The sequence below is a fragment of the Mugil cephalus genome, chromosome 12 (genome assembly GCF_022458985.1).
Source record: "Mugil cephalus isolate CIBA_MC_2020 chromosome 12, CIBA_Mcephalus_1.1, whole genome shotgun sequence".
NCBI lineage: Eukaryota > Metazoa > Chordata > Actinopteri > Mugiliformes > Mugilidae > Mugil > Mugil cephalus.
The window spans coordinates 27,380,355-27,519,741 of record NC_061781.1 but is presented as its reverse complement, the minus strand read 5'-3'; the positions used below and the strand labels follow the sequence as shown (position 1 = coordinate 27,519,741).

At 47.0% G+C, this 139,387-nt stretch overlaps 7 protein-coding genes across 9 annotated transcripts in view; 6 read left to right on the top strand and 1 right to left on the bottom strand.

Moving 5' to 3' along the window:
• The window catches only part of LOC125018033 (titin-like), a 157,118-nt gene extending 121,356 nt beyond the window's left edge, over positions 1–35,762 (top strand). The window contains exons 179-214 of the mRNA XM_047601648.1: positions 1–9,544; positions 9,637–9,933; positions 10,154–10,741; positions 10,827–11,129; positions 11,219–11,515; positions 11,595–11,882; positions 12,033–12,338; positions 12,430–12,732; positions 12,812–13,117; positions 13,209–14,972; positions 15,086–15,379; positions 15,704–15,988; positions 16,114–16,413; positions 16,504–18,570; positions 18,679–18,981; positions 19,070–19,375; positions 19,520–19,810; positions 19,895–20,194; positions 20,308–20,613; positions 20,702–21,004; positions 21,093–21,374; positions 21,487–22,080; positions 22,159–22,446; positions 22,579–22,878; positions 22,965–23,267; positions 23,357–23,659; positions 23,750–24,334; positions 24,419–24,721; positions 25,072–25,371; positions 25,461–26,036; positions 26,123–26,428; positions 26,537–27,142; positions 27,222–32,524; positions 32,610–32,763; positions 33,058–33,354; positions 34,464–35,762. The exon at positions 1–9,544 is cut by the window's left edge and continues 7,772 nt beyond it. Coding sequence (XP_047457604.1) covers positions 1–9,544; positions 9,637–9,933; positions 10,154–10,741; positions 10,827–11,129; positions 11,219–11,515; positions 11,595–11,882; positions 12,033–12,338; positions 12,430–12,732; positions 12,812–13,117; positions 13,209–14,972; positions 15,086–15,379; positions 15,704–15,988; positions 16,114–16,413; positions 16,504–18,570; positions 18,679–18,981; positions 19,070–19,375; positions 19,520–19,810; positions 19,895–20,194; positions 20,308–20,613; positions 20,702–21,004; positions 21,093–21,374; positions 21,487–22,080; positions 22,159–22,446; positions 22,579–22,878; positions 22,965–23,267; positions 23,357–23,659; positions 23,750–24,334; positions 24,419–24,721; positions 25,072–25,371; positions 25,461–26,036; positions 26,123–26,428; positions 26,537–27,142; positions 27,222–32,524; positions 32,610–32,763; positions 33,058–33,354; positions 34,464–34,756 — 29,544 coding nt within the window. The 3' untranslated portion in view covers positions 34,757–35,762. The remainder of the gene's footprint in view (positions 9,545–9,636; positions 9,934–10,153; positions 10,742–10,826; positions 11,130–11,218; positions 11,516–11,594; positions 11,883–12,032; positions 12,339–12,429; positions 12,733–12,811; positions 13,118–13,208; positions 14,973–15,085; positions 15,380–15,703; positions 15,989–16,113; positions 16,414–16,503; positions 18,571–18,678; positions 18,982–19,069; positions 19,376–19,519; positions 19,811–19,894; positions 20,195–20,307; positions 20,614–20,701; positions 21,005–21,092; positions 21,375–21,486; positions 22,081–22,158; positions 22,447–22,578; positions 22,879–22,964; positions 23,268–23,356; positions 23,660–23,749; positions 24,335–24,418; positions 24,722–25,071; positions 25,372–25,460; positions 26,037–26,122; positions 26,429–26,536; positions 27,143–27,221; positions 32,525–32,609; positions 32,764–33,057; positions 33,355–34,463) is intronic.
• Positions 35,763–36,613: 851 nt separating this feature from the next.
• LOC125018042 (bone morphogenetic protein receptor type-2-like) lies at positions 36,614–54,945 on the bottom strand. 2 transcript variants are annotated; one of them, XM_047601680.1, is made up of 19 exons: positions 54,517–54,945; positions 53,702–53,913; positions 50,447–50,638; positions 48,166–48,378; positions 47,986–48,090; positions 47,762–47,865; positions 47,374–47,607; positions 44,556–44,670; positions 44,306–44,466; positions 43,962–44,109; positions 43,749–43,885; positions 43,526–43,662; positions 43,255–43,441; positions 43,030–43,111; positions 42,814–42,893; positions 42,619–42,738; positions 42,335–42,541; positions 40,198–41,128; positions 36,614–39,436 (listed from the first exon to the last, which is right to left on the bottom strand). In XM_047601680.1, the coding sequence occupies exons 2-19, from the start codon at positions 53,757–53,759 to the stop codon at positions 39,129–39,131; spliced, it is 3,519 nt and encodes a 1,172-aa protein (XP_047457636.1). In that variant the 5' UTR covers positions 53,760–53,913; positions 54,517–54,945; the 3' UTR covers positions 36,614–39,128. The 2 variants fall into 2 exon arrangements, with proteins under 2 accessions (XP_047457636.1, XP_047457637.1); XM_047601681.1 differs by having other exon boundaries at positions 47,762–47,853.
• An 8,190-nt stretch (positions 54,946–63,135) lies between these two features.
• On the top strand, positions 63,136–83,302 carry mylkb (myosin light chain kinase b). The gene is made up of 19 exons (XM_047600141.1): positions 63,136–64,033; positions 69,168–69,181; positions 69,691–69,750; positions 74,328–74,375; positions 74,817–74,944; positions 75,191–75,347; positions 75,720–75,910; positions 75,981–76,092; positions 76,217–76,255; positions 76,462–76,552; positions 76,631–76,834; positions 76,939–77,156; positions 77,233–77,356; positions 77,551–77,703; positions 77,788–77,911; positions 79,201–79,291; positions 79,423–79,551; positions 82,661–82,773; positions 82,861–83,302. Exons 1-19 carry the CDS (start codon positions 63,543–63,545, stop codon positions 82,996–82,998), a joined length of 2,625 nt encoding a protein of 874 aa, XP_047456097.1. The 5' UTR covers positions 63,136–63,542; the 3' UTR covers positions 82,999–83,302.
• Positions 83,303–86,359: 3,057 nt separating this feature from the next.
• Positions 86,360–94,277, top strand: ube2g2 (ubiquitin-conjugating enzyme E2G 2 (UBC7 homolog, yeast)). Its single transcript, XM_047601739.1, has 6 exons — positions 86,360–86,527; positions 87,512–87,547; positions 87,621–87,666; positions 91,561–91,679; positions 92,450–92,590; positions 93,830–94,277. Exons 1-6 carry the CDS (start codon positions 86,485–86,487, stop codon positions 93,940–93,942), a joined length of 498 nt encoding a protein of 165 aa, XP_047457695.1. The 5' UTR covers positions 86,360–86,484; the 3' UTR covers positions 93,943–94,277.
• A 3,062-nt stretch (positions 94,278–97,339) lies between these two features.
• On the top strand, positions 97,340–110,752 carry LOC125018053 (thrombospondin-type laminin G domain and EAR repeat-containing protein-like). Its single transcript, XM_047601691.1, has 15 exons — positions 97,340–97,940; positions 100,737–100,807; positions 100,884–101,045; positions 101,306–101,538; positions 101,720–101,810; positions 101,890–102,043; positions 104,651–104,782; positions 105,272–105,389; positions 105,489–105,603; positions 105,978–106,158; positions 106,247–106,305; positions 106,380–106,556; positions 107,871–108,049; positions 108,379–108,480; positions 110,191–110,752. The coding sequence occupies exons 1-15, from the start codon at positions 97,817–97,819 to the stop codon at positions 110,342–110,344; spliced, it is 2,052 nt and encodes a 683-aa protein (XP_047457647.1). The 5' UTR covers positions 97,340–97,816; the 3' UTR covers positions 110,345–110,752.
• An 856-nt stretch (positions 110,753–111,608) lies between these two features.
• si:dkey-230p4.1 (trichohyalin) lies at positions 111,609–128,266 on the top strand. Its single transcript, XM_047600121.1, has 29 exons — positions 111,609–111,777; positions 113,885–114,048; positions 114,139–114,276; positions 114,349–114,417; positions 114,729–114,799; positions 115,271–115,403; positions 115,724–115,800; positions 115,877–116,128; positions 116,219–116,345; positions 116,550–116,896; positions 116,975–117,103; positions 117,191–117,269; positions 117,351–117,611; positions 117,686–117,774; positions 118,702–118,843; positions 119,446–119,630; positions 120,585–120,706; positions 121,552–121,573; positions 122,678–122,966; positions 123,017–124,138; positions 124,247–124,491; positions 124,526–124,628; positions 124,975–125,058; positions 125,267–125,689; positions 126,718–126,876; positions 127,073–127,216; positions 127,301–127,348; positions 127,639–127,758; positions 127,852–128,266. Exons 1-29 carry the CDS (start codon positions 111,708–111,710, stop codon positions 128,077–128,079), a joined length of 5,442 nt encoding a protein of 1,813 aa, XP_047456077.1. The 5' UTR covers positions 111,609–111,707; the 3' UTR covers positions 128,080–128,266.
• A 1,889-nt stretch (positions 128,267–130,155) lies between these two features.
• The window catches only part of LOC125018037 (golgin subfamily B member 1-like), a 22,125-nt gene continuing 12,893 nt past the window's right edge, over positions 130,156–139,387 (top strand). The window contains exons 1-14 of one of the 2 annotated variants that reach the window (XM_047601652.1): positions 130,157–130,955; positions 131,469–131,591; positions 131,716–131,952; positions 132,448–132,535; positions 133,273–133,412; positions 134,454–134,609; positions 134,758–135,864; positions 136,043–136,083; positions 136,154–136,262; positions 136,576–136,698; positions 137,055–137,231; positions 138,026–138,169; positions 138,374–138,520; positions 138,594–138,716. In XM_047601652.1, coding sequence (XP_047457608.1) covers positions 130,785–130,955; positions 131,469–131,591; positions 131,716–131,952; positions 132,448–132,535; positions 133,273–133,412; positions 134,454–134,609; positions 134,758–135,864; positions 136,043–136,083; positions 136,154–136,262; positions 136,576–136,698; positions 137,055–137,231; positions 138,026–138,169; positions 138,374–138,520; positions 138,594–138,716 — 2,886 coding nt within the window. In that variant the 5' untranslated portion in view covers positions 130,157–130,784. Of the gene's footprint in view, positions 130,956–131,468; positions 131,592–131,715; positions 131,953–132,447; positions 132,536–133,272; positions 133,413–134,453; positions 134,610–134,757; positions 135,865–136,042; positions 136,084–136,153; positions 136,263–136,575; positions 136,699–137,054; positions 137,232–138,025; positions 138,170–138,373; positions 138,521–138,593; positions 138,717–139,387 lie in introns of both variants that reach the window. The other variant, XM_047601653.1, reaches the window with a different exon arrangement.

The window sequence follows — 139,387 nt, the reverse complement described above, 5'->3', positions numbered from 1 at the left end:
TACAGTGTTCATGTGGGTAAAGACATGGACATTGTCATCCCCATCTTTGGACGTCCTAAACCAACAGTTGCATGGACTAAAGATGGAGCTCCTTTGAAGTTCACCACCAGAGTCAACACTGTCAGTACACCAACTCAAACAACACTGAGTATTAAGGAGGCAGCAGGTGATGATGGTGGCATGTATGGTATAAGTCTTTCTAACTCTGCTGGAAAGAAGGAGACAACAATTGAACTCATTGTACTTGACAAGCCTGGCCCTCCATCTGGCCCCGTGAGATTTGATGAAGTCACAACACAGAGCGTCACCATCTCATGGGACCCACCAAAACACAATGGTGGATGCCCCATTTCAAACTATATTGTGCAGAAAAGAGACACTACTTCAACCACATGGGAAAATGTCAGCATCAACTGTGCCAGAACCACAATAAAAGTCACAAGACTGAAGACTGGAGCTGAGTACCAGTTCAAGATTATTGCCCAGAACCGCTATGGCAAGAGTCACGGTTTGGATTCATCTGCTGTGGTTGCTCAATACCCCTACAGAGAGCCTGGCCCACCAGGTACTCCCTTCATAGCCTCCCTCTCCAGAGACCACCAGATAGTTGAGTGGCATGAGCCTGTCTCAGATGGAGGCAGCCCTGTCCTTGGTTACCATCTGGAAAGGAAAGAGAGGAATAGTATCCTCTGGGTCAAGATCAACAAGACACTCATCCATGAGACTAGTTTCAAAAGTCACCCATTGGAGGAGGGTGTTGAGTATGAATACAGAGTTTATGCTGAAAATATTGTAGGTATTGGCAGAAGCAGTAAGGTCTCAGAGGGTTGTGTTGCTCGTGACCCATGTGACCCGCCTGGAACACCAGAGGCCATCCATGTGACCAAAGATACAATTATCATCCAGTGGACTAAACCAGAGTATGATGGTGGCAGTAATATAACCGGCTATACTGTGGAGAAGCGTGATCTTCCAGACGGACGTTGGGTCAGGGCAAACTTCACTAACGTGATTGAGACTCAGTTTACAGTCACTGGTCTGACTGAAAATGCACAATATGACTTCAGAGTCATTGCTAAAAATGCTGTGGGCACCGTCAGCAAGCCATCGTACAACAGTGGACCAATCATTGCAAGTGATAAGGTGGAGGCACCCAAATTCTCCATTGACCCGGCATTCACCAAGACCATTATCATCAATGCCGGAGAGACATTTAAGTTGGATGCCGACGTTCGAGGCAAGCCACTGCCTACAATCCAGTGGTTCAAGGATGAGAAACAACTTGAGAATACTCTCAGGCTTGAGATCAGAAACACAGAAAACCATGCAATGATTGTCATTAAGGACTCCGTTAGAGTTGATGGTGGAGTTTACACACTCCAGCTGACAAATGAGGCTGGCAGCGAAACTGTTCCATTCAGGGTTGTGGTCCTGGATAGGCCCAGTCAATGTGAAGGACCCCTCCACATCACTGGAGTTGCTGAAGATAGATGCACACTGGTATGGCGTGCCCCTCTACATGATGGAGGTAATCCTATTAAACATTACGTCATTGAGAGGAGAGAGACTAGCCGTCTAGCTTGGACTGTTGTTTCTAGCTGTTGTGACACCACATGCTACAAAGTCACCAAACTACTGGAAGGCAACGAGTACATGTTCCGTGTCATGGCAGTGAACAGTTATGGAGTCAGTGAGCCACTTGAGTCTGCTGGAGTGATCATGAAGACTCCATTCGTACCTCCTGGTTCACCTCATATTGAGGAGGTAACCAACATTGCACACGATGGCATGACCGTCACCTGGTCTGCCCCCGAGGCGGATGGTGGCAGCGAGATTATCAATTACATCATCGAAAAGAAGGACAGAAGTGGCATCAAATGGACCAGATGCAACAGACAGAAGGTCACTGATCTCTCCTTTAGAGTTACAGGTCTTACCACAAACCATGAGTATGAGTTCAGAGTGGCTGCTGAGAACATTGTTGGAGTGGGAGAACCCAGCCTTCCAAGTTCATACTACAAGGCATGTGATCCCAAGTACAAACCTGGTGCCCCAGCATATGTGAATGTGATTGACTCCACAAAGAATTCTATCACAGTGTCATGGGGTAAGCCTTTATCTGACGGTGGTAGCACCATTCAGGGATACATTGTTGAGATCTGCAAGGCTGAAGAGGAGCAATGGACCATGGTTACACCTCCCACTGGCCTGCGTGTCAACAAATATGAAATTACCAAACTTAATGAGGGTCAGGAGTATAAGATCCAGGTTTGTGCTCTAAACAAACTGGGAGTTGGTGAGCCATCAGTTCTCTCTGGGACCGCCAAACCAGAGGAGAGGGTCGACCCACCACAGATCCATCTTGACTCTGAACTCAGGAAGGGCATTGTAGTGAAAGCAGGTGGGTCCGTTAGAATCCATATTCCATTCAAAGGTAGGCCAACCCCTGAAATTAAGTGGACTAAAGATGAAGGTGATCTGACTGAAAAGGCAGTGGTTGAGAAAGCTCTCCACTTCACGCAGTTGTCCATCGACTCATGCGATAGAAATGACTCTGGAAAATACACCCTGAGCCTGACCAACAGCAGTGGCACTGTGTCTGAGTTTGTTTCAGTTAAAGTCCTGGATACACCCGGGGCCCCACAGAAACTTGTGATCAAAGAAATTAAAAAGGACTCTGTGACTCTCGCATGGGATGCTCCACTGATTGATGGGGGGTCCAAGATCAAGAACTATGTCATTGACAAACGTGAATCCACCAGAAAGGCATATGCAAATGTGTCCACAAAATGCACCAAGACCACATTCAAAGTTGAAAATTTGATTGAAGGTGCGATGTACTATTTCAGAGTCATGGCTGAGAATGAATATGGAGTAGGACAGGGTATTGAAACAAAGACTGCTTCTAAGGCCTCTGAGGTACCACTACCTGTTGGAAAAGTCTTCCTCCTTGATGTCACCAAGGCCACAGCCACGCTGGCCTGGGAGAAACCTGAGCACGATGGAGGCAGTAGAATTGGTGGCTATCTTATTGAGATGCAGCCTAAAGGTACAGACAAGTGGGGAGTTGCAACAAATACAAAGACATGTGAGGGCACTGTCACAGGTCTCACAGCTGGAACAGAGTACTTATTCCGTATCATTGCTTACAACGAGAAGGGAAAGAGCGAACCAAAGGCACTTGCTGCACCTGTTGTTGCAAGTGACATGACCATGGAGCCAAGCATTAAGATGCAGTTCAACACTTACAGTGTATTGGCTGGAAAAGATCTGAAGCTTGAGTTCCCTGTGAATGGTAGGCCCAAACCCAGGGTCTCCTGGACCAAGGATGGTCAACCTTTGAAGGTGACATCCAGAGTCAATATAACAAACACTCTAGCAACAACAGGAATTACAATTACTGAGGCTTGCAAGGACGACTTTGGTAAATACTCTATCACTGCAACGAATACTGCTGGCACAGTCACGGAGGAAGTGGCTGTCATTATCCTTGACAAGCCTGGTCCACCAACAGGTCCAATCAAGGTGGTTGAAGTCAGCAACACCTTTGTCCACCTTTCCTGGGAGCCTCCAGTGTACACTGGTGGATGCCAAGTTAAGAACTATATCGTGGAGAAGAGAGACACAACCACCACGACATGGCAGTCAGTCACCACACAGCTAGCTAGAACAGCTTTTAAGATCACCAAGCTGAAGACTGGTGCAGAATACCAGTTCAGAATCATAGCTGAAAACAGATACGGAAAGGGTCAGTCTCTGGACTCTAAGGCCATTGTGGTGCAATATCCATACAAACCCCCAGGGCCTCCAGGAACCCCACATGTCAAATCTGCCACTAAAGAAATGATGATCATTGAATGGAATGAGCCAGTTAATGATGGTGGAAGTGCAGTTATTGGTTACCACCTGGAAAGCAAGGAGAGAAGCAGCATCCTGTGGAACAAACTGAACAAGACTCTTATCACTGATACTCAGTTTAAGATCTGCAACCTGGAGGAGGGTATTGGTTATGAGTTCAGAGTTTATGCTGAAAATATCGTTGGCATTGGTAGATGTAGTAAAGTATCTGAATCCTTTGTTGCACGTGACCCATGTGATCCTCCTGGTGCTCCTGAAGCTGTGTCTATTTCAAAGAACATGATCAAGATACAGTGGACCAAGCCTCAGTATGATGGTGGCAGCAAGGTTAATGGGTATATTGTGGAAAGGAAAGATCTTTCCTCCCCTGATGGGCGCTGGGTAAGAAGTAATTTCACCAATATCATTGAGACAGAGTATACCAACACTGGTCTGACTGAGAATGAGCAATATGAATTCAGAGTTATTGCAAGAAATGCAGCCGGAGTCTTCAGTGAGCCATCTGACAGCTCTGGACCTATCACAGCTACTGATGAAATTGAACCACCCAGGGCCTCAATGGATCCCAAATACAAAGACGTTATTGTTGTCAATGCTGGTGAACATTTGCTTCTTGATGCAGACATCCATGGAAAGCCAATCCCTGATGTTGTCTGGCTTAAACAGGGCAAGGAAATGAACAAAGCCTTGCGCATTGAAGTGAAAACTACACAGAAACGTGCAGCCATGACAATTAAGGATGTAACCAAACTTGACAGTGGCCACTATGACCTGGTCCTCAAAAATCTGGGGGGTACAAAAACCTTCCCTATCACTGTTAAAGTCCTTGATAAACCAGGTCCGCCCACTGGACCCATGAAGGTGACTGGAGTAATGTCTGACAGGTGCATCCTTGCATGGGCTGAGCCAACTCTGGATGGTGGTGCAAGTATCAGTCACTATGTTTTGGAGAAGAGAGAAACTAGCAGGTTGTCCTGGACAATGGTTTCATCAGATATCAAGGGACTGTTCTACAAACTGACAAATTTGCTCCCTGGAAATGAATACATTTTCAGAGTCAAGGCAGTCAACAAATATGGTGTTGGTGATTGTCTTGAGAGTGAACCCATCATTGCACGTAATCCTTACAAACCACCTAGTGCTCCTGGAACTCCAGAGGCAGGCCAAATCACAAAGGACTCTATTGTTCTGTCATGGACCGCCCCAGAACAGACTGGTGGAGCTGAGATTCAAAGCTACCACCTTGAAAAACGTGACAAAGACAGCGTAAGGTGGACAAAATGCAACAGGCAAAAGTTAACAGACACCCACTTCAAGGTGACCGGTCTACTGCTGGATCACTTCTATGAGTTCCGTGTTGCTGCTGAGAATGAGGCTGGAATGGGAGATCTCAGTGAACTGTCCATGTTCTACAGAGCATGTGATGCCACGACACCACCTGGACCTCCACACCACCCTAAAGTGATAGATTACACAAAATCCACTGTGTCTCTGTCCTGGGGCAAACCCGACTTTGATGGTGGAGCCTACATCAAGGGCTACATTGTTGAAATGAGGGAGTATACACCAGTGTCTGAGTCACCAGAGGAGGCAGAAGTAGCACCAACGGTAGAGCCTCCGGTTGAAAAGGAATGGACCATGTGTACTCCACCTGCCGGCATTCAAGCCACTAAACTCACTATCCCTGACCTGAAGGATGGTGGAGAATATCAGTTCCGTGTCTGTGCTATTAACTCAGAGGGCGTGGGTGAAGCTGCTAATGTCCATGGAACAGTAGTAACATGTGACAGGGTGGAAGCTCCAGAGATCGAACTTGACGCTGATCTCAGGAAGGTGGTTTCTGTCCGGGCTGGTGGAACACTGCGTCTGTTTGTTGCAATTAGAGGAAGACCACAACCGTCTGTGAAATGGGAGAAGGTCGAGGGTGTTCTCACAGAGCGTGCCGCAATCGACACAACCAGTTCATACACAATGCTTGTTATTGACAATGTTAACCGCTTTGACAGTGGCAAATATTCACTAACACTGGAGAATGGCAGTGGCGTAAAATCTGCTGTTGTTGCAGTGAGAATTTTGGATACACCAAGTGCACCACAAAACTTTGCTGTTAAGGAGCTCAAGAAGGATTCGGTTACTCTGGCGTGGGATACACCACTGACCGATGGTGGTTCGAAAATCACAAACTACATCATTGAGAAGAGAGAGTCGGTCAGGAAAGCCTATACAACTGTCACGAGTAACTGCACGGCCAATACATTCAAGATTGAAGACCTACCAGAGGGTGGAAACTTCTACTTCAGAGTCTGTGCTGTCAATGAATATGGCCAAGGACAGATGGTTGAAACCAAAGAAGTCAAAGTGTCTGAGGTACCTCTGCCTCCAAGCAAGGTTACTCTCATAGATGTGACCAAGACCAGCGTATCACTCGCCTGGGACAAACCTGCTCACGATGGTGGAAGCAAAGTCATGTGCTACAATGTGGAATTTAAACCCAAGAGTGGTGATAAATGGGGCACAGCGTGCACAGTCAAGGTGCCAGAAGCAACTATTCCTAACCTGACTCCCAACGAAGCTTTCTTGTTCAGGGTTGTCGCAATCAATGAAAAGGGAAAGAGTGAGCCAAAAGACTTCGGTTTGCCTGTGATTGCAAAGGATGTTGCTATTGAACCATCAACCAATTTACTGTTTACCACATACAGTGTGAAGGCTGGAGATGACCTCACACTTGAGGTTCCAGTAAGAGGCAGGCCAAAACCTGTTGTGTCATGGAAGAAGGATGGCCTTCCTTTGAAGCAAACATCATCAGTTACCATCTTAAACACTGCAACCTCCTCCAAAATTATCATCAAAGAGGCTCGCAGGGAACACGTTGGCAAGTATGAAATCACCTTGGCCAACACAGCAGGAACTGTCACAGCAGATATTGGAGTTGTTGTCCTTGATAAACCAGGCCCACCAAAAGGAATTAAGGTGGATGCCGTGACCTCAGACAGCATCACGCTGTCCTGGTCGCCACCAGAGTATGATGGTGGCTGCTCCATCAGTAACTACATTGTAGAGAAGAGAGACACAAACACACAGGAATGGCAAATGGCTGCAAGTAATGTTGCCAGAACCTCTTTTAAGGCTGGCCGCCTCACACATGCCGCTGAGTACCAGTTCCGTATCTATGCAGTTAACCGTTATGGGAAGAGTACCTACCTGGATTCACCTGGAATCACTGCTCAGTATAACTTCAAACAACCTGGACCTCCTTCCACACCTATTGTGAAATTGGCCACCAAGGCCTTCATGTTGGTGACCTGGAATGAACCAGTCATGGATGGTGGTAGTCCTGTTTTGGGTTATCACCTGGAGAGGAAGGAACGTACTAGCATTCTTTGGACAAAGATGAACAGAGGAATGATCAAAGACACAGAATACAAAGTCATTGGAATTGAAGAGGGCATGATGTATGAATACCGTGTCTATGCCGAAAATATTGCTGGTATTGGTAAATGTAGTAAAGCCTGTGAAGCTGTAGCAGCCAGAGATCCATGTGATCCTCCTGGCACACCTGTGGTCACTGCTGTTACCAGAACATCTGTGTCCTTATCTTGGGATAAACCAGAATATGATGGTGGAGCCAAGGTTTCTGGCTACATTATTGAACGCAGAGACCTTCCTGAAGGACGTTGGACAAGGTGCAACTTCACCAATGTGCCTGAGACCCACTATGATGTGACAGGCCTTACAGAGAACAGCCAGTATGATTTCCGTGTTATTGCAAAGAATGCAGCTGGACTGTTCAGTATACCATCAGACAACACTGGCCCCATCACCGTCAAGGATGACGTTGAGCCACCACGCATCATGATGGACGTCAAGTACAGAGAGACAGTGTTTGTCAAAGCAGGAGAAACTCTTAAGATTTATGCTGACCTCGCTGGACGTCCTGCACCAGTCAGTTCCTGGACCAAGGATGGCAAAGAGATTGAGCTGAGAGCCAGAATCCAAATACTTTCCACAGATACCAGCACAAGTGTCATTGTGAAGGACTGCATCAGAAGAGATTCTGGACAGTATGTCCTGACTCTACAAAACATAGGAGGGACAGTTACAATGCCAATAAACTGTGTGATAATTGATAAGCCAGGGCCCTCAGCAGGACCTCTGCAGATCACAGGTCTCACGGCTGAGTCATGCATTCTGTCATGGGGTCCTCCTCAGGAGACAGGTGGTGCTACCATCACACATTATGTTGTTGAGAAGCGTGAGACCAGTCGCTTGGCATGGACACTGGTGAAGGGAGAGGTCACAAAAACATACTACAAAGTCACAGGCCTGCTAAAGGGCAATGAATATATGTTCAGAGTTCTGGCTGTCAACAAGTATGGTCTTGGTGAACCTCTGGAGAGTGACACTGTAAAGGTTTCAGATCCATACACGATTCCCAGCACTCCAGCCAGCGTTGATGTAACTACCATAACTGGAGACTCGATGACCCTCACTTGGTGCAAGCCAGCCAGCGATGGAGGCAGCCCCATTACTGGATATGTGATTGAGCGTCGTGAGAAGACAGCTATGCGCTGGATCCGTATAAATAGAGATCCAGTTGTTGAATGTACCTCCGTGGCAACCAAACTGCGCAAGGGTTACGAGTATGACTTCAGAGTCTATGCTGAAAATGCTGCTGGTCTGAGCGCCCCAAGCGAACCATCTGCGACTTTCAGAGCCACTGATCCTCTGGTGGTTCCATCTCGCCCAACCAAGCCCAAATGTATCAGCTCAACCAAGGACACCGTGTCTATTGTCTGGAAACCACCGACAGATGATGGTGGTGCTCCCATACTTGGATACTGTGTAGAATACAGAGAACACATCCCCAAACCAGCGGCAGAGGTGGAGGAAGATGAAGAAGAATACGAGGAAGAAGAGGAGGAAGAGGAACCTGAATCTCCTGAAGAACTAGCAAGATGGGTTGAGGCCATTCCTCTTACCAAGAGTCTGGAATTCACAATCACTGGATTAAAGACAGATACAGAGTATGAATTCTGTGTCAAGGCACTAAACAAAGTTGGCAGCAGTACACGTAGCCAGTATTCAGATCCAGCCGCCGCAATAGACAGAACAGCAGAGCCCTCCTTTGACATCGACACTGAGATGCGTAAAGTACTTATCGTTAAGCACGGCACAGCATTTACTCTCAACGTGCCATTCAAGGGAAAACCTGTACCATCCGCAGAATGGGTGAAAGAGGGAATTGACCTGAAAGTCAGAGGGACCATAGAATCAACCGAATCCAGCACCTCACTTACTATCGAGAAGTCAACCAGAAATGACTCTGGTGAATACTCTGTCACAATTGAATCATCACTGGGAAGAGCAACATTGCCTATGGTTGTCAAGGTGCTCGACTCTCCTGGACCTCCAGTCAATGTTAAAGTTTCATCAGTGACCAGGGATTCTGCAACCCTGACTTGGGAGGCACCGGAGAATGATGGTGGTGATGCAGTGAAGGCTTATCATGTTGAGAAACGTGAGGCCAGTAAGAAGGCCTGGGTGTCTGTGACCAGCAACTGCCACAATTTGAGTTACAAGGTGGAAGACCTGCAGGAGGGAGCCATCTATTACTTCAGAGTTATTGGAGAAAATGAGTATGGACTTGGTGTCCCCCAGGAGGCCAAGGCAGGAACAAAGATTACAGGTAACACATGAACTGATTGCAGCTGTAAAGCCAAATATATGCAAGCTTAATTATTTCAACTGCTTAATGAAATGTCCTCCTGTCTGTTACAGAGGTGCCAAGTCCACCCATGAAGCTTGGAGTTGCAAACGTTACCAAGGATTGTGTTACAATTGCCTGGACAAGACCAGAATATGATGGTGGTAGCAGAGTCACTGGTTACCTTATTGATGCCCTGGAGAAGGGACAGAACAAGTGGGTGAAATGTGCCACAGTGAGAACCCTGACTCACACAATCAAGAGCCTGAGAGAAGGGGCTGAGTACTTTTTCAGAGTCCGGGCTGAAAACCACGCTGGACTCAGCGAACCCAAGGAGATGATTGTTCCTGTTATTGTCAAAGAAATACAAGGTACAATCCCCAACTTTAATACTATATTAATTCATATAATTTTTTATTCAGACATTAAAGCATAACCAATTACCAATATATACAAAGACCTAGATGACTGAGAACCTTCACATAGACATAAAATAATGATTAGAAATGCTGCATTTTGTAAAATAGAAGTGATTATCCTGGTTTTAAGTTGAAATTACTTATCACATTCCTGTTGTCTTCGTTTCAATAGAGGCTCCAGAGTTTGATCTGAAGAACTATCCCAAAAACACAGTTTACGTGAAGGCAGGATCCAACCTGACCTTCGAGATCCCTCTTACCGGCAGACCCATGCCGAAGGTGACAATGTCCAGGAACAATGTCGTCATCAAGGGGTCCAAGAGGTTACTGACAGAGGTGACTCCAGACAGCTTGGTCATCACTCTAAATGAAAGCATTTCAAGTGACGCTGGAAAATATGAAGTCACTGCCTCAAACGCAGGAGGAACTACCAAGATCTTCATCATCTTTGTTGTGCTGGACAAACCTGGACCTCCCATTGGTCCAGTTGAGGTCGGAGAGGTCGGAGAGACCACAGTATGTCTGAAATGGACTCCTCCCGAGTACGATGGTGGCAGCCCTGTTACCAATTACGTTGTTCTGAAACGTGAAACCAGCACTCCTACCTGGGCTGAGGTGTCAACCAGCATTGCCAGAAGCTCAATCAAGGTGACCAAGCTGACCAAGGGAGAGGAGTATCAGTTCAGAATCAAGGCTATGAATCGTTATGGCCTCAGCGACCACATTGACAGTAAACCAGTCATGATAAAACTTCCATACAGTAAGTGAATCCATTTGATTCAGAACTTTGCTTTATGACTGATGGTTCTTTCTGAATAAGCATTGACATGAATTCTGTATTACAGCCATCCCTGGACCTCCGTCCACCCCATGGATTGGATTTGTGTCCAGAGAGAGTCTGACAATCTGCTGGAATGAGCCTGTCAATGATGGTGGAAACCCTGTGATTGGGTATCATCTCCAGATGAAGGAGAGGAGCAGCATCCTCTGGCAGAAGGTCAATAAGACAGCAATCCCCGGTAACCAGTGGCGTGTCACAAACATCTGTGCCGGCCTCATCTATGAATTCAAAGTTGCAGCTGAAAATGCTGCTGGTATTGGAAAGATGAGCAAGACCTCTGAAGAGGTACTTGCTATTGATGCCTGTGGTAAGTTTCTCATTTTCTCTATTTTTTTTTAAGACAAGCCTTAAATAAACTCTTTCACATTGTTTGACTAAATGTTATCACCGCTTCAGAGCCCCCAGCAAATGTCCGCATCACAGAAGTTACCAAGAACTCAGTCAGCCTGGCCTGGCAAAGGCCTCCATATGATGGTGGTAGCAAGATCACTGGCTACAGTGTGGAAAGGAGGGAAGCTGCCAGTGGCAGATGGGTGAAGGCCAACTTCACAAACATCATTGAGATGGGCTTCACTGTATCTGGACTGAACCAGGACGAGTCTTATGAGTTCAGAGTGTTTGCCAAGAATGCTGTTGGTTCTGTCAGCAACCCATCTCTCATCGCCGGCCCAGTCACTTGTGTGGATGCTTGTGGTGAGCTTCTGGGTTCTTTACGCAGTTGTTTGCCATGTTTTATTTGTACATTGCTTATATTGATGTCTCATGTGCACAGGTACCCCAGCCATTGATCTTCCCCCTGAGTATCTGGATGTGGTTCAGTACAAGGCCGGAGCTTCAGTCAAGCTCAGAGTAGGAATCGCTGCCAAGCCTTTGCCGGCTATTGAGTGGCTGAAGAATGGCAAAGAGCTGGTAGCCAGCTCCACGGTGTCTGTTGAAAGCACAACAGACTCTACTGCTGTTCTGATCAAGGATGCCACTCGCTTTGACACAGGCTCATACGAGGTCAAGATAAAAAATGTTTTGGGATCAGCATCTGCAACCATCAGGATTGAGATCCTTGGTATTTATTACTTATTGCTTTATACTTCCATGTTTTGTTAATTTTCATCAGTTTGAATTGAGATAAATCTTCTACAATCCCATCCATCCATTATACTGTTTTTGTATTTGTTCTTCATTCATGTTGTTTTTTTCTTTTTCCTCCCCTCAGATAAACCTGGACCTCCACCTGGCCTCATTAACTTTAACTCCATCACAGCAGACAAGATCATTTTCAGCTGGCAACCAGTGCCTGAGTCTGACCAGGGAGGTTCCAAGGTGACCCACTACCTTGTTGAGAGGCGTGAAACCAGCCGAGTGGTCTGGTCAACAATTTCAGACAAGTACGAGCAGACACACATCACCGTGGGCAAGTTAGTGCGTGGAAATGAGTATGTGTTCCGTGTCATGGGTGTTAACAAGTATGGAGTTGGAGAGCCACTGGAGTCAGAGCCAGTCATCGCTAAGAATGCATTTGGTAAGTTATAGGCTGTAGACTCTGGTCCTTTTCATTGCAGTAATTTTCAGCAACTACCCTGTTTGTTTATATTTGCACTGTCCATTTACAGTGAACCCCGGCCAGCCTCGTACTCCTGAGGTGAATATCATCACCAAGACCACGATGGTGGTAGAATGGGACAAACCAGGTGTAGATGGAGGAAGCCCAGTTACTGGCTACTACCTGGAGAGGCGAGACAAGAAGAGCTTGCGCTGGATCAGAGTTTACAAAGATCCAGTCACTGACATCAAACAAACAGTCTATCACCTGACAGAAGGAAACGAGTACCAGTATCGTGTTTGTGCAATTAACAAGGCTGGAGAGGGGCCGTTCTCTGATGCATCAGACTACTACAAGGCCGCTGACCCAGTTGGTAAGTGCTCTAACCTGTAAAGATATGAAATACAAGACAGAAATGTACACCCCACCTAACGAACACATTATACTTGCAGATCCACCAGATGAGCCTTGCAAGCTAAAAGTGGTGGACTCCACCAAGACATCCATCACCTTGGGCTGGTCCAAGCCAGAATGGGATGGAGGCAGCGAGGTCATCAGCTACATGGTGGAGAAGCTTGTCGAGGGAGAGGAGCAATGGGCCATGGTTACTTCAAAGGGAGAAGTCAAGACAACAGAGTACACAGTTCACGACCTAAAACCAGATGTCAACTACTTCTTCAGAGTCTCTGCTGTCAATTGTGCTGGCCGTGGAGAGCCTCTTGAAATGACAGAACCTGTACAGGCCAAGGATATCCTGGGTAAATGAATCCCCTATATTCAGCATGTGGTGTTTTGTTGTCAAATTGCTGTCATGTGTATAACCTTGCGTGTTTTTTGTGATGTCCACAGAGGAGGCCCATATTGACTCAGATGTTGCTATGAGAACTCACTACATTGTGAAGGCTGGCAAGGATGTGGAACTTTCTGTTCCTCTGAAGGGAAGACCAGCTCCAACTGCTTCCTGGAGCAAAGGAGACGAATGCATTGATCGTAACCCTTCGTATGAGTTCCACCACTCAGACACAACCACAGTCCTTGTCATGCGTGAGGTGACAAGGCTTGACACTGGAAAGTATACAGTCAAGATAGAGAATGGCGTAGGACAGCCAAAGACGCTGACTCTGTCCGTGAAGGTCCAGGATACACCGGCGCAATGTAGGAACTTGGTCCTGAAGGAAGTGACCCGTGGAAAGGTCACTCTCTGCTGGGAACCTCCACTCCTTGACGGAGGTGCTGAGGTCACAAACTACATCATCGAGAAGAGAGACTCCTCAAAGAGATCTTTCTCCGCGGTCACAACCAAATGCACAGATACAACATATACCATTGAAGACCTTTCAGAGAAGACATCCTTCTTCTTCCGTGTCTTAGCAGAGAATGAGAATGGAATTGGTGATCCATGTGAAACACTAGAGCCCGTGAAAGCTACAGAGACTCCAGGGCCAGTCAAGGAAGTCTCTATGAAGGATTCATCCAAGTCCTCTGTCACCCTCCAGTGGCTGAAGCCTGATTATGACGGCGGCAGCATCATTTCTGACTACGTCATTGAGAAGAAGCTCAAGGACGAGGAATGGTCACTGGGTGGAACCAGCAGACAGTGTGAGTTTGAAGTAAAGAAACTCAAGGAGCACTCAGAAATGTTCTTCAGAGTTGCCGCCAGGAATGAGAAGGGACAGGGTGACTTTGTTGAGACAGGACCTATAAAGGTCATTGATTACATTATCACACCTGAGGCATGCCTTGCAGAGTACCCAGGTGGCAGCCTCAGTGTTCGCCTGGGTCATAATGTGCACATTGAGTTGCCATACAAAGGCAAACCCAGACCTGCTGTTCTGTGGCTGAAGGACAACCTGCCTCTGAAGGAAAGTGACCAAATACGTTTCAAGAAAACGGAAAACAAAGCTACCCTGATGATTAAGAATGTGAAGAAGGAGAATGAGGGTAAATACACCCTGACCCTTGACAATAAGGTCAACAGAAGATCATTCCACATCCATGTCATCACACTTGGACCACCATCAAAGCCTGTTGGACCCATCCGACTGGATGAAATAAGAGCTGAGAGCATCATGATCTCCTGGGATGAACCCAACGATGACGGTGGTGGAGACATTACCTGCTACAGTGTGGAGAAACGGGACACTTCCAAGTCTGACTGGAAGATGGCCTGCTCCAGTGTACAGGGTACTCAGTTCAAGGTTCCTAACCTGATCAAGGGTGTTCAATATCAGTTCAGAGTGTGTGCTGAGAACCGGTATGGCGTTAGCGAGGCTCTGGTCTCACAAATGGTTATTGCTAAGCACCAGTTCAGGCCTCCAGGTCCACCAGGCAAGCCTGTTGTGTACAACGTTACCAACGACGGCATGACCATCCAGTGGGAGAAGCCAATCTATGACGGTGGTACCCCCATCCAAGGCTTCCACGTGGAGAAGAGAGAAAAGAACAGCATCATGTGGCAGAAGGTCAACACAATCCTGATCAAAGAAACTGATTTCAGGATCTTAGAGCTCATTGAAGGCCTGGAGTACTCCTTCAGAGTCTATGCCCAAAACGATGCTGGCTTCAGTCGGATGAGTGATGAGAGTAAGCCAACCATGGCTGTTAGTCCTGTTGGTGAGTTCTGATCTTCAGATCATTATTTTACTTTATTCTCTTCTTACATAATAAATGATAAAGTGAAATTAGAATCAGCAGATGTTGGTTAAAGTCCATACCGTTTCTTTTAGATCCTCCAGGCCAGCCTGACTACACTGATGTGATGAGTGATTCAGTGACACTAAAATGGGATGCACCTAAACGTGATGGTGGAAGCAAGATCGCCGGCTACAACATTGAGAAACGCCAAGGACACGGCCGTTGGTTCAAGGCAAACTTGACTGACGTGCATGACTGTCAGTATACCGTCACCGGCCTGGCAATGAACGAGCGCTACGAGTTCAGAGTCATTGCCAGAAATGCCATTGGTGTCATCAGTCCTCCGTCAAACTCCTCTGGCTTGATTGTTGTCAGAAGTGAGAATGGTGAGTAAAGGCAGTAGGATCTGTAAGGGTTGTAATATTAAATGTTAGGAGTCATGGATTCATAGTGTCATTGGCTATTGATGTCAGCCTTTATTCCTTTTTGTGTCTATTTTATCAAAATAGCTCTCCGTATTTTTCATCATCATTATTTACCCTGATAATTTGCACTGTGGTACAACACTTCCTGTAACCTGATCCAGTCTTTATTTGAGACCGAGCTTTTACTTGACAGGTTTTGTTGCCCTTTATTAGCCTCTCATAATTTCTTCTTTGTAATCCAGTAAATCTGCACAGTCTCATCTAATACCCTTTATCCCAAAACAGCTGCTCCAAACATTGAGTTTGGCCCAGAGTATTTCGAGGGTTTGACCGTCAAAGCAGGAGACAACATCCGGCTAAAGGTGACCATCACTGGACGGCCAGTTCCCAAAGTTATCTGGTACAGAGATGGTGTAGAGGTTACCAAAAAGATGATGGATATCATCACTGTGGCTGGGTCCAGCACTGTGTTTGTCAGGGATGCTGACCGCTCACACCGTGGCCTCTACACCGTGGAGGCTACCAATGGATCTGGAAGTAGGAAGGAGAACATCCTTGTCCAAGTCCAAGGTACTTTATTCTGCAGTGTAATCATATATACATTTATCTTTATTTAGATATATAGATAGATATATCTGTCTTTGTTTTTCTGTTCGTATTTCAATCTTTCAATTTTTCAAACATTTGTGATGCAGATACACCTGGAGAGCCAGTCGGACCCATCACCTTCACCAACATTTCAGAAGGAAAATGCACTCTGTCTTGGAATCCACCAGAGAATGACGGTTGCTCTGAGATCTCTCATTACATTGTTGAGAAGCGTGAGACAGCCAAGATCTCTTGGGCCTTGGTGTCTGATGAGTGTAATGAGTGCACTTTCAATGCAACCAAGCTCATCAAGACTAACGAGTATCAGTTCAGGGTCTCTGCTGTGAACAAATTTGGAGTTGGTAGACCTTTGGAGTCCACCCCCATCATTGCACAAATGCAATATAGTAAGTGGAGGACTTTTAGTAGTAATTAACTAATTTGTACATTGTAAAATGCGATTATTTGCACTCATCTATCATCTTCGTGTCCTTCAGCTACTCCTGATGCTCCAGGTACTCCTGATGCCACTGAGGTGACAGGAGAGAGCATCACCCTATCTTGGACTCCTCCAACATCTGATGGAGGAAACCCCATCCAGTACTACATCCTGGAGAAACGAGAAAAGAAGACTCTCCGCTTCTACAAGGTCATTACCAAAAAGCCCATCATCGAATGTGCTCACAAGGTGCTTCACCTGACAGAGGACATGGAGTATGAGTTCCGTGTCATGGCCGTCAATGACGCTGGTGTTGGAGCTCCTAGCAACATCTCTATACCTATCAAAGCTGCCGAGCCAAAGGATATTCCTTGTGCTCCATCTGTGATATGTGTCTCAGACTCCACCAACACCTCCATCAGCTTGGAATGGACCAAACCTGGGGATGACGGTGGCATGGAGATCCTCGGCTACATTATTGAAATGGTGAAGGGAGAAGATGCTGAATGGAAGAGAGTGAACGAGGAGCTTGTGGCAGAAACTAACTATGTGGTGACGGGTCTTCAGACTGGAGCAGAGTACAAGTTCCGTGTTGCAGCTGTCAATCATGTGGGTAGAGGAGAGGACAAGGAGATTCTTGAGCCGGCTCAGGCTGTAGACAGGCTAACGGCACCACAGGTAGACATTGACGCCACATTCAAGCAGACACACATCATTAAGGCTGGAAGTTCAGTTTGCTTGGGCATCCACTTCAGAGGAAAGCCTGTTCCCACTGCCACCTGGGTGAAGGAGGAAGGGGAGCTGAGTGCCATGTCAGAAATTTCAAATACTGAAGGCTACAGCTCTCTCAGTATGGAAAACTGCTCCAGAAAGGACTCAGGAAAATACACCGTTAACCTGGAGAACTCTAGCGGTAGTAAGGCCATTTCATTTATCGTAAAGGTGATGGACACTCCTGGACCTCCACAGGCTGTTGCCTTCCAAGAGGTGTCCAGAGGCACAGTCACTCTTAGCTGGGAGCCTCCTCTTCATGACGGCGGGGCCCGAATCCATCACTATATTGTTGAGAGACGTGAGGCCAGCCGACGCACATGGCAGCAGTCTGGTAGCAAGTGCACTAAAAATATCCTGAAGATCCAGGATCTGCTGGAGGGAGTGCCATACTTCTTCAGGGTCTCTGCAGAGAACCAACACGGTGTGGGAGAGGCCTTTGAGATCACTGAACCTGTTATTGCCACTGCAGAACCAGCATCTCCAAAGAGACTGGACATCCTGGACACCACAGACAACTCTGTGTCACTAGGCTGGCTGAAACCAGAGCACGATGGCGGTAGTCGCATCCAGTGTTACGTCATTGAGGCCAGGCCTAAGGGTACAGACAAGTGGGTAGTCGTTGGCAACACCAAGAGTCTCACTTATGTTATTGAAAAGCTCAACAAGGGCGATGAATATGACCTCCGTGTAAAGGCCAAGAATGAAGCTGGCTACAGCAAGCCGAAGGAAACTCTGGCTCCTGTGCTGGTCAAAGAGCCTCACATTGAACCTGCAGCTGACCTCAGTGAGATTGCAAACCAGCTCATCACATGTAGATCTGGCAGCACTTTCACGATCGATGTTCCCATCAGTGGTAGACCTGCGCCTAAGGTCACCTGGAAGCTGGAGGAGATGAGGCTAAAGAGCTCCGACAGAGTTTCCATCAAAACAACCAAAGACAGAACCAGCATCTCAGTCAAGGACGCCATGAGAGGAGATGGTGGTAAATACTATCTGACTCTGGAGAATGTGGCAGGAACCAGAACCTTCGCTGTTGAAGTTAATGTCACAGGCAGACCCAGTCCTCCAAGTGGAACCATCGAAATTTCCTCCATTACCTCCGAGTCTTGCGTCGTTACTTGGGAGCCACCAGAGGATGATGGTGGTACAGACATCACCAACTACATTGTGGAGAAGCGTGAGTCTGGTTCCACGGCATGGCAGCTGATCAACTCCAGCGTGAAGAGAACGTCTCTCCATGTCAGTCACCTGACCAAATACATGCAGTACACTTTCAGGGTATCCGCTGAGAACAGGTTTGGAGTCAGCAAGCCCACTGAGTCTGAAACTATTGTCGCAGAGCATCCTTTCAGTAAGTAGTTTCTGTAAAATGTAAAAGTCATGGTGATAATGATAAATAAATGATTTTATGATGTCGGTAAAACATGTGTTAACAGCAAAATATAATTGTTAATTACAGCACCTCCTGGCCCACCCACGAAGCCTTCAGTCTTTAACGTCACTGCGAACACAATGACCCTGAAATGGGAAGAGCCTTACCATGACGGTGGAAGCAAAGTGACAGGCTACTGGATTGAGAAGAAAGAGAGGAATAACATCCTGTGGGTGAGAGAGAACAAGATCCCCTGCTTCGAATGCTACACCAAGGTGGAAGGTCTGGTCGAGGGCTTGGAATACCAGTTCAGGGTTTATGCTATGAACAGTGCTGGGCTGAGCAAAGCCAGTGAGGCCTCAAAGGGAGCAGTAGCTCAAAACCCAGTTGGTGAGTTCAAAAACACCCTTTTTAAAAAAAAAAAATAAATTAATTGAACAAACATCTCATATCTAAACATTTCTGATCTGGTATTTAGATCCACCTAGCAAGCCTGAAGTCACAAATGTCACAAGAACCACCGTCTCCCTCAAATGGTCAGCTCCACTGAACGATGGTGGAAGTCCCATCGTGGGCTACATCATTGAACGGAAGCCGTACACATTGACCGGTGAGGGTCGCTGGCTAAAGTGTAACTACACCAATGTGACAGACAATTTCTACACCGTGACCGCCCTGGGAGAAGGAGAACCCTACGAGTTCAGAGTCATTGCCAAGAATGCCAACCAGGTCTTCAGCACTCCGTCAGAGTCCACCGGGTCTGTCCAGTGCAAGACCGACTTTGGTAAGACTTATGATACTGTAGTACCAATAGAGCATGAGACTTGTCTGATGTTTTGGACCTGTACGATGAGCAGGACAAAGTATTGTAACCAGTTTGAGATAAATTAAAGGATTATCATATGTTATTTTTGTGTCCAATCAACAGAGCCACCAAAGGCCCAGCTGGACAGCAAACTCCTGTCTGAAACTGTCATGGTCAGAGCTGGTTCAGACTTGGTTCTGGATGCTGCAGTGGGAGGCAGACCTGACCCCAAGGCTTCCTGGTCCAAGGGAACTAAAGATCTGGAGTTGTGTGAAAAGTATCACCTGCAGTACACCCCCACCAGGGCCATGGCCATCATAAAATTCTGTGACAGAGATGACACTGGAAAATACATCCTCACCGTCAGGAATGTGAGTGGAACCAAGACCGCAGAGGTCAACGTCAAAGTTCTCGGTAAGTTTATTTTTATCTTTAACATATATTCTTGTATCTAATTTGTCAAAGCAACTTAACCTGAGAACCTCTTTTTGTTTCCAGACACACCTGGAGTTTGTCAAGGCAGCATCGAGATCAGCAAGATAACAGAGGAGTCATGTACCCTGAGCTGGAAGCCTCCACTAGAGGATGGTGGCGACGAGATCAGCCACTACGTTGTGGAGAGGCGTGACACCAACAGACTGAACTGGGTAGTTATGCAGGCGGAGTGCAAGGAGCTCACCTGCAACATCACTGGGCTGTTCAAGAACACAGAGTACCTGTTCAGAGTCCGGGGAGTAAACAAGTACGGAGCTGGAGTCCACCTCCAGTCAGACCCCATGGTCGCCAGAAACACCTTCAGTAAGTCCAACAGTGCCAAACTGTTCCTGCTCTGCAGTTTTCAAAAAATGATATAGATAAAATTAGACGAAACCAGGACTGAGATATTAAACACTGACCTTTTTTATTTCCAGCTGTGCCAACTCCTCCTGGTGCTCCAGAGATCCTGGTATCAGGAAAGGACTTTGCCACCATAGAGTGGATGAAGCCGGAGAGCGACGGTGGCAGCCCGTTGATTCATTATCTGGTGGAGAGACGTGAGAGAAAGAGCGCTCGCTGGGTGAAGGTGAACAGGGACGGCGCTCACCTGGACACCACACTTAAAGTGTCTGGTTTGACCGAAGGAAACATCTACCAGTTCAGAGTGACCGCCATCAACAAGGCTGGAGAGAGTGAGCCCAGCGAGGTTTCTCTGTATGTGGTCTGCAGAGTGCCCACATGTAAGTCCAGTTGGTCCAATACCTAAAAGTACCACACTAGTAAACATCTGATGGGTGATATTAAAATGAATTTGTGTCATCGTCTTAGGCACTCCCTCTCCTCCTTCTATCCCTCGTATCACGGACACTCACGCCGAGAGCATCAGCCTGGCCTGGTCTCGGCCCGTGGAGGATGGAGGAGCTGATGTGATCGGATACATTCTGGAGATGCAGGAAGCTGGAGCAGAGGAATGGAAGAAGGCCCATGAAAAGACTCTGCGTACTACAGAGTATGTCGTAACTGGGCTGTCTGCAGGAAAGAAGTACTGCTTCAGAGTGGCCGGCATCAACATCAACGGCACAGGAGACTTCAGTGAACCATGTGCCGAGACTGAGCCAGTCGAGAGAATTGGTGAGTTAACGCCCAGATTTCTACTTCTCCCAATTAAAATTCTTTTGAAGTCTCACCTGCAACCACCTCATCCTGTCCTTTCACACAGAAACCCCTGACTTTGAGCTCCATGACGATCTGAAGAAGACCATCTGCCTCCGTGCCGGTGGCTCCCTTCGACTCTTCGTCAACGTCACTGGCCGTCCTGCTCCTGCCATCACCTGGAGCAAGCCTGGTGTCGACCTCCACAACAGAGGCTTCATTGAGGTCACCAACAAGTCCACCACCCTCATCATTGACAAGGTCCACCGCTATGATGCTGGAAAGTACACAGTGGTGGCCGAGAACGCTGCCGGGAAACAAGAAGTCCACATTCTAGTCAAGGTCTACGGTAAGTTGAAGAAAATGCTTGAGCATTTCATTTCATTTCACTTTAGCTGCAATACATTAGCCTCTGTGCATTGGGTATTCTTACAATAAGTTTTTATTTTTTTTATTCTCAGATACTCCTGGACCAACTGGTCCAATCAAAATGAAGGAGCTGGCCAAAGACTCTGCCACCATCTCTTGGGAAGCCCCAACCGTGGACGGCGGTGCTCCAGTCAACAACTACATCATCGAGAGGCGTGAAGCCTCCATGAGAGCCTATAAGACCGTCACATCCAAGTGCAGCAAAACATCATACAAGATTGATGGCCTGATGGAGGGCATGCTGTATTACTTCCGGGTCCTTCCTGAGAACATCTATGGTGTCGGTGAACCCTGTGAGACTCCAGACGTCATCCTGGTTTGTGAGGTGCCTTTGCCACCACAGAAACTGGAGGTGATCGATGTGACCAAGAGCACCGTCACCTTGGGCTGGGAGAAGCCCGAGCACGATGGTGGCAGCAGACTGACGGGCTACGTCATCGAGGCCTGCAAGTTTGGCACCGACAAGTGGATGAAGGTGGCCACGCTGAAGCTCACAGATTTCGAGCACACCATTGAGAAGCTGAATGAGAAGGAGCAATATTTGTTCAGAATCAGAGCCATCAACAGCAGAGGAGCTAGCGAGCCCAAAGAGCTTGTTGCAGCCATCACTGTCCAGGAACAGAGAGGTAATGAATTCTTTTCTTTATGATTTTCGAGAAAACACTGCAGTTCAAACTGTGACGATTTCTCTTTATCTTCTCCAGTGATGCCTGTGGTGGACTTCTCCAGTATTCCTCAGAAGGTTGTCAACGTCCTGGCTGGAAAGACTCTGGAGCTGGACCTTCCTATCATTGGAAGGCCTCCTCCCGTCTGCTCTTGGTACTTTGGCAACAACAAGATGAAAGTCACAGACCGTGTGAAGATCAAGAGCACGGGCAAGTTCTCCAAACTAACTGTGTCTGAAACCACTATTGATGACACCGGTGACTACACCTTGGAGGTGAAGAACGCAGTTGGTGTCATCGCAGAAAACATCAAGGTCATCATACTCTGTAAGAGCCAATCCTTCATTTTCTATTTTCATAATTTTCCTCCATTTATTTTTGACAGAGACATCTATACCAGATCTCTTATTTTCTTTTAATAAGTTGACAGTAACTATTTGTTAATTTGCTTTTTTTCAGCTAAGCCTGATGAACCGAACGGACCCATCAGGTTTGATGAGATTGATGCCACCACTGTCACCTGTAGCTGGGATCCCCCGGTCAGAGATGGTGGAGCTCCTATCAGTGGCTACGTGGTGGAGCAGCGTGATGCTCACAGACCAGGCTGGGTACCGGTCAGCGACTCAGTCAGTCGACCGATGTTCAAATTTGAGAATCTAAATGAAGGAGATGAGTACGTCTTCCGTACAGCGGCCATCAATCGCTATGGCACCGGAGAGTTCCTGCAGTCTGAGATTGTAACGTGCAGGAGCTTGAACAGTAAGATTTCTGTTTGCGATGACAAACACTGTGACATAATCATATCAACGCCAGAACAGAATTTAATGATTTTGCCTCCTCCACAGATGTGCCTGGACCTCCTGGTCGTCCGACCATCTTCGATGTTTCTCGTGACGGCATGACCGTTGCCTGGAACCCACCAGATGAGGATGGTGGTCTTGAGGTTTCTGGATACATCATTGAGCGCAAGGAGGTCAGGTCTGACAGATGGGTACGTGCCAACAAGAACCCCATCACCATGACCAGATACAGGTCGACCGAGTTGATCGAGGGCCTGGAGTATGAACACAGAATCACTGCTATCAATGCCCGAGGTCTGAGCAAACCTAGTCTGCCATCCAAACCAGCAGTGGCGACAGATCCAATCGGTAAAAGCTTCATGGAAACTTTTGTTGCATTAGGAGTCAAACCAGTATCAGGATAGAAAATCACTGACATCTTTCTCTTCCACATTCAGATCCACCAGGATGTCCTCAGAACCCAAGAATCACAGACACTACCAAGTCCACCGTGTCGCTGGCTTGGAGTCCTCCTGATGATGAGGGAGATGCTCGTGTGGATGGTTACCTGATAGAGATGCAGAAGGTGGGCACCGCGGCCTGGATCAAGTGCAACACCACGCCATCTCTGATCTGTGAGTACACTCTGACCAACATGCCCCAAGGAGAGGAGTTCAAATTCCGTGTAATGGCCTGTAATGCCGGTGGCTCTGGAGAACCTGCTGAAGTCCCTGGAACTGTCACTGTGACTGAGATGCTTGGTAAGGGCACGTGAACGAAAATAATAAATAAATAAAAATAAATGTGTTGAAAAGCGTAAAACTGACATTTGTACCATTGCTGTTCTTCAGAATCTCCTGACTATGACCTGGAGCTAAAATACAAAGACAAGTATGTGGTCCGCCATGGAGGAGTGGTTAGACTCTCTCTGCCCATCAAGGGTAAACCTCACCCAACCTGCAAGTGGTCAAAGGATGGTGGTGAGGTCTCCACCAAGGCCATGATTGTCTCCACTGAAGACAAGACTGAGCTGGTAATCAAGGGAGCAGAGAGGAGTGACTCTGGTGTCTACAGCCTCCTGCTGGAGAATAAGGTAGGCAAGAAGAAAGCTCAAATCAAGGTGAAAGTAATCGGCCGCCCAAGCTCTCCAGAGGGACCATTGGTCTTTGAAGAGATCCAGGCCAACTCTGTCAAAGTGTCCTGGAAGGCACCATCTGATGATGGTGGTTCAGAGATTCTCGGTTACATTGTGGAAAGACGCGAAGCAGCTAGAAATGCCTGGTACACCGTGGACTCCAGAGTGACTGAAACTCAGCTCATCGTTAAAGGCCTGAAGGAGGGAACAGAGTACCACTTCAAGGTCACTGCTGAAAACTCCTTTGGTATCAGCACATCTCTGAAGTCTGAACAGCCACTGGTTCCCAAAACTCCACTCTGTAAGTGTCCATTTTTTAGTCTCAATCTTTAATATATATATATTTATATTGGGTCATTTAGTAATGATCTTTTTCTCTAAACAGGTCCTCCCGAGCCTTCAAGTACACCACCAGAGATCATGGACGTTACCAAGAGCTCAGTGGCTCTGGCCTGGTCCAGACCAAAGGACAACGGCGGTTCTGCAATCACTGGCTACTTCATCGAGTACAAGGAAGTGTCCGCTGAAACCTGGTCCCGCCATGAGACCAAGATCACCTCCACCATGTTCACGCTACCCGGACTCACCCCTGAAAAAGACTACCAGTTCCGCATTATTGCTGTCAACGACATCGGCCAAAGCGAGCCTGGACCTGTTTCTGACCCAGTCACATGCAAAGATCCATTCGGTTAGTCTCTTCTCTTATGAAAGTGTCATTTCTGCTCAGTAATTATTTCTTCTGATGGTATTTTTGTGCCAAATATGAGTAATACTTGTAGTGTTTCATTGCAATAAAAGCTGAATTAATCCATTTTTACAAATGAACTCATCTTAAATCATGGGCAGAAAAGTCATTGTCCCCACATGTGGGTTAGCCACTTCCATAAACGATCATCTTACTAGTGGGTCAGAGAGACCTTTTCCTGACCATAAGTTTCCTAATAGGCAACTTATTTTAAAGTATAACACATATAAGGCTACCATATATGCCACAAAGCAACAGTTAAATGAACTTGTCTTTTCTTTCTGTCCTTCCAGACAAGCCAAGCCAACCGGGCGAGATTGACACAGTGAATGTGACTAACAACTTAATTGCCATCCGCTGGCAAGCTCCAGAGTGTGACGGTGGAAAGGAGGTGCTGGGCTACTGGGTAGAGTACAGGAAATCCATCGAAAGCACCTGGAAGAAATGCAACAAACAGAGACTGAAGCAAATGGAGTTCACCATGCCGGGACTGGCTGAGGCCACGGAATATGAGTTCAGAGTGTTTGCTGAGAATGAGACAGGAATGAGCAGGCCTCGTAGGACTGCCATCTGCATCAAGACCAAACTGAGTGGTGAGTTCACTGAAACATCCTGGGGGAGATGTAAGTGGGGGGATGTGAGTGTGTTTTATAAATATATCATCTTGTTTTTGTACTTGCAGTTGAAACTAAGCCGAGCCTGAGGAAGGAAATGGATGAAGTAACTACCAAGCTTGGCCAGCCTGCCATCATGAAGTGCCAGATCATTGGCAGACCTGTTCCTGACATTAAGTGGTATCATGCAGGCAAAGAGGTCATCGAGTCTCGCAAGTACGAGATGAGCTCTGATGGCCGCAACCATTCGCTGTCTATCATGACAGACCAGCAGGAGGATGAGGGAGAATACACCTGCAAGGCCATCAATGATGCTGGAGACGTTGAGACCACAGGAGTCCTGGTGTTGGAGGCTGCTCCATCCTTCCACCCCGACTACCCAATAAAGGACACTTACTACGCTGGCTTAGGAACCACTCTGCGCATCCATGCCGTTTACATCGGCCGTCCTGAACCGAAGATCATGTGGCTGCAAGGAGCAAAGACACTGGAGAACACAGAGGACATTAGCATCGAGACCACCGAGCACTACACTCACCTGGTCATCAAGAATGTGAAGCGCAGAGTCCATGGAGGCAAATACAGGATCAGACTGCACAACCACTTCGGCAGAGCTGACACCGCCTTCACTGTAGAGATCTATGGTACGCTATGGAACAACCTGCAGTGCATTTTTAGTGGAGATATTATCAGATTTGTAAATCATATAATATTTTTCATGTGTTCCCAGACAAACCCGACATGCCTCAAGGTCCCATTGTTCTGGACGCCCTCCTGAAAAACTCTGTGATCATCAGCTGGAAGCCTCCCAAGGATGACGGAGGATGCATGATCACCAACTACATCGTGGAGAAGCGTGAGGACAAAGAGGGCACCGAATGGGAACTGGTGTCCTCCTCCATCAACGGAACATCTTGTCGTGTCCCTAACCTCGTCGACAGTGCTGGGTACTTCTTCCGTGTCTATGCCCAGAATCGCTATGGCAGCAGTGAACCCCTGGAGCTAACTTCCCCCATCCTCATCAAGAGCCAGCTGGGTACGTATTAGAATCGTTACTTTTTATGCAAATAGATACTCGAGTACACTGTGTACACTGAGTACACACTCAAGTACTGACAAAGGTTTTCTATATTTCCATCCACAGAGAAACCATCACCACCTCTGTCACCAGTTGTTTCTGGAATTACAAAGGACTCCTGTGTGGTTTCCTGGAAGCCTCCGCTCAGCGATGGTGGATCCAAGATCAAGAGCTATTGCCTTGAGCGGAAGAACAAGAAGGACAAAAAGGAATGGACCGAATGGACTTTGGTGACCACAGATGAGATCAAACAGACGGTGTTCTCCGTCAAGCGCTTGACCGAAGGCGTTGAGTACATCTTCCGTGTAAAGTGTGAGAACCTTGGAGGACAAAGTGACTACAGCGAGGAGACCGCTCCCATCATTACAGCCAATGCCATGGAGATCCGTGCTCCTGCCTTCAAGGAGGAGCTGAGGAATATGAGTGTCAAGTATAAGAGCAATGCCACCCTGGTCTGCAAGATCACAGGACAGCCCAAGCCTGTGATCAAATGGTTCAGACGAGGAAAGGAAATTCATTCTGATGGAAAGAAGATTAAGATTCAGGAGTTTAAGGGAGGTTACCACCAGCTGGTCATCACAGAGGCTGATGAGGAAGACTCCACCGTTTACCAGATCAGAGCCACCAACCAAGGAGGTTCCATCTGTGCCACAGTTTCTCTGGATGTGGAAAGTAAGCTGCCAAAAAACTAATATTTTCTGTTCACATAAAATATGACATCTTACTAAAGTTATTTTTTTCTTATTTCTAGTCCCTGCAAAGATCCACCTGCCAAAGAACCTTAAGGACAAAGAAGCCATCCCCGCCCTCCGTGGAGAGGTGGTCAATATCAAGATTCCTTTCGGAGGCAAACCAGACCCCGTCATCACGTGGCAGAAGGGACAAGATCTTATTGACAGCAATGGCCACTACCAGGTCATTGTCACCAGATCATTCACTTCATTGGTGTTCCCTAATGGAGTGGAGAAGAAGGACGCTGGTTTCTACATTGTTTGTGCCAAGAACAGATTTGGCATTGACCAACAAACGGTTGAACTGGACGTTGCGGACGTACCTGATCCTCCACGTGGCATCAAAGCCAGTGACGTTTCCAGAGACTCGGTCACACTGAACTGGGTGGCCCCAGCAAACGACGGCGGTAGCAAAGTCATCAGCTACATCATTGAGAAGTGCCCCACCACTGCCGAGAGGTGGGAGCGTGTTGCCCAGTCCCGGGACACCCGCTACACCGTCATCAACCTGTTTGGAGGAACGAGCTATCAGTTCAGAGTCATTGCTGAGAACAAGTTTGGACAGAGTGCCCCGTCCGAGACCAGTGGGCCTGTCATGACCAAAGAGGACAAATCTAGAGTCCTGCTTTATGACAGGGAGGTAGATGACACTGAGCGTGTCCCCAGGGGCAAGGCTCCTCACTCCGATGCCAAGAATCTGCACAACAAATACGCCATTGCAGAGGAACTGGGCAGAGGTCAGTTTGGCATTGTCCACCGCTGCGTTGACATCAGCTCTGAAAAAACCTACATGGCTAAATTCGTCAAAGTCAGAGGTGCTGATCAGACAATAGTCAAGAAGGAGATTGCTACCCTGAATCTGGCCAAACATGCCAACTACCTTCTCCTCCATGAGTCCTTCGACAGCCCCGAGGAGCTGGTGATGATCTATGACTTCCTCTCTGGTGCTGACATCTTTGAACGCCTCAGTACAGCTGAGTTTGAGCTTAATGAGCGTGAGATCGTTAACTACATCAGGCAAGTCTGCTCTGCTCTGGAGTTCCTGCATGCTGAGAGCTATGGACACTTTGACATCAGACCTGAGAACATCGTGTACACAACTAGAACCAGCTCTAATGTGAAGATCATTGAGATGGGACAGTCCAGACACCTGACTCCCGGAGACCAAATCAAGATTCAGTACACAACTGCAGAGTATGCAGCTCCAGAGATCCACCAGAGTGACATGGTCAGCACTGTCACTGACATGTGGTCCGTTGGTGTCCTCGCGTACGTGCTCATAAGTGGACTGAATCCTTTCACAGCTGAAACCAACCAACAGATGATCGACAACATCTCCACTGCTGCCTACAGTTATGATGACGAGTCCTTTAAGCAGGTCAGTGTCGAGGCTTTAGACTTCACAGACCGCCTAATGACAAAGGAACGCAAGCACCGCATGACGGCAGCCGAGGCCCTGGCACATCCTTGGCTCACCAAGCCGGTAGAGGAGATCAGTGCCAGAGCGATCCCCACTTCCAGGCATAAGAGATACTACCAGACAATGGTAAGGAAAGAGTGGAACACAGTTGTCTCTGCTGCTCGTGTTGCAAGCGGCGGCTCAATCCGGTCCCAACGCGGCGTCTTCGTCTCCAAAGTGAAGATCGCTCCATTTGAACATGGTCCTGTTGCTGGACAGATCAGCCACGCAGTGGTGAATGAAGGAGATATTGTGAAGTTTATCTGCAACATTGAGAACTATGACAGCACCACCGAAGTCACCTGGTACTGTGGTGTAAGGCAACTTGAAGCCGGTGACAAATATGAAATTGAATATGAAGACGGTCTGGCTGTGATCACCATCAACAAGGTGACGAGAGCAGATGACGGCACTTATAGATGTAAGGTTGTGAATGAGTACGGTGAGGACAGTGCCTATGCAGAGCTGTTCATCAGTAGCATTAGATCGTACCGCGACTTCTTCACCACCCGCGTGGTCAAGAAAACGAAGCGTAGGGTTGACACCGCCAGAATGCTCCAAAAGCCACCGGAGTTCACCCTTCCTCTGGTCAACAAAACCGCCTACATCGGTGAAGACGTGCGATTCGGTGTCACGATCACTGTCCATCCAGAGCCTCGTGTCATCTGGCACAAATCTGGACAGAAGCTCATCCCCGGACATGATGACAGGAAGTACACCTTCATCAGCGACAAGGGCCTTTACCAGCTGATCATCCACAACCTGGATAAAGAGGATGATGCCGAGTACAGCGTTGTGGCACGTAACAGGTATGGTGATGACAGCTGCAAGGCTCGTCTCACTGTTGTCCCTCGACCTAAACCAGCAGACCTCACGCTGAGGCCTATGTTTAAACGCCTGCTCGCAAATGTTGAGTGCAGAGAAGGCCAGAATGTGCGCTTTGAGATCAGAGTATCTGGACATCCCACATTGAAGTGGGAGAAGGATGGCACACCTCTAGCATTTGGACCATCCATCGAGGTTGTTCACGAGGGCCTGGATTACTTCATTCTTCATGTGAGAGACACTCTTCCTGAGGACTCTGGTGTGTACAGAGTTACTGCCACCAACTCTGCTGGATCCGCTAGCTGCCAAGCCACTCTCAAAGTTGAGCGCGTCACTCATGTCAAGAAGGAGTACGAGCCCACTGAAAAGGAGAAGAAGAAGCAAGCTGGAAAGGAGGAATTAGACAAAAAGGTCAGGCTGTCTCAGATCATGGCTGGTACTGTAGTCACACCTCTACCGCCTGCGGCAGTACAGGCTGTCAGGGAGGCAGCCACCATGTTCAAACCAGCCGTTACAACTAAGAAGGGTGAGAAGACTGAGGCAGAGATTCAGAAAGAAAAGGAAGAGAGGAAGAAGAGGGCAGATGAGAAGAGGCTGCGTATGCCATATGTTGTCCCCACACCTCGTGTTATTAACCCGGCTGTTCTGGAGGAGGATGTGGAGATAAAACACTTCCAGCCTCTTTCTGACATGAAATGGTACAAGAAGCTCCGGGATCAGTACGAGTTCCCTGAGCCAATGGATAAAATCAAGCAGAAGAGGATGAAGCGAATCCGCCTCTCTAGATGGGAGCAGTTTTATGAGGTGCCCATCAGGATCAAGGATCAGTACAAACCAAAGTGGCGCATCTCGTCCTTGACCCAGGATGACTTGGAGACAGTGAGGCCTGCAAGGCATCGCACTCCTTCCCCTGAAATGGACGCCTACCACCGCATTCGGAGGAGGTCTCTGGGTGACCTGTCAGACGAGGAGCTGCTCCTGCCGGTTAATGAGTACCTGTCCATGAAGAGGATCGAAGAGGAGAGGCTCCGTCTGGAGGAGGAGCTGGAGCTTGGCTACTCTGCCTCTCCTCCCAGCCTCAGCCCAGTTCGCTTTGAGCTGTCGGCCCTGCGTCCTTCGTCTCCTCGAAGAGCTTACAGCGATGATGAAGAAGGAGAAGAAATCCACAGATATGACTCGTACCGCATTCCATCCAAGTACGAGGCTGGCCCGAGTTTCGTTGACCTGCGCCAGCGTCATGACAAAGCCACTTACAAACCTCCAAGACAAAAGCAGAGGGTGCACGAGGAGAGAGAAGATCTGGAGCTGCTGCGTCCCCACACAACGGCTCAGAGAATCTCTTCTTACAAGAGCGAACTCAGACGCATCGATTTCGAGGAGAAGACACGAACCTCTAAAAAGGAAGCGACTGTTTCAGTATCAACCATCTCTGAGGCCACTGAATCTGAGCACCTGACTACTTTTGCCTCTGAATATATTCCTAAACCAATCAAGAAGCACCCAATGCCTGAGCCTGAGAGGAGGAGATCCCCTACCCCAGGAAAGGCTGCAAAGACAGATGTGAGCCTACCTAAAGTTGACTTCCTTTCCAGGTATGAGGAGAGAAAGCAGGCTCTGAGATCAGAGAGGAGGTCTGTGGAGAGTAGGGTGGAGGTGGTGACTCAGGCTCCTTTCAGCCTCGACCATGCCCCTCGCATCACCATCAGGATGCGATCTCATCGTGTCCCCTACGGCTCCAACACCAGGTTCACTCTGAATATCCAGGCCAAACCTGAGCCAGATGTCAAGTGGTTCCACAATGGACAAGAGATCCGTCAGAGTAGCAAATACCACATGACCAACATCAGTGGAGTTCTGACTCTCCAGATCATCAACTGTGTGACTGAAGATTCAGGAACTTACCGTGTGGTCTGCAAGAACTCCAAAGGAGAGACTTCTGACTATGCCACACTGGATGTAGCAGGAGAAGAGTACGCTGCTTTCTCTTCACTCCGCAAAGATGAGGAGCCCCCATCCGCCCATCTTCCTGAAATGACCAGAACTGAGGTGTATCACGTGTCGTCCTCTAAAACAGTGACAGAATCCGTTACTGAGAGTGTGAAGGAGACGACCACCGTTGTTGAGAAGACGAGGGAGAAGCCCAGTGTTCCTGCCAAGATCCTGACCAAACCGCAGTCCTTGACTGTAGAGGAAGGAGACAGCGCTCGGTTCGACTGTGATGTGGACGGAGAACCAGCGCCTTCTATCACCTGGATGCACGAAGGAGTGGTGGTCGGCCCCTCGGCCCGCCATCACATTGTCTCCACTCAGTACAACTCCTCCTTCGAGATCTCTGCCGTTGAGGCGTCAGATGAAGGCAGCTACACTCTGCTGGTGGAAAATGCTGGAGGAAAACAGGAAGCCTACTTCACTCTGAACATCCACAAGTCTGAGTCCAAGGACAAAGTCGTGGCTCCTCCAAGAATCACGTCTCCAGAGGCTAAATCCCCTCTGGCCAAGTCCCCTGAACCAGTCAAATCTCCCCAAAGAGTCAAGTCCCCTGAACCAGTCAAGTCACCCCAAAGAGTTAAGTCTCCAGTTTCACCAAAGTCTCCAACACCAAAGTCCCCCACCCCCAAATCCCCAACTCCATCCGAGAAGGAACGAGTGAAAGAAGTCAAGATGTCCGCTACAGAGGGCGAGTGTCTGACTCTGAGGGCCAACCTACCCGGGGCCACCGACATTAGATGGATCCTGAACGGAGTTGAGCTGGCCAACTCAGAGCAGTACAGATATGGTGCATCTGGCCACGACCAGATCCTGACCATCAGGTCGGTCAGCCGGGAGGAGCAGGGCTTCATCACCTGTCAGGCTCAGACGCTGCAAGGCCTGGTCCGTTGTCAGTTCAACACCATGGTCACAGCAAAGAGCTCAGAAGCCCCTCATTTCCTGGTTCAGCCCAGGTCCCAGAATGTGAACGAGGGACAAAATGTTATGTTCACATGTGAAGTTTCAGGAGAGCCATCCCCCGAAGTGGAGTGGCTGAAAGATAACATGACAGTGAGTAGTTTCCTCCAGATCAGATCAGCTGCAGAGTTCAAGCTCATTTCAGATGAGTTAATCAAAACCTCTTCTCCCTCTGCAGATTTCTGTCACAGCAAATGTCCGACTGAGCCGCACAAACAACGTTTACAGTCTGGAGATATGTGACGCCACAGTTTCAGACAGTGGCAAATACACAGTAAAAGCCAAGAATCAGTTTGGCCAGTGCTCTGCAACCTCATCCCTCAACGTACTCAGTAAGTTACCCAACGATTTATCTTCTCTCTGTTTGTGAGCAGGATTGTTTGTTTGTTTGATTATTTGTTCTGTTTAAATCCGTTGTATCCTCCACACAGTAACTGTAAAGGCTTCAATTAAACACACCATCACCGTGTGTTTAATTGGTTTTAAAAAGTCCTGAGTGGAAGTGAGACTTGGATTCATCACTCAGACCTTTAAATCCTGATCTCGCCTCCAACCTGCTCTCAGGCTTTACAGACAGTAGTTGTGCATTGTGTAACGAGTCTTGCTTTTCACTTGCATCTTCACAGCTCTTGTTGAAGAACCAACAAAAATGATAATTGTGGAACAAAGGGCTTCGGCCTCGAGCATGCAGGAATGTTTCTCAGCCTCGTCAGTTCACGCGGAGGCTGGCGGTTTTAGCAGCAGCTCCCGCTCTGCCACTACCGCTGAGTGTTCGTTTGAGAGCATGTCTGCGACAAGCATGTCGGCCATGATGTCTGAGGCCGTGGTTTCCATGAGCTCCAGCCAGACGATGCATATGTCTGCTCACTCGCATGTCGAGGCCTCGTCCTCACGGATGGCCCTCACCACAGGGGCTAAAAGAGGTGAGACGATGCTCTTAATCATACCAGTAACAAACCGAGTGTTTGTTAGAAGACATTCGGTTCGTTCTTCTCTGTGTACTCACCGGACACTATGTTCAAAACAAGAATTAACTGGTTCAAAATGAGCAATATATTATTTACAATAATCTGATGACCAAGAAGTAAATCCGTGGATCCTACACTATAGTTTCAGACTAGAACGAAGTAGATTTCTATGAATTACATAGAAGTACGATTTGCATGATTACAAACTTCTACCTCATACAGAAAAACTTTTTGCTGATACTTTGTTTACTTTAGTGTTTGGATAAGTCTGTCTTTATATGTTGTTTGACTTTGAACAGTTGAGTCGGTGTCAATAGTTCAGTGTTTCCAGTCGTGCTGATATTGATCTGGGCTCAATGACAATGAAACAATCAAGAATCCTTTATAATCATTATGTGAGAAGAGAGAGAAATTTTGGGCAGTAGCTCCTGGCTGTTTTACTTTTATGAAATGTTTCAACCATTTTTTAATGTTCCTGAATTAAATCCAGATGAATGAATGTCTCATATGTGGTTCCTGGTCTCATATCTGGTTCCCGGTCTTATATCTGGTTCTGGTCTCATATCTGGTTCCTGGTCTCATATCTGGTTCCTGGTCTCATATCTGGTCTCATATCTGGTTCCTGGTCCTTAAAGTAATGTAAACATGTATTTGTCACATTAGAACATCAGAGCTGATTCAGACACTTGTCAACATCATCACATTAGAAACATTAGGACACTTGTTCTTCTTCATGGTTCCTAATAAACCAGTTCAGAGGGGGACCTTGTAGACCACATTAGACCCTGATTAGACCTGACAATGTTTCTTTGATCTTCTCTGATTGGCTCAATGAAAACCACATGACATAAACCTCACTGAGAGGAACCAGGAACCAAGTCGCCACATATGGTTCCTGGTTCATGGAGGGTTAATGTTGGTGTCGTCAGAGAGTTATTAGAAAAAAAAAAAAAAAAAAAAAAAACAATAATTATTTAGATTATAACTTTAAAGACAAACTGGTTTTGTCTCGTCGTCTCTGACCTCATCCTCGACCTCATCCTCATCCTCATCCCTGTCAACAGGCGTCCCACCAAAGATCGAAGCTCTTCCTCAGGATGTCAGCGCTGAGCCGGGGAAGGCCCTGACTGTGGCAGGGCTGTTCTCTGGAGACCCCATCCCCTCCGTCCAGTGGGTGCGCTCAGGTCGGATCCTCCCCAACGGGGATGAACGGATCCAGGTGGAGAGCAGCGATGACCTCTCGACCCTGGTGATCTCGGCGGTGAAGGAGGCCGATGCCGGAGCGTACACGCTGCGACTGTCCAATGAGCTCGGCTCCGACTTTGCAACCGTCAACGTTCACATTCGGTCTATGTAAAAAAAGAAAGAGTTAATTTAAGCCCTGCCTCCCTCTGACCCTTTTTATTTAGAATCATTTACCTGGTGAAGATCTGAATTTCTGTTCTTGTAAATATGAACTATTTTTGTACCAAACTTGACATTAATTTATGCCAAACTAGACTAAAGTCTAAAGTTGTTATAAAATGTGCCATATTGGACAATTATGACTTAGGATTTGTGAACCTCTTTTCTGTGACATGTACATAATGTATATAGCCGAATTGAACGGTTATGGGAAATGTATGCATTGTTATTTATGACAAGAATATGAAACTGAAACTAAAGAACAGATGCTATAACAGGAGAAAGTTTCACATGGGACGAATACCCTGTTAAACTGAGAAACTAAACTCTGTGCCTCAACAACAAGTTGAAGTCTAAGATTGCCTCAACAGGTAGAGAGGCTCCCTGTTGATGTCCTGTACCAGAAACACAAAGACAAAGTTCTTGTTTAGTGGAATCACAGTTTTCCTGTGAGTTGTGAGCGTAAGACCCTGAGTGCTGTTTGCATTACCCTCATGTAAGCAGCATGACGCGGCCTTGTTGCTCAGACTGACTGAGTCGTACCACCATGATTTGATGTCCTGCAGAGAGGGCGAGCGGCCTGCACTCTCTGCTTTTAGATCCTTTTTATTATTATTTTATTCAGAGCGCTATTTCTGAGGCGGCACGGCCTGAACCGGCTGCTCTGAGAAACATCTCCTGGCCAAGAATCGAGTGGTCGGCGGTGGCTCTGCCGTCCAGAAACAGCGCCACCTCTTGGAGGATAGTAACCTGTTGACATGTTGGTGTGTTTGAGTGTTTGTAGCTTTTAGTGGTTTCAGCTGATCAGCAGTCGAGGTCTCTGGCACAGAGATGCCATCTCCTGTGAGGAGCCGTGTTTAAACCCTCAACTGGATTCATTGATCTGTTGATGTAGAACTGTATTTCATCCTCCTCGAGTTTTTGCATTACTGATTTAATAAAGCATGATTTCAGCACTACCACCTGCCTGCTCTGTGTCGTTACTGCTGATGGGTTCCTAAGGAAACACTTCATCCTGGCGGTCTGCCCCCTGGTGGATGCATCCAGGCTCTGCAGTCACTAGCTTTTGGCAGCCAAATGCCAAATGTTTGACAAGCTCCAAATACAATGAATTTATTGTTTGTCTAAAATAAAATAATTTGGTCGGTAAATTATTATTATTATTGCCCAGTCTGAGCTGACTATGTTCTATGTTCTGCCTCTGGGTGGCGCTGCTGGCTCATAGTTCTGCTTTAATATTCACATCTATGAGATATGAGACCAGCAGCTCTGAGCTAAACAAGTGATTCAAGGTTTTCTGTTTAAATTCAACAGGAAGTCAGGTCTGAACAAGATCAAGTAACTCATAACATTTAATGATTCAAATATGAAATATGATATTAGAAATCTATTGAATCTACACTGTTAAACGTTTTAAAAACCTACAGTACAATTCTCTAGTTTGGTTGTCCTCACCGATTAGTGGTTTTCTGTCCAGTCCCAGTCCTTTGAGTTCCCTTCACATTGTCCATGGTGTGAAATGCTCTTCCTTCCAGTTCTTAAGCCAGTTTTAGTAGTTTCTAGATGTTTCCTCTGCTTGATGCAGCCAATGATTTGACCCTTCTCCACCAGACTAACATCTCCTCCACCAGACTAACATCTTCTCCACCACCACGGGATGTGTCTTTTGTATTTTTGGTTTGGATCCTCTTTAAAATGTCAAACTAATAGTCATGACCATGGGTTGTTGTGTCATTTATATTAACAATTATTATAGTATTATAACTTTCTATTATTAATATATTTAACACACAAAGACAGAAACAACAGATACTCATCTGAACTTTATTTAACAATGAACTCGATGGACATGTTGGATGAAGGTTGCTCTGCATGCTCTGACTTCATGTACTTACACTCATACATGAATATGAACACATGAAGGTTTAGACTCCTTCACACTGGAAAACACACGGAACATGAAGCTTCAGGCAGGAGTTTAGTTTTATGACGCTCCATCTTTAAAGGGGAACGTTAGCCATTAGCTCGCTAACCTGTCTTCCTTTAAATGAGATAGTAGTTGGATAACTGTTGTTTTACAGTATAAAATAATCACACAAACATTATTAGATGTCTCTCAAACATTTGTCTGATTCAAAGATGGCGGCCGAGTCCTTCTCCGTGTTTCTTCTCAAGTCTTAAAAGCAGCACTTCCTGGAGAAGGGTGCTACTGAGCGTGCTCAGTGGCCAGCCTACACGGAAGCATGAGGGGTGTGTTTTGATGACTTGGCCGCCATCTTTAAACACAGTCGACTAAACTAGAGCGACCTGGTTCCTGTCACAGAATTAAAACACTCTGTCTGTTCTAGAGTTCTGGTTCTGGACGGGTCCTCACACACAAACACTGAAGACCCCTCCATGGTTTGTGAACAATGTGATGTTTTTTGAGGGGTGGGGCTTAACTGGATGCAACGCATCTCAAGCGGTATAGCTTGTGAGCGGCGGTTAGCATATTTCAGTGGACTATTCTGGGAGAGAACAGACGAGGAAAACACATATTTTAGAGAATATACTAACACACTCACTCCCCTCTGAGGAGTTCAGTGGGTTCCAGCATGGTACTGTGATAGGATGTTAGTTCTGATGTTTTTTTGGACCCCTTCCTGTTCCAACCTGACTGAGGACCAGAGCACAAAGCCAGGTCCATAAAGACCTGGATGAGGAAGAACTGGACTGGCCTCAGAGTCCTGACCCCCATAGAACCCCTCTGGGATGAACTAGATGTGGACTGTGAGCCAGAACTTCTCCTCCAACATCATTGATGAGCTTCTGAAACCACCTCATCATGAACCTGTGGAAAATCTTCCCAGAAGAGTTGGAGCTGTTAGAGCTGCAGAGGCTGGAGACGTCAAATTAAACCCTGGAGACTAAGAACAGACGTGACTGGAGGTCATGTAAAGGCAGGTGAGAGGATACTGTTGGAGATATAGTGTATTAATGTATAGATACATGTGTGTGTGTATAAATATGTGTCAGCATCAAAAAACTGTACAAACTGTAGAAAACCACCAGAACAGAACGTCTCCACAGACAGAAGCAGTATTCACTTAAATATTGTTAACAGAGAACATACCTGTTATTAATGGGCTGATAAACATTTATAAAACCACACATTCAGAGAAATGAGAAATGGAACCAAGGCCTCATCTTATATAAAACATCTAGAGAAATGGTTTCTAGCTCCAGTCCCCGTTGAGCTCAGCTTTAAATAAAGTTGATTATGTTTAAACTAGAAGTACAGAGTTGATCCGAGGCTGATGTCATCATCTGGAACAGATCTGTTCATTCCTTCTTCATCTTTATCTCATCCTCTAAAAATCATTCTTCTTACAGACAGGATAAACATCTCAAATGTTTTATGTTTGGTTGACTGGATCTATAAGAAGCCCAGTTCTTTCCAGTTACTGTGGATTCATACACGCCTGGGTTGCTTCTTTTTATGTATATATTATTATTACTTTAAATCTGTTTGTTAATAGATTATCTCTTTATGACAGTGCTTATTTTATTTATTGGTTGTATCTAGAGTTGTTCTCTGTGTCTGTCTAGTTTGATTTGGATTCTTTTGTTGTCGCTGTACATGAACGAGGGATGGGGGGTGCTCTCCTTTCGTCTCCGTCCTTTCTGGACATTCTTTCTTTATCTCAATGACTTCCTCTCTCTGTCTTTTCTGGACATTCTTTGTTTATCTCGATGACTTCCTCTCTCCATCCGGTCCCAACCCGGCGCCGCTCAGACCTCAGACAGGAAAGAGCAAATTAAAAGGATAAAGATCGTCAGTTAATGTGGAGTCGATGTAGCTGGATTCACTGCCTCAACTTGCACCTCTACACCCAGGACCCAGAACCAGAACCAGACCCAGACTCGGGACCTGGGACCAGACCCCTGACAAAGATAGAGAACATCAGGTCATACTTGGACTGCACCAGGCATCAAAAATAACTGAAGCTACATGGCTAGTGACCCAGACCCAATCCCACACCCAGTCCCAGGACCAAGACTACATGGCTAGCGATCAGATCCTCTCTGGACTCTCTCACAGGTCCAGAGCCACCAGAAAGAACTCATTTAAAACCTTCAAAAATGTTTCCTCCTGTATATAAAACAAGGTGGAGCTTAGGTCCATTGGGATTAACACACTGAGAACCAGAAACAGGACCCAGGTTCTGTCAAAATACTTGAGTCAGATTTGGGTTTGGTTGCCGGGCTTGTGCTGGGGAGGTTTGTTTCCACAACAAAACAGAAGGAAGACGGAAAAATGAAGCAGCTCTGGAAACAGAAGGAGTTTAGAAGCTGGTCATCCCATCAGGCTCCGAGGTCGTGGTTTCAGTGGCTCCGCCTTCCACCAGAAACACTGCCATGCTGGATTTAGACTGGTTGATTCTGGGGACGCCGGTACTTCCTGCTCGACGAGGATCAGAAGAAAAGCTGCTGCTTGTGGTGTTGAATTCAAAGTCCAGATCAAGAGCTGCATCTGAGGAAATAACCCACGACGCTGGACGCCATTTTTTAAGAGTGTATGGGGTCTTGACTCGACGTTTTATTTTCTCCCCTGAAGCACTCAGACTACCGTTATCTGCCAGGGAGAAATCACCTGAGGAGAAGAACACATTGACACAACATTACAGAGTCTGAGATGAATCTAGTGAAACAAACATGAGTCCTGACAGATTCATTCGTGTTTAATCTCTATTGATACGTTTCATTGTTGATGATCAAACAGACTCCAGGAAGAAGACGTGTTGATTCAACACAACTCAACAACTTGGTGTCTTTTTTTGTCCACCATGTGTCCACTGATGTGTCCCTGTTGCTACGGAGACAAACCAACTTGTTGACATTGTCCAACCAGAGGAGAGCTGACGCGTCTTATTGAGAACAGTCTCTCCCAGTGAACAGTGGCTGCAGGAGTGGACACATATTAGCAGCAGCATTGGCAGCTTGTCTTTGTCTTGGTTTGTCTTGGTTTGTCTCCAGCTGGGTGACAAGCAAATGATTGGTCCTCTTGGTATCAGTGTGTTTCCGGCTGCTTCTCCACAGTTCTGGATCAATAAAGACTGGGTCAGGTTAACTGAGGAGGTTTGGAGACACAGACATTGGGATGACTCATGTTCAGTCTCCATTGTTGAAAGTGAAGCAGGAAGTAGAAACTAAAATGAACCGAACTGGTAAAAAGTTTTGGGTGGAGTTGTTAGAGAGTGAACCAGACTGATGAGGTACAGGTAGGAATGACTCGGACCAGCGGAGGATCCAGACCTAGTCATTCTGCTGCAGATAGTTCATTGCATTAAAATCAGATTAATCAAGAAATAAATAAACAAAGATTAGTAGAGATTTGGATGAAGTCTGACTCACCTGAAGAGATGCAGGATGAGGACAGGTCCAGGGAACAGGGACGTTCAGGCCTCCTGGCTTTGGACGGTCTCACATTGGACTGCAACAGACCAGTTTGTGGTTCTGAGACTGGTTCGCATGTAGCTTCAGGATCCGAGGCGGTGACTGCTGGTGGTGGAGGTTTCTGAGCGTGGGCTGTAGAAGGTAAAGTCAGGCCATCGTCTTGCGGTTGTTGTTCCTGGGTCCCTGGTTCTTCTGTAAATACTGGTTCTGGAGTAGTTTTTGTTGAGCCAGATGGTGGAGCTGTGGTGTCAGGGACCTCAGTGGTGCCGGCAGAAGGGACCAGCTGGTCTTTTGGATCTTTTGGATTTTGAGTATATCCAGGGGCTTCAGCCTGATACAGACCTGAATCTGAGTCTTGACTTGTACCGCTGACGGTGTGAGGGACCTGTGGATGGGGGGTGTGGCCAGAGAGCAGATCTTTATCTTCTAGATCTGAAACCAGAGCAGCGCTAGTGAATCCACCTCTCGGTTGACTTCCTGGTGGTGGCTCCAGCTCGAGGTCTGAACCCAACACCAGCCGGTTGTTGTTGTTGTTGGAGTTGGAGCCTCGTCTCGTCAACATGTGATGATGATGATGGAGCAGAGGAGGAGGTGGTTGACTCTCGGCTGGAAGCTGTTCGCTCCTCAGCAGAGGTTCATGTTCATCAGGACTGAAATTGAGGAGGTTCTGGCGGCTCCTCCCTCCATCTATTTTCTCGTCCTCCTCCTGGGGCCCTGCAGGATTGGTCCGACCTCCACCTATCATAGCATTCTTCACCAGGGTGGGGGCTCCAGCGTGGACTTGAATTCCAGTACCAGTGCTGTTTCTCATGGTAATTGTGGTGAGCAGGTGAGGTTCTGAAGCTGTGACGGCAGTTACTGTGTTCATCTTAGCCACACCTGTTTCCACCTGAAAAGTTAACACACATTCAATGAGACGACTTTAAAAAACTAAACCTGACCAACTCAGCCTTTGTGTGAAAGGAGCCCATGGAGCCAACCTCAGTCACAGCCCTGGGTTTTGTATACACATTTTAACTCTCTGGAGTCACATGACCACTTTAAGACGACGTAGCATCAAGACGCTTCTCACTGAGTCTCTGTTTCTACTTTAGTAGAAACTTCAGCCTATAGATCAGTTTTTAACTAGTGTTTCTAGACCAAGTAAATATATGAATATTGTCGTCATGTTTGGTTCATGGAGGAGAGAGCTAGCCAGAGGAGAGAGCTAGCAAGAGAAGAGAGCTAGCCAGAGGAGAGAGCTAGCAAGAGGAGAGGGCTAGCAGGAGGAGAGAGCTAGCAAGAGGAGAGAGCTAGCAGGAGGAGAGAGCTAGCAGGAGGAGAGAGCTAGCCAGAGGAGAGAGCTAGCAGGAGGAGAGAGCTAGCAGGAGGAGAGAGCTAGCAGGAGGAGAGAGCTAGCAGGAGGAGAGAGCTAGCCAGCTACACATGATAGAAAGAAACACAACATGACAGCCTCTTTCCTATTGGTGGAAACATGCATCCATCAACCAATCAGGACATGATGTGTCAGATTAGAGACATTTAGACATTATTACTGGTTGGACACCTGATAGTTTTGGACATGGTCCTAAATAGTTTTAATGGAAATAGTTGTAAATAACTAAATGTGTTGATCAGCTTTAGAAATGTCCAGGTTAGATTTACATTCTAAGTTCTAGAAATGGTTGGTTCCACATGTTTGTGGTTTTCTAACTTGTTCCAACTGGGTCTGATGGTTCTAGTCTGGTTTTAGCTCCAACGTGTTCACACAGTTTAATATAGTAAAGTCTCACATGTGAGGTTGAGCTGAAAGAATGAAACCAGACCAGGACCAAGGTGAAACCTTTTTTAACAGGTAATAGAGTCAGACTCTAAGACCACTAGACTCAGGGCTCTGGACTCTGGAGGGTTATGCTACGCCTGCAGCTAAAGCTAGCTCTGCTGACATGGATCCATTCAAACAAAGCTCTTGTTGTGGTTGTGGTTCCCGGAGAAAATGTGTCATTTCCTGAAAGAGTACCCGAGCTTTGAGAGCAGGTCTTCAGAACCAGGATCCAGAGCTTTAACAGAGCCGCAGAGGACCTGCTGAGGGTGGCTCTGAATAAATCCCTGTTACCTGTTGGTGGTTTGACCTGAGCTTCCCCAGCTTGACCTGAGAAGAAGCTGTGCGGGCCTCCTTGGTCTTGGGGGGCAGGTGGAGACTGGTGGGCCTCTGGGGCAGGTTCTGCTGTTTGGGGAGGGGGTGGATGGAGGAGGAAGGAGGGGTAACTACCCCCCCAACAACCCCTGGTTCAGTCTGAGGAGTCAGTGGCCAGTTGTTTGCCTGGAGGATCAACAGAGGAAAGGTTACATCCAGGAGCAGCAGCCTCAGGACTGAGGTCCGTCAGTCAGCATCAGTACCTCAGGACTCAGGAGCCTCTGATGGGGCAGCAGGGTGGAGGTTTGAGGGTCCGAACCAAACCGTTTCTGTGAATGCTCCATCAGGTTTTCATCAGACGTTTCCCTCAGGTTCTTCCCGACCTGCAGAGACAGATGTTGGCAGATGTTGCTGTCGTTTCACACGAGGAAACTGAACAAAGAACTAAAGGTTAAAACCTCCTTTGGGTCCAGCTTGGCGGCCTCCAGGTCCTCCTCCATCAGCTGAAGGCAGACCTGGACTCTGGGCACGGCACCCCCTGGAGGACAGGAGGGACCGTTACTACACACGCTCAGATACTGTGCTTGCTCAATGTTAAAATGTTAATGAGTGTTGACGCCCAGAGAGAAACAAAGAGCTGTGACCACACAGAGCAGCCATGTTGGATCTGTTACCGCTGAGGTGGGATGTAGAGACGGTGGAGAGGACTGAGGCCGGCGCCCCGACGCTGTCTGAGGTCAACAACCGAGTCCGATTCTGACAGAACAGATATATCAATATAATTAAGGTTTGATTAAGGCTTAAAGTTTAATGGAGGTTTTAAGTTTCATTAATGATTAATTCAGGTTTGAAAAAGGTTTAATTAATAACGTCTTTAATGAAATTCTCATGATGTGTACCTGCTGCCGTTCCAGGTTGATGGAGCTCCGGTTCTTGTCTACACCTTCTACACAACTTGTTGTAGTCCTGATGACTGATGCTGGGTAACCGTCTCCTTGGAGATTTTTGACCACACCCACCTGACGATCTTCAATGTAGGAAGAGGCGGAGCCAACTGGAGGAGTCCACCGGCCGTGAGACAGATTCCTGTGAAAAAGAAACCATGAGACTTTACTGTGGTGTGTCTGGTTGTGTGTATATCTGTGGTTGTGTGTCTGGTTGTGTGAATACCTGTGGTTGTGTGTCTGGTTGTGTAGACTCAGCAGTGTGAGTTCAGACAGTCTTTCCTCTGCACACTGTGCGGTGAGTCGAGCTTCAGCGTCCTGATCCCAACAGTCCTCCATCGTCTCCTTCAGGGAACGCAATGCCTACAAAGAACCAGAACCAGACTCAGACTGGGTCCAGGACCAAAGAACCAGACTCAGAGCGGGTCCAGGACCAAAGAACCACTGACCAGACTGTTCTCCTTCCAGGCGTCAGGGAACCTGGGTCTGTACTTCTCTCTGACCACCAGGTTCTGCATGTCCTCAAAGCTGGGATGGTTCCCAAGCTCGGCCTGGAACGCCAGCTGGAACTCTGGAACCGCTTCACCTGCACAGGTGGAGACCAGAGGTGGTGTTGTGTAGTGTCTATAGTGGAGTGTTGAGTATATTGTGAGTAGTGTTACCTGGGTAGAGGGCGGAGCACCTCCTGAAACTCTCCCAGTAAATCAGACCCAGAGAATAAACGTCCACCTGCTTCAGCGCCGCCTCAAAGTCTCTGAGGTTCAAAGCTCCGCCCAGAACCTCTGGAGACATGTAACGCGCCGTCCCCACCTGTAACACACCTGATCATTTTATATTTTTTATAGCCTTATATTTTATTCTTTTGTCCACCCATGCGTGCTCTGTCTCTGCTGCCGTTAACAATGAGAATAAAGGCAGATCTCATCTCATCCCCTGTAACACACCTGATCCGTTCACACCTGCTCCACCTCCACACACAACAAATACCGGTCACATGACCTCTAACCTCTGATATGGCCACAGTGTCATCGTCTCCAGGGCAACAAGGCTGTGTCCCCGTCAGCCTCATGGACAGGCCAAAGTCTGCGAGGACGCAGGACAGGTCGGCTCGAACCAGGACGTTCCTGCTGGTCAGGTCTCTGTGGGCCACGGCTGGTTTGTACTGGTCTGACGGAAAAAGATAAGATGAGATAGACTGAACCGAATGAGGGATTAGTGTGACCCTGGTCCTGTGGATCTCTGGGTTTGAGTTGTACCTCCTCTGTGGATGTCGGTGTGGAGGAAGGCCAGTCCTCTGGTGATACCGTGGGTCATCCTACAGCAGGTCAACCAGTCCACGGTGTGGACAGACAGGTACTGAGACAGACAGCCCTGAAAGACACATCAACAAGAACTCTCTGGTTTTATGTGTTTAGTCCTATTCTCACAGGACCAGTTCTACCTGGGACCTGGTCCTGTGGTCCAGATACCCCCCTACGTCTGAGTTGTCCTCTAATGTCCATAGTTGTGTCTCTGCTGCAGGTCAGAGGACAGTTTCTACTTCCTACTGGATCATAAACTCTACATTAGAGGCTATTGATCCAAGGACCTGTCAGTATTTAGAGCAGATGAACACATGAATGGTGGAGTTAATGGGTTCATCCTGGTCTGAATGGGTGAACGGGTCTTTGCTCCCTAACATCTGTCCACACTTGGATTCATTAAACATCTTCAGGATGAGACAAGAGACAAGAGACAGAACAAAGACCCAGAGAGTCTGGTTCTCTGTGGACCAGGTTTTATGTCAGGCCCTCTGTGGTACCAGGACCAGGGTTCAGATCATTTATGGTTAATTATTACTTTACTAATCACAGACATGGATTAAGATCATAACAGAGACACATAAGACATTATGACAGATTACAGAGGTCCACATCAAACCGGTCCCTGACAAAAAGACTTTTATTCACTTTTCATGTTTGTTTTCCAGCTGTGATTACTAGCTCCGCCCTCGTTGTTCTCACCTGGGTCTCGTTAACCAATCAGCTCCCATGTCTAAATACATGAAGCTTTGTCCTTTCACCTTTGGATGTTGCCTCGTTTCTTTTTCTTCTTCTTGTCGTGAGTCCTCAATAAATAAGTAATAATGTTTGCTGCTATGTTAGCATAAACAAGCTAATGTTAGCTATGTTAGCATAAACCAGATAACGTTAGCAGCTATGCTAGCATAAACAAGGTAATGTTAGCAGCTATTGTAGTTAGCCTAAACAAGCTAATGTTAAAAAACTACACTATCTTCAGGGGACTTATGTTAGCATCAACAAGTGAATGTTAGCAGCTTCATTAGCCTAAACAAGATAATGTTAGCAGCTATACTAGCCTGACTATTGTTCTGTCCATCACCACATTGAGCACCACCCCTGTAATCTGATTGGCCCAGAGATCTTTGCTGGAGCAGAACTGGTTCCTGACGAAGAGACTCCAGATGAACTTCAAGCTTCGGAACAGAGTGAGTTACAGTCTCTATGCAAAGCTAAGCTAACCTGTCTGCAGAAACACTTCCCCTTTAAAAACAGTCTGATGAGTGTCGGGTATAAACAGGACGCTGGAGATGTTGGTTGATAAGAATTTAGCAGGCTTGTTAGTGAATGAACGTCTGGCTCCAGACAGGGAGTAGCCGAGGAGGCGCCGTCCTCCACAACAACAATACGACTAATGGAGCCAGAGCCTGAAGGGTTCATCCTCTGGAGAGACTACAACTACAACTTCAGCAACAACTAAAACTACAACTACCGCAGCTTGTTAGAAGATTAGAGGGTAGAAGTCAGTTCCCTTCCATTTTCTGCCTATTTGTGACATTCCTGACGTTTTGTAATGTGATGAACTAATGGGTGGGGTCAACCCTTACGTTTTTCAGGCTGTTGTCTATAGGAAATATGTTGTTACCTGCAAATAAGAGATTTCATCAAAAGAAAAACTGCTGTTATCTCAAATCAAATACCTTTTGTAAAGAATGCTGACTTGTTTCATTACTAACTGGTTATTGCATAGGCTCAAAAAACACAGCATCTGAGGCACATTGCATTTATAGAGAATGAGGGAAAGCGAACAGGATGTAGAGATTGAGGATGAAAACTGAGATGAGGTCTGGGAAAATGCAAGATCTCCAAGTGTCTGTAACAGGGTCAGAGCAGTTCAGAGTTCATGTACCCCCCCCCAGCCTTAATGTCAACCCATCCCCACGCTGCCCCCAAATGTAAACAGACATCCTCAGAATCACAATCAAAATTACTTTATTGATCCCAGCGGGAAATTACTTTTCGTTATAGCAGCTCCTACCCAGAGTAGCAGTGTTTAGAACAAAGAGTCTATTCGCTGTGGAGGTCTTTGCAGGAAAATACAGAAATTTTGTCAGGAATGAAAAGGATTTTATCTCAGAATGTCCTGGTTGACACTGTGCTGCTGTTGGGGAGTCAAACAGCCTCATCTCTAATAAATACAGAGGAATGGTCACATTTAGTTCGACTCAACTGGAGAATGGAGAAGCCTCCTTCTGGAGCTCACTGGTAAACTGATGTCTCTGGATTATTTCACATGGATGCTGCGTGATGAGGATGAGGATGCATGTGGGGAAGTACCTTCCTGTCATTCATGTTTGTCTTCTATCATGTTGAGGTGTTTGAGTTGTTGTAGTAACACTAGTCGTAGTGTTTTGTTATTATCATTTGTGTAATATTACAAATCAATGAACAAACTGTTTAAAAAAAAAACTCTATACGTATGTGGATAAGATGTTGTTAGCTTAATAGCATAATTACCTACCGCATTTTTTGACTTCCTGTTAGAATAACATCAATAAAATACCAATGTGCTGCTAAAAATCATGTTTCAAATATGGCTTGAGCAATTAGGCTAATGATGTGCGTTTTTATGAGAAAAAAAACATTAATAAACATATTGTCTCAAAATAAATAAACTAATTAACCGGTGAGTATTTAGTTGCAGTCCTGGTAAACAAGGCACTCCGCGGGTAACTAGAATAAAACAAGCCCCACCCCCCTGGTTATCTTTTGACGTGTTAGCGTAGCATCTTACGTGTGGGTAGTACTCCAGGAGGATCAGGAACTCGGGGCGTCCATCGGCCGCCGTCCTCCCGTCGGCGCCCATGAAGTGGGCAATGTTGTCGTGTTGCTGCAACAGCGGCAGGAAGTAGACGGCGCGTTCGTTAGCATAGTTCTGCCAGTTAGCTGAGCTGAAGAGTTTCACGGCCACACAGCGCTCGTTAAGGAAACCCCGGAACACGGCACCATAGCGGCCTCGACCAATCAGCTGTCACAGTACACAAACACAAGAATCAGGCCATGGTGTTCCTCAGAGTTCATGTCATGGGCCTCTGGTGTTCCCATTAATTTGGCTCCGACCCTTCTATAATCTGAAACTTCTTCATAGCTCCTTAAACTGTGTGTGTGTGTGTGTTGTGTACCTCCAGTAGTTTCAGGTTGTCCATGTCGACACCAGACTCAGTGTTTGTCGCCTCTATCACATTCACAGCAGACAGACTGTGTTTCTGTTTCCCTGGACACACAGCTGATTATTAATGATTAATTACTTTAATTATTTATGATAATTACTTTAATTATTAATTATCGTTCAGCTGAATAATTGATATCAATATCAATTATAATGAGAATGTTTGTGTGTTTGTACTTTTTATCATGCGGTATCCCAGGAACATCGCCATGATGAGGATGGCTGCTACAGCAACGGTTACCAGGGCAACAAGCGCCGTCTCCTCGGGTGTCAGGTGTCGACCTGTAGGGTTGTGATATCACTGTCACATCACTATGACATCATCATTCTTCGGGCTGATTTCGGGATGTGACTCACCTGTGTCGCTGTCGCCCCGGCCGGCCGTCCTCATGGGCCTCAGGGCGGGGGCATCGGCAGTGGGCGGGGCCTCAGTGAAGTTAGCATTGCAGAGGTCGCGGCTGCAGCAGCAGAAACGATAGTTGACGTTTTGCACCTGGGATGGCGTCGTCATCACCAGCACACAGCGGCTGCCATGACACTCCTGCTGGTTACCCACATGTGTCCAACAACCTGGAGGCACCCAGACACAGTTTATTAACATTAAGGTGTACAGAACAGCTAATAGCTAAAGGTAAGCAGCTAATAGATAGCAGCAGCTAACAGTAGCTAACAGCTAGTAGCACTCAACCGTGCATAACAGGAGCTAACAGTTAAAATGTTATCAGCTAATAGCTAAGCCAGCCCTCCCTAGGAAACTATGCCAGGGTGTTGGAAAAGAGGGTCCGGTGTCGGTGCCAGATGTGCTCGCCCCTAGGATCCGGCACTTCCATATGACATCACTTCCGGTCAAATACATGTTTGTGTTTGTTTTCATTCGGCTCGCGACTTGCAGTTATACATCATCTAATCTTATCTTCCATACCACTTAATCCTCACTAGGGTTGCGGGGGTTTCTGGAGTCTATCCCAGCTGGCTGCAGTTAGACAACAGGGGTCAGATTTATGTTTCACAATATGTTTGGAAGAGATAACTCAATAAAAATTTTTATTTGCACAAAAAATATGATGAGAAATACACATTCGGACTGTTCGGATCCTTTCCACGCCACTCCACTCGGAGCATTATAATTTATTTATACCCTAACCCTCAACGTGTAACAGAAAAACAACAAATACATTAAATATAAATATCAACGTCAAAGTTCAAACTGTACTGCACTGTTTATGTTAAATTAAAATGATCCAAACTGTAAATTTGTGAAAGGTAAAACTGCTGCGTATTCGTGTTATCTAACCACGAGCCGATCTCACAGGCCGAGCCGAATGAATAAGAACATGGTCGAATTTTCACGAATAATGCATTTGGTTGGAAGTGACGTCATGTGGAAGCGCCGGATCCTAGGGGCGAGCACATCTGCTGCCGACACCGGTCGATCGAGGAGGAACAATGTGGTTTTCGTCCCAGGCGTGGAACCACAGACCAGCTCTTTACCCTCGCTAGGGTGCTGGAAGGAATATATGAGTTTTCCCAACCAGTTCACATGTGTTTTGTGGATTTGGAGAAGACTCCCATGGAGGTTGGCCCCGTGCTAAGAGCCATTCAGTGCCTGGACCAAAGGAATGAGAGTCCGGTCCATGTATCCGGCTGTAAGTCAGACTCGTTCCCGGTGAGGGTTGCACTCCTCCAGGCCCTTTGTCACCGGGTCTGTTCATGACTTATGGAGCATCCGGGTGGTGGAGGGGGTGGAGGTCAGTGGGCGGAGGATCTCGTCTCTGCTTCATGTGGATGATGTGGTCCTCTTAGCTTCATAGAACTACGACCTCCAGCCCTTACTGGGGCGGGATGAAGATCAGCTCCTCCCAGTCAGACGTCATGGTCCTCAGTCAGAAAAGGGTCAGGGAGGAGGTCCTGCCTCTAGTGGAGGAGTTCCAGTATCTCAGCATCTTGTTGAGGAGTGATAGGATGGAGCAGGAGATCACCAGACGGATCAGAGCGTCTGCAGTGATGGGGGACTTTAACTGGTCTGTGGTGGTGAAGAGCTAAGCCCAAAGGAGAAGCTCTCAATTTACCGGTCGATCTACGTCCAACCCTCACCCTCATGGTCAGGAACTCTGGGTAATGACCCCAAGAACCAGATCACGGTCACAAGCGGCTGAAATGAGTTTCCTTGGTTTCCTTGGTTTCCTTGGTGGGGGGGCCAGGCTCAGCCTTAGACACAGGGTTAGGAGGTCAGAGTAGAACTGCTCCTCCATGTTGAGAGGAGTCAGTTGAGATGGTTCGGTCATCTGGTGAGGACGTCCCCCGTTAGAGGTGGTTCAGTCATGTCCCACCGAAAGGAGAGCCCGGGGTCACCCCAGGACACGATGGAGGTATTACATCTCCTGTCTGGCCTGGGGGTTCCTGGGGGTTCCTGGGGGTTCCTGGGGGTTCCTCTGGAGGAGCTGGTGGAGGTAGCCATGGAGGGACGGCCTGGACCTCCTGCTGAAGCTGCTGCCCTCAAGACCCAGACCCGGATAAGAGGGAGGAGACCGAACAAAACAGCTAACTGCTAATAGCTAGCAACAGTTAACAGTAGCTAACGAAAGCTAACAGCTAACGAAAGCTAACAGATAACGGTAGCTATTCAGTAGCGTTGCACCTTGATTTATCAGCTGCATTTCCCCGTCTGCTCTTTTCTCCCACAATCCATAGCAGCGGGAGCCGCGGCTGCAGCGAATCGTGGTGTTCTCCAGCACCTCTCCTCGTAGCTCATTGGTTGGAGGAGGCTCCGCCCCCTGCAAGTTGTCTGTGAAGGCACACAATCTGTCCTCGCCATCCTCTGACTGGAAACCTGCACAAAGAGACATGAGCGATGTGAAACCAGATCAGGTCAGAGTTCATTAGGTTCACCCTGACCTGGCGATGATGGAGGACGTTAAACTGGATTGAATTCATCTTAAAATGTTTCTGTCATTTGTATGTTTAGGTTTGCTGCTGACGTACTTATGTATATATCTGAACAGCTCTTTTTATTTTATTTTATTTTTAATTTTTTTATTTGACAAACAAAACTTGGACATACAAGAACTACCTCCTAAACAGAACGATTAAAGAGAAAATAAATAAATAAATATGATAAATATTACACACATTGGAATTTTATGATTATAATCTTAGCAATAACATCTACACACAACATTTTCAATATTTTTATTTTTTATAGTGCTTTTTCTATAGTTTTTATATTTACACTAGTCTACTTAAGCCAGGAGCAAAATTCTATTGTTGTTCCTTAATAAAGGATTCTTGATTTTCACATTAGGAACACGTGTCAGGTGAGAGGTTCTCCAGGATAAAACCTCAGTAGACTGGACATGGTTCCACTAGTGAACCTAATGAAGTGGCATGTCCGTATATTTTGGGCCGGCTGAGTTGTTCCAGGACGAGCATCAACGCCACAAACACAGATTTGTTGTGGCGTTCAGTCGAGTCAAGTCAAAGTTTATTTCTAAGTCACATTTAAAAACTGCCTCAGTTGAACCTGAACAAGTAGAAGAATAGAAATAAACCCACAACCTCATTAAATACATAAAAACTAAACAATAAAACTGTCAGTAATTTATATTTTATAATAATTATAATTTATTTTATTTATGAAGCACTTTTCATTAAAAATCTCAAAGTAAAAAGCAGAAAAAACAATAAAAGCATTAAATATAAATAGATGCTGTAAAACTGTAGAAAAAATAAATACATGAATAATGAAAAAAATCTATGAAAAACCAATGGGGTTCAGGTCTCAGGTCTCAGGGTTCAGGTCTCAGGGGTTCAGGTCTCAGGTCTCTGGGTTCAGGTCTCTGGTCTCAGGTCTCAGGTCTCAGGTCTCTGGTCTCAGGTCTCAGGGTTCAGGTCTCAGGGTTCAGGTCTCAGGGGTTCAGGTCTCAGGGTTCAGGTCTCAGGGGTTCAGGTCTCAGGTCTCAGGGTTCAGGTCTCTGGTCTCTGGTCTCTGGTCTCAGGTCTCAGGTCTCAGGTCTCAGGTCTCTGGTCTCAGGTCTCTGGTCTCAGGTCTCAGGGTTCAGGTCTCAGGGTTCAGGTCTCAGGGGTTCAGGTCTCAGGGTTCAAGTCTCAGGGGTTCAGGTCTCAGGTCTCAGGGTTCAGGTCTCAGGTCTCAGGTCTCAGGTCTCAGGTCTCTGGTCTCAGGTCTCTGGTCTCTGGTCTCAGGTCTCAGGTCTCAGGTCTCAGGTCTCTGGTCTCTGGTCTCAGGTCTCAGGTCTCAGGTCTCTGGTCTCAGGTCTCAGGTCTCTGGTCTCTGGTCTCAGGTCTCTGGTCTCTGGTCTCTGGTCTCAGGTCTCAGGTCTCAGGTCTCAGGTCTCAGGTCTCTGGTCTCAGGTCTCTGGTCTCTGGTCTCTGGTCTCTGGTCTCAGGTCTCTGGTCTCTGGTCTCTGGTCTCAGGTCTCTGGTCTCTGGTCTCTGGTCTCTGGTCTCAGGTCTCTGGTCTCAGGTCTCTGGTCTCTGGTCTCAGGTCTCAGGTCTCTGGTCTCTGGTCTCTGGTCTCAGGTCTCTGGTCTCAGGTCTCAGGTCTCTGGTCTCTGGTCTCTGGTCTCAGGTCTCTGGTCTCTGGTCTCAGGTCTCTGGTCTCTGGTCTCTGGTCTCTGGTCTCAGGTCTCTGGTCTCTGGTCTCTGGTCTCAGGTCTCTGGTCTCTGGTCTCTGGTCTCAGGTCTCTGGTCTCAGGTCTCTGGTCTCTGGTCTCTGGTCTCAGGTCTCAGGTCTCTGGTCTCTGGTCTCTGGTCTCTGGTCTCAGGTCTCTGGTCTCAGGTCTCAGGTCTCTGGTCTCTGGTCTCTGGTCTCAGGTCTCTGGTCTCTGGTCTCAGGTCTCTGGTCTCAGGTCTCTGGTCTCTGGTCTACCTAATCCCTACCTAATCCCTACCTAATCCCTACCTAAACATTCAGTGTTTATTCTGTGACACAATGAGAGGAAACTACACAGGTCTACACTAACAACATGGAGCCAGAGTCAGTGTGTGTTGATGTGTGTCAGTGTGTGTCAGTGTGCGTCAGTGTGTGTTAGTGTGTGTTAGTGTGTGTCAGTGTGTGTCAGTGTGCGTCAGTGTGTGTCAGTGTGTGTCAGTGTGTGTCAGTGTGCGTCAGTGTGTGTCAGTGTGTGTCAGTGTGCGTCAGTGTGTGTCAGTGTGTGTCAGTGTGCGTCAGTGTGTGTCAGTGTGTGTCAGTGTGCGTCAGTGTGTGTCAGTGTGTGTCAGTGTGCGTCAGTGTGTGTTAGTGTGTGTCAGTGTGTGTTAGTGTGTGTTAATGTGCGTCAGTGTGTGTCAGTGTGTGTCAGTGTGTGTTAGTGTGTGTCAGTGTGTGTTAATGTGTGTTAGTGTGTGTCAGTGTGAGTCAGTGTGAGTCAGTGTGAGTCAGTGTGTGTTAGTGTGTGTTAGTGTGTGTCAGAACATGAAGCCTTGGAGCTGTTAAATCTCTTCCTGTGAACCAGCTCTTATTAAACTATCGTTCTGTCGTTGATCCTCATGGAGAAACTCTGCATTTTGACCCATTTGTTCACACAGTGTGTTGTAGTTGTGTTGTAGTTGTGTTGTAGTTGTAGTTGTAGTTATAGTTGTGTTATAGTTATAGTTGTAGTTATAGTTGTGTTGTAGTTATAGTTGTGTTGTAGTTGTAGTTGTAGTTATAGTTGTGTTGTAGTTATAGTTGTGTTGTAGTTGTAGTTGTAGTTGTAGTTATAGTTGTGTTGTAGTTATAGTTGTGTTGTAGTTGTGTTGTAGTTGTAGTTGTGTTGTAGTTGTAGCATCTCCACCAGACTAACATCTCCTCCACCACAGGATGTGTCTTTACACTCGGCTGTTGAAGAAATGTCTCGATGCTAAGCTAAGCTAATGAGCTAGCGGTGATACTGACCGGTGGTGGGAGGCAGCAGCAGGACACACACACACATCATCAGACTTGAAGCAGCCATGTTGAGTTCACTCTGAGACCAAGACCAGCATCCCTGGTCCTGGATCTGTCCCTGGTCCTGGATCTGTCCCTGGTCCTGGATCCGTCCCTGGTCCTGGATCCGTCCCTGGCCCTGGATCCGTCCCTGGTCCTGGTGGGTCCTTCACCGCTCCTCCCTGAGGAAACGCAAGAGCCCAGATTATTATCAGAGTCAGGGAATGTCTCTGAGAGGGGTCCTTGAGAACCTGGTCCCCTGGACCCTGGTCTCCTGGACCCTGGTCTCCTGGATCCTGGTCTCCTGGACCCTGGTCTGGACCCTGGTATGACACACCTGTACATAGAGACCTTAGTTCTCACCTGTCGTCCACCTGCTCCATCACACCATGTACACACTGGATATACACACACTGCACACAGGCCGTGCACACACACCATACCTGCTAACACACACCAACACACACTAACACACACTAACACACACCAACACACACTAACACACACCATACCTGCTAACACACACCAACACACACTAACACACACCAACACAAACTGACACACACTGACACACACTAACACAAACACACACTGACACACACACACACTGACACACACTAACACAGACACACACTAACACACACTAACACACACAGACACACACTAACACACACCAACACACACTGACACACACCAACACACACTGACACACACTAACACAGACACACACCAGCACACACACACAGACACACACACAGACACACACACACACACACCGTTCTTACCGGTGAGGAAGACTCTGCAGGAGGAGATGAAGCCGCCCCGTCTGTCTCTGTTCTTTGTCCTGATTCGGTTCGGTTCTACTCGGTTCGGTTCTCCTCGGCTCGGCTCGGCTCGGTCCGGTCCGGTCCGGTCCGGTCCGGTCCGGACTCTCCTCCTCGGGGGTTTACTTAATAAATAAATCAAATCCTTCTTGGCCAGAACGATGAAATGATAAAATCCGCAGACACGGAGGCAGCAGCTGATCCTGCGGCTGAATCCAGACTCAGACCCAGACTGAGACCCAGACCCAGACCCAGACTCAGACTCAGACCCAGACCCAGACCCAGACCCAGACTCAGACCCAGACTCAGACCGAGACCCAGACCCAGACTGAGAGCCGCTTCCGCTCTGTTAGGATAAATAGAGAGACGCCCTCTCCTCGTCCTCCTGGACCTGACCGCTCCTACATCACCACCATTAATAACAGCGTCCTACCTGTGAGGGGGTGGGGGGGTGTGGGGGGGCGGGGAGGGGTCGGTCCGCAGAGACAGGACGAACCTAGAGGAGGTTCTGGAGCTTCTCCCCGATTATTAACATTCAAATGATGAAAGACTAAAACCACCGAGGACACCTAGTGGGCATCTACAGTACAGCAGGAGGAAGACAAGAGGGGAGGAGGAGGGGGAGGAGGGGGGGGGGGGGGGGGGGGGGGGGGGGGGAGGGGGGGGGGGGGGGGAGGGAGGGGGGGGGGGGAAATGGAGGGAGGAGGGGGAAACAGGAAGGAGATCAAGAGGAGGAAGAGGAGGAGAGAGTGGAAGAGGAGCGAGGACTAAAGGAGGAGTCAATAAATGAGTCATGTGACCTGACACCTCCAGAGCTGCATGAAGAAAAAACTCCCTTTAACAGGAAGAAACCAGGACCAGGACCAGCACCAGGACCTGGACCAGGACCAGGACCAGCCCGTATGGAGGGTCCATCTGTCCCTGTGGTTCAGTCTAGCTCTATCAGCTTCGTCTAAAAGGACGGTCTTAGTCCTGACCTTAAAAGTAGAGACAGGGTCTGCCTCCCAAACCCGGTCCCTCTGTGTGTCCCTCTATCTGTCCCTCTATCTGCCCCTCTGTGTGTCCTCACGTTGTCCATGTTGTCCTTGTTGTCCAGTGTGCTGCAGGGTCCCGTCCAGCAGGGGGCAGCAGACTCTGGTCAAACAGAACTCTATTTAAATGTGTGAGGACTGAAAGGACATTCAGAGTTCAGGTTGTAGTGAGGACACTTCCAGATGGATCAACTCGTCCTCCACGTGTCAACACGGAGACATTTAATGAGACCTGGGTGGACACAAGCTAAGACACAAGCATCCTTTATTGTCATTAGTGTTTGTGTGTTAGCTTGTGGCTAAAGCAGGACGGTATAAACCATCAGGGGGTTCAGAGAAGATGTGATTCTTCAGTAAATAAACTGTTAATCGTTGTCGTAGCGAGAGATTATTTGAACTCATTCTGCCTCTTTAAGCTTTGATATAACTCTGACTTATTAAATAACAGGAGGCGATCATCCACACATGGAAAGATACTTTATCAGAGGCAGGATGGTGCAGATCTAAATGATTTTACTGGAGGGAAAGATTGATTGGTCTGATTTTGGATCAGTTTCATGTCTCCTGTCTGTGCTTTAACATCATTTATCTTTGGGTCAGTTTGACTCCATTCAGTGTTTAACGTCTCTAAATGTACCATTAATCCTTCATGGCATAGTCACAGAGGATGATGTATTTAGAGGCGTCAACGTTGAATTAAGAGAGACATTAAGAATATATGTTATTATTCTTGATAATAGTTTTTCACACCAAATGTTCTAGAGAACAAGAATATGAACTTAGAAATGAAACAAAGACATTTGAACACATCTCTTTCCAGTTCCAGGCCAGTCACATTTAATGGGGATCTGTGTATTTGGTGGTGTAACGTGTCTCCTGGATGAATGTGTGGGGGCTGTTTTATTTAAAGAGCTATTGAGGTAGTGAACAAACAGAAAGAACTTGTGAAACATTTTTAATTGTAATCACTTTTTGGAGGTTTAAATTGGCCCCAAGGATAAAAGTGTGAGTAAGTGTGAGGGTAATGGGAGGGTTAAATCACCAGCTCATGTTTTACAGTCGCTCCGTCCTACGGCTGCTGAACAAATACAGTGCGAGAGCTGGAAGCCATATAAAGACAAAACACGCTGCTGCAGCGACGCACACTCGGAAACACACAGAAACATCTGAAGCCGACCCAACAAGGGCATGGAGAGGAGTCGGAGCTGGACTTCATCACCCTCCGCCTCTTAAAACGCCCAAATTTAGAACAGACTCTGGTTCAGAGGTTTTCAAACCTTCTGCTCGTCTCACAGAGAACAGTCACAACCGCTGCTCAGCTTTTCACAGAACCATGTCGCACAATCATATGTGCAATAATACTAAACCTCAAGGTTCAACATGTTATATCTACTACGACTTTATATCCCAGTTCCTCCTGGTGGATCTGTGCAACTCAATACTTTCTGTTTACATGCTATTACTTGGATTTTTGTACCACACACTATTTTCTCCTGATGTTATTTTGCCCTTTTCTTGCTGTTGTAAACTGTAATTTCCCACTGAGGGACAAATGTTTTCTAATTGTAATTCTAGTAATAATATGATGTGTTGGTCTCAGCTGGAGGGTTAGAAAGCTGGTCGACATCAGAGTTTATCTTTAGAGCGGAGACTGTGTTTCCAACATTTCCAGCTTAGTCAGGAATGGATTTATAAATAAAAACATAGCAGAGTGTGGAGGCCCTGATGGAGGCTCTGATGGAGGCTCTGATGGAGGCCATGATGGAGGCCTGATGGAGGCCTGATGGAGAGGCCTGATGGAGAGGCCTGATGGAAGCTATGATGGAGGCTATGATGGAGGCCATGATGGAGAGGCCTGATGGAGAGGCCTGATGGAGGCCATGATGGAGAGGCCTCCTGTTCAGGTCTCAGCTTTGGGCTCAGACTTCATCCACTGTGGTTATGAGCTAAAACAGGAAGATTTCTATGGTAATGAACCCCACAAGAGACTCTGCTCCAAGGTCACTACAAGAAAATACTACTTTCACTTTTTAATTTCAACATTGGGTTTGTTCTCATGACCGTGAAAAGAGAAGCTGGTATTTTCTTTAGTCAGATGTCCAGAAACAAACTAAGACAAAGACGTCTCAGCTTCTGCGTTAGCCTACATGTCTTTAGCTCATGTTATGTTAGTTAATGTGTCTAATCTTATGTTTGATGGAGTGTCCCTTGTCCTTCAGGCGAAGGTTGTCCACTTGTCTTTGTCTCAGTTTAGTTTAGTTTAGTTTAGTTTAGTTTAGTTTAGTTTAGTCTGTCCAGACTGTGAGGAGTCCCTCAGGGCTCCACATAGGGTCCACTGACATAAAGATGACGACATCTCTTCTTCTTTCATCAGTCTTGATCTGACCTGCTACCCCAACGTCAGGTCCTCGCTGCCCATTCAGGACTCAAATGTGGCCGAATAGAGAGAACCAGGATCCAGAGGAAAGATCAGAGGTTTTTCAGAGATTAATAGCTGTCAGGTTTTAGGTTCGACGTCCAGATTTGTTTACACAGCCTGGCAAAAAAAAAAAAAAAAAAAAGTCTCCACCTGGATGTAACTGAGCTCATCAGTCCAGCGCCTCCTGGTGGATCATTAGTTCAACAAGTTCTTTAAGACCAACTGATGCAATGAGGAGCTTCTCATTTCTTCAACAACCATGTGGAAAGACACAGATCAAATTATTGGCTGCATCAAGCAGAGGAAATATCTAGAAACTACTAAAACTGGGTTTAGACCTTTATTCCAGACTGGAAGGATAGTGGAGAACCATGGTCGACCAGGAAGAAATAAATCCTGATTGATGGAGAAACGTTTGGAAGAAAAGCAGCAGTAGAACTCAGGGCTGTGTTTAATAGTGGAAGGAAGAACATTTCACACCATGGACAATGTGAAGGGAACTCAAGGGACTGAACAGAAAACCACTGATCAGGGAGGACAATCGGGAAAAAAGGCTCCAGTCTGACAGGGAGCAGCACAAAGACTCTGGACCTGAACCCAGAGAGAATGTTTGGGACGAGCTGGAGACTCAGACTCTGACATCATCAATACAAGACCTGAACTAAAAACACTGGATGGAAGAAACCTGGAGACACTGGAGAAGCTTCTTATTGAACCAATGGAGTCAAAGCTGGAGGAGCTCCGCCCACAGATTAGAGGGGAGGAGCTAAACCCAAAGACTTGGCGGCTATGGCTCGGTAGGTAGAGTGGGTTGTCCATGAACCAAAGGGTTAGTGGTTCGATCCCCCGAGTGTGAGCAAATGGGTGAATGTGTCTCTGACTGTAAAAGCGCTTTGAGAACCTTTGAGTAGGTAGAAAAGCGCTATATAAGAGCAAGACCATTTACAAACTGGAGGGGAGGAGCTAAACCCACAGACTAGAGGGGAGGAGCTAAACCCACAGACTAGAGGGGAGGAGCTAAACCCACAGACTAGAGGGGAGGAAGTTTTCTGCTTTCAGGTGTTATTTTGTCATGTTTGTTATTTTTATTTTTAACATACATTGTGTTGGTGCAGCGCCCCCTGCTGGGCGGGGGCAGATGTCTATGGTTGTTTCCATGTAATCAAGCTTGTCATTAATAATGATGATAATTAATAATGCTGAATAGCTGTGTTGTCTATCTCTGTGAAGACCTGTCATCAACATGACCTTCACCCTAAAACCAACTCTGAACACTTCAGAGTTGGTTTTAGGGTGAAGGTCTAGAAAATTTGCCACAAGTTTCCGAAGAGTCAAGACGTCACAACTAGAGATGATGCCCACTGTTAAATATCAGCAGATTCCCACAGAGCTGGTCTCTGGTCTATGAAGGAAGAGTCGGCCTCACAGGCTCAGTGGAGGGTGGGAGGCCCAGACCTGAGCTAATGCACACACACCATAACGTGTGTGTGTGTGTGTGTGTGTGTGTGTGTGTGTGTGTGTGTGTCTGTGAGTGCGTTCATTAGCTGTGGTATTTCCTGCTTGATCTCCAGGGAGGTGCTGGAGATGAGATGAGGACAGATTCACGGTGGACGAGTCCTGACGCTTCATTTCCTGTTTGTGTCTCAGTAAAAAAACCCAGCAGAGAGTTTTTTCTCAAACAAATACACTATATCTCCAACAGTATCCTCTCACCTGCCTTTACATGACCTCCAGTCACGTCTGCTCTTAGTCTCCAGTGTTTAATGTGACGTCTCCAGTCTCTGCAGCTCTAACAGCTCCAACTCTTCTGGGAAGATTTTCCACAGGTTCAGGAGTGAGTTGGTTTCAGAAGCTTCATCATCAGATGAAGACCTGGCTCACAGTCCACATCTAGTGCATCCCAGTTCATCATTGGTCCCTCCAGAGAACATCTCCACTGCTCTAGAGTCCAGTGGTGCTGCTTTCCACTGCTGCATCCCACGCTCTGCATTATCCGTGGTGATGTTTGGCTGGGATGCAGCTGCTGGGCCATGCAAACCCATTCATGAAGCTCTCTGTTTACGCTCTGCCTGGATCATCTGAAGCTAAACATCAAGTCTGGAGACTGTCTGGGACCTCACAATGATGACCCCCCCTCCGATGGACTCACTGGTCAGGATGGAGGGAGGAGACTTTTGGCTGTATAGACCCTTCATGGCCTATGTCACTACGCCACAATGTTAGCTGGAGGCTAAACAGAGGGAAGCTTGATGCAAACACTCACTTTCAACCATGAAAATGTCGTCTTGTTGTATTTTTGTAACTTGAAGTTTTATCACATACCAGCCAATGACAACTCTGGTTTGGCTTTGATTAAAAGAAAGGGTTCACATCAGGTCAGATTAACATGTAATGCATCATCAGTTTCAGGCTGGATAACATTATGACTTTAATAAATACTTTTAAAATAACACTCATGATCTCGGGGAGTGAGTATGTTAGTATATTCTCTAAAATATGTGTTTTCCTCGTCTGTTCTCTCCCAGAATAGTCCACTGAAATATGCTAACCGCCGCTCACAAGCTATACCACTTGAGATGCGTTGCATCCAGTTAAGCCCCACCCCTCAAAAAACATCACATTGTTCACAAACCATGGAGGGGTCTTCAGTGTTTGTGTGTGAGGACCCGTCCAGAACCAGAACTCTAGAACAGACAGAGTGTTTTAATTCTGTGACAGGAACCAGGTCGCTCTAGTTTAGTCGACTGTGTTTAAAGATGGCGGCCAAGTCATCAAAACACACCCCTCATGCTTCCGTGTAGGCTGGCCACTGAGCACGCTCAGTAGCACCCTTCTCCAGGAAGTGCTGCTTTTAAGACTTGAGAAGAAACACGGAGAAGGACTCGGCCGCCATCTTTGAATCAGACAAATGTTTGAGAGACATCTAATAATGTTTGTGTGATTATTTTATACTGTAAAACAACAGTTATCCAACCACTATCTCATTTAAAGGAAGACAGGTTAGCGAGCTAATGGCTAACGTTCCCCTTTAAAGATGGAGCGTCATAAAACTAAACTCCTGCCTGAAGCTTCATGTTCCGTGTGTTTTTCAGTGTGAAGGAGTCTAAACCTTCATGTGTTCATATTCATGTATGAGTGTAAGTACATGAAGTCAGAGCATGCAGAGCAACCTTCATCCAACATGTCCATGTTCATATTGTGTCTATTTGTGAGGACCGGGTTTGATCTCAGTCCTCCCGTCTTCACATAGCTGGTTTTAGGCCAGGGACTGTGTCCTCACAAAGATAGCAGTATTTGTGTGTGTGTTACATAATGATTTTCCACAGAGGCTTCTGTCCTTATAAGCTCTGTGAGGACCTGCTGTCACTCATCAGACCATCGCTGTAGAAATATTACAAGTGTCCCGCTGGTTTTAAACCGGCTCCAGCAACGAAGACGTCTAAGACATTAACTCACAGTCTGACCAGCAAACAAACAAATAGCAACACAACAGTCACTCTGCAACTACTTGTCTCTTAGCCAACGCAGGATGTGGACCTCACTCCATCCTTGTTAAACTTCTTCTTTAAAATTCTGTCAAGGACTCACTAGTTTCCTTGTTTTTGTTTTCTGTTGTTTTGTCGTCTGTTAAAGTCTGTTCTGGGTTACCTCTTCATGGCCCAGGAACCAGGAATCATATGTGGTAACGTGGTTCCTGGTTCCTCTCAGTGAGGTTTAGTGTCATGTGGTTTTCATTGAGCCAATCAGAGAAGATCCAGGAAACATTGTCAGGTCTAATCAGGGTCTAATGTGGTCTACAAGGTCCCCCTCTGATCTGGTTTATTAGGAACCATGAAGAAGAACAAGTGTCCTAATGTTTCTAATGTGATGATGTTGACAAGTGTCTGAATCAGCTCTGATGTTCTAATGTGACAAATACATGTTTACATTAGTTTAAGGACCAGGAACCAGATATGAGACCAAGAACCAGACGTGAGACCAGAACCAGACATGAGACCAGGAACCAGGTATGAGACCAGAACCAGGTATGAGACATTCATTCAGCTGGATTTAAGTCAGGGACATTACAAACATTAGAAACATTTCACTAAAGTAAACCAGTCTTCTTCTGTCCTACATTAAAAGCCTGTGAAGGGTTAAAGATGTTGCATTGCTAATTGTTCCTGTACTTCCATCTGTTATTGTTGTTGTGTTTCATCGTATTTTAAAATGTACCAAATAATGAGAGGGAAAAAAGAAAGTGACTCACGTAGATGTAAATAACATCTCATGCAGGTACATACAGGTAGTGGACTACAGCCAGGTATCCCAGAATGCACTTCAGTACCAGCTGAACAATATGTGCAATATTAAATGCCCCCCATTTTATAAAGCTTTAACTCTTAATATTTCATATTTATAGTTTACAGTTAAAAGTCAGGCATGTGTTTTACATGCTAACAATATTAGCACTCGTCTATGACTGTTTACATTCAATAAATATGGTTTTAGAGTTTGTCTGATAACTTCCAACAACCATATTCACTCATGACATGTTTTTGTCTCCTAAATGAAGTTAGGAACATTTCTGCTCAGTAGGAAGTTTCATTGTTTTCTAGTTCAGTTTCAGTTCAGTTGTAGCTTAGCTTAGCTTAGTTTAGCTTAGTTGATTTTGTTGTATTTTAGTTTAGTTTGTTGTAGCTTAGTTGTAGTTTAGTTTATTTAAGTTTGTTGTTGCTTGGCTTATTTTAGTTTAGTTTAGTTTAGTTTAGTTTAGTTTAGTTTACTTTAGTTGAATCTGTTGAAGCTTTAAATGAACAGAGCAGCAGGAGGAGCAGGATGAGGAGGAGGAGGAGGAGGAGGAGGAGGAGGAGGTGATGAAGAGTGTGCCGTCTGGGTGTGGCTTCTCTTTGTTTACATCCAGTGTGTGTTCGGTGCGTTCATGCCTATATAAGGACAGCTGAGTCATTTATGATGTAACATGAACAATTTGAGTGGAGGTCCTCTTCCTCCCCCTCCTCCTCCTCCCCCCGTCCTCCTCCTCCTCTCCCCCTCTGGAGGGGGTGGGGCCTCTTGTTACAGAGGGGCTTTAACCCAGCTCTGTTTACTCTCTCTCTCTCTTTTGCTCCTTCTGTCTCTGTGCTCGTTCGCCCAGCCGTGCAACAGCAGGAGGAAGAGGAGGAGGAGGAGGAGGAGGAGGAACTGGTGGGATCGAGGTACTGAGAGGAGGTTCCGGGGGAGGAGGAGGAGGAGGAGGAGGAGGAGGAAGAGTGGAGCAGAGGAGCAGCAGCACTAGTTTCAGTCTACAGTGGCAGGAGGCCAACCGGGAGAACCCACAACTCCTGCACCTGCACTAGGAGGAGAAGAAGGAGGAGGAGGTGGAGGAGGTGGAGGAGGAGGAGGACGACCAGGAGTCTTCATCAGGCCTTCCCAGGGAGTGTGGGTAAGAGGAGGTGCAACAGAAGTAGGCACAGCAGCTGGACTAGAGCTCACTGCTGGGACAGAGATCTCCACCAGCACCCAGAGGAGGACGAGGAGCCGAGGGAGGAGGCGTCCCCATGGATTTTAAGGCCAACCTGAAGGGCGTCAAAGCCAAGACGGAGGAGAAGGTGACTTCCCCCCCCCAGAAGGTGGACTTCCGCAGCGTCCTGGGGAAGAAGGGCAGCGCCAAACCTCCGGAGCCCCCCAAGAACACCAACACCACCAACACAGCAGACTTCCGCTCGGTCCTCGGCAACAAGAAGAAGAGCCCCAACCCCGAGAAGAACGGAGAGGGGGGCAAGAACTGTGTGGATGGAGGGATTAACGAGAAGACGAGCCCCGCAGGAGGAGGTGGAGAAGGAGGAGGAGGAGGAGGAGGAGGAGGAGGAGGAGGGAAGGCCCCGGAGTTCGTGGAGAAGCTCAGCGATGTGACGGTGTTGGATGGACAACCTCTCCGGCTCCAGTGTCGCCTCGACGACGTCAACGCCACCGTCACCTGGACCCTGGACGGGAAAGTCATCAAAGCCTCCAAGTTCATCGTCCTCAGCAATGAAGGTCAGAGGTCAATGCCCGCATTACATGGGGGGGAGGGGAGGGGGGGGGGGGGGACACAAAGACACAAAGACACAAGGACTCACAGAGACACAAAGTCACAGAGACACAGAGACACGCTCATTAAGTTCATTGGCTCTAAATGAACTGTGTTAGACCTGGAGACCTGTCCAGGGTCCAGACTCCGCCTCTCACCTAATGACAGCTAGGACTGGCTCCACCCCCCCCCCCCAAATTTAAATGTTAGATTTTATATAAACTGTCCACATTATATTTAAACTAGAGCTGTCAAACCGTTTAATCAGATTAATCAGACTTGTGGACATTGTCCAACCAGAGGAGAGCTGACGCTTCTTATTGAGAACAGTGTCTCCCAGTGAACAGTGGCTGCAGGAGTGGACACATATTAGCAGCAGCATTGGCAGCTTGTCTTTGTCTTGGTTTGTCTTGGTTTGTCTCCAGCTGTTAGCCGCGTTAGCCCAAGTGCTAGCAGAATCCCCGGCTAACGTATGCTTGGCTTGGTTCATGTGCTGTTTGAAGCTGGAAAGAAAACTCCTTCCTGCAGAGTGTGATGATACTTTATGTGTCTCCACTGGTCCCTCTTGGTGTCTTTGTCCTCAAATGTCCCATGGAGAGGACCAACGTGCTGTTTAGCGTCTTCCATCTTTATGGGTTGGTTCTGCTGCCTGTCACTACCGGATCAGCTGGTGCTAACGCTAACGCTACTTGGACAAACTGAGACACGTTCACAGTCGTTCTGCTGCAGATGCTTCATTAATCACATTCATCAGGATGAAGATTAATTGATATTAACAAGTTCACTTTGACAGCTCTAGTTTCTGATGTCTAATATTAAAAGCAATGTTGTTTTGGTAGAATTCTGTAAACATGGGGCCAATGCTGCACCAGTTTTTGTATTCACTTCATCTGTATATATATCTCCTCATTATCTTCTATCCATCCCCTCTAGTGTTAATGATGTTCTAGTTTTAATCCACCTGTATAACGTGTTCATAGTATATATGGACCATACGTATGAAAATAAGTCGTAGAACGTAATGTGAGGCAGGAAGGTTTGAATGATGGTGAGGAGGTGGAGTCCTGGGGGGTGGGTGGGGGCGGGGGGTGTTGATGGAGTTCAGAGGATTCAGACTCTATTAATAGAAGTCAGATGGGAAACAATAGAGCAGAGAGGGAGGATATTTATCTGAGATCACTTTACAGGACACACACAGCTTCTACCTCCATTACTTTCCTTCCACACTGAACTTTAAACACAGGGAACAGACTCCAACACACTTTACGTAGACATGTTTTAAACACAATCACTGAAATAAACCGTGGTAGAAATTATCTCCTCCATCTTTATTCTACGTCATCGGATGTGGTCGTTGCGTTGGTCGCTGCTGAAGATGACGACGTTTAGTAGGAAATCTGTCAGAGGACGAGACAGAATTAACCCAGAGACATGAGGAGGTTCCGGACAGACTGTTCATTCAGCAGCTCATAAAAACTTTAAGAAAAAACAAAAACCCCTCAAACGGAACGGAGAGAGTCTCTGATCCTTTAACCCACCGACCCGTTCTGAGCCCTCTAACACCTCAACGCCCAGGAAGATGATAACAAGCTCCTGGTATTTGAATCACTGTAACTCCCCGATGGAGAACTTTCAAAGTGTGGCTCAACACAGGTGGTTCTCCTCCTGTTCTCCTCCTGTTCTCCTCCTGTTTTCCTCCTGTTCCCTCTGAATGGTTAAACTTCTGATCATTTGCTGGTGAACATGCAAATTCCAGTTCTAGGATCTTCTTGTGAGTGCAGCTAGAACAGGAGGAGAAAAGGAGGAGAACAGGAGGAGAACAGGAGGAGAACAGGTGGAGAACAGGAGGAGAATAGGTGAAGAACAGGTGGAGAACAGGTGGAGAACAGGAGGAGAACAGGAGAACAGGAGGAGAACAGGAGGAGAATAGGTGGAGAACAGGGGGAGAACAGGTGGAGAACAGGAGGAGAACAGGTGGAGAACAGGTGGAGAACAGGTGGAGAACAGGAGAAGAGGAGGAGAATAGGTAGAGAACAGGTGAAGAACAGGTGGAGAACAGGAGGAGAACAGGAGGAGAATAGGTGGAGAACAGGAGAACAGGTGGAGAACAGGAGGAGAATAGGTGGAGAACAGGTGAAGAACAGGTGGAGAACAGGAGGAGAACAGGAGGAGAATAGGTGGAGAATAGGTGGAGAACAGGAGGAGAATAGGTGGGGAACAGGAGGAGAACAGGAGGAGAACAGGTGAAGAACAGGTGGAGAACAGGAGGAGAACAGGAGGAGAACAGGTGGAGAACAGGAGGAGAACAGGAGGAGAACAGGAGGAGAATAGGTGGAGAATAGGTGGAGAACAGGAGGAGAATAGGTGGGGAACAGGAGGAGAACAGGAGGAGAACAGGTGAAGAACAGGTGGAGAACAGGAGGAGAACAGGTGGAGAACAGGAGGAGAACAGGAGGAGAATAGGTGGAGAATAGGTGGAGAACAGGAGGAGAATAGGTGGTAAACGATGGAGATTTCTCCTCCTGCTTTGACTCCATTGGCTCAATAAGAAGCTTCTCCAACGTCTCCTGATTTATTTCCTCCAGTGTTTTTAGTTCAGGTCTCGTACTGATGATGTCAGAGTCTTATTGTGTTACTGTCTGTTATTGTGTTAATGTGTGCATTATTGTGTGTGTGCTTTCGTGTTATTTAAGTGTGTGTCTGTTATTTAAATGTGTGTCTTATTGTGTTATTTCAGTGTGTGTTACTGTCTGTTATTGTGTTAGTGTGTGTATTATTGTGTGTGTTATTTCAGTGTGTGTTGTTGTGTTATTTCAGTCTGAGGACATCCCCTGATCCTCATGGTGTCTCATGTCACAGCTGTATCCACACACATGTTGGTTTTACTGTGTTTGTGAGGACCACACACACACACACACACACACATCTGACCTCTGACCTTAAAGAACAGGGCCAATCAGATAGTTTGGGGGCGGGGCTTAATGTAATGATGGACAGGAGGGTGAGAGTAGTGGCTCCTCCCTCCGTCGGTTCCTCAGTTTCTACGTATCATCGTTAGTGTCACAGAGAATCTCACTCTGACGTTCAGACACCAACACAAACAACACAAACAACACAAATATGGGCCATACACGTCCATGATTGTCCTCCTCCGTGTCCCAAGTCTCAGAAGACAACCAAGGCATTTAACGATGTGTAGTAATGTTGTGTTGTGTAATGTGTTGTGTGTTGTAATGTTGTGTAACATTGTGTTGTATGTGTCAAAGACATGAGCAGGTGTGTGCACCAGATTTAGCAGAAAGCTAATTTTCATCTGTAGACATAAACATACAAAACAACATCCGACCCACAGGACACACAAAGATGCCTACGACACCACACAACAATCATCGCACAAAACACAATATATACAAACACAATGTAGGGAGTCTCATTAATGTCTTACAAACCATAAATAATTAATAATGACAAATGTAAAGTTGTATGTTGTGTAAGTAACAATTGTTGTGTGTGTGCGGAGCTGTGCTCTGTGACATAGACAAAGCTTACCAAGATGAAGGCAGTTAAAAGTCGACAAAGAACTCAGGGGTCGTAGTGTGTTCTGTATGGTTTAGTAGACAATGACTTTGGTTGCCATCATTGTCTCTGTTACTTTCTATTCTAATATCTTATCAAGTATGTAATGTTATTATTTTGATTAACTAGTCGTTGCCGTTGAGTGTTCCTATTTGGTTCATATTTCTGATACGTTAGTTCATAGACGCGTTCCTATTGGCTGGTTCGTAGACGTGTTCTGATTGGTTGGTTCATAGACGTGTTCTGATTGGTTGGTTCGTAGACGCGTTCTGATTGGTTGGTTTGTAGACGCGTTCTGATTGGTTGGTTCGTAGACGTGTTCTGATTGGTTGGTTCGTAGACGCATTCTGATTGGTTGGTTCGTAGACGCGTTCTGATTGGTTGGTTCGTAGACGTGTTCTGATTGGTTGGTTCGTAGACGTGTTCTGATTGGTTGGTTCGTAGACGCGTTCTGATTGGTTGGTTCGTAGACGTGTTCTGATTGGTTGGTTTATAGACATGTTCTGATTGGTTGGTTTATAGACATGTTCTGATTGGTTGGTTCATAGACACGTTCCTATTGGCTGGTTCGTAGACGCGTTCTGATTGGTTGGTTCATAGCTGCATTCTGATTGGTTGGTTCGTAGACGCGTTCTGATTGGTTGGTTCATAGACATGTTCTGATTGGTTGGTTCGTAGACATGTTCTGATTGGTTGGTTCATAGACGCGTTCTGATTGGTTGGTTCGTAGACGCGTTCTGATTGGTTGGTTCATAGCTGCATTCTGATTGGTTGGTTCGTAGACGCGTTCTGATTGGTTGGTTCAGACGTTCTGATTGGTGGTTCGTAGACATGTTCTGATTGGTTGGTTCATAGCTGCATTCTGATTGGTTGGTTCGTAGACGCGTTCTGATTGGTTGGTTCGTAGACGCGTTCTGATTGGTTGGTTCATAGACATGTTCTGATTGGTTGGTTTATAGCTGCATTCTGATTGGTTGGTTCGTAGACGCGTTCTGATTGGTTGGTTTATAGCTGCATTCTGATTGGTTGGTTCGTAGACGCGTTCTGATTGGTTGGTTCGTAGACGCGTTCTGATTGGTTGGTTCATAGACGCGTTCTGATTGGTTGGTATATAGCTGCATTCTGATTGGTTGGTTCGTAGACGCGTTCTGATTGTGGTTCTGACGTTTGATGTTGTCATAGAGCGTTCTGATTGGTTGGTTATAGCTGCATTCTGATTGGTTGGTTCATAGACGCGTTCTGATTGGTTGGTTTATAGCTGCGTTCTGATTGGTTGGTTTATAGCTGCATTCTGATTGGTTGGTTCGTAGACGCGTTCTGATTGGTTGGTTCGTAGACGCGTTCTGATTGGTTGGTTTATAGCTGCATTCTGATTGGTTGGTTCGTAGACGCGTTCTGATTGGTTGGTTCGTAGACGCGTTCTGATTGGTTGGTTCATAGACGCGTTCTGATTGGTTGGTTGATTATATGGTGTAACGCTTCTGATTGGTTGGTTCGTAGACGTTCTGTTAACGCATTCTGATTGGTTGGTTCGTAGACGCGTTCTGATTGGTTGGTTCGTAGACGCGTTCTGATTGGTTGGTTTATAGCTGCATTCTGATTGGTTGGTTGGTAGACGCGTTCTGATTGGTTGGTTCGTAGACGCGTTCTGATTGGTTGGTTTATAGCTGCATTCTGATTGGTTGGTTCATAGACGCGTTCTGATTGGTTGGTTCATAGACGCGTTCTGATTGGTGGAGATGTAATTGTTTTAACATCCTGCTCACATGACTTCTTATCAGACTTCTGTTTATTATCTTGTAAATGAAAGTAATGTGACGGCTGTTTGATGCTGAATCATTTCTCCTTCCTGTTGTGTTGCTGTGATTGTAGCTCATAGTTTTATACATGGATCCGTCCTCCTGTCATTCCTTATTAAACCTTAACCTGAAGCCACTTTAAAAGAGTGTCTGGTCTGAGATGGAGGATCCTCTCTTGACTTATCATGAGGCAGAACTGTGAGTTTTTAAGCCTTTAGATTCTTTTTTAAACCTGTCCCTCTGTCTCTCGTCCTCCTGCAGACCCGGCAGAAAACTCTCCGGCCGACAAGAAGTCCAAGAAGGCGACTCCGACCTCAGAGAGTGAGTTTCCAAAATATGCAGCAGCCTCTTTCCTTTTGTCCCAATAAGGAGCTGAAGGCTGGGATCACTGGTTCCCACACACACACACACACACACATGGAAGCACACACACATTAATATACACACATTAACACACACACACATTAAACACTGGTTCTATTTTAAAGCGTCTCTGTGTATCATTGGAAACATCAGTTCATGCATCACTGCCAGATTATTATTCTTACTTCCACCCTCTTCTGCACATGGTAGGACCACATTTCCCAGCAGCCCCTCTGCTCCCAGCATGCATTGCTGTTCTGACCAACCAGAACTACCAACATTCTCCATTCATTCTTCAACATGTTCTGATTGGTTGGTTCTGGATAGTTGGTTGTGGTTGGTTGGTTCTGGTTCATTCTGACTGGTTGGTTGGTTTCTGTTTGGTTAATTCTGGTTGGTTCTGGTTGGTTGGTTCAAGTTACACCAGTTTTCAAATCTGGAGCAACGATTTGAGCAACCACCGTCCGGTGTCCATCCTGTCAGCTGTTTCCAAGGTTCTGGACAGAGTAGTCTACAATAGATCTAGCTAGATTTTATCGTCCCATCCCAGAATGGACTCAGGGAGAAACTACATACATGGCTGCTTGATCCACCAGATAAAATCTGTCCTGCAATTAATGAAGGTGATTATGGTAATGGATTTTTTTTTGGACTTGTCTTGGCAGAGAGGCCTAGTGCTAGACTGGTTTCATAGTTTTTTGTTTGAAAGACATCAGTATGTTTATGTAAACGACCATAAATCATTGTATAAACCCATCAATCAATCATAGGGTTCCATTATAGGACCACTTCTCTTCATCATATATGTAAATTACTTGGTTAATTCCTGCTCTGTATTACATAAAGGATTATTTGGCCATGATACAAATCTGTTTTCAATAGACACCTGGTTTAGGTTCAAAAAACGTCCTTTTAACATCAGTAAAACAAACTACACTTTGTTCTGTTACGATTAAAAAAAAAATGACATCAAGCAAATCTGTCTAAACTAAACGGAGAGTATACTAAAATATCTAAATATACTGCTGTGTTCTTTAAGTTGAGGCATGTTCTCCACTCTCTATGTAAAACCTTGCTTGAGTTTATTTAGCTTTCCTGGGGTGTCCCCCTTTCACACATTTAACCAAAGGTCCCTGGTCCCACTGAAGACACGGTGAAACCAGGCACACAAACAAAAAGGGAATGCGTTATTTAAAGGATTCTTTGTACAAAATGACAAAATGTATGAAAATAGTGTTACGGTTAAAGGTTCTGGTTCTGGTTTTAAAGCTAAAATTATTTTAAAGTGAACATATTCAAATAAAGACCCACCGGGGGGCGCTGCTATGTTGAGCTAATGAAGCTAAGCTAACAGTTCCCACCTGCCTCCATTCTCTATGCTAAGCTAGGCTAATCTGGGAAACGTGAGTATTTTATTTTAATTACCTTCAACTTTACTAACACTTTTATCCTTGGGGCCAACTTAAAAAAAAAGTGATTACAATTAAAAATGTTTCACAAGTTTATGAATCGGGTTCTTTCTGTTTGTTTGTTCACTACCTCAATAGCTCTTTAAATAAAACAGCCCCCACACATTCATCCAGGAGACACGTTACACCACCAAATACACAGATCCCCATAAAATGTGACTGGCCTTGAATTGGAAAGAGATGTGTTCAAATATCTTTGTTTCATTTCTAAGTTCATATTCTTGTTCTCTAGAACATTTGGTGTGAAAGCAAAAACAATGATGTTAATCGCATATTTAGAGACGTTAAACATTGAATGGAGTCAAATTGACCCAAAGATAAATAACAGGAGGTTAAATTTCTCCTAGAAAAATGAGATTTCTATTATAGACACAGAGAGGGAGGACGGGGGAGGACGGGGGAGGTTTGTGTTTCATGGCTCCTCTCCCAAACTTCCATTTAAGGCCGGGTTTGTGTCTGTGGAGGCTGCTCTCCTTTTAAGAAGCTCCTCGTCTTCAGGTCGACCTCCAGCTCAGAGAGAAAGACTCTGAGTTCTGGATCGGCTGTAGAAACATGATCTAACTGAGCTCGTAGTCCAGCGCCTCCTGGTGGATCATTAGTTCAACAGCTTATTTATGACCAACTGATGCAATGAGGAGCTTCTCATTTCTTCACCCACCATGTGTAAAGACACAGGAGATGTTAGTCTGGTGGAGATGTTAGCCTGGTGGAGGAGATGTTAGTCTGGAGGAGATGTTAGTCTGGTGGAGGAGATGTTAGTCTGGAGGAGGAGATGTTAGTCTGGAGGAGATGTTAGTCTGGAGGAGGAGGAGATGTTAGTCTGGTGGAGGAGGAGATGTTAGTCTGGTGGAGGAGGAGATGTTAGTCTGGTGGAGATGTTAGTCTGGAGAAGATGTTAGTCTGGTGGAGGAGGAGATGTTAGTCTGGAGGAGGAGATGTTAGTCTGGAGGAGGAGATGTTAGTCTGGAGGAGAAGATGTTAGTCTAGTGGAGAAGATGTTAGTCTGGTGGAGGAGGAGATGTTAGTCTGGTGGAGGAGATGTTAGTCTGGTGGTGGAGAAGATGTTAGTCTGGTGGAGGAGATGTTAGTCTGGTGGTGGAGGAGATGTTAGTCTGGTGGAGGAGGAGATGTTAGTCTGGTGGAGGAGAAGATGTTAGTCGGGTGGGAGAAGATGTTAGTCTGGTGGAGGAGATGTTAGTCTGGTGGAGGAGATGTTAGTCTGGTGGAGGAGAAGATGTTAGTCTGGTGGAGGAGATGTTAGTCTGGAGGAGAAGGGTCAAATCATTGGCTGCATCAAGCAGAGGAAACATCTAGAAACTACTGAAACTACTGGGTTAAGAACTTTGTTACAGACTGGAAGGATAGTGGAGAACCATGTTCCACCAGGAAGAAATAAATCCTGATGATGACTCTGGATGACTCTGGTTCTGGTTCTGGTCCTGGCCAGGAGACATGGTATCGTCTCTCTAATGTTCTCTCTGAACCATCAGAAAGATGGAACTAAGAACCAGTTGAGGACTAAAACACTCTCAGATTCTCTCTGACTCTGTTCCTGTTTGTCTGGTTTCACCTTTGATCTGTTGCAGCTCTGCTCCAATAAAAACAGAAGAAGAACAGCTGTTTCCTGAACATTAAGCCTGGTTCTGGTTCTGGCTCTGTTTCTGGCTGTGGCTGTGGCTCTGGCTCTGGCTCTGGCTCTGGTTCTGGTTCTGGTTCTGGTTCTGGGTCTGGATCTGGCTCTGGCTCTGGCTCTGTTTCTGGTTCTGGCTCTGTTTCTGGCTCTGGCTCTGTTTCTGGTTCTGGCTCTGGCTCTGGCTCTGGTTCTGGTTCTGTTTCTGTTTCTGTTTCTGTTTCTGTTTCTGGCTCTGGTTCTGGTTCTGGCTCTGGCTCTGTTTCTGGTCCTCGCTCTGGCTCTGGCTCTGGCTCTGGCTCTGGCTCTGTTTCTGGCTCTGGCTCTGGCTCTGGCTCTGGTTCTGGTTCTGGTTCTGATTCTGATTCTGGTTCTGGTTCTGGCTCTGGCTCTGGCTCTGGCTCTGGTTCTGGTTCTGGCTTTGTCTCTGTTTCTGTTTCTGTTCCTGTTTCTGGCCCTGGCCCTGGCTCTGGCTCTGTTTCTGGTCCTGACTCTGTTTCTGGTTCTGGCTCTGGCTCTGGCTCTGGTTCTGGTTCTGGCTCTGGCTCTGGCTCTGGTTCTGGCTTTCGCTCTGTTTCTGGCTCTGGTTCTGTTTCTGGCTCTGTTTCTGGTCCTGACTCTGTTTCTGGTTCTGGCTCTGGCTCTGGTTCTGGTTCTGGCTCTGGCTCTGGCTCTGGCTCTGGTTCTGGCTTTCGCTCTGTTTCTGGCTCTGTTTCTGTTTCTGGCTCTGGCTCTGTTTCTGGTTCTGACTCTGGCTCTGGCTCTGTTTCTGGCTCTGTTTCTGGCTCTGTTTCTGGCTCTGTTTCTGGTTCTGGTTCTGGCTCTGGCTCTGGCTCTGTTTCTGGTTCTGACTCTGACTCTGGCTCTGGCTCTGGCTCTGGCTCTGTTTCTGGCTCTGGTTCTGGTTCTGGTTCTGGCTCTGGCTCTGGCTCTGTTTCTGGTTCTGACTCTGACTCTGGCTCTGGCTCTGTTTCTGGCTCTGTTTCTGGTTCTGGTTCTGGCTCTGGCTCTGATGACCTCTGACCCTCTTAATATCCCGTAGTAACAGTAACAGGAGCTTTACTCCTTTCTTCTTTTAGAACATTTTATTGTCAGAGAAGAAGAAGAGGATTCAGGATCCTGAGTCTTTCAGTGTTTTATGTCTGACTTCAGAGAGAAAGACAACGGTGCCACCATCAGGCCGACATGTGAAATACAACACTGGTCACAAGCCATAGAGTTAAATAAAGATCAGCAGCTCTAATAAAATCCTCCTCTGCTGCAGGAACAGTTTCCTGTTTCCATAAATGGTCATCAGTGGGTTCTTCTGAAAGATTAAAGGTTTTAGTCAAGGAGTTTTAAAACATTTCCTCGAGGTTCACGTGTTCTGCTTCATTTCTGAACAGAAGCATCAGAGGTTTGATTCCCACTGATAATTTACTGTTTGTCTCCTGCAGGTGAAGCCAGAATAAAGAAGCCGACTGCAAAGACTCCTCCCAAACAAGGTGACTCCCCCTTCAGGCCTCCTCCTGCTCCTTTAATGTGAAACTAATCTAGCTGCCCCATGTGATATAAGAGGTCATGTCTGATTAAAATGTTTGGTTCAAGTTGAATTTCACTATATTAGATATTCTTTAATGTGGCTCTTGAAGCATTGTCATTAAGTAACGTGGTTCCTGGTTCCTCTCAGTGAGGTTTATTGTCATGTGGTTTTCATTGAGCCAATCAGAGAAGATCCAGGAAACATTGTCAGGTCTAATCAGGGTCTAATGTGGTCTACAAGGTCCCCCTCTGAACTGGTTTATTAGGAACCATGAAGAAGAACAAGTGTCCTAATGTTTCTAATGTGATGATGTGAGTGAGTTTAAGTGTCTGAATCAGCTCTGATGTTCTAATGTGACCAAAAATAAGGGTTAATGATTAATGAGTTGTTGATGTGTGTGCAGCGATGCCTCCTCAGATCCTGCAGTTCCCCGAGGACATGAAGATCCTTGCCGGGGAGAAGGTGGAGATCCTCTGCAAGTTCTCTGGAGCTCCTCCCATCACCTGCACCTGGCTGAAGTTCAGGAAACCAGTGAGACACTCATTGATTGTTAAGTCAGTAAAAAGCTCCTGGTCCTCAGTGGAATCTGCTGCAGGTTCATGCTGATGGAGATGATGTGCCATTAGTGTGAGGAGGAAATAGTTCACCAGAAAGAACCTGATGGACATGAGAATGATCTTTACAGGACTTACATTTATCATTTCTGCAAAAGTTGTAGTTGACTTAAGATCTGTCAGTAGTTCAGTCTGTAGTTCAGTCCTGGTCTTGTCTGTCCAGATCCAGGGGGACTCATGTGATACGTCCATAGAGAGTAATGACAGCAGCAGTAAACTGACCATCAGCAGTGGACAACAGGACCACTGTGGCTGCTACACCATCGAGCTGAGGAACAGCTACGGCCTCCGTCAGGCTGCCCTCAACCTCACCATCGTCGGTAAGAAACACCTCAACATGTTCGTTTTGTCCTCACACAGGAGTTTGTTTTGGTCTTGATAAAAGAGTCAGTACTGAGACAAACTACATCTGTTCATGAATGAAGGGGTCCATTCAGTTCAATTCAGTTGCATTTCTAAAGCCTCAATAATAAAAAAAAATTGTCTCAAAATCTGGTCTGAAACCACCAGAGCAGCATGATGGAAAAACTTGAACCAGAACTAGAAGCAGAGATAGACAAGAGATAAAGATCCACCTGATCCACCTGACATGTAGAACCTGATGATGGTCCAGAGACAGGATGTAGGATCTGGTGATGGTCCATGACAGCTCACGGGTCTCTGTCCTCCTGGTCCTCCCTGGTCCCCCTCAGATAAACCCGACCCCCCCGCCAAGGTTCCTGCTGCCTCAGATATCCGGCGGTCCAGTCTGACTCTGTCGTGGTACGGGCCGACCTACGACGGAGGCAGCGCCGTCCAGTCCTACAACCTGGAGATCTGGGACTCGGTGGACCAGCAGTGGAAACACCTGGTATCCTGCAACAGCACCTCCTACAACGTCCAGGTGAGTCCAGGTTCACTGGCTCTGCCCTGACACCTCCAGTCAGGTTCTGATCCAGTCCCTTTGTCTCCAGAACCTCCTGCCAGACCGCCAGTATAAGTTTCGTGTCCGGGCCGAGAACATCTACGGAGTGGGAGAACCGAGCGTGGAGTCAGAACCTGTGACTGTTGGACTGGTAGACGATGGTGAGGAACATCCAGAACCTCACACGGGTCCAGCTCGGTCCAGACTCTCTGAAATACCCATCATTAAAAGTTAAAGAGGTGAACTGAACTAACACCGCTGCTCTCTGATTGGTTCATCTGACAGACAACCAGGAGGAGGTCGAGGCCGAGGAGGACGATGAAGGTACCACTTCTGTTCCTGACACACACACACACACCTAACACTGTACATATGACACACACACACTCACACACACACACACACACCTAACACTGTACATACGACACACACACACTCACACACACACACACATCTAACACTGTACATACGACACACACACACACACACACACACATATATAACCCGTGGTTCATGACCTGTGACCTCAGACGTGGAGAAGGAGCCTGAATACAGAGACGTGACGATCAAGACGGAGGTGAAGGTGAAGGAGCTCTACGACGTGGAGGAGCGGCTGGGAACGTAAGGCTCCACCCACTCTCATTTCCCCATGTTGCACCTGGGCCTTTTGTTTACAGTCCGTGGTGTGTTTGTGGTCAGGGGGAAGTTCGGCCAGGTCTTCAAGCTGGTGGAGAAGGCCACTAAGAAGGTGTGGGCAGGGAAGTTCATTAAGGCGTACTCAGCCAAGGACAAGGAGAACGTCCGGCAGGAGATAGGCATCATGAACAGCCTCCACCACCCCAAACTGGTCCAATGCGTCGACGCCTTCGAGGCCAAATCAGACATCGTCATGGTGCTGGAGATGTAGGTGGAGCTTCAGCCTCTTCTATGAGAGTTCTAGTTTCAGAGCCGGGGCTCACTGACAGTTCATGGTTCTGAGACCTTCTCCTGTCTTTGCATCTGTGCAGGATCTCTGGAGGCGAGCTGTTTGAGAGAATCATCGACGAGGACTTTGAGCTGTCAGAGAGGGAGGTCATCAAATACATGCTGCAGATCATAGACGGTGTCGGCTTCATCCACAAACAGGGCATCGTCCACCTGGACCTCAAACCAGAGAACATCATGTGTGTCAACAAGACGGGTAGCCAGATCAAACTCATCGACTTCGGCCTCGCCAGACGACTAGGTCCTGACTACTTCCTGGAACTAACGCTTCCTGGAGCGAAACACTTCCTGACCCATCTCTTCTCCTCTTCCTACAGAAAATGCAGGAACTCTGAAGGTTTTGTTTGGGACTCCAGAGTTTGTGGCTCCAGAGGTCATCAACTATGAAGCTATCAGCTACACGACGGACATGTGGAGTATAGGAGTCATCTGCTACATCCTGTGAGTTCTACTATGAACAAAATACGTTTATTATAGGTAGGAGATGGGATGGATCCTTCCTCAGCTTCCTCCCTTTCCTAAAAGCTAACTATGCTACGTTTAACTAAACACAAACTAACTCAGTTTCACTTTGTCTGAATTAAACATAATGCTCAGTTAGCATTAGCCTCACATTAGCCCATCTGTCTCCTCAGGCTGAGCGGTCTATCTCCTTTCATGGGGGACAATGATAACGAGACACTGTCTAATGTCACTTCGGCGACCTGGGACTTTGAGGACGAGGCCTTTGATGAAATCTCTGATAATGCCAAAGACTTCATCACCAAGCTGCTGAAAAAAGACATGAAGTAAGTAGGGAGGGGGTCCTGCCATGTTGTGATATGTCCATGTTATTTGTGTCTTATGTAATAAATGCTTTGATAAACCACCAGGGCTCGGCTGTCCTGTCCTCAGTGCTTCGAACATCCCTGGCTGAAACAAGACACTAACACCATGAAGGCCAAGAAGCTGTCCAAGGAGAGGATGAAGAAGTACATCTTGAGGAGGAAGTGGCAGGTAACAACCCCAGGACATCAGAGCAAATCCTAATCACACGACCAGTTTAAGACGACGCAGCATCAAGACGCTTCTCACTGAGTCTCTGTTTCTACTTTAGCAGAAACTTCAGCCTATAGATCAGTTTCTAACTAGTGTTTCTAGACCAAGTAAAACTAGACTGGTTCTAAATAACTGAGTCTTTTTCCTGAATATTGTCGTCATGTTTGGTTCACGGAGGAAAAGGCTAGCAAGAAGAGAGAGCTAGCCAGAGGAGAGAGCTAGCCAGAGGAGAGAGCTAGCATGAGGAGAGAGCTAGCAGGAGGAGAGAGCTAGCCAGAGGAGAGAGCTAGCAAGAGGAGAGAGCTAGCCGGAGGAGAGAGCTAGCCAGAGGAGAGAGCTAGCATGAGGAGAGAGCTAGCAGGAGGAGAGAGCTAGCCAGAGGAGAGAGCTAGCAAGAGGAGAGAGCTAGCAGGAGGAGAGAGCTAGCAAGAGGAGAGAGCTAGCAGGAGGAGAGAACTAGCCAGAGGAGAGAGCTAGCATGAGGAGAGAGCTAGCAGGAGGAGAGAGCTAGTAGGAGGAGAGAACTAGCCAGAGGAGAGAGCTAGCATGAGGAGAGAGCTAGCAGGAGGAGAGAGCTAGCAAGAGGAGAGAGCTAGCAGGAGGAGAGAACTAGCCAGAGGAGAGAGCTAGCATGAGGAGAGAGCTAGCAAGAGGAGAGAGCTAGCAGGAGGAGAGAACTAGCCAGAGGAGAGAGCTAGCATGAGGAGAGAGCTAGCAGGAGGAGAGAGCTAGCCAGAGGAGAGAGCTAGCAGGAGGAGAGAGCTAGCAATAGGAGAGAGCTAGCAGGAGGAGAGAGCTAGCCAGAGGAGAGAGCTAGCAGGAGGAGAGAGCTAGCAAGAGGAGAGAGCTAGCAGGAGGAGAGAGCTAGCAGGAGGAGAGAGCTAGCAGGAGGAGAGAGCTAGCCAGCTACACATGATAGAAAGAAACACAACATGACAGCCTCTTTCCTATTGGTGGAAACATGCATCCATCAACCAATCAGGACATGATGTGTCAGTGGTTGCTAAGCAACAGTGAGGCTATATTCAGTCTGTGGAGACAGGAGACAGTTTAGAGACATGTAGACATTATTACTGGTTGGACACTAGACTCTGGACTGTAGAGAGTTGGTGACAACCAACATTTAAGAAGGTAAAAATGATGTCTCAACAAACAGACCCAGAGTGCAGCGCTGCTTCTTCTACTTTTAATTTCTGGTAGATGAGACACAGGAAGCTCGACTGTTCTTGTTTCTTCTTCTGTGATAGAAAACAGGTCATGCTGTCCGAGCCATTGGAAGACTGTCGTCCATGGCCATGATGGCAGGTGTCAGCGCCAAGAAGGGATCTCCTACTGAAGGTAGACAAACCAGGATGGATCACTGAGGGCCCGTTGGTCCAGATTATATCAGACAGACATACATTCATTTTAATTTAGGTAATCCAGGTGAGACCAGGATATTAAATGTCTGTCTGTGTCTTTGTCTCCAGAGGACAACCAGTTCCTGGAGTGTTTGGAGTACGAGCAGAAGACAGAGTGTAAGCCCACCTTCAGCTCAGTCATCAAGGACGTGGAGGTGGTGGAGGGCAGCGCCGCTCGCTTTGACTGCAAGATAGAAGGTAGAGGATCAGGAGAACCTGTTATTAATGAGTGGATCCAAACTTCTTCTCAAACATGTTAACAATGCCACAAAGGACACGTTACACCACAGGCCTCAAAGCCAAGCTTCTTGGAGGAAGTCGTGGATGTGTTTTTACATGTCACAGGTGTTAGGCTAACCCTGACTCTAAAACTAACTCTAAAACTAACCCTAACTCTAAAACTAAAACTAACCCTGACTCTAAAACTAACCCTGACTCTAAAACTAAAACTAACCCTGACTCTAAAACTAACTCTAAAACTAAAACTAACCCCGACTCTAAAACTAACTCTAAAACTAAAACTAACCCTAACTCTAAAACTAAAACTAACCCTGACTCTAAAACTAACTCTAAAACTAAAACTAACCCTGACTCTAAAACTAACCCTGACTCTAAAACTAAAACTAACCCTGACTCTAAAACTAACTCTGACTCTAAAACTAAACTAACCCTAACTCTAAAACTAAAACTAACCCTGACACTAAACTAACTCTAAAACTAAAACTAACCTGACTCTAAACTAACTCTAAAACTAAAACTAACCCCGACTCTAAACCTAACCCTGACTCTAAAACTAACTCTAAAACTAAAACTAACTCGACTCTAAAACTAAAACTAACCCTGACTCTAAAACTAAAACTAACCCTGACTCTAAAACTAAATCTAAAACTAAAACTAACCCTAACTCTAAAACTAAAACTAACCCTAACTCTAAAACTAACTCTAAAACTAAAACTAACCCTGACTCTAAAACTAAAACTAACCCTGACTCTAAAACTAACTCTAAAACTAAAACTAACCCTAACTCTAAAAACTAAAACTAACCCTGACTCTAAAACTAACACCCTAAAATCTAATAACTAACCCGGGATCTAAAAACTAACTACTAACAACTAAAACTAACCTGAACTTAACAAACTTAACACCTGACTCTAAAACTAACTCTAAAACTAAAACGTAAAACTGACTCTAACAAACTAACCCAGATAACCCTGACTCTCTAACTTTAATCTAAAACAAACTCCTGACTGCTCAAAACTAACTCTACAAACTAAACACTACCACTCTAAAATAACAAACTAACCCTGACTCTAAAACTCAACCCTAAACTCTTTTAACTTAAAACCTAACCCTGACTCATAAAACTAACTCTAAAACAACCCTAACTCTAAACAAAACAATTAACCCTGACTCTAAAACTAACTCTAAAACTAACCCTAACTCTAAAACTAAAACTAACCCTGACTCTAAAACTAACTCTAAAACTAACCCTAACTCTAAAACTAAAACTAACCCTGACTCTAAAACTAACCCTAACTCTAAAACTAAAACTAACCCTGACTCTAAAACTAACTCTAAAACTAACCCTAACTCTAAAACTAAAACTAACCCTGACTCTAAAACTAACTCTAAAACTAAAACTAACCCTGACTCTAAAACTAACTCTAAAACTAAAACTAACCCTAACTCTAAAACTAAAACTAACCCTGACTCTAAAACTAACTCTAAAACTAAAACTAACCCTGACTCTAAAACTAACCCTGACTCTAAAACTAAAACTAACCCTGACTCTAAAACTAACTCTGACTCTAAAACTAAAACTAACCCTAACTCTAAAACTAAAACTAACCCTGACACTAAAACTAACTCTAAAACTAAAACTAACCCTGACTCTAAAACTAACTCTAAAACTAAAACTAACCCCGACTCTAAACCTAACCCTGACTCTAAAACTAACTCTAAAACTAAAACTAACTCGACTCTAAAACTAAAACTAACCCTGACTCTAAAACTAAAACTAACCCTGACTCTAAAACTAAAACTAACCCTGACTCTAAAACTAAAACTAACCCTGACTCTAAAACTAACTCTAAAACTAAAACTAACCCTAACTCTAAAACTAAAACTAACCCTGACTCTAAAACTAACTCTAAAACTAAAACTAACCCTGACTCAAAAACTAACTCTAAAACTAAAACTAACCCTGACTCTAAACCTAACCCTGACTCTAAAACTAACTCTAAAACTAAAACTAACTCGACTCTAAAACTAAAACTAACCCTGACTCTAAAACTAAAACTAACCCTGACTCCAAAACTAACCCTGACTCTAAAACTAAAACTAACCGTGACTCTAAAACTAACTCTAAAACTAAAACTAACCCTGACTCTAAAACTAAAATTAACCCTGACTCTAAAACTAACTCTAAAACTAAAACTAACCCTAACTCTAAAAATAACCCTGACTCTAAAACTAACTCCAAAACTAAAACTAACTCTGACTCTAAAACTTAAACTAACCCTGACTCTAAAACTAACTCTAAAACTAACCCTGACTCTAAAACTAAAACTAACCCTGACTCTAACCCTGACTCTAAAACTAACTCTAAAACTAACCCTGACTCTAAAACTAACCCTGACTCTAAAACTAACTCTAAAACTAACCCTGACTCTAAACCTAACCCTGACTCTAAAACTAAAACTAACCCTAACTTTAAAACTAACTCTAAAACTAAACCTAACCCTGTCTCTAAAACTAACTGTAAAACTAACTCTAAAACTAAAACTAACCCTGACTCTAACACTAAAACTAACCCTGACTCTAAAACTAACCCTGACTCTAAAACTAAACCTAACCCTGACTCTAAAACTAATTCTAAAACTAAACCTACCCCTGACTCTAAAACTAACCCTGACTCTAAAACTAACTCTAAAACTAAAACTAACCCTAACTCTACCCCTGACTCTAAAACTAACCCTGACTCTAAAACTAACTCTAAAACTAAACCTAACCCTGACTCTAAAACTAACCCTGACTCTAAAACTAAAACTAAACCTAACCCTGACTCTAAACCTAACCCTGACTCTAAACCTAACATTATTACAGATTACCGGAGGTCCTAATTAGATAAACTTTTGTTAACTCTTTGACCATTGCTGACTCTCATGGATGACTTATGTTTCGGACTGTCCTAAATATGACATGCTACTGTCATGTTTACGTTGCTGAAGATAAGGACCAGGATTAGTTGTTGCAGTGGGTTTATTTTCTCTGAACAAAAATAAACCCACTTGTTGAAATGCTGCAGGTTATCCCGACCCAGAGGTGGTGTGGTACAAAGATGACCAGCCCATCAAAGAGACCCGACACTTCCAGATTGACTACGACGAGGAAGGAAACTGCAGCCTGGTCATTTCAGAGGTCAGAGGTCAACAGACCAGCCAGGAAACATTAGCATGAAGCAGTGTTAGCACAACCAACGTCATTGTGTCCGATTTTAACCTGCAGGTCTCAGGAGATGACGACGCCAAGTACACGGTGAAGGCTGTCAACAGTCTGGGGGAGGCCACCTGCACCGCAGAGCTCCTGGTGGAGGTGATGGCTGGAGAGGAGGAGGAGGAGGAGGAGGAGGAGGAGGAGGAGTGAAGGGACGGCTTAGACTCCCACAGGAGGAGGTTTCAGACATGAGCAGGAAATATTGCCCATAAAGACCCTCCTGTGATTGGAGGAGCAGGTGGGCGGAGTCTGAAATGTTCTGTTTCTAAAACTTCATGAATTTATTTAAACTAGAGCTGTCAAACCATTAAATGTTTAATCAGTTTAATCCGTGGATTAATTCAGATTAATCAGATTAAATCTCTATTGATTCGTTTCATTGTTGATGATGAACTGACTCCAGGAACAAGAGAATATATCTGCACTGAACGAGTTCATTCAACACCTTCAACACCTTTTAGTGTCTTTTTTTGTCCACGATGTGTCCTCATTAATGTGTCCCTGTTGCTACGGAGACAAACTAACTTGTGGACATTGTCCAACCAGAGGAGAGCTGACGCTTCTTATTGAGAACAGTGTCTCCCAGTGAACAGTGGCTGCAGGAGTGGACACATATTAGCAGCAGCATCGGCAGCTTGTCTTTGTCCTGGTTTGTCTTGGTTTGTCTCCAGCTGTTAGCCGCGTTAGCCCAAGTGCTAGCAGAATCCCCGGCTAACGTATGCTTGGCTTGGTTCATGTGCTGTTTGAAGCTGGAAAGAAAACTCCTTCCTGCAGAGTGTGATGATACTTTATGTGTCTCCACTGGTCCCTCTTGGTGTCTTTGTCCTCAAATGTCCCATGGAGAGGACCAACGTGCTGTTTAGCGTCTTCCATCTTTATGGGTTGGTTCTGCTGCCTGTCACTACCGGATCAGCTGGTGCTAACGCTAACGCTACTTGGACAAACTGAGACACGTTCACAGTCGTTCTGCTGCAGACGCTTCATTAATCACATTCATCAGGATGAAGATTAATTAATGTTAACGAGTTCACTTTGACAGCCCTAGTTTAAATGTTTTTGAATAAAATTAAATAAAACCTGAATGAGCCTCCAGTTAAGCCCCGCCCACTCCATCCTTGTCACTGCTGGTTTGAGCTAAAATATGACACCCTGAGTTTCTGCTAATTAGCCACTAGCATCAAGGACCAATCAGAGTCATTGTCTGGAAATATCACACCATGTATGAGACAACATTTAACTACAGCTCCCATCATGCATCAGTATAGCGGCCAATTAATGACTAAATATAATTAAGAAATGTGAGCGGCATGGTTCAGCTCTAATCAAACACAGATAAAATAAATTAATGACTTTCATTAATGTGCAGCTCTCCTTCCTCAAATAATCAGGGGAGTTGTAGTCGTTGCCTGTGGGAGTCTGAGGAGGAAGAGGAGATACAGAGTTAGCTAATGAGGGTTTCTGGGTAATGAAGTCTTCCGGCACCACGTGCCTTCCAACTGAGCATGCTCTGTGGACTCATGATTTAAACAGCTGATTGTTTTTGTTCCAGCTTCTGTGATCAGCTGATGAAAGTTTGTTCTGTTTGTTTGAGCACTTTTCTGTTTCTGTGGCTTCGCCTGAATCCGCCTCAGTGTTCGCAGTGTTAGCAGAGTTAGCAGTGTTAGCAGTGTTTGCCTCGTTAGCAGCATCGGTAGAGATAGCAGTGTTAGCGGAGTTAGCAGTGTTAACAGGGTTAGCAGTGTTAGCAGTGTTAGCAGTGTTTGCCTCGTTAGCAGCATCAGTAGGGATAGCAGTGGTAGCAGTGTTAACAGGGTTAGCAGTGTTAACAGGGTTAGCAGTGCTAGCAACATTAGCAGGGTTAGCAGTGCTAGCAACATTAGCAGGGTTAACCGTGTTGGCAACGTCAGCAGCGTTAGCCGTGTTAGCAATGTTAGCAGTTTGTTAGCAGTGTTAGCAGCATTAGCAGTGTTAGAAGTTTGTTGCAGCAGCATTAGCAGTTTGTTAGCAATGCTAGCAGCATTAGCGGGGTTAGCAGCATTAGTAGCGTTAGCATTGTTAGCATCATTAGCGGGAGTAGCAGCATTAGCAGGGTTAACATTGTTAGCAGCATTAGCATTGTTAGCATTGCTAGCATTGTTGGCACAGGTACAGATTCCCCAGAAGACCCTGAACGTGTCGTGAGCTCAGAGACGTTTTAGATTTTATTTCTCACGTCTTCTTTTGCAAAGATAATAAAAATAAATAAAAAATAAAGATAAAATAAAAACGTGATCAAAGAGACACAGGAGGATTCATTTATGTCACTTTATTCAAACTAGAAGTCAACGTGAAAGGAGTTAAAGTCACGACATGTTGTTGTCACATTCCAGCTGTTTGTGTGTTTGTGTGTTCAGCTCACAGGTGTGTGTTTGTGTGTGCTCATGTTTCTTCTTCTTGGTTTTATTTAAAGCACAGATTGATGAATATTCTTCTTCTGTTGATCACAGGTTTTAATGGACTCACTCCAGGTGACTGGTGTTTTATTAGATGTATGTAGATCCTGTTTCTCTAGTTTTATAATTCTATATCAGTTTGATGAGCTGCAGATGTACGAGAACACTTCCAAATAAATCTTTATCACAAACCAACCAGTCTGTGGTGTTTCATGAACCTGTTTAGTTGTTTAGATGATGAAACATCTTCATCATCGAGCTTTATTTCTGCTGATAACTGACCATAAAAACCATGATCTGATGAGATCAGATGTTATTTGATGAGCTGACAATGGCGGCGTGTTCAGTATGATCAGTGCATGAGTTACATCAGTCTGATCTAAGGTCAAAGGCTCAAAAAGAAACGATGTCTCAGAAAGGACAGGGAGGAGGAACATCCTCCTCCTCTATGAGGCTGATGGAGAAACTTGGAGATTCTCAGGATTGTCCCAGGAACTGGTCCACCACAGAGACTAACCCCCAGACAGAACCAGACCACAGAGACTAACCCCCAGACAGAACCAGACCACAGAGACTAACCCCCAGACAGAACCAGACCACAGAGACTAACCCCCAGACAGAACCAGACCACAGAGACTAACCCCCAGACAGAACCAGACCACAGAGACTAACCCCCAGACAGAACCAGACCACAGAGACTAACCCCCAGACAGAACCAGACCACAGAGACTAACCCCCAGACAGAACCAGGACACAACGTCCCCAAGAAGCTTCAGCCCCAGAAGAAGCTGCTCGGATGAAACATCTTCTCAAAACTCTACAAGAGAAGATGCTTTTTGGACATAAACCATCTAAACACTATGAAGTTAGACTAAAGTCTATAGATAATGTAATTAATATGACAATAATAATAACAATAATCAATGTATTTGAATAAAATGAGACATCCCTGTATTTATATGTATACAATGTATATCAATAAATATTTATACATAATATAATATATCATTTACAGAGAAATCTAATGTTTATAAAATGTTGGACAACGACGAAGTATCGCCGTGTGCGCATGCTCAATAGGCTCAGGACCCGGAAAGTCCGTGTGCGCATGCTCAGCAGGATCGATCTGTTCCGTTGAACTGAGAGTCGGAGTTAGTTTGTTGTTTTCTCGGTCTCCGGTTTTTCTCGGTCTCCGGTGAACGCGATGGCCGGTACCGCCCTCAAGAGACTCATGGCCGAGTATAAACGTGAGTGGACCGGACCGCGGGACCGAACCTCAGCGGGGCAATTTAGACGTTAGCATACATGCTAAGCTACCAGCCCCGCTGCTGCTCCAAGCTCCGTTAAAGAATCTGATGATTTTAACGTTTGTCTGTGTAGAAACAACCAGTGACCTCAATTATGGATCGTTTTTATCAATAAAAGTAAATTCTGCTTAATTCGACCTCATGCTCGTTAACTCAGGAGCATGAAATCAGTTGAAATAAGACATTATATAATTTGTTGGTGTTGCTCGCCATCGTCATCTAGAAACTTCTGAAAGGATATAAGTGAAACAACAGACGACCTCTTTTAGAAACTCTGACAAATAAAAGTGAACAGTGAAGATGGGAGCAGTTTGTTGTGTTCGGAAAGAAAATAATAGAGCTCATTAATACGTCCAGACTTTCAGTGCGACACAGTGACAACGCTGATTAACGGGCGCCTGAAGAAAATCCTAAATATGACGATTTTTGAACGGAGTTTGGTGCACGACCCACGAAGTTTGCGTATTCTAACCTTTGTTTAAAAGTTGTGTGTTTAAATATATATATATATGTGTGTGTTATCTTCTACCTGCTATTAATCCTAATGAATCGTATTATTGTTTGTGTCTATTGTAGCCGTTGTGTTGTTCTGCTCGTGTTTTAATGTTGAGCTGCAGGATTAGTTTATTACTTTTAATAAATGACTGTTGGGGTTCAGTGTTTATTTATCTCAGGTGTGAGAAATCCTTGTCACAGTAGAGCAGAGTTAGACATGAATGCATACAGGAAAGATATAATAATGTAATATAAATCTGTATGTGCAGGGTGGAGATCATTGAAACTGGTAAAACTGGTCAGAAATGACTGAGAGTAAAATGTGTTGTAGGACAGTGAGGTGGTGGGTTAAAGCGCTAAGAGCAGATAGGAGCAGCAAAGAGGTCAGAGGTCATCTAATGTTAATGTTAGGGTCTGTGTGTGTTTCAGAGCTGACCCTGAACCCCCCCGAAGGCATCGTAGCAGGTGAGAACCGATCCGGCTCAGACCTGTTCTCTGGGCCAGAACCACGTAAACGGGACGTTGTGTTTCTCTGCAGGTCCGGCCAACGAGGAGAACTTCTTCGAGTGGGAGGCCCTCATCATGTGAGTCCACGCTGAGAGTCCACACAGGCTCTTACTTCATGTGTAGACATGGATTAATGTTCACTTTAACGAGTACACGAGTAAAACTCAGTTAAAAAATACAAACAGTGAATAAGAGGAAAGAAGAGTAAAATAAAGCGTCACCACACTATTAAAGTATTAAAGCCTAAATAATTAATAAGTTTAAAGTTTAGCTTAGCAGAGGCCCAGGTCAGTGACATCATAGTGCCCCCCCCCCACACACACACACACACACACACACACACACACACACACACACACCCCAAACAAAGAAAACACCAGGAAAAATGTTGCTAACAGTGAACAGATGACGTCCTGAAGATGAAGCAGGTTCTGTTTAAGGCTGATCCTCCTGCTCGACTTCATGGTTCATCAAACCTCATCACATCTATTTGATAAAGTCCTTCATTTATTGGTGAAGTGTGACAGTGACCAGCAGGTGTCGCTGTTCACTACCTGACAGCATGACATCAATGAAAACTTTCATCTCCAGGGAAACAGTTTGTACTTTAAGAGGATGAGCGGCCTAAATGTTGTTCTCATTCTTTTTAATTCATTCGTTTTTTGTTGTAATTTTCTACATTTCTTCATGAAAACAACTCAGAACGACCTGAAAGTCGACAAAGAACCAAACACATGGAACAGAACTATGATGTTAAACTGGTCCAGTGTTGATCGTGTTGTTGAGACCTTCAGACAAGTGTTTGTGGTAACAGCTGATCAGGTCTATCAGCATTTCTACTGGATGAAGGTCAGGACTTTGACTTGTTCCTAAACATTCATCTGGTTCTTCTGGAGAACCACTGGTGTTCTTGGGCTCCTTGTCTGTTTCTCTTCACATTCAGCTCATGGACTCATGTCCTGACATTTTCTTTCAGAGTTCACTGGTAGAATTCACAGTTCATTGGTCCATCAATGATGAGCAGATGCAGCAGAACAGGCCCAAACCAGGACATTAGCGCCCCCATGTTTCATGGAGGGATGAGGTTCTGATGCTGGAATGCAGTGTTGGTTCATCTCCAAACATTTAAACCAAACTATTCTACTCTGGTCTCATCACATTCATGGAGACACGTTTAATGTAGAACATGGTTCCTTAACCTTTTTTCCCGGGGCCCATTCAAACATTCACACTTTCGTTTTAATTGATCTGAGTCTTGGTTTGACTTCTAATCAATATCTAAATCAAGTCCTCGTGTGGTTTGACAGTTAAAACCTTGCGAAATAAATTATGCAATACACTTTTACTACCTCATTTATTTATACTGTGTATGTAAACCTGCACATACGACACCAACATAAAGACTCAGGGCTCAATATTTAGAGTTTGATACACGTTCAAAAAACTGAAGAGAATTTTTGATAAAAATTTGTGGAAATAAAATAAATACATTCAAAATAATAAAAGTTTCAAATTAAATAAATGAACTGTAAGTTCAGGGCCCTTCTCCTCCATGGTCGTAGTTTTCCTCTATAACCGGAGACGGTAAATTTGATGATTTCTTAAAAATAATTAAATATTTTTTGTTACTGACAAACTCCTGCTCTGCACTTCAGCCCAGAAGAAGGTGATAAGGCACCAGATGTGAACAGGAAATCGCTTTTGGCTTTAATGTTGATGTGTGTTCCTGTTACGTTCCTGACAGACTGTGTCACTGTAGAAGCTTCAGCCCAAACACTGAGCTCTGACATGTTTGTTTCAATCACATCAAATGTGTTGTTGCACCATCGTTAATGGAAGCGCACATGTGAATTAGGCCTTCGTCATGTGAAGCTGTGCCCATCGGGTGATGTATGTGTTAATAGAGCGTTTATAGCGATATCACACACGTTTTCAACAATCATGGCAATTGGAAATCTACGAGCCTCCTCCGAGGAGGTTCGGTAGCAGATATCGGGCCGATATCGGGCAGATATCAGCCCCAAACACGAGTCGACCCGGACTCCTGACCACGTCCAAGCCCCAAACACGAGTCGACCCGGACTCCTGACCACGTCCAAGCCCCAAACACGAGTGCAATGAAACTTCGCTTCCAGGGGCATTTAGAAGACGAGAGGCTGCTTTTATTAGGAAATGTCGTTTTAAGATGCTGCCTCACTAGCATCAGCCCACACTCATCATCATCTCCATGAACAAAACCAAACTTAATCGAGGGGCCACCCTTAAACAGTCCAACCATGCACAGAAGCCCCGCCCCTTAGTTACGGTTGCTAGCCTGTCAGCTGTGTATGAAGGCCTTTTCCTGCTGATGCTTATCGTAGTGTGTTAAACAACGAGCTGAAGCCTTAATCGGACTCTAACAGGAGAACTTCAGTGCATGTAAACACGTTTCTCCGATTAAAATCAGAGTTTCATTATCTGATTGAGACGCACAGATCGAACCTGCACCAGAAGAACCGAGAACTTTACATATGAGATTTAAAATGTAGTAGTAATGTTTAAACGACTCTAGTTTATTATATCACATGATAGGTCAACGGGAAATCGGGCCGTATTAACGTGGTGTTAACCCGCTGAAAAGACACGTATCGCCCCCTGGTGGGGAGGAGGAGAACAGCGCTGACGTTCTCGCTACGCGCTGTTCTGTTTATCACGTGACGGAGGCGACCGACGCTGCCTTAAAGTATCCGACGCTCCATCCAGTCTCCATCTTGTTGCTCAGGTCACAGTGTGTCTCTGGTACAATGGACTGATTAATTTTTAAATCGATATTAGATCGATGTACGTCGTCCTTAAGGCCAACCAGCCGAGCACAGATCCATGTAGTTGGATCGTAGGAAAATAAATCGATTCATTGATGCAGTGGATGAATCGTTACAGCTCCAGCAGTAGCTGGATTAAGCTCTGCATGTAAATGCATTGACTGCCACCATGTGGAGGGAAGCTGCATTGCAGCCTTCGCGGCCCACAGATGCAGAACTGATTTGTTTGCAGCCCATTAGGTGGCGCTGGTGGATGTAGCAGAGATACATATTTAATACTGGCTCATTTTAACATTTCTGTTCCCCCTGTTTTGTTGGTTTCTCTTCGCCTACGTTCAGAAAATCCTGTGTCGTTTTGAGTCACTACATTCAAACTAATATGAGGCGAATGTGTTGAAATGCTGGAGACGCTGTGGTTTACGTGATGTCAGCCGATGCAGCTCCTGTTGTTGTTGTGGTGTTGTTGTGGTAGCGTGACAGCAGCTTCAGTCTGCCCTTTAATTTAGGCTGCAGCTCCTTCAGTCCACATACCTGAGATCAGTGGGACCACACCCCGTCATTACAGCCGTCCTCCCCAGAGACGTCCTCTCACTGTCCCCCCAGAGACGTCCTCTGACTGTCCCCGCGTCCTGTCCTGAGCTCCGGTCGCCTCAGGTCAGGACAATCTGGGACAGATCTCACTGTGTTTGAATGGAGCCGGCGCTCAGGCAGGAACTCATGGATCTGATTGGCCGAGCTGATCCAATCAGATCCATCACGTCAGATATTCAAAGGTCCGCTCTGATAATCAGTCACCACATCAGAACGGACGGATCTAGAACCGGAAGTTTATCAGCTCCAGAAGCGCCTCATGTAACTTCACAGAGGCTGTGAACATTAGAGAACTAGAATCTAGAACCACAGACCACTTCAGTGTTCCTCTAGAGAACCCTTATATTACTAGCTTAACAGCTTCTGGAACCTCTTTCAGAAACCAGAGTCTCCTCAGTGAATAAAACAACCTTTAGAACCTTTTCAGTAAGTACTAGAACCTGCCAGACTCTAGAACCACTGGAACCACTCCAGGTTCTCCTTTAAGAACCAGAAAAACTACTGTCTCTAAGATGTTCTAAAGGAACCCGGACCTCTTGGAAGGTTCTTGTCCTCATGTCGTCTGTGGTTCTGTTGCAGGGGTCCTCAGGACACCTGCTTTGAAGGAGGCGTGTTTCCAGCCGTGCTCAGCTTCCCCTCGGATTATCCGCTCAGTCCTCCCAAGATGAGGTTCACCTGTGACATGTTCCACCCCAACAGTAAGTCCACAGCCCCGCCCCTCCACCTGCTATAGGCCCCGCCCCTCCACCTGCTATAGGCCCCGCCCCTCCACCTGCTATAGGCCCCGCCCCTCACCTGCTATAGGCCTCGCCCCTCCACCTGCTGCAGGCCCCGCCCCATCACCTGCTACAGGCCCCGCCCCTCCACCTGCTGCAGGCCCCGCCCCTCCACCTGCTGCAGGCCCCGCCCCTCACCTGCTACAGGCCCCGCCCCTCACCTGCTATAGGCCCCGCCCCTCACCTGCTATAGGCCTCGCCCCTCCACCTGCTGCAGGCCCCGCCCCATCACCTGCTACAGGCCCCGCCCCTCACCTGCTATAGGCCTCGCCCCTCCACCTGCTACAGGCCCCGCCCGTCACCTGCTATAGGCCCCGCCCCTCCACCTGCTACAGGCCCCGCCCCTCACCTGCTATAGGCCCCGCCCCTCCACCTGCAGGCAGGTGATCATAGTAAACCCTCATGGTCGGCATGGTGACCACTGGTCCAGGTCTCTCTGGTCCTAGAAGTTGGTCATGTGACTACAGGTAATCTGAGCATGCTCAGACTAGAAGACGCCATCATCATCATCATCATCATCATCATCAGCTCAGACTAAACAACCAAGAAAAGCTGAATATAACTAATTCTCCTCCTCCTCCCTCTTCTCCTCCTCCCCCCTCCTCCTCTCCTCCTCCTCCTCCTCCTCCTCCTCCTCTTCCTTCTCTTCCTTCTCCTCTCTTCCTCCTCCTCCTCCTCCTGCTCCTCCTCAGTCTACCCTGATGGCCGGGTCTGTATTTCCATCCTTCATGCTCCTGGTGATGATCCTATGGGCTATGAGAGCAGTGCCGAGAGATGGAGCCCGGTCCAGAGTGTGGAGAAGATCCTGTTGTCTGTGGTTAGCATGTTAGCAGGTGAGTTAGCATGTTAGCAGGTGAGTTAGCATGTTAGCAGGTGAGTTAGCATGTTAGCAAGTACAGTGGTGTGAAAGTGTTGCTCCTTCCTGGTTTCATATGTGTTTTGCATGTTTGTCACATTTCAATGTCTCAGATCATGAAACTAATGTAAATATTAGTCAAAGTCTGTGGTTCATTAATTTAAATGAATATTTTTATTATTGAGGGACGGTAGATCCAGACCTCCATGGTCCTGAGGTCCTAGTCTTAGAGAGATCCTCCACAGCGAGGCCTCATAAGCTGGACCTCTAGAACCACAGTGAGAACCACAGTGAGAACCATTACCCACACATGGAGCAAACATGGACCAAGAGAGACCACATGACCCCCCTCATCCCGAGACCTGAGCCTCACTGGGCTCAGCTGAGGTCAGAGGTCAGGAAGAGACCGGACTAACATGGACCCCAAGACCAGAACCACTGCTGAGCTACAAGAACACCTGGAGGAACCCCAAGACTCTGGACTGACCAGACTAAAGCTGGAGTCAGTGACAGCAGCAGGAAAACCTGGTCCTCGTCCCCGTAGGGTGCTGGTCTTCAGGACCTGGAAGACTGACTGTGATAAATGGAACCACGGGTTCTGGTTCTCCCTAAGACGAGCATCCTCAAGCTGAAGAGAACTTGGACAATGATCCAGAACCCAGCATCTAGTCCACTTCTGAACGGATGGAGACCAACTACATGAAGACTGGAGGGTTCTAGTCAGAGTCCAGACCTGGATCCAGGTCTGGATCCAGACCTGGATCCTGAGATGCTGAGGCCCGACCTTAAACAGGAGGTTGATGCTGGAGAACCTTCCAAAGACCTGGAGAACCTTCCAAAGACCTGGAGAACACTCCGATGACCTGGAGAACCCTCCGATGAGGCTGAACTACAACAGCTCTGTAAAGACGGGAGGGACTAAACTAAACCATCAGGGATCAGGTCTAGGAGAGAACCCCTTCCCCTCAGAACCATGAGGGTCTGGATGATCCGTCACTAATAAAAACCTTCATGTAAACGAATGGATCATAGACTTTAAATAATATTTAAATTAGTTTCATGATCTGAGACATTTAAATGAGACAAACATGTAAATAAAACCAGGAAGGAGGAAGACTTTCACACCACTAGTCTGTCTCTGTGTTAGCATGTGTTAGCTTGTGTTAGCATGTGTTAGCTTGTGCTAGCTGCTACCAGTGTCTCCTCTGTGACTCAGAGCCCAATGATGAGAGCGGCGCTAACGTGGACGCCTCCAAGATGTGGCGCGAGGACCGAGACCAGTTCTACAAACTGGCCCAGAAGATCGTACGCAAGTCTCTGGGACTGTAGAGGTGATGATGTCATCACGCTGCGCCCAATGAACAGGCATGGACTGAGAGTGGGCGGGGCCATGTCATCATGACGTCATCAGTCTGACGGCAGCAGACGTCCAACGTGGCGTCTAACGAACTCTTTTTATCCGTCTCCACTTGTCTTTAAATTATTTCTTAAAGTTCTTTTAATCTCGTCTCAGCCTCCATCTTGTTGCCGCGTGTTGCCGCGTGTTGCCGCGGTGAAGGACTTGAAGCACTTTATCTGTTCTGAGCTCAGACGCAGGTTTTTATTCACCAGGAGTTTTTTTTGTTTGATTTCAAATGTTCTTCATTAAAAACACAGAATGAAAACAGTCGCGTCCAGATTCTCATTCATCTTCCTCCTCTTAGGATAGAAAAGAATAGAGTAGAGTAGAGTAGAGTAGAGTAGAGTAGAGTAGAGTAGAATAGAATAGAGTAGAGTAGAGTAGAGTAGAGTAGAATAGAGTAGAGTAGTAGAATATGATTGACTAGAATTGGAGAGTAAAAGTACAATAGAAAGATATATTATAAAGAGTAATATAAAATAAGAGTAGAAATAGAAATAAATGTGTTATGGTAAAGTAGAGTAGAGTAGAGTAGAATAGAGTAGAATAGAATAGAGTAGAGTAGAGTAGAGTAGAGTAGAGTAGAGTAGAGTAGAGTAGAGTAGAGTAGAGTAGAGTAGAGTAGAATAGAGTAGAGTAGAGTAGAGTAGAGTAGAGTAGAGTAGAATTCCCTTTATTGTATTTGTACTACGACATTGGAGAGTTTCAAAAACAGTATAAACCAAATAATGCAAAGATATTATTTATTTACAAGCTACAGTTAAAATACTAAAACTAAACAAATACTGAAAATACACAAGAAATATCAAATAAAATGTGTTTTATGGTAAAAGTAACAGACACAATAACATCATGTAGATTAATGTTATTGTGAGAGTTCAGGAAACAGTTCTTCATTCTGTTTCTCCTCCTCCTCCCTCCTCTCCTCCTCCTCCTCTTCTCCTCCTTCTCTCCTCCTCCTTCCTCCTCCTCTTCCTTCTCCTCCTCCTCCTCCCTCCTTCCTCTTCCTCCTCCTCCTCCTCCCTCCTCCTCTTCCTCCCTCCTCCTCTCCTCCTCTCTCCTCTTCAGAGCTGCTTTCATGTCTCAGAGCAGCATCTTTAGAAACTATGAGGACTGGAGGACGTCCTGGTCCTGGTCCTGGTCCTGGTCCTGGTCCTGGTCCTGGTCCTGGTCCTGGTCCTGGTCCTGGGCTCTGGTCTCTGGTCCTGGTCCTGGTCCTGGTCCTGGTCTCTGGTCCTCTCCGGTCCTGGTCCTTCCTGGTCCTGGTCCTGGTCTTGGTCTCGGTCCTCCTGGTCTCTGGTCTGTCTTCTGGTCTCTGGTCCTGGTCTCTGGTCTTGGTCCTGGTCTGGTCTCTGGTCCTGGTCTCTGGTCTTGGTCCTGATCTCTGGTCTTGGTCCTGGTCCTGGTCCTGGTCTCTGGTCCTGGTCTCTGGTCCTGCTCCTGGTCTTGGTCCTGGTCCTGGTCTCTGGTCCTGGTCTCTGGTCCTGGTCCTGGTCCTGGTCCTGGTCCTGGTCTCTGGTCTCTGGTCCTGGTCCTGGTCCTGGTCCTGGTCCTGGTCCTGGTCTCTGGTCTCTGGTCCTGGTCTCTGGTCCTGGTCCTGGTCCTGGTCTCTGGTCCTGGTCTCTGGTCCTGGTCCTGGTCTCTGGTCTTGGTCCTGGTCCTGGTCCTGGTCCTGGTCTCTGGTCCTGGTCCTGGTCCTGGTCCTGATCTCTGGTCTCTGGTCTCTGGTCCTGGTCCTGGTTCTGGTTCTGGTCCTGGTCTCTGGTCCTGGTCTCTGGTCCTGGTCTCTGGTCCTGGTCCTGGTCCTGGTCCTGATCTCTGGTCTCTGGTCTCTGGTCCTGGTCTCTGTGTAGTCTGAACCGTGTCCTCAGAAGTGGTTTTGATCTGTGGCGTGTTTAGCCTCAGGTGAGGGGGCGGAGCTCGGTCTCACCTGGGGAATTCCTCAGAGACGGATTCAGACCTGAGATCAGGGGCCTGTTCATCTCTTTCAAGTCTTCTTCTCTCAAATTCACCCCAATCATCATCATTTAACCTCCACTTAGCCCCGCCCCCTCGCCCCCCCTCCCCGCCCCCTCACACTGTTGAGTGTGTGTTGAGTGTGTGTTGTGTGTGATGTGTGTGATGTGTGTGTGTGTTGTGTGTGTAGAGTGTGTTGTGTGTGTGTTGTGTGTGATGTGTGTGTTGTGTGTGTGTGTAGAGTGTGTTGTGTGTGTGTTGTGTGTGATGTGTGTGTTGAGTGTGTTGTGTGTGTGATGTGTGTGTTGAGTGTGTTGAGTGTGTTGAGTGTGTTGTGTGTGTGTGTTGAGTGTGTTGTGTGTGATGTGTGTGTGTGTTGTGTGTGTAGAGTGTGTTGTGTGTGTGTTGTGTGTGATGTGTGTGATGTGTGTGTGTGTTGTGTGTGTAGAGTGTGTTGTGTGTGTGTTGTGTGTGATGTGTGTGATGTGTGTGTTGTGTGTGATGTGTGTGTAGAGTGTGTTGTGTGTGTGTTGTGTGTGTGTGTTGTGTGTGTAGAGTGTGTTGTGTGTGTGATGTGTGTGATGTGTGTGTTGTGTGTGATGTGTGTGTGTGTTGTGTGTGTAGAGTGTGTTGTGTGTGTGTTGTGTGTGTGAGGATCTTTCAGCTTTAGAAATAAAAACATTTCCTCCCATAGATTGTAAATAAATATGGATCCAGAGCGAGTAGAGCGCCCCCTGGTGTCTGGCTGCAGTAACGTCCTGTCAGAGCGCCCCCTGGTGTCTGGCTGCAGTAACGTCCTGTCAGAGCGCCCCCTGGTGTCTGGCTGCAGTAACGTCCTGTCAGAGCGCCCCCTGGTGTCTGGCTGCAGTAACGTCCTGTCAGAGCGCCCCCTGGTGTCTGGCTGCAGTAACGTCCTGTCAGAGCGCCCCCTGGTGGACACGTGCTGACAGAGAAACTAACTCATTCATGTCAATCACTTGTGAATCAGCTTCAATTAGAACATGAATGAATGATCTGGTCTGAGGACAGCACTTGATAAACGCCTCCCCCACCTCCCTCCCTTACCCTTACCCCCACCCCTCCCTCTCCCTCCCTCCCTTACCCCCACCCCTCCCTCTCCCTCCCTCCCTTACCCCCACCCCTCCCTCTCCCTCCCTCCCTTACTCCCACCCCTCCCTCCCTCTCTCTCTCTCTCTCTCTCTCTCCCTCTCTCTCTCTCTCTCTCTCCCTCTCTCTCTCTCCCTCTCTCTCTCTCTAGCTCCTCCCAGTCTTTTATAGTTACCTGTGGGGCGAGCAAGCCCAGCTCACCTGCAGATAAACTCTCAGACTCACCTGAACCTGAACCAGCTCACACTGTTGTCTCCGGTCTCTGAGGACATCCTGGTCTCTGGGGACATCCTGTCTCTGGTCTCTGAGGACATCCTGGTCTCTGGGGACATCCTGTCTCTGGTCTCTGAGGACATCCTGGTCTCTGAGGACATCCTGTCTCTGGTCTCTGAGGACATCCTGGTCTCCGGTCTCTGAGGACATCCTGGTCTCTGAGGACATCCTGGTCTCTGGGGACATCCTGTCTCTGGTCTCTGAGGACATCCTGGTCTCTGGGGACATCCTGTCTCCGGTCTCTGAGGACATCCTGGTCTCTGAGGACATCCTGGTCTCCGGTCTCTGAGGACAGAGGCTTGTCCTGAAGTTTGTCCACAAAGTCAGATTCCTAGAAGACGTCTGACCAGGTCTGGTGATATCTGACCTGTTAATAACTTAAACAATAATAATAATAATAATTATAATAAGAGGAAGGAGTCGGATGTCAGTGTTGGTGAATCCAACGTGTCCACGGTACGAGGCGTGATGATGCCGTGCTGCTCCCTGACCTGGACCTGGACCTGGACCTGGACCTGGACCTGGACCTGGACCTGGACCTGGACCTGGCTGCTGCTCACGGTCCCAGTCCAGAGCTGGAGGCCCTGTACAGGTAGGAAACCAGGTACACAACAACATTTACACAACAATGACAACAAGTTACAAATTCATTAAGACACAGGACGAGATGTTACAATTACTTGTGCCCTGATCATAGACAAAACTCCTTTAGACGTCTGTGATGCTTTTTACAATATATATATATATATATTTTAAATATCTGTGATGAAAGCTGCTTTTTATAATATAGAATATTTATATCAATATAATATTTAATATCAAAACAGAGGAGGAGACTCGTCAGCTGTTATCATTATTATCATTATTAGCATTATTATCATTATTATCATTATTAGCATTATTAGCATTAGCAGTAGTAGTACTAGTTTGTCAGGTCATTACAACCTGTTATCTGTGTGACGTCATCATCAATGCAGGTTAGCCCCGCCCACCCAGAGTATCACAACAAATAAAAGTTACTGGTCATGAGCCTCACAAATGTTTCCTCCCATAGACTGTAAATACATTTCGAACCAAAGCTAGTAGAGCGCCCCCTGGTGTCTGGCCGCAGTATAGGTTGTAAGCTCCACCCCCTCCATGTTAGGGGGCGGGATTAGGGGCGGGGCTTGGACCAACCACACTAAATATGTGTCTAATAATTTATTTTCGAGGACAGTTTGTGTCATTTTAGGTCGTTAATATAATGTTGATGAAAAAGTCTTTAGATAAGTTTAATTTTAGTTCGTTATTTGGGGGGGGGGGGGAGGGGGGGCGTGGCCCAGTGTCCATGTTTATATACTACTGTAATACTACTGTAGTAGTTTATAAATATGGACACCATATCTCCACTCCCCTCATAGTCACGATGCCCCGCCCACACTCCCTCCATAGTCACGATGCCCCGCCCACACTCCCTCCATAGACACGATGCCCCGCCCACTCCCTCCGGGCTCTACCTGAGCTGGAAAGTCTCCAGTGTGTCTCTTGTCCACTTCGTCTGAACGTGGTTGTGTTTACACCTGGACGTCAATGTTAATGTTTCGTGTCTTTCTTTGTCTCCATGTTTTTGAGTCTTTGAAATGTGAGATCTGTTTCTCTACGCGTCGTCCCCTCCCTCCATTCATCCTCCATTCATAATCCATTCATCCTCCATTGATCCTCCTCTGAGGAGCTTAAAGGGGAATTCCTGCTAAAATCTGATGTTATATTTAACCTGATGTCTTTTCTCTTCCTGGTCTGAAGCTACAGTGAAAGGACTTGACCCCCAGATGTCCCAGTCCCAGGTCGTGCTGGTAGCAGACGTGTTATCAAATGTGCCGTCCATCCTGTGATTGTGTCTCCTTTAAACAATCAGGACAGCGTTCATGGCCTTTCATCTGTCTGGGTCCCTCGCTGTGAAAGGCAAGAATAGGCTCAGCAACATCTGAGGATGTGGGTGAACTTTGAAGAGTTCTGTTTTGTTCAGAGACACAGTTACAAGGAAACCACAAACTATCCGGTCTGTCCTCGTTCACCCCTGATCTGCTAATACACACGTCTGCTAGCTGGTAGCTGCTAGCTGGTAGCTAGTAGCTAGTAACTGGTAGCTAGGAGCTGGTAGCTGGTAGCTAGTAGCCAGTAACTGGTAGCTGGTAGCTAGTAGCTGGTAGCTGGTAGCTGGTAGCTGGTAGCTAGTAGCTAGTAACTGGTAGCTAGTAGCTGGTAGCTAGTAGCTGGTAGCTGGTAGCTGGTAGCTAGTAGCTAGTAACTGGTAGCTGGTAGCTAGTAGCTGGTAGCTAGTAGCTGGTAGCTAGTAGCTAGTAACTGCTAGCTGGTAGCTAGTAGCTAGTAACTGGTAGCTAGTAGGTGGTAGCTAGTAGCTGGTAGCTAGTAGCTGGTAGCTGGTAGCTAGTTTTTTCTTCTAGCTGCAAAACAAATGAAACTAAGGGATATTATTAGCATTAGCATCTGGATAAAAGATATTAGCTCTCTGATGTGTGTTAGCATTAGCCTGCTACTAAGCACCTGGGCCCGTATTCCTAAAAGTTCTTAGTGCAAGATTAGAAGAGTAGATGGAGGCAGAGAGGAAAGGTTCCTAAAGAAGGTTCTGCAGTGAGATGTGCTGAGAGCAGGGAGGAGAACTTTAAGAGGCTTAGAGAGGAGAACATGGTGGAAAGAAGAGGAGGAGAGATATTCTCCTGGAGCAGGAATCATTTTACCTGGTTAATAGCACATGGATGAAGAGCAACAATGGTTTTAAAGTAGATCTACTATTTATTTCTCTTCAGTCTCATAGATCAGATTCTAGGATTCAGTCTGTGGATGTGACTCGTTCTATGGATCAATGACATGATGCCTCATACGTAGCAACAGGCTCAAGCCCAGCTCCTCCCTGCACCTCCTCCCTGACTCCTCCTCACTGACACCTCCTCCCTGACTCCTCCTCACTGACACCTCCTCCCTGCACCTCCTCCCTGACTCCTCCTCACTGACACCTCCTCCCTGACTCCTCCTCACTGACTCCTCCTCCCTGACACCTCCTCACTAACATCACAGCTCCTGTCCTGGAGTCACTGCTCAGACCAGACTCCTTTAGGCTCAGCTAGGAGCTACACCAGAGGACCTGGAGGAGGAGGAGGACCAGGAGGAGGACCTGGAGGAGGAGGAGGATATGGAGAAGGAGGAGGACCTGGAGGAGGATGGGTCCTGGATCATTCGTCTACTAAATGTTTTCCAACCTGTGACCAAAACAAAGATGGCCGCCTCCTGCGTTTATTTTTAGACGGATGGAGCCACAGCTTGAGGAAGTGCTGATAAAATAAACTGATGAGAGGACAGATCGTTTACATCTGAGAAATTTCCTCCACAGATCTACTTCCTCTAGACCTGCTGTCCAGAGCCCTGCCCCACCCACTCCCCGGACAAGCCCCGCCCACTCAGGTAGGACCCTGGCTGAAGGTGAATGGGCCAAGGCCACAGTTGGACTAATAACCCAACGCTCGATTGGTTCAACCAGGTGCAGATGGTTCAGTCCAAAGGGTCCCGGGGGCTCCGATTGGCCGGTGCCATGGCAACAGGACTGAGTTTCCCTGCCTCCCAAATCTTCACCAACTGTGACTTCTTCCCCGCGGAGTTCTCAGTTATCGCCACAGTGAAGCTGCAGAGACTGAAACAGAAGGTGAGTCAGCGGAATGGAACCGATCCTGGTCCAGTCTGGTCCAGCCTGGTCCAGCCTGGTCCAGCCTGGTCCAGTCTGGTCCAGTCTGGTCCAATGTGGTCCAGCCTGGTCCAATGTGGTCCAGTCTGGTCCAATGTGGTCCAGCCTGGTCCAGCCTGGTCCAGTCTGGTCCAGTCTGGTCCAGCCTGGTCCAGCCTGGTCCAATATGGTCCAATGTGGTCCAGTCTGGTCCAGTCCTAACCTGTTCTTTCTGTTTCCAGACCAATGAGTACATCTTCTCTGTGGTGGAGGAGGGATCTGAGTCACTGTTGCTGGGGTTACGTGTCTCCGAGAGCCGCCTTCACTTCTTGACCACGCCCCCTGGCGTTGGTGGGAGGAGTCGGCTGACTTTCAAAGATGTCTGCCTGGATGATAACCACTGGCACACCGTGGTGCTGGCCGTCAGCGGCCCCTACGCCACGCTGACCGTGGACTGTGGGCTCCCTCTGGAGATGTGAGTCACTTTCAGACCAGTTCAGACCAGATCAAACTATTTGGACCAGTTCAGGTTCTTGTCTTGCTGCTCGGCGAGGTCTCGCCTGGTTCAGTCCTGCTTGGTCCGGTTTGAGCCGTCCCCTGATGGTTCCTAGTCCAGAGGTCTTCCTGAGTCATTACCTTGGTTTCCTGTCTCCCAGTAAACAGGTCCAGTCATTTCCCAGCACTCTGAGCACTAGAGGGTCCAGGTTCTACATCGGGGGCCGGGGCCGGTGGAGGGGCCGTTTCACTGTGAGTGTGTGATCAGGACCAGATGGATCCAGAACCTTCTGGACCTGGACCTGTTTCACGCTGGTCTGTCTGTGTCCAGGGTCTACTCCGTCAGCTGGTTCTGCTTCCAGGCTCAGATGCTACATCCAGACTGTGTCCCACCTCCAACCCGGGTCTGGCTGAGCTCTCCGTCCCTCAGGTTCTGAAGTCCACCCCGCTCCAGCTGGACCTCCAGGGACCAGTCTACCCCTATGGTGAGGAGGACCCAGACTTTAATGATCCACCAGGGGAATGTCCTGGTCTCAGCTGCTCTCAGATTGATGGAGGTAGAAACTCTTCATCCAAGGATCTTCTTGGTCCTGCAGTGTTTTCAATAAATGTCCTGCAGGATTGAGTCAACGAGGACATTGTGAGACAAAATCCTTTTCATTCCTGATACAACTTCTGTATTCTTCTGTATGAACGTCAGCTATAACGTTAACGTCTGTGTTAGCATCTGGGTAGAGGTCTGTGTTAGCATAGGGTTAGGGTTAGCATCTGAGCAGTGGTCTGTGTTAGCGTCTGGGACAGGGTCTGTGTTAGCGTAGGGTTAGGGTTAGGGTTAGCGTCTGGGACAGGGTCTGTGTTAGCGTCTGGGACAGTGTCTGTGTTAGCGTCTGTGTTAGCGTCTGGGACAGGGTCTGTGTTAGCGTCTGTGTTAGCGTCTGGGACAGGGTCTGTGTTAGCGTCTGTGTTAGCATCTGGGACAGGGTCTGTGTTAGCATCTGGGTAGAGGTCTGTGTTAGTGTCTGGGTAGAGGTCTGTGTTAGCGTCTGGGACAGGGTCTGTGTTAGCGTCTGGGACAGGGTCTGTGTTAGCGTCTGGGACAGGGTCTGTGTTAGTGTCTGGGTAGAGGTCTGTGTTAGTGTCTGGGTAGAGGTCTGTGTTAGCGTCTAGGACAGGGTCTGTGTTAGCATCTAGGACAGGGTCTGTGTTAGCGTAGGGTTAGGGTCTGTGTTAGCGTCTGGGACAGGGTCTGTGTTAGTGTCTGGGTGAAGGTCTGTGTTAGCGTCTAGGACAGGGTCTGTGTTAGCGTCTGGGTGAAGTGTGCACGAGGCTGCTGGCTGTGTTTGGGCTTTGAGCGTGGAGCTGTGATGGTATCAGAGGTTCAGTAACCTGAGCTCCAGACTGAATGACAGGCCTCAACAGCTACCTGCAGCTTAATTGTTTGATGTGGGTTTCCATGACAACACTGGGAGGTCAGACAGGTGCCGACTCGTACAGGTGTGTTTGAGTTGTTGTGAGTCAGGTAGCACATCTGAGTTTTCTCTTTCTTCTCCTCTGAATGTGGGACACATTAAAGGATTATCTCATCTTAGTACCTTAAGTTGTTTGATTTGTGTTAGCTCAACCATTAGCATTAGCCTGGCGATGGATAGCATTAGCTTTTTTATGGGGCATATTAGCTTTAGGTTGCTAAGAAATAGAGTAAGTAGCCAAAAATTAAAGGTCACCAGCTGGAATCTATCAGCGATCAGAAAGCCATCCTGCCCTTTGTCAGTGCAATGAATATCAGCTGGTTCAGTCCAAAAGGTGCGTCATTACCAAGGTGTCACACAAGGAACATCTCGTCTTGTTTTCGTCCACTTATCCGGGTCTGGGTCGCAGGGGCAGCAGCTTCAGAAGGGAGGTCCAGACAGGAGATGTTGTTGTCCTGGGGCGACCCTGAGGCCTCCTACTGGTGGGACATGCTCAGAACACCTCTAAAGGGAGGCGTCCTCGCCAGATGCTCGAACCACCTCAACTGACTCCTCTCAATGAGGAGGAGCAGCAGTTCTACTCTGAGCTCCTCCCAAGTGTCTGAGCTCCAACCCTATCTCCGCTTGTATCTGTGATCTTGTTCTTTCGGTCGTCACCCAAAGCTGATGACCATAGGTGAGGGTTAGAACATAGATCGACTGGTAAATTGGGAGCTTCGCCTTTCTGCTTAGCTCTCTCTTCACCACGACACATCAGTCGACCATAAACCGGCCGAGACCAGGTGCTCCTCACAAGATTTCTGACAGAGGAGTGAAAACAATTATCAGAAGAGTTGTCCAAGAGCCAAGGACCATGAGTGGAGAGCTTGAGAAAAACCTGGAATTAGCAGGTACAATAGTTTCAAAGAAAACAATAAGCAATGAACTCAGCAGCCGCGGCCTGTACGCACGCTCACCACCACGACTCTGTTTATGAAGGAAAACCAGGCTGTTTGCTGCACAACGTTTGGACAAGCCTGTAAAATACTGGGAGAACACAGTGGAACTCTTTGGATGCCACAACACATACCATGTCTGGAGGACACAATGCACATCAGCCCAGAAACACCATACGACAGTGAAGTCTGGAGGTGGAACATCACGGTGTGGGGATGTTTTTCTGCTTATGCTACTGGCAAACTTCATATAACTGAAGGGAGGATGAATGGGAAAATGAACCGAGACGTTCTTGATAAAAATCTGCTGCCATCGACCAGAATGAAGAAGATGAAATGAGGACAGACATTCAGAAAGACACTGATCCCAAACACAGAGCCAAGGAAACTCTCACTGGCTTCAGGGGAAGAGAATAAAGCTGCTAGAACGGCCTGGGTTCTTTCTCTGTGTGGATCACTGGGGCTGGTACCAACACCTGGTGAAAAGTTCATGTCGATATCACCTTTAGAAACATGTTCACTATGAAACACTGTGACGTGTTCGATACTTATTTTACCCTCTGAGTGTTTATGTACATACATATACATGTATGAATGTATATATTTATGAGCTGTTGCTAGTCTATGCTAAGCTATGCTAAGCTATGCCAAGCTATTCTAGACTGATGAGTGTCTGTCTCCGGTTTAGAGGCCGAGGCCCGAGTGACTCTGGGAACCCGCCCTCGGTGTTCTGGACCAGAACTGGGTCAGCTGTGGTTCGACGCCCAGAGGAAAGGTCTGTTCATCTGTGATGGGACGGGATGGAGCCCAGTGCTGCAGAGTGAGTCCAGACAGAGCCCTGTTCTACCAGGGACCGGTTTGATGTGGACCTCTGTAATCTGTCATAATGTCTTATGTGTCTCTGTTATGATCTTAATCCATGTCTGTGATTAGTAAAGTAATAATTAACCATAAATGATCTGAACCCTGGTCCTGGTACCACAGAGGGCCTGACATAAACCTGGTCCACAGAGAACCAGACTCTCTGGGTCTTTGTTCTGTCTCTTGTCTCTTGTCTCATCCTGAAGATGTTTAATGAATCCAAGTGTGGACAGATGTTAGGGAGCAAAGACCCGTTCACCCATTCAGACCAGGATGAACCCATTAACTCCACCATTCATGTGTTCATCTGCTCTAAATACTGACAGGTCCTTGGATCAATAGCCTCTAATGTAGAGTTTATGATCCAGTAGGAAGTAGAAACTGTCCTCTGACCTGCAGCAGAGACACAACTATGTTGCTGTAGGTTCTGATGAGACTGTGTGGACAGGGAAGGAGCGTCTGGACTACCTGGAGGACTACCAGGACCTGGACACCCGCTCACAGACCTTTGACGTGGAGGTCTTCTCCATCCCATCTGAGGGTCTGTTCATGGCTGCAGCCAACAGGTACCAGAGCCAGAACCAGAGCCAGAACCAGAACCAGGAAGGGAGGAACGAAAAAACCTGAACCGTCTCTGACCCCTGTCCCCTCTCCTCCTCCTGCAGCGACTCGAGACCTGGATCAGGTATCTACAGGTGGACCGATGGATCCTTCCAGCTCCACCAGAACATCAGCACCCAGGAGGCCCGGTCCTGGAAGCACTTCACCATCCAAGACCAGGTCAGAAACCAGTACCAGTAGCAGAACCAGACTGAGACCAGGACCTCTGACCTCTGTAACCAGGACCAGAGTGAGACCAGAACCATAACTCGGCTGAGACCAGACCCAGACCCAGACCCAGAACTAGAACCAGAACCAGAACCAGAACCAGACCAGGACCAAGACCTCTGACCTCTGTAACCAGGACCAGAATGAGACCAGAACCATAACTCGGCTAAGACCAGACCCAGAACCAGAACCAGAACCAGAACCAGACCCAGACCCAGGACCAGGACCAGGACCAGGACCTCTGACCTCCTTAGCCAGAACCACTGTCTAGGTTCCATGTTTGAATCTGATTGGACGAGAAGATGCCTCCTTTCAAACTTTTTCAGATTTTCCTGGTGGTGGCAAACTTCAAGGAGGCGGAGTCTGAGCTGTCAGTCATCTACAGGTGGAACGGGAGGCGGCGGCATTTCCTCCGACATCAGACACTGGAGACTCACGCCGCTCTGGACTGGGAGGCCTTCCACATCCACAACCACAGCTTCCTGGTGGTGGCCAATCACAGACGAGGTGACCAGGACGTAAACATGAAATGCAGTGAAGCTAATTAGTTGAGCACCACCATGTTGGGATTGACAGTCTGTCTGTGTGTCCTCAGCCCGAGACTCCGCCCACAACATCCACAGTGTGATCTACAGGTGGAACCCAGAGACAAAGGTAACGCCGTCCAGTCAGGGGACGAGACGTTGGACTGTCCACATGGTTTCACATCTACTTCCCCCCCTCCACAGCTGTTTGAGGTGAACCAGACTCTGTCCACATCTGGAGCGTATGACTGGGAGTTCTTCAGCGTGGGACCGTTCCACTTCCTGGTGGTGGCCAACACCTTCGATGGCCGGACCACAGCGGTCAGCTCCACCGTCTACGTCTGGATGGACGGACGCTTCCAGACCTTTCAGAGCATCCCGGTAATGATAATGAGAATGATAATAATAATAGTAATTATGACCCTAGGTCTGAGTGCAAATGGTTGTTTGACTCTGTGTTAGTCCTGAGATAGGAGGAGATGTTAGTCTGGTGGAGGAGATGTTAGTCTGGTGGTGGAGGAGATGTTAGTCTGGTGGAGGAGGAGATGTTAGTCTGGTGGAGGAGATGTTAGTCTGGTGGAGATGTTAGTCTGGTGGAGGAGATGTTAGTCTGGTGGAGGAGAAGATGTTAGTCTGGAGGAGAAGATGTTAGTCTGGAGGAGGAGATGTTAGTCTGGAGGAGAAGATGTTAGTCTGGAGGAGGAGATGTTAGTCTGGTGGAGAAGGGTCAAATCAAACATCTAGAAACTACTGAAACTGTCTTAAGACCTTTATTCCAGACTGGAAGGATGGTGGAGAACCATGTTCTACCAGGAAGAAATAAATCCTGGTTGATGGAGAAACGTTTGGAAGAAAAGCAGCAGTAGAACTCAGGGCTGTGTTTAATAGTGGAAGGAAGAACATTTCACACCATGGACAATGTGAAGGGAACTCAAGGGACTGAACAGAAAACCACTGATCAGGGAGGACAATCGGGAAAAAAGGTTCCAGTCTGACAGGGAGCAGCACAAAGACTCTGGACTCTGGATACAGAGGGGGAGGGTTATTTATATGAGGTCTGAACCGAACTGCAGACTCGCTCATAAATCAGAGTATAAAACATTAATATGACAACATGAAAGCAGGTTCATAACGTCAGGAAGCACAGTAATGAGCGGGTGAGGGGGTGAGGGGGTGAGGGGGTTTCCACATTTCCAACCACAGAAACATGTGAATATCTGAAGCTTTAATTTAACTTCTGAGGACGCATTAAACTTTAAAGGCTTCAACACATGGCTCAGATCAGACAACAACAACAACAGCTGGAAGCATTTCATCACTTCATCATCACTCATTCATCATTACATTTCATTTTTCTGCTTTCTCTACTTGTGAGGACCCAAATCCAAAAAATATTTATGGTTTCTGAACCCTCCCCCTCCCTCCAGATCATGTCTAAAGTAAAGAAGAACTTAACGTGTGAGAGACTTTCCTTCCCTCCTTCTTTCCTTCCTTTCAATATTGTACTGACCAGCTGGTTTCGCTTCTTATTTCCACTGAGGACATCAGCCACAGAGGCTAACAGCTAGCGTGCTAACTACGACTAACTTAAAGTGGGATGTGTAAAGTGAATACTTGAGCTAAGACGAGGCAGAAGGACAACAGACAGGACACAGAGTTGGATGTGTCCCCTCAAAGATGTGTGTCCCCTTCCAGACGGTGGGGGCCACGGACTGGGAGACGTTCCAGATCGACGGCAGGTTCTTTCTGGCCGTGGCCAACAGTCAGAGCATCTCCAGCCATGGGCCGAGTCTCTACAGCCTCAACTCCACCGTGTACGAGCTCAACCCCCTCACCCAGACCTTCATCCGCTTCCAGGACATCCTGACCCACAGGTAGCACCCACCCCTACACCTGACCCACCCCTACACCTGACCCCCCACCTCACCCACAGGTGGCACCCACACACCTGACCCACCCCCACCCCGGACCCACAGGTAGCCCCCCAACACCTGACCCCCCCACCTGACCCACAGGTGGCACCCACACACCTCACCCACCCCGACACCTGACCCACCCCTACACCTGACCCACCCCCCCACCTCACCCACAAGTAGCCCCCCTACACCTGACCCACCCCCACCCCGGACCCACAGGTAGCACCCACACACCTGAGCTGATGGGACGTCCTAAATGTGATGTTTTTGTTGTCATTGTGTTGCAGTGCTGTGGACTGGGAGTTCTTCACCATCGGAGATGAGAAGTTTCTGGTCGTGGCCAATTCTCATGATGGCAACTCGTACTCTCTGAACAGCATCGTCTACAGGTTGGTTGATGGTTGTTGGTTGTTGATGGATGTTGATGGTTGATGATGGTTGTTGATGGATGGTTGATGGTTGGTTGATGGTTGGTTGATGGTTGTTGGTGGATGGTTGGTTGATGGTTGTTGGTGGATGGTTGGTTGTTGGTTGGTTGGTTGGTTGTTGGTTGGTTGGTTGGTTGGTTGGTTGATGGTTGTTGATGGATGGTTGTTGATGGATGGTTGGTTGGTTGTTGATGGATGGTTGATGGTTGTTGATGGATGGTTGATGGTTGTTGATGGATGGTTGATGGTTGTTGATGGATGGTTGTTGGTTGTTGATGGATGGTTGTTGGTTGGTTGGTTGGTTGTTGATGGGTGGTTGGTTGTTGGTTGGTTGTTGTTGGTTGTTGATAGATGGTTGGTTGGTTGTTGATGGTTGTTGATGGATGGTTGGTTGATGGTTGTTGGTTGGTTGTTGGTTGGTTGGTTGATGGATGGTTGGTTGGTTGTTGATGGCTGTTGATAGATGGTTGATGGTTGTTGATGGATGGTTGATGGTTGTTGATGGTTGGTTGATGGATGGTTGATGGTTATTGATGGATGGTTGATGGTTGTTGATGGATGGTTGCTGGTTGGTTGGTTGTTGATGGATGGTTGGTTGTTGATGAATAGTTGGTTGGTTGTTGATGGATGGTTGATGGATGGTTGGTTGTTGATGGATGGTTGGTTGGTTGATGGATGGTTGGTTGATGGTTGGTTGTTGGTTGGTTGGTTGTTGATGGATGGTTGTTGGTTGGTTGGTTGTTGATGGATGGTTGGTTGTTGGTTGGTTGATGGATGATTGGTTGGTTGTTGGTTGGTTGGTTGATGGTTGGTTGGTTGATGGTTGGTTGTTGGATGGTTGGTTGGTTGTTGGTTGGTTGATGGTTGGTTGTTGATGGATGGTTGGTTGGTTGTTGGATGGTTGGTTGGTTGATGGTTGGTTGGTTGATGGTTGGTTGTTGGATGGTTGGTTGTTGATGGATGGTTGGTTGGTTGTTGGTTGGTTGATGGTTGGTGGTTGGTTGTTGATGGATGGTTGGTTGGTTGTTGGTTGGTTGATGGTTGGTGGTTGGTTGTTGATGGATGGTTGGTTGGTTGTTGGATGGTTGGTTGTTGGTTGGTTGTTGGTTGTTGATGGATGGTTGGTTGTTGATGGTTGGTTGTTGGTTGGTTGTTGGTTGTTGGTTGTTGATGGATGGTTGGTTGTTGATGGATGGTTGGTTGTTGATGGTTGGTTGTTGGTTGGTTGTTGATGGATGGTTGTTGATAGATGGATGGTTGGTTGATGGATGGTTGTTGATGGATGGTTGTTGATGGATGGTTGGTTGTTGATGGATGGTTGGTTGTTGATGGTTGGTTGTTGGTTGGTTGTTGGTTGTTGATGGATGGTTGTTGATGGATGGATGGTTGGTTGATGGATGGTTGGTTGTTGGTTGGTTGATGGTTGTTGATGGATGGTTGTTGATGGATGGATGGTTGGTTGATGGATGGTTGGTTGTTGGTTGGTTGATGGTTGTTGATGGTTGTTGATGGATGGTTGGTTGTTGATGGATGGTTGTTGATGGATGGATGGTTGTTGATGGATGGATGGTTGTTGATGGATGGTTGTTGATGGATGGATGGTTGGTTGATTGATGGTTGGTTGATGGATGGTTGGTTGATGGTGCTGTCATGTGGCGTCTCTGCCTCCAGGTGGCAGGGATACGAGGGCTTCGTTCCCGTCCACAGTTTGCCGACGTTTGGCTGCAGAGACTGGGAACACTTCAGCACGGAGCAGGGTTCCTTCCTCCTCTACTCTAGCGCCACCTCCAGGCTCAGCAAGGTATTCAGACTGAAGACGTACTGAGAGACAGGAGGACGTCCTCATGGACTCGGGAGAAACTGTCTTTGAACATGAAGCACTTTGAGCTGAGAGAACAGCGCCCCCTCTGGAGCTTTCATGAACTGATCACTGAAGGAAACTACTGTGATGGGTGGAAGTCACATTTAAGGAGCGACAGCCACAAGCTGCTGAACATTTATTTATTGATCCTGAAGCTCTTCATCCAGCAGTGACTCATTTCTGATCAGTTTGTTTCTTTAATATTTAATCACAGTCAAGAATGAATTAATGTTTTAAACTATATCAACGTCTCCTCTCTTTAGCCATGTACATAAACTAATAAGTTATTCTACAGACATGAATTTAAGCTTTTCAAAATGTACTCTGTAAAACATGAAGTATATGTTTAAAGTTTTTTATTAAACGATTTCATAAATAAATAAATATCATTAAAAGCTACTTCTTTTGTTTCACGTCTCTTTATTGTTTCTGTCTTTTCATTCATTCATTCTCTCATCTGATTCACTCCACAGTTTTGAATAAATAATTCAGCTGTGGTTTTAATCACAATCTCCTCATTAGGTTGTATAACCGTTATCTGCTCGTTATTTCAGAAAGAAGTCATATCAACTCCATATGTGGAACCTAATTAGACCAACTTCATTAATAACCTGGACTGGAAAAGGATTTGGAACGTACCTGCTATCTATACAATAAATAATAAGAAGAAATAATTGGATTTATCCATCGAAGGGTTGTATTCTGAACAGGTCTGATGTAAACTGCTCTCCCTGAAGATCTTTTTCATTTATTCTGCTCTTGTCCTTTTCTGCAACTTGATTTCTATGTGTTGAAACACATTTTTCCTTTTGCTTTGAACACATATTGTTTGGCTTCATTGACTATCACTCTACAAAAATAAACTATTGTATATCATTAATGTGATTATACATTTAGACAAATATCATATCCACAAATGTTGGTTCACTAAGTCGTGTTTTTGTGTAATAAGATATTCTCAAATGTTTGTCGCCCCCTGGTGGATAACTGAAATAAAATGAAAAAATGATTGCCTTAGTTCGGTTAAAGTCAAAGAGCATGAACAACAGATCCCTCCCAAACAGCTTAAAGTTTTTTCCACAGTTTCAGTATTTACAGAAGGTCACATCAGTCTGTCTGTTGAATCTTTTGACAAGATGCGCATTAGATGAACTGAATTGGATTGTGTTGTATTTATTAATAAAGTGTATTTTCCCGGCGCCCCTGGTCACGTGGCTCTGCGTTTCCGGGTCAGACGTGACTGTTTCCGGGTTAGAGGTCAGGTTCCTGGTTTGAATCTGCAGACATCAACAGTTTGATGCGTAGAAGAAGAAGCGGACTGTTTTAAATGTCTCTAAATGTCCTGAATGGATGTTCTTTTGGACCGGTCCCAGGAGAAGGTCGTCCTCCGGGTTCCGGTAAAAAACTTTATTCTTTTTGGGTTTAATTCTCTCTGGGTTTGTTGCTACTAGCATGCTAACAGGCTAACGCTATCCTAGCCTAGTCGGTTCGGTTCGGTCCGAGGTCCTCAGCAGCTGACCCGGGTCAAACCGGTTCAGTCCGGTTCTGGACCAGTTTGTGTGTTTGTGTGGAGTCAGTTTGAGTTTAGAAGCAGGATTAATCCCCATAAACTCATGTCAGGCTTTATTTCTAAAGCTCCTTTAAGTCGCCACCAGCTGATCGAGGTGCGACGCAGGAGGAAGCAGGATATAAACAAAGAGAAATAAAAACAGAACAATACAAAGAAAACAAAAAACTCTCAGTAAAACACTGACTCGTTTTCTGGATCTGTATCTACGTCATCGGACGTGTTCGTTGCTGAAAGGAGATTCTTCTAAAAACTAACCCAGAGACGAGAAGAAGCTTCAGATCAGACTGTTCATTCAGCAGCAAAACCCAAACACCTGAAACAGGAAGGAAGCAGCTGAAACAGGAAGGAAGCAGCTCCTCCACCTTTCACTGACCCGTTCTACCTGAGGACACCTGCTTCCTGCTCTGAATGTTTCCTCCGCTTCCATTTCAAGTTCTACTTACAACCTTTTCAGATCCAACAGGTTCTTCTTGTGAGTGCAGCCAGAACAGGTGGAGAACAGGAGGAGAACAGGTGGAGAACAGGAGGAGAACAGGTGGAGAACAGGTGGAGAACAGGAGGAGAACAGGTGGGGAACAGGTGGAGAACAGGTGGAGAACAGGAGGAGAACAGGTGGAGAACAGGTGGAGAACAGGAGGAGAACAGGAGGAGAACAGGAGGAGAACAGGTGGAGAACAGGAGGAGAACAGGTGGAGAACAGGAGGAGAACAGGTGGAGAACAGGTGGAGAACAGGAGGAGAACAGGTGGAGAACAGGAGGAGAACAGGAGGTGGTGTCAGTGGTGAATGATGTAGATGAACAGTTTCTCCTCCAGTCTTTAAACTCATGTGAACATCCAGGACCAGAACACGGTTCCTTTAACTGGGTTCTAAGCTGTTCCTCTTTCCCCGTCGTGTTCAGAGTAGATGAGGACATCACGTCCTGTTTAATTCATTTCAGTTCAGTTTTATTTATATAGCGTCAATAAAAATACAAATCGTCTCAAGTTGCTTTAGAAACATCCAGATCAGCCTGAAGGAAAAACCTGGAGCAGAACCAGCTCATATGGAGGAACCGTCTGTCTAAGACGGGCCGGGTAGAACCAGAGACGACGGAGAGACACAGCGTTTAGTAATAGAAAACTAATCAGAGAAGAAAGAGGAGAGGACATGTCCTCAGTGCATCGTCCCCCTGCAGCCTCGGCCTATAGCAGCATCACTAAGGGATGGTTAAGTCCAGCTCTAACTATAAGCTTGGTCTAAAAGGAAAGTCTTAGTCCTGACCTTAAACGTAGAGACTGTGTCTGCCTCCAGAACCCAAACTGGGAGCTGGTTCCACAGGAGAGGAGCCTGATAGCTGAAGGTTCTACCTCCCATTCTACTTTTAGAACCTCTAGGAACCACAAGCAGACCTGCACTTAGAGATGGTAGTGATCTGTTGGGACAGTCTGGTTCTATGAGGTCTTTCAGATATGCTGGAGCTCGGCCTTTCAGGGCCTTGTATGTAAGGAGGAGGATTTTAAACTCAATTCTAGATTTTAAAGAGAAGCTAAAGGTGGAGTAACATGGTGTCTCTTGCTAATTCCTGTCAGTGCTCTCGCTGCCACAGCTTTGTTCTGATTGGCTTCATGGACACTTCCTATGTTTGTGTGTCCAATCATAACTACTGTACCGGTGGTTGCCATGACATCACATCCTGTTTCTGTAGCGTCAAATAAATGAAAGTTGAACCTTCATGTAACGTTATATTAACGACCTATAATGACCTATACTGCAGCCAGACACCAGGGGGAGCTCCCATAGCTTTGGTTTGAATTAGTGAGTCCCGCCCACTAACATGGAGGGGGCGGAGCTTCTCTCCTTTCTCTAAAATGACTGATGTCAGGCATAAAGAGCTTCAGGACGGCGCTGCTGGTTATTAACACGCTGACATCACATCGTTCTTTCTCTCCATAGACTCCTCGCAGGCAGGGGGCAGCATGCAGGCAGAGCTGCTGATTGGCTGGCAGCGGGAGAAGGAGGAGCTTAAGCAGGAAGTGTGTCGGCTGCAGGTGGAGCTGGCGGAGAGTCGAGCTGAGAGGGAGGAGCTGGAGTCAAGGAGCAGAGCTCTGAGTGACAGGGTGAGGAGGAGCAGGAGGAGGAGGAGGAGGATCATTTGATCAACATCACCAACCAAACCCCCCCCCCCCCCCCCCTCTCTCTCTCTCCAGCTGTGCCACTCGCTGTCTCCCTCGCTCGCCCTCTCCCTGAGGGTGGAGGCGGAGCAGAGGGAGTGGAGGAGGAAGGTGAGGGAGGGGAGGGAGAGGGAGGCCCGTCAGGCTCTGCTCATCCACCGCCTCCAGAACAAGGTAGGCACCAGGCCACGCCCCCCGAGGGCTCTCAGCCAATCACAGGCCAGTATTAACCGTGTGTCTCTGCAGCTGTTGGAGTACAGAGAGCGATGTCAGAGCCTGGAGCGCCACCTGGAGGAGGACCGGCTCCACACAGAGGTGCTGCTGCTGCTACTATTATAACTATTATTATTATTATTATTATTACTATTATTATTATTACTACTATTACTACTACTATTATTATTAGAACTACTATATTACTATTACTACTACTGCTACTGCTATAATAACTATTATTATTATTATAACTACTACTACTATTAATATTATTATTATTACTACTACTATTACTACTATAGTGCTGCTTTTATTACTATTTTAACTACTACTATACTACTACTACTATTATTACTAGAACTACTGCAGTCATACTATGTGTGTTGTTGTGTTGTTGTGCTGTTGTGTAGCGGAGGATCAGGGATGAACACAGCGGCTCTCTGGAGGGCGCCCTCATCAGGCTGGAGGAGGAACAGCAGAGGTGATGACATGATACTGCGACAGAGAATCTGATCAGGATCACGATGCCCCGCCCACTTCCTCCAGACTCACGATGCCCCGCCCACTTCCTCCAGACTCACGATGCTCCGCCCACACTTCCTCCAGACTCACGATGCCCCACCCACTTCCTCCCTAACCCTAACCCTTTAGGGAGCGGTTGTCATGGCAACTGGTGGTCTCCACGATGTCATCCTGTTTCTATAGCGTCAAATAACTGAAATGAAACTTATCTAAACACTTGAACATTCATCAACATTATATTAACGCCCTAAAATGACTGAAACCATCCTTGACGTATTTTAGTGTTTTAGTTTGGTCCAAGCCCCGCCCACTAACATGGAGGGGGTGGAGCTTATGACCTGTCCTGCAGCCAGACACCAGGGGGCGCTCTACTCGCTCTGGATCCATATTTACTGTCAGTCTGTTGTGTAACCAGTGTGTTTGCCTCCAGGTGTGTTGGTCTCCTCCAGCAGCTCAGCCAATCAGAGCAGGACAACCAGGACCTGAGGAACCGCCTCCAGGAGCTCACGGATGATTGGACGAGAGCCGCAGAGGAGGCGGGGCAAAGAGAGAGACGGAAGGAGGTCTGTTTGATTGACAGGTGGTTCTCACTGAGCCTGTTAGTGTGCGTTGTTGTGCGTGTCCAGGTCCAGCTGGTGTCTGTGTGTTGTGCTGTTGTGTTGTTGTTGTGCGTGTGCAGGCCCAGCTGATGTCTGTGTGTTGTGTTGTTGTGTTGTTGTTGTGCGTGTGCAGGCCCAGCTGATGTCTGTGTGTTGTGTTGTTGTTGTGCGTGTCCAGGCCCAGCTGATGTCTGTGTGTTGTGTTGTTGTGTTGTTGTTGTGCGTGTCCAGGCCCAGCTGATGTCTGTGTGTTGTGTTGTTGTGTTGTTGTTGTGCGTGTGCAGGCCCAGCTGATGTCTGTGTGGAGGACCGTAGTGGACCTGAGGCGTCTCTGTCACACAGTGAGGACGGCTGCAGACAGGTAGGGTGAGCAGCCAATCAGAGGCTTCCTGCAGGTCAGCTGACCCCGTCCTGACCTGTGATTGGTCCGTCTCCAGGGACCTGCTGCAGCTCAGGGCCCAGCTCTGTCGCCTCTCCTCCTCTCTCCTCTCCTCCTGTGACTCCGTCTCCTCCTCCCTGAGACTACAGGCCTCCTCTTTATCCTCCACGCTGCTCCTCCCTCCTCCAGACTCCTCTGCACCTCCTCCCATCTCTCCTTCCACTCTAGGGACCTTCTCCTTGGAGGAGCTGGAGGAGGAGGAGGAAGGGAAGGAGGAGAAAGAGCGAGAGCTTTCAGAGCTGAAGCAGCGGTAAGGTTTCTCCTCAGATAAGATTCAGGAGGAGGAGGTTCACACTCCTCACCTCCTCTCTCCTCCCTCTCCTCCCTCTCCCCCTCACAGGGTGGAGGAGCTGACTCTCTCTCTCCAGGCCGAGTGCCGTCAGAGGGAGGAGCAGGAGGAGGAGGTGCAGCGACATCGAGAATCAGAGAGGAGCCTCCAGTCCGTCAGCCGGGCTGTGATCAGACTGGTGAGTCTCCTCAGACCGGACTCCTTCCAGGACCAGGACCAGGTCTAGGTCTAGGTCTAGGTCTAGGACCAGGACCAGGACCAGGACCAGGACCAGGTCCAGGTCCAGGTCCTGGACAAAGTTGAACCAGACCTGGAGACCAGGGACAGGTGTGGTCCAGGTGTGGGTGTGGTTCTTTGGGTGAGGCTGTGTCTCTGTGTCCAGTCCAGGGTCCTGATGTCCAGTGGTCGTCCTCCGAGTGTCTCCACAGACGGTGTCCTCAGCCTGGACCTGTCCTCTCTGCTGTCCGTCCTGTCTCAGGCTGAGAGTGTCCTCCACTGGACACACCAGGAGCTGCAGGGGGCGGAGCTTACAGCACGCCGTCTCCAGGAGGACAGGACGTCTCTGCAGCTACGCCTGGGACAACTGGAGGAGGACAAGACGTCTCTGCAGCTACGCCTGGGACAACTGGAGGAGGACAAGACGTCTCTGCAGCTACGCCTGGGACAACTGGAGGAGGACAAGACGTCTCTGCAGCTACGCCTGGGACAACTGGAGGAGGACGAGCAGAGGTACAGGTGGGCATGTGGACAGGGGGACAGGTAGATATGTGGACAGCTGAAGATGATGTGGACATGTGGACTCCTCAGGGAGAAGGAGGAGACGTCTACTCTACATCAGCAGCTGGACGAGCTGAAGAGGGACAACGACAGACTAAGGACGGAGAGAAACAGACAGGAGGACAGGAACAGAGAACTGGAGACAGAGACTCACCAACGGTACTTTACTGTCCTCTCCTGTCCTCTCCTGTCCTCTTCTGTCCTCTCCTGTCCTCTGATCTCTATTGTCCTCTCCTGTTGTTTCAGGGCTGGGACATGTCTTCTGGAGAATGTCCAGTTGTCAGAAAGAGAATCTTGTCTTCGTCTAGAAGTCCAGAGTCTGAAGGTAGAAACTGTCTCACTGTCTCACATTAAACTGTGATGTCCCTCAGCTCAGCATTGTCCTCTGTCCTCCGTCGTCCTGCAGGCGGCGCTGGAGAGACAACAGTTGGACAAACAGGAAGCAGAAAAAGAAGCTGCTGAGGTACCCTTCACAATAAAAGCTGGACTAGACCTTCACAATAAAAGTCTCTGTCCTCAGTCTAGGGAGTGCGTCCTGCATCTCTCGTCCTCTCAGAGTGTGATGAGGCTGGAGGAGGATGAGGGACGGACAGCTCTGGACAAGATGGCCGCCCTGAACTCATCTCTGGCCTCAGATAAGAGGGAGTTGAACCAGCAGCTGCTGCAGGTACCACTGGTCTCAGAGACACTTCCTGGCTCAAAGGCTCCAGGGCGGGACTCACCATGTCCATGTCCTTACAGCTGCAGGGACAGCTGGACGCCCAGAGGTCAGAGGTCAACGCTCTGCAGGGACTAGTCCGAGCCCTGGAGATGGACAGTAGCCAGCTCAGGTGAGTTGATGTTTAAGCAGCGTTTCCCGAGAGGCTTTAGCGTCATTTTGATCCATCACCAAATGACGTTTCATCGATTATACAACAATTACCAACAAAATAAAGCGTATAATTAAATATATATTCATGTTGATGGACATGGGGTCTGACTAATAACTGGAACACAATCAGTCACGTCAGTAGACTCCTATGTGTAATGGAACCTAGTTCACCACTACAGCAAATAATCTGAGCCTTAAATGATTTTCTAGTCCCAGAGGAGTGAACTCTGAGCTGACGTTCATGTTTTAACGCGGCCTCAGACTTTACCAAATGAACAAATTACACTTAAATAAGTAAAAAATGCTGACTTTTATTGACCGAGTTATAACAAAGATGCAGATTTTTTTCTATTATATGAAAAATAACATTCTTGGTGGTTTTCAGATAGTCCTGGAAACCTCTGACAATTCCAGTTGATTCAGTTCTTTATCCGAAATAGGCACAAATCTTTCTTTTTTTGGTTGTTCTCATCCTCCTCCATCCATTTGTTGAAACTGAGACCAAATAAATCGAAATGAACAACAAACGGATCCGTTTTGTAGCGTATTTTTCAGCCGTTTCCTGCTCCAGCTCTGACAGTTACAGCGTTGCCATAGAGACGGACACAGCGTTGCCATAGAGACGGACACAGCGTTGCCATAGAGACGGACACAGCGTTGCCACAGACTTGGCGGAGCAACATTTTTAGTGATGAGGCAGTCGTGCTGTAACGCTGATACGTGTCTTATTGACCAATCAGAACGCTTGGTCACAGCTACTTGTTGTATCATCCAAATTCTTTGCACCGTCAAAAATAAAATAATAAATAAATAATAAAACCAAATCAGGATTATGACGCTTAATCCCAGTTACCAGATGAGGTGTTGGTTTCTGTCGTGTTGTCAGGCTACAGAAAGAGGCAGAGGCTGAGGTGGTGCGTCAGCTGATGGAGCGAGGGATGGAGATGGAGAGAATGGTGGAGGAGAAGGACAGAGAGTTGTCCTCCTTGGTGGAGGAGAGACGCAGGGAGGAGCAGCAGCTGGAGGAGGTGAAGCTTCACATCGTTGTCCTGGAGCATTGGTAGAAATCGCTGTTTGGTAAAACTTATTCAAAGTAGAGCAAACATTTAAAATGTTGAGCCAGATTAATCTCAGGATGACTTTTTTAAATATTCATGTTTTTATTGCAGTTTTTGTTTCCATTAAACAAATAAACAGTGTTTACAAAGCTAGACACAAAACCAAATGTACGTCCACAGCATCGTTTCAGTAGGACGGAGGGAAGGTCTGGACCGAGTCCTAAAACAGGACCCATACTCTGCAGAACCGGTCTGCACTGTGATGTATGATGCTGGTTCCAGAGGGATCAGTTCAAACATTAGGCAGAAGGAACCTCGTCACTGAAGCTGCACGTTAGCATATTATACAGTCTTTAGTCTTTACTCTGTTTTCAAAGAGTGTTAATTAATCACTGTCTTCTAATCATCCAGAGCAGCCTGAGGGCGACTCACGCTGCTCTGGATGATTCAGGCTGGTTTTTGTCGAGCGTCTTGAGACAGTTTGTGTTGTTATTGGCGCTTTATAAATTAAACTGAACTGAATGGCTACATTAATCATGCTATTAGGCTAACCACATGTAGACCGTCCTCAGCTAAACTCCCAGCATGCCTCAGCGCGTGAGGAGCTGAAGGAGGCGCAGGAGCAACAGAGGAAGTTGGAGGAGGAGAAGGAGAAGAGGGAGATTCAGCAGGAGGAGCAGGAGAGAGAGCAGAGGAGGCAGCAGGAGGAGCAGCGAAAACAAAGGGAGCAGATGGAGGAGGAGCTTAAGGAGCTCAGGTAAGAACCAGAGTTAACGGTGGCGGCCATCTTGGATTTACTCATGTTATCTTTTATCTAGTACTAGTTAACCTAGTCTGATCTGGTACTAGTTAACCTAGTCTGGTCTAGTACTAGTTAAACTAGTCTGATCTAGTACTAGTTAACCTAGTCTGGTCTAGTACTAGTTAAACTAGTCTGGTCCAGTACTATTAGTCTGGTCTAGTACTAGTTAACCTAGTCTGGTCTAGTACTAGTTAATCTAGTCTGGTCTAGTACTAGTTAATCTAGTCTGATCTAGTACTGTTAGTCTGATCTAGTACTAGTTAAACTAGTCTGATCTAGTACTAGTTAATCTAGTCTGGTCTAGTACTATTTGTCTGGTCTAGTACTAGTTAAACTAGTCTTGTCTAATACTAGTTAAACTAGTCTGATCTAGTACTAGTTAAACTAATCTGGTCTAGTACTAGTTAACCTAGTCTGATCTAGTACTATTAGTCTGGTCTAGTACTAGTTAAACTAGTTTGATCTAGTACTAGTTAAACTCGTCTGATCTAGTACTAGTTAACCTAGTCTGGTCTAGTACTACTAGTCTGGTCTAGTACTAGTTAAACTAGTTTGATCTAGTACTAGTTAAACTCGTCTGATCTAGTACTAGTTAACCTAGTCTGGTCTAGTACTATTAGTCTGGTCTAGTACTATTAGTCTGGTCTAGTACTAGTTAAACTAGTTTGATCTAGTACTAGTTAAACTCGTCTGATCTAGTACTAGTTAACCTAGTCTGGTCTAGTACTATTAGTCTGGTCTAGTACTAGTTAACCTAGTCTGGTCTAGTACTATTAGCCTGGTCTAGTAGTATTAGTCTGATCTAGTACTAGTTAACCTAGTCTGGTCTAGTACTATTAGTCTGGTCTAGTACTAGTTAACCTAGTCTGGTCTAGTACTATGCGGTACTAAGTAGTCTCATGTTTCCAGGTCTCTGTCGGTGTCTCTCCAGCATCAGATGAACCTCCAGCACCAACTCACCACTCAGTCTCAGATCAACACGTTCAACACGACCATCTCCACCCTGCAGCAGGCCAAGACCACTCTACTGGGTATTCATTCATTCATTCATTCATTCATTCATTCATTCATCTCCACCCTGCAGCAGGCCAAGACCACTCTACTGGGTATTCATTCATTCATTCATTCATTCATTCATCTCCACCCTGCAGCAGGCCAAGACCACTCTACTGGGTATTCATTCATTCATTCATTCATTCATTCATCTCATCAGCCCACCTCGACATCGTCACAGTCCCATAAAGACCACTCTACTGGGTATTCATTCATTCATTCATTCATTCATTCATTCATCTCCACCCTGCAGCAGGCCAAGACCACTCTACTGGGTATTCATTCATTCATTCATTCATTCATTCATCTCCACCCTGCAGCAGGCCAAGACCACTCTACTGGGTATTCATTCATTCATTCATTCATTCATTCATCTCCACCCTGCAGCAGGCCAAGACCACTCTACTGGGTATTCATTCATTCATTCATTCATTCATTCATTCATCTCCACCCTGCAGCAGGCCAAGACCACTCTACTGGGTATTCATTCATTCATTCATTCATTCACTCATTCATTCATCTCCACCCTGCAGCAGGCCAAGACCACTCTACTGGGTATTCATTCATTCATTCATTCATTCACTCATTCATTCATCTCCACCCTGCAGCAGGCCAAGACCACTCTACTGGGTATTCATTCATTCATTCATTCATTCATTCATTCATTCATCTCCACCCTGCAGCAGGCCAAGACCACTCTACTGGGTATTCATTCATTCATTCATTCATTCATCTCCACCCTGCAGCAGGCCAAGACCACTCTACTGGGTATTCATTCATTCATTCATTCATTCATTCATTCATTCATTCATCCACCCTGCAGCAGGCCAAGACCACTCTACTGGGTATTCATTCATTCATTCATTCATTCATTCATCTCCACCCTGCAGCAGGCCAAGACCACTCTACTGGGTATTCATTCATTCATTCATTCATTCATTCATTCATTCATCTCCACCCTGCAGCAGGCCAAGACCACTCTACTGGGTATTCATTCATTCATTCATTCATTCATTCATTCATTCATTCATCTCCACCCTGCAGCAGGCCAAGACCACTCTACTGGGTATTCATTCATTCATTCATTCATTCACTCATTCATTCATCTCCACCCTGCAGCAGGCCAAGACCACTCTACTGGGTATTCATTCATTCATTCATTCATTCATTCATTCATTCATCTCCACCCTGCAGCAGGCCAAGACCACTCTACTGGGTATTCATTCATTCATTCATTCATTCATTCATCTCCACCCTGCAGCAGGCCAAGACCACTCTACTGGGTATTCATTCATTCATTCATTCATTCATCTCCACCCTGCAGCAGGCCAAGACCACTCTACTGGGTATTCATTCATTCATTCATTCATTCATTCATTCATTCATCTCCACCCTGCAGCAGGCCAAGACCACTCTACTGGGTATTCATTCATTCATTCATTCATTCATTCATTCATCTCCACCCTGCAGCAGGCCAAGACCACTCTACTGGGTATTCATTCATTCATTCATTCATTCATTCATTCATCTCCACCCTGCAGCAGGCCAAGACCACTCTACTGGGTATTCATTCATTCATTCATTCATTCATTCATTCATCTCTCCACCCTGCAGCAGGCCAAGACCACTCTACTGGGTATTCATTCATTCATTCATTCATTCATTCATTCATCTCCACCCTGCAGCAGGCCAAGACCACTCTACTGGGTATTCATTCATTCATTCATTCATTCATCTCCACCCTGCAGCAGACCAAGACCACTCTACTGGGTATTCATTCATTCATTCATTCACTCATTCATTCATCTCCACCCTGCAGCAGGCCAAGACCACTCTACTGGGTATTCATTCATTCATTCATTCATTCACTCATTCATTCATCTCCACCCTGCAGCAGGCCAAGACCACTCTACTGGGTATTCATTCATTCATTCATCTCCACCCTGCAGCAGGCCAAGACCACTCTACTGGGTATTCATTCATTCATTCATCTCCACCCTGCAGCAGACCAAGACCACTCTACTGGGTATTCATTCATTCATTCATTCATTCATTCATTCATCTCCACCCTGCAGCAGGCCAAGACCACTCTACTGGGTATTCATTCATTCATTCATTCATTCATTCATTCATCTCCACCCTGCAGCAGACCAAGACCACTCTACTGGGTATTCATTCATTCATTCATTCATTCATTCATTCATCTCCACCCTGCAGCAGGCCAAGACCACTCTACTTTATTAATGAACGTGTGAATAAATGAATGAGTGACTGTGACTCTGTCTGAAGGGGAGGTCCAGTGTCTGAGGGCGGAGCTGCAGCGGGAGGAGGAGCGGAGAGGAGACGAGAGGAGGAGGAGACAGCGGTGTGAGGAGGAGCTTGAGGAGCTAAGGACAAGGAGGAGAGAGGAGCAGGAAGAGGAGAAGGAGGCCTGGCAGAGAGAGAGGGAGGCCCTGAGCGAGGAGCTGGGGACGAGGGACGGGGAGGTGGAGGCACTGAGGAGGCGCATGGAGGGACTGATGGAGGAGGTGGCGCAGAGGGAGGCTCACATCAACCTCATGATGGAGGAGAGGGAGGAGGTGCAGGCCTGGAGGAAGAGGTTGGAGGAGAAGGAGGAGGAGGTGAACAGACTGAAGGAGGACAGGAAGAAGGAGAAGGAGGAGCTGGAAGTCAGGCTGAGAGAGGAGGAGGTGCAGAGGGATGGGGAGGTGGAGGCGCTCTGTGACCGGATAGAAAGACTAGAGAGGGAGAAAGAGGAGGTGGTGAGGAGGTTGGAGGAAAAGGAGGAGGAGGTTGAGCTCCTGAAGCTGAGGCTGAATGTGGCCAAGGAGGAGCAGGAGGAGGTGAGGCAGGAGGTGGAGAGGAGGGAGGTGAGACTGGAGCGACAGATGAGCGCCGTGAGGGAGCGAGAGGAGGAGGTGGAGCAGCTGAAGCAGCGCCTCCGCCTGGTGGAGGCACGGGAGGAGGAAGGAGAGAGAGAGCGGGAGGAGGTGAATCACAGACTGAGGCAGAAAGAGGTGAAGGAGGAGCAGCTGGAGGAGGCGCTGAGGGAGACCCAGGCGCTCCTGGAGAAGGAGAGGAGGGAGGGAGGAGAAAAAGACAACAGGATCTCCTCCCAGGACAAGGAGGTGCAGGAGGCTCGGGCTGAGAGCGAGAGAGAGAGGAGGCGCGCCAAGGAGAGGGAGGAGGTGAACGCCCGGCTGGAGGAGGAGGTGAAAGCCTGGCAGGAGAAGGAAGAGCAGACTGGGAAGGAGGTGGGGAGGCTCACCCACCTCCTCAGAAGGAGAGAGGAGGAGGCGCAGACACTGAAGAGCGCGCTGGAGGAGAGGGAGGAGGAGGCGCGGGAGATGGAGGCACAGAGGAGAAGTGAGGAGGAGAGGAGGAGGAGGCTGGAGGAGAAACTACGAGAGGCTACAGAGGAGCTGAGGAGGTCCAGGGAGGAGAGGGAGGACATGGAGGAGGAGGTGAAGAGGGCCGTGGAGGAGGCGGAGGAGGAGCGGAGGAGGAGGGAGAAGGAGGTGGCAGCTCTCAGGGAGGAGGTGCAGAGGGAGAGGGAGGAGGTGAGGAGAAAGAAAGAGGAGGTGTCTGCGCTGAGAGAGGAGCTGGTGAGGCAACAGGAGGAGGAGGAGGAGATCCAGGCCACGCTGAGGAGCTCTGAGAAGGAGGTGACGTCGCTCAGGGAGGAGGTGAGGAGGAGCGAGAGGGAGGTTTCTGAACTTAAAGAGGAGGTGCAGAAGAAGCAAATGGAGAAGAAGGAGGCGCGTGCAGAAGGAGCAAAGGGAGAAGAAGGAGGCACTGGAGGAGCTGATGAAGAGGAGAGAAGATGTGATGCGTCTGAGAGAGGAGGTGCAGGAGGAGAGGAGGAGGAGGAAGGAGGTGCAGGAGGCTGGGGAGACTCAGGTACATGTTTCTTAGCCTGTTAGCCTATTAGCCTTTCTGTTAGCCTGTTAGCTTGTCTACTAGCCTATTAGCCTGTTAGCGTGTCACTTAGCCTGTTAGTCTGTTAGTGTGTCTGTTAGCCTGTTTGCCTATTAGCCTGTCTCTTAGCCTGTTTGCCTATTAGCCTTTTAGCATGTCGCTTAGCCTGTTAGCCTTTTAGTCTGTTAGTCTGTTAGCCTGTTAGCGTGTCACTTAGCCTGTTAGTCTGTTAGTGTGTCTGTTAGCCTGTTAGCGTGTCTCTTAGTGTGTTGGCCTGTTAGCATGTATCTTAGCATGTTCGCCTGTTTACATGTTGACTGTGTTGCAGCTCTCTGACCTGAGGAAGGAGGTGAAGAAGGAGGAACTGAAGGAGGCGCTGGAGGAGATGACCAAGCTGAAAGACCTCCTGCAGGTACAGCAGCACCTCCTCTCTTTTAAACTAATAGCAGCTATGCTAATGCTAAACTAGTTCATGCTAAGATAAGCTAGTTTATTCTAAGCTGCACTAGTTTAGTAGTGTGGTTTACTAGATCCATACCAATGGGGAGCATCTATGCTAAGCTGGGTTATGCTAAGCTAAGGTAGTTTATGCTAAGCTAAGCTAACCCTCCCTGGTTTAGGAGAGCCATGCTGAGGGGGAGCATCTGAGGAGAACACTGAAGGAGAAGAAGGAGGAGAAACGTGGAGAGAAGGAGGAGCTCAGAGCCAGAGCCAAGGCCTTGGAGAGGAGGAGGAGGGAGGTGATGGAGGAGCTGGAGGAGGCGCAGGAGAAGAGGAAGGAGGCGGAGGAGCAGTGTAGGAGGAGAGTTGCAGAGATGGAGGAGGAGCAGGAGGCGAAGTTGAAGAGGAGAGAGGAGGAGGTGGAGAAGGAGTGGAGGTCAAGGGTGGAGGAGATCCAGGCTGAGCTGAACCTCCTCAGAGGGAAGGAGGAGACGGATGGAAGGAGGAGGAGGAGGCGAGACCAGGAGGAGCAAGAGGAGGTGTCTTCTCTGCGTCAAGAAAAGGAGGAGATCCAGAAGCTGCTCCTCCTCAGAGAATCAGAGGTAAGACCTCCTCTCTGTCCTCTCTGTCCCCTCTGTCCTCTGTCCTCTTTGTCTTCTGTCCTCCCTGTCCCCTCTGTCCTCTCTGTCCTCTGACCTCTCTGACCTCTGTCCTCTCTGTCCTCTGACCTCTCTGACCTCTGTCCTCTCTGTCCTCTGTCCTCTGACCTCCCTGTCCCCTCTGTCCTCTGTCCTCCCTGACCTCTGTCCTCTCTGTCCCCTCTGTCCTCTGTCCTCCCTGTCCCCTCTGTCCTCTGACCTCTCTGACCTCTGTCCTCCCTGTCCTCCCTGTCCTCTCTGTCCTCTGACCTCTCTGACCTCTGTCCTCTCTGTCCTCTGACCTCTCTGACCTCTGTCCTCTCTGTCCTCTGTCCTCTGACCTCTGTCCTCTGTCCTCCCTGTCCCCTCTGTCCTCTGTCCTCCCTGACCTCTGTCCTCTCTGTCCCCTCTGTCCTCTGTCCTCCCTGTCCCCTCTGTCCTCTGACCTCTCTGACCTCTGTCCTCCCTGTCCTCCCTGTCCTCTCTGTCCTCTGACCTCTCTGACCTCTGTCCTCTCTGTCCTCTGTCCTCTGACCTCTGTCCTCTGTCCTCCCTGTCCCCTCTGTCCTCTGTTCTCCCTGACCTCTGTCCTCTCTGTCCCCTCTGTCCTCTGTCCTCCCTGTCCCCTCTGTCCTCTGTCCTCCCTGACCTCTGTCCTCTCTGTCCCCTCTGTCCTCTGACCTCTCTGACCTCTGTCCTCTCTGTCCCCTCTGTCCTCTGTCCTCCCTGTCCCCTCTGTCCTCTGACCTCTCTGACCTCTGTCCTCCCTGTCCTCCCTGTCCTCTCTGTCCTCTCTGTCCTCTGTCCTCTTTGTCTTCTGTCCTCCCTGTCCCCTCTGTCCTTTGTCCTCTGTCCTCCCTGTCCCCTCTGTCCTCTTGTCCTCTTTGTCTTCTGTCCTCCCTGTCCCCTCTGTCCTTTGTCCTCTGTCCTCCCTGTCCTCCCTGTCCCCTCTGTCCTCTTTGTCCTCTGACCTCTCTGTCCTCTCTGTCCAGGTGTACTGTCTCACTCAGAGGACAGAGGAGCTGGGGACAGACAGAGACCGTGTCCGATTGGCTCTGGATCAGACAGAAGCTGCTCTGATTGGCTACAGGCAGAGAGCCCACCAATCAGAGCACAGCGTGGAGACGGGGGCGGAGCCTCAGCCTGACCAGGTACTGAATGAATGAAAGAGTTAATGAGTGGTGGTTTATAAGTCTGGTCTAGTCTCTGTCTCCTGTTGTCCCCCAGGGGGACAGACTGAGTGTCTCTGTCTCCTGTTGTCCTCTAGGGGGACAGGCTGAGTGTCTCTGTCTCCTGTTGTCCTCTAGGGGGACAGGCTGAGTGTCTCTGTCTCCTGTTGTCCTCTAGGGGGACAGGCTGAGTGTCCTCCAGCGAGTGGTGGCTGAACTGGAGCTGGAACAAAAACGTCTGAAGAAGAAGAACCGACACCTGGAGGACAACAAGGACAGACTGAGGAGGGACAGGGACGCTCTGAGGGACACTCTGAGACAGGTAGACACACAGGGGATCTGTGTAGCTGTGTGTTACTGTGTGTTCTGGTTGTGTATCTGTGTGTGATTGTGTGTTGTGTCCCAGGTGCAGCAGCGTCTCAGTCATCAGGTGATTGACAGCAGCAGAACTCAGGTGAGACTCAGGTCAAAGGTCACAATGTCCTATTATTGTTACTATGATTAGAAGTAGTAGTAGTACTAGTAGTAGTAGTAGTACTACTAGTAGTAGTAGTACTAGTAGTAGCAGTAGAAGTAGTAGTACTAGTAGTAGTAGTACTAGTAGTCGTAGTCATAGTAGTAGTACTAGTAGTAGTAGTGCTAGTAGTCGTAGTCATAGTAGTAGTACTAGTAGTAGTAGTAGTACTAGTAGTAGTAGTAGTAGAACACGATCATACAGCTGTTCTGTTGTTTCTCTGTGTCCAGGAGCGTCCTGACACCACAGAAGAAGAGCAGCGTCCTGACACCACAGAAGAAGAGCAGCGTCCTGACACCACAGAAGAAGAGCAGCGTCTGAGGAGCAGAGTGAGGGAGCTGGAGGAGCAGGTGAGACGGGGACAGAAGAAGAGGGAGAACATGTCCAGGTGTTGTCAGGTAGATGGTGATGATGTCGCTATGCCCTGCCTCCTCTCCCCCAAGGTGAGTCAGCTCCGCCTCTCATTGGCCGTGGATCAGCAGCAGAGGGCGGAGTTTATCGAGCAGTCGTCCAGAAACAGCCAATGGCTGCTCTCTCTGAGACATGACCTCAGCGATTCGCTGGCGGCCGTCACGCGGCGTCCCGTCCTGTCCGTGTTGGAGACGGAGACGCAGCGACTGGACCGCAGCCTGAGGGAGGAGGAGCTTAGGATGTCCCTCAGCCACTCATAGGCACACATGGACCAATCAGAACAAGCCAGGAAGTGATTTTAATAACTCAGATATAGATCAGATTAAATATTTATTTTGTTTGCACTACTACTCCCATGAGCCTCCAGTCTGCCCTGGGACTGTGTGGAGGTCAAAGGTCAAAGTTCAGGCATGTGTTTGTGTGACGTTCAATAAAACCAAAGGTGTTTTTATAACAAGTGGTTTTGATTTGATTTTGTTAATTTGTTTTCTTCCAGTTACCTTCAACTCTAGTTAGCTTTGACTCTAATTAGCTTTGACTCTAATTAGCTTTGACTCTAGTTAGCTTTGACTACAGTTAGCTTTGACTCTAATTAGCTTTGAGTCTAATTAGCTTTGACTCTAGTTAGCTTTGACTACAGTTAGCTTTGACTCTAATTAGCTTTGAGTCTAATTAGCTTTGAGTCTAATTAGCTTTGACTCTAGTTAGCTTTGAGTCTAGTTAGCTTTGACTCTAATTAGCTTTGACTCTTATTAGCTTTGACTCTAATTAGCTTTGACTCTAGTTAGCTTTGAGTCTAGTTAGCTTTGACTCTTATTAGCTTTGACTCTAATTAGCTTTGACTCTAGTTAGCTTTGACTCCAGTTAGCTTTGACTCTAATTAGCTTTGAGTCTAATTAGCTTCGACTCCAGTTAGCTTTGACTCCAGTTAGCTTTGACTCTAATTAGCTTTGACCCTAATTAGCTTTGACTCCAGTTAGCTTTGACCCTAATTAGCTTTGACTCCAGTTAGCTTTGACCCTAATTAGCTTTGACTCCAGTTAGTTTTGACCCTAATTAGCTTTGACTCTAGCTTTGACTGTAGTTATCTTTAACTTTGGTTAGCTTTGGCTGTAATAAGCTTTGACTCTTATTAGCTTTGACTCTAATTAGCTTTGACTCTAATTGGCCTGACTCCAGTTAGTTTTGACTCCAGTTAGCTTTGATCCTTATTGGCTTTGACTCCAGTTAGCTTTGACTCCGGTTAGCTTTGACTCTAATTAGCTTTGACTCCAGTCAGTTTTGACTCTAATTAGCTTTGGCTCCGGTTAGCTTTGACTCTGGTTAGCTTTAACCCTAATTGGCGGTGACTCTAGTTACCTTTGACCATAATTAGCTTTGACTCCCATTAGCTTTGATCCTTATTGGCTTTGACTCTAATTAGCTTTGACTCTAATTAGCTTTGACTCCAGTTAGCTTTGACTCTAATTAGCTTTGACTCCAGTTAGCTTTGACTCTAATTAGCTTTGGCTCCAGTTAGCTTTGACCTTAATTGGCTTTGACTCCCGTTAGCTTCGACCCTAATTAGCTTTGACTCCCGTTAGCTTTGACCCTAATTAGCTTCGACCCTAATTAGCTTTGACTCCCGTTAGCTTTGACCCTAATTAGCTTTGACTCCAGTTAGTTTTGACTCTAATTAGCTTTGACTCTAATTAGCTTTGACCCTAATTTGCTTTGACTCTAGTTAGCTTTGACCCTAATTAGCTTTGACTCCAGTTAGCTTTGACTCTAATTAGCTTTGACCCTAATTAGCTTCGACCCTAATTAGCTTTGACTCCCGTTAGCTTTGACCCTAATTAGCTTTGACTCCAGTTAGTTTTGACTCTAATTAGCTTTTACTCTAATTAGCTTTGACCCTAATTGGCTTTGACTCCCGTTAGCTTTGACCCTAATTAGCTTTGACTCCAGTTAGTTTTGACTCTAATTAGCTTTGACTCTAATTAGCTTTGACCCTAATTTGCTTTGACTCTAGTTAGCTTTGACCCTAATTAGCTTTGACTCCAGTTAGCTTTGACTCTAATTAGCTTTGACTCCTGTTAGCTTTGACTCTAATTAGCTTTGACTCCTGTTAGCTTTGACCCTAATTAGCTTTGACTCCAGTTAGCTTTGACCCTAATTAGCTTTGACTCCAGTTAGCTTTGACACAGTGTTTAACTATGGAGGGAGGGAGGGAGAGAGAGAGAGAGAGAGAGAGAGAGAGAGGATGGTGTCTCTATTTTTACCACCTCCTCCACCTCCTCCTCCTCCTCAGCTGAGTGTCACAGTTCAGGCTTCACTTTATATCCGGAGGCGTCGGACCAGGAGGTACAAACTTTACTTTTAACTCTATGTTTCACTCTGTAAAGATGAAGCTGTGGTAGCTCTGCTCTGTATATGGAGATCAGATAATAATAATAATATATGCAGATAATAATAGATTTACATATAACTGAGTTGAGCTCATTATTGAGAATCAGGGAGTTTTGATAAAATAACAATGAATGAATGATCCACTCATTCATTCATGGTCTCTCTCCTGTAGCCTGGACCAGACTGAGCTAACAGAGCTAACAGACCCACCGCTAACCAGACTCAGGGTTTTATTCTTTAGTTTAACTGATTCCACTGGAGCAGAACTCACTGGAGAGTTAACGCGGTGTCTTTGTCTTCAGGGTTGATCTTATTTGGGTCTGGGTCTGGGTCTGGATCTGAGTCTGGGTCTGGGTCTAGATCTGGGTCTGGATCTGAGTCTGGGTCTGGGTCTGGATCTGAGTCTGGGTCTGGGTCTGGGTCTGGATCTGAGTCTGGGTCTGGGTCTGGATCTGAGTCTGGGTCTGGGTCTGGGTCTGGGTCTGGGTCTGGATCTGGGTCTGGTATGGACCATACACTGGTGAACCTCAAACTGGTTCAGGATTGACAGGAAGATACGAAACAGGATTTCTTCAAGATGACCAGAGAAACAGAAGACACTGAGTCACGTGTCTCAAAGAACATTGCAGGGGGACAAGGGGGACAAGGAGGACAAGGAGGACCCACCAAGCCTCCCCCGTCTTCCACAGCTCTCAGTACCATCGGCATCCAGGCTGGACGCTCACAGCTCCTCATCTCTGTCCTCAAGGTAGGAACACAAACCAAGACACTGTCCTCCTCAGTCCCCCGTCCTCCCCCGTCCTCCTGTCCTCCCGTCCTCCTGACTGGCTGAATGCCTGGAGGTCCTGGAGGGCTGTGTGGAGGTCGACCTGTTGCTGCTGTTGTTGTGTCCATGTGCTGCTTCCTGTTTTAGCTCCAGTTATTTATAGGAGCTGCAGCGTTCCTCAGGGTGACACCGTATCTGAGGCATGAGACCAAAAAAGACCAACAACGTGATCATTCACATGTAAACACACATGAACACACTCACCTTCACAACACTGACACACGCAGGACGCTTTAGGTCATTGTTATTGTTATTCTTAGTGGTGTTGTTGTTGTTGTTGTTAGTAGTGGTGTTTGGAGTTACAGTCTCATCTCCTCCTACTGAGCATTAGCCTAGTTAGCTAGTCAGGTAGCTCGCTAACAGTTGGGAGCTAAGAGGAGCTCAGGAGAGGAGTTCCTCTGGTGATTTCTGGGTTCTGGGTGTGTTTGTGTTCAGAGCGGGTCTCTGGTCCACCTCCAGCTGGTCCAGGTCCAACCAGGACTCTGTGAGATCGGATCGGACCAGGAGGAAAACCAGACGCTGATCCAGGAGCAGAGGGAGCTGCTGGAGAAGCTCCTGGTAACAACAAATATGTCTTCTAAGAAAGAGGAAGCTGTGAATTAGCAGAGAAAACATTAACCGTCTGTTTGCTATTAGCATGTTAGCTAATGTTAGCTTTGATGTTTAATTTGTGTTTTTCCAGAAACATGAGGATGAAGTTCTTTCTTTGGTGGAAAACAAACGACAGACGGCGAGGAGGAGAAAGGATGGAGGGATGATGGAGAGGATGAGGAGCAGGAAGGAGGAGGAGGAAGAGAAGGAGGTGTCCAGAGCCATGGAGGAGTCTCTGAAGGAGGCGTGGTTGCTGCTCCTCCGACTCCTCCATAGACGACAGGAGGTCCTGATTCTGGCTGCAGACTTTTACCAGAGAGCACTGGAGGTAACAACACAAAGGAAGTTTCCTTAGAGTAGATGGAGGCAGAGAGGAAAGGTTCCTAAAGAAGGTTCTGCAGTGAGATGTGCTGAGAGCAGGGAGGAGAACTTTAAGAGGCTTAGAGAGGAGAACATGGTGGAAAGAAGAGGAGGAGAGATATTCTCCTGGAGCAGGAATCATTTTACCTGGTTAATACACATGGATGAAGAGCAACAATGGTTTTAAAGTAGATCTGCTATTTATTTCTCTTCAGTCTCATAGATCAGATTCTAGGATTCAGTCTGTGGATGTGACTCGTTCTATGGATCAATGACATGATGCCTCATACGTAGCAACAGGCTCAACGGGCCGGTCCTGGTCCTGGTCCTGGTCCTGGTCCTGGTCCTGGTCCTGGTCCTGGTCCTGGTCATGAAGTGTTTGTGGTCTCGTCTCAGGCTCTGTGCTGTGTATTTACTAGTTTTGAGGTGAAGGTTTTAATCTCGTCCTTCTTTGTTTGAGCAGTTTTCCGTCAGCATCCAGCAGGTGGAGAATCTACAGATCAACAAGAAATTGACGGAGGTGAAGCTCATCTATGACTCCATGAGAAGAGGTGAACAAATGTTTAGATTTAGGTTTGAACAAGACAACAGGTGAATAAACACATTAAAACCTCAGTAAATGAACCAGGTTGTGATAAACTGACATGAACCAGTAGGAAATACTTTAAAGAACGGATTCTATGTGTTCACAGTGGTGTAAACTGGTTCAGGGCAGAGTCGAATATTACAGAGAGTCTGTCCAACCAGGGGGCGGAGCGTCTGATCTGTCCCTCTATGCTGATTGGTTCTGAGCTGGTCACATGTTTCATGGGCGCCATTTGTTACAGGGCGACGTTTGTTAAGATTTTATATAGAAAAATAAAGTCACACCATCATTAATGTGAACTTTGATCTCAGAAACACCCAACACCACTTTACACATGAATAAAGTCTGAAGTTAGCCTAGCCTTATGCTAGCCTTATGCTAGCCTTATGCTAGCTAGTTATCTAGACTAAACACAGCTCCAGATAACAAGATATTTAAAGGAAGTAGACGCTGGGACATTTAAGTGAGAACCTTTTACATATTATAACATTTATAGGCCTGTTAATGGTGGAAATAAGACATTTATTTCAACATCCGCCCAAAGGGTTACACTGTAGAATCTAACCTCTGATGTAGCAAACATGGCGCCGTGGCTTGACTTGGACAGACTCTCTCTAATATATGGTTCTGGTTCAGAGCGGACTTAACTGGTCTAAGCCAGTCTGAACTGGTCTGAACTCAGAGTGTGTGCTTTGGTTCCAGATGTTCTGGGGAAGTCCCTGCAGGTTCTAAACAGCAGCAGTGTCCTGTTGGAGAAACTAAAGCAGCTGCAGTGGACAGAGGCCCTCCAGAGGAGAGGAGGAGTACTGCAGGAAGATGACCAGGAGGAGAACCAAGAGGAGGTGGAGTGTTACAGCAGCAGACATGATGACACCTTCTCCTGATTCAAACCCTTAACTGAGTTTAATGTTCACCACCTGGTCCAAGTAAAGCTCCTCCCCTTTAGTCTGTGGGTGGAGCTCCTCCCCTCTAGTCTGTGGGTGGAGCTCCTCCCCTCTAGTCTGTGGGTGGAGCTCCTCCAGCTTTGACTCCATTAGTTCAATAAGAAGCTTCTCCAGTGTCTCCAGGTTTCTTCCATCCAGTGTTTTTAGTTCAGATCTTGTATTGATGATGTCAGAGTCTGAGTCTCCAGCTCGTCCCAAACATTCTCTCTGGGTTCAGGTCCAGAGTCTTTGTGCTGCTCCCTGTCAGACTGGAGCCTTTTTTCCCGATTGTCCTCCCTGATCAGTGGTTTTCTGTTCAGTCCCTTGAGTTCCCTTCACATTGTCCATGGTGTGAAATGTTCTTCCTTCCACTATTAAACACAGCCCTGAGTTCTACTGCTGCTTTTCTTCCAAACATTTCTCCATCAATCAGGATTTATTTCTTCCTGGTCGACCATGGTTCTTCACTATCCTTCCAGTCTGGAATAAAGGTCTTAAGCCAGTTTCAGTAGTTTCTAGATGTTTCCTCTGCTTGATGCAGCCAATGATTTGACCCTTCTCCACCACACTAACATCTCCACCACCAGACTAACATCTCCTCCTCCATCAGACTAACATCTCCTCCACCAGACTAACATCTCCTCCACCAGACTAACATCTCCTCCACCAGACTAACATCTTCTCCTCCACCAGACTAACATCTCCTCCACCAGACTAACATCTCCTCCACCAGACTAACACGTTTTGTGTCTTTACACATGGTTGTTGAAGAAATGAGAAGCTCCTCATTGCATCAGTTGGTCTTAAAGAACTTGTTGAACTAATGATCCACCAGGAGGCGCTGGACTATGAGCTCAGTTACATCCAGGTGGAGATTTTTATTGGTCCAGTGTGTGTTCTGGTTTCTGAGAACCACATCTCAGACTTAGATCTGATGCTGAGGCTGCACCTTCTCCCCAGAGTCCCCAGAGATCCAGGAGCTGCAGGGGGGCGGCTCTGAAGCTGGAGGAGCTGGTGGAGCTGCTGCAGGATCGGAGGCGGAGGGCCGACCACGGCTTCAGGCTGCAGCTCCAACAGGTGGAGGACGACATCAGGGTCCACGAGAATCAGTCTGAGGTGAGATAGACCTCAGCGTTAGTGTGGACCAGTTAAACCACATATGGAACAGGTCTGAGTCAGACCAGCACCCCTCAGTCTAATCTGGGTCCAGACAGGGTTCAAATATAGAGGACTACAATTAAAATGTTTTTTATCTCTTCCACAGGACTGGAGTCTGATCCTGGACCAGGACCAGAGGTCTGGATCAGACTTACAACCAGAGTCTGGACACGTATCCAGAGACCTGCAGTCTGAATCCAGATCAGCAGAGACTGAAGAACTAGATCTGAAATCTAGATTCAGACCATGGAGGACCATAGACCTCCCACCAAAATCCACATCAGAAGAAAGTGAACCGCTCCAGACAGGGTCTAGATTAGATCTGAATCTCACATCCAAATTCAAATTAAGGTCTAATCTGAACCTGAAATCTGGATTAGAGCAAACCAGAGATCTAAAAGCTGGATCTGGATCAGACCTGAATCAGAACTCCTCAACAGAGGAGGACCCAGACCTGCAGACTGGAACCAGATCAGAAACCAAAGGGGAAGAGCTAAGATCAGGATCAGAGAAGACCAAAGACCTCCAGTCTGTTTTCACATCTCATAAGATCAAACTCATAAGATCAGGATCAGATCTGAGGTCTGAATCTAGACTGAAGACTGGATCCAGCCCAGACCTGTCACCAGAGTCCAGAATCCTACAGTCTGAGTCCACATCAGACTTTCAATCTGGATCCAGATCAGAAGAGACGGGATCTGGATCTGATCTGGATTTAAATTCTAAATTCAGACCGGGGTCTGGTCTGAAGACTAAATCTGGATTAGAGCTAACCAGAGATCTGAAACCTGTATCTCAAGACCTGCCCCCGGGATCCAGATCAGAGGAGACCAGAGTCTTTAAGCCTGGATCCAGATCAGTGTCTAAAGTACTCCAGTCAGGATCTGGATTAGATCTGAAAACTGGATCCAGATCAAATGAAAACAAAAACCAGCAGTCTGGATTCAGTCCATTGGAGACCATGAACCTCCCACCTGAATCCAGATCAGACCTGCAGCCTGGATGTGGATTAGACCTGAACCAGAACCCCACAACAGAGGAGGACACAGACCTACAGACTGGAACCATATCAGAACCCCAAGGGGTTTCAGAAGATACCAGAGATTCTGTATCAGAGGTAGACCCAAGATCCAGATCAGAGCAGATCCAAGACCTTCAGTCTGGGTCCAGGTCCTGTTCAGATATGCAGCCACGTTCTGGACCCAGATCAGAGGTAAAGGTTTAGTCCAGTTACTGAGCGAAGTTCTGGTTTAATCTAGATCTGAATCTGTGTTTACACTCAGACTAGATCCAGATCAGGCTCATTATATTTAGACTTTATATAAATCTACCTCCTCTCAGTTTTTCCTCATGGGGGGCCCCTGGTCCTCTTCGTTATGTCCCTTAAACAGGATCTGGTCCAGGAGCAGCGAGAGTCTCCGTCCTCCTCCAGGTCAGAACTGTTTTATTTATCCTGTTTGTCCTCAGGACGCTGGAATCTGATGTCTGCTTCCCTCTGGTAGTCCGACGCTGCAGAGCATGCTGGGAATGAACTGGCCGAGTGAAGAAGGCTCCGCCCACCCCACCCTCCTGACCAATCAGAGGCAGCAGTTTGAAGGCATCATGGACAAAGTCAGTATCAACTCTTCTTCTGTGGTTTTAAATGTAGCTACTACTACTACTACTCCTGCTGCTACTACGACTACTAACACTACTAATATTACGACTACTACTACTACTACTACTATTACTAATACTACTAATATTAATATTACCACGACTACTACTACTACTACTAATAACAATAATAACACTATTAACACTACTAATAACGGTACTACTACTACTACTACTACTACTACTACTACTACTAACACTACTAATAATGGTACTACTACTGCTGGTACTACTACTAGTATTAATGCATTGTGATGGTGTGTTGCAGGTGTGTACCGGGCTGCAGCAGAGTACCAGTGTGTTGATCTCTCTCAGCTCTGAACCAAGACCACAACTCTCTGAGGCTGAAGATGCTCTGAACACAAACCTGGCCCTGTACGCACAAGCTGAGGTACAACACACCTGTAGATACACACCTGTAGACAGACACCTGTAGACAGACACCTGTAGATACACATGTGTAGAGATACACACCTGTAGACACACACCTGTAGAGACACACGTGTAGAGATACACACCTGTAGATACACACCTGTAACAACCTGTCGATACATACCTGTAGATACACACCTGTAGACACACCTGTCGACACACCTGTCGATACATACCTGTAGATACACACCTGTAGACACACCTGTAGATACACACCTGTAGATACACACCTGTAAAGAGAGCCTAATTCACTTGTTATGGTTCTTCTTTGTTGGTGTTCAGTTCGGAGATGATTCTGGTCTGTCTCCTCTGAAGGTTCTGACAGAGCAGCTGAAGAGAGGCAGCTCAGGAACCAGAACCAGCTCCTCTCAGACCGGCCCGTCTGGCTGTCTGGGTCTGGTTGTGGAGGAGCTGCAGAATGTGAAGGGGAGGGTTGAGTCCAACCTGGTGCTGCTGCAGCCCTACGTCAGGTTCCTGAGAGCAGCTCAGCAGGTCCTTCATCGTTTGTTTGTGTTTAAAATCAAAACCATGTTCCGTGTGACTGTTGTGGTGGCTGTAATTTTATTTAGTTAGAGATGTTATTTGATTTCTTTATTCATAAAATGATGTATTTAGTTTACCTGGGGTCCTGGATGGGGTTAAAGACAGTGGTGATTAATGAGGCTCTGAGTTCTGAAGCAGGACGTCCTGGTTTAGGTTTAATCACAGGTTACACCTAAAGGTGGTTGGAGGGTCGCAGATGAAGATGCCGACAACTCTGAGGTGGATCTGATCTCAGGAGCACATGAAGCAAACTACGTCATCATCATCAAATAACCTGAACACCAAACCAAACTCAGCTGAAGTCTGTGAGTGGAGAGAGTCCACACTTTAAATACCTGGACAGAAACAGCAGAGACTCCACTTCCTGAGGTTCTCAGGAGGAACAAGCTGGAGACCTGGTACAGAACCTTCATCTCAGTGTGGTACATCAGAGTCAACACTGCACATAGCACCACCAGCCTCCCTGGACTCTATCTAGAGACACAGCTCAGGACACCATCTATTCCATCTGCTGCCTCTGGGAGGCGCTACAGGAGCAAACAGACTAAGAAGAGCCATTAATGACCTGCTGAACGGGAACACGCCCAAACTGACCACAGACCTCTGAGCTCATCCTCAGGATTATTAATGTCTCGTTTTGTTCTGTGATCTACTCTTTTAATTTTATTGTGCTGCTTTGCGATGATAATAAATTCTGCTTCTGATGAAGATGATGATGAAGATGACTGTCTCCTGATCTACAGGTGGAGGAGGAGCTGGAGGAGCTGAGGGAGATCTACAGGTCACCACAGAAGAAGAAAGAGGAGGATGTCTGCTGGCAGGAAACACTGCAGAGACTCGACGCTGCTCAGGAACTAGGAAACAGCTGCATCCAGGCCGTTACTGTGGTAACCACCCCCTGTTGATGTTGACAACAACATGGGATTAAAAGATGAGAGTTTATAGAACAGGACGTCAGATTAGGAGAAATGAAACAACCTGAGGCTGAATTCAGTTTGATAGAAACATGACTTCAAACGAGATCAGGATAAGATGAAAGGATCTGAGAGAAAGTGAGGTGACATGATGAGATGATGACCCTCGTGTGTCAGGGATCTGGATCCGGTTTGGGGTCGGTGTCGGTGGTTCATCAGACGCTGCAACGACTCGAGGCGACCAAACAGGACTTGGAGGATCTGCGGCACCAGCATCAGATCCAGATCCAGATCTTCAGGAAACATCAGGAGAAGCTGCAGAAGGTACGAAGCCGACACCTCCTCGGAGTCAGAGCCGCCTCCCGTCAGGTCTCCTGTCAGTGACGTTTGTTTTCAGACCCGTCAGAACCTGAAGTGTGTGTTGGAGCTGCTGGACTCGTGTACGCTGACGGATCTGGGTTCAGACGTGCAGACCTCCAGACTGATGGAGCGCTTCAGTCGGGCCAGACCTCATTTCACTGTGAGTCTGAGCAAGGACCAAGGTTTTATCATGGTCCTAGACCCCTACACTAAGACAGATTCAGGTCATTTAACTGGAGGCTGTGGTTGGTTCAGGGTTTTCTTTGCTGAGGACTGAGTAAGACTCTGTGTCTCCAGTAGGAAGAATGAATCCAGTCAGGAGGCTTCACTCTGGTCGACATCTTGCGTGATTTCTTATCTTCATTTCAATCGCTGCAGCTGCTTTTCTTCCTCCAGAAGATGCAGTGGTGGAAAAAAGTTTTGGGATACCGTTAAAATGTGACACCATCTCAAATATTATCATGAAACATTTGTGTAAAATCTTTTTGTGTTTCAAAGGTGCGGCTGCATTAGACACAAACACATACAAATTATATTTATTCTGTTTATTGTTTACGAGAAGAACTAACAACTGGTCCTGGACCCTGTGCTCCTTCAGCCTGGTTCTACTGGTCCTGGACCCTGTGCTCCTGCAGCCTGGTTCTACTGGTCCTGGATCCTGGATCAGGTTCTACTGGTCCTGGACCCTGTGCTCCTGCAGCCAGGTTCTAATGGTCCTGGATCCTGTGCTCCTGCAGCCTGGTTCTAATGGTCCTGGATCCTGTGCTCCTGCAGCCTGGTTCTACTGATCCTGGATCCTGTGCTCCTGCAGCCAGGTTCTACTGGTCCTGT

Excerpts from the sequence above, each read along its gene's own strand:
- LOC125018042 (XM_047601680.1), bottom strand. The coding sequence starts at position 53,759 with ATGGCTGCTTCAAGTCTGATGATGTGTGTGTGTGTCCTGCTGCTGCCT. Across the intron at positions 47,608-47,761 it reads ACAACCTGAAACTACTGGAG|CTGATTGGTCGAGGCCGCTA; the intron begins GTACACAACACA and ends GTACTGTGACAG. Across the intron at positions 43,886-43,961 it reads GTGCTCCGCCCTCTACCCAG|GTGAAGCGGTTCCAGAGTTC; the intron begins GTAACACTACTC and ends CCACCTGTGCAG.
- mylkb (XM_047600141.1), top strand. The coding sequence starts at position 63,543 with ATGGATTTTAAGGCCAACCTGAAGGGCGTCAAAGCCAAGACGGAGGAG. Across the intron at positions 75,911-75,980 it reads GCACCTCCTACAACGTCCAG|AACCTCCTGCCAGACCGCCA; the intron begins GTGAGTCCAGGT and ends CTTTGTCTCCAG. Across the intron at positions 77,912-79,200 it reads TCTTGAGGAGGAAGTGGCAG|AAAACAGGTCATGCTGTCCG; the intron begins GTAACAACCCCA and ends CTTCTGTGATAG.
- ube2g2 (XM_047601739.1), top strand. The coding sequence starts at position 86,485 with ATGGCCGGTACCGCCCTCAAGAGACTCATGGCCGAGTATAAAC. Across the intron at positions 87,548-87,620 it reads CCCCGAAGGCATCGTAGCAG|GTCCGGCCAACGAGGAGAAC; the intron begins GTGAGAACCGAT and ends GTTTCTCTGCAG. Across the intron at positions 92,591-93,829 it reads TGTGGTTAGCATGTTAGCAG|AGCCCAATGATGAGAGCGGC; the intron begins GTGAGTTAGCAT and ends TCTGTGACTCAG.
- LOC125018053 (XM_047601691.1), top strand. The coding sequence starts at position 97,817 with ATGATGCCGTGCTGCTCCCTGACCTGGACCTGGACCTGGACCTGGACC. Across the intron at positions 102,044-104,650 it reads GGGACCAGTCTACCCCTATG|AGGCCGAGGCCCGAGTGACT; the intron begins GTGAGGAGGACC and ends TCTCCGGTTTAG. Across the intron at positions 108,050-108,378 it reads CAGGACATCCTGACCCACAG|TGCTGTGGACTGGGAGTTCT; the intron begins GTAGCACCCACC and ends ATTGTGTTGCAG.
- si:dkey-230p4.1 (XM_047600121.1), top strand. The coding sequence starts at position 111,708 with ATGTCTCTAAATGTCCTGAATGGATGTTCTTTTGGACCGGTCCCAGGA. Across the intron at positions 124,492-124,525 it reads ATGGAGAAGAAGGAGGCGCG|GGAGGAGCTGATGAAGAGGA; the intron begins TGCAGAAGGAGC and ends GAAGGAGGCACT. Across the intron at positions 125,059-125,266 it reads AGCTGAAAGACCTCCTGCAG|GAGAGCCATGCTGAGGGGGA; the intron begins GTACAGCAGCAC and ends TCCCTGGTTTAG.